The sequence below is a fragment of the Megalopta genalis genome, chromosome 8 (assembly GCF_051020955.1).
Source record: "Megalopta genalis isolate 19385.01 chromosome 8, iyMegGena1_principal, whole genome shotgun sequence".
Classification (NCBI taxonomy): domain Eukaryota; kingdom Metazoa; phylum Arthropoda; class Insecta; order Hymenoptera; family Halictidae; genus Megalopta; species Megalopta genalis.
This window is the reverse complement of record NC_135020.1, coordinates 15,978,781-16,085,112: the sequence shown is the minus strand read 5'-3', so window position 1 is coordinate 16,085,112 and position 106,332 is coordinate 15,978,781. Positions and strand designations below refer to the sequence as shown.

General features: G+C 41.0%; 2 protein-coding genes across 7 annotated transcripts; both read left to right on the top strand.

The window, feature by feature from the left end:
* The first annotated feature begins 17,456 nt into the window (after positions 1–17,456).
* LOC117217609 (mitochondrial intermembrane space import and assembly protein 40-B) lies at positions 17,457–19,075 on the top strand. 4 transcript variants are annotated; one of them, XM_033465335.2, is made up of 3 exons: positions 17,457–17,594; positions 18,036–18,242; positions 18,364–19,075. In XM_033465335.2, the coding sequence occupies exon 3, from the start codon at positions 18,425–18,427 to the stop codon at positions 18,902–18,904; it is 480 nt and encodes a 159-aa protein (XP_033321226.2). In that variant the 5' UTR covers positions 17,457–17,594; positions 18,036–18,242; positions 18,364–18,424; the 3' UTR covers positions 18,905–19,075. The 4 variants fall into 4 exon arrangements, with proteins under 4 accessions (XP_033321226.2, XP_076380335.1, XP_076380334.1 ...); XM_076524220.1 differs by having other exon boundaries at positions 17,490–17,646; positions 18,364–18,465; XM_076524219.1 differs by lacking the exon at positions 17,457–17,594 and adding an exon at positions 17,616–17,710.
* A 1,332-nt stretch (positions 19,076–20,407) lies between these two features.
* On the top strand, positions 20,408–104,610 carry sima (HIF-1 transcription factor component sima). 3 transcript variants are annotated; one of them, XM_076524217.1, is made up of 15 exons: positions 20,408–20,969; positions 35,666–38,112; positions 43,339–43,526; positions 43,704–43,852; positions 44,151–44,336; positions 45,046–45,281; positions 45,784–45,890; positions 49,702–49,849; positions 96,409–96,982; positions 97,561–97,780; positions 98,659–99,002; positions 99,478–99,716; positions 99,884–100,029; positions 100,099–100,559; positions 102,314–104,610. In XM_076524217.1, the coding sequence occupies exons 2-15, from the start codon at positions 37,340–37,342 to the stop codon at positions 102,629–102,631; spliced, it is 4,089 nt and encodes a 1,362-aa protein (XP_076380332.1). In that variant the 5' UTR covers positions 20,408–20,969; positions 35,666–37,339; the 3' UTR covers positions 102,632–104,610. The 3 variants fall into 3 exon arrangements, with proteins under 3 accessions (XP_076380332.1, XP_033321220.2, XP_033321221.2); XM_033465329.2 differs by lacking the exon at positions 35,666–38,112 and having other exon boundaries at positions 20,414–20,969; XM_033465330.2 differs by lacking the exons at positions 20,408–20,969; positions 35,666–38,112 and adding an exon at positions 23,047–23,246.
* Positions 104,611–106,332: the final 1,722 nt, after the last annotated feature.

The following is a 106,332-nucleotide window of genomic DNA, read 5'->3' as shown; positions in this document are numbered from 1 at the left end:
TCGTTTTCCAGGAATGTTAGTGTTATTGATGGACGAATCGTGTCGCTAACTATTTACTATCGAAAACTAATGCAAGGTCTTTGCTCGTTAGAGAAACGTTCTTGTTTTGTCTTTCGAGACAAACAACGCTGCGTTTACTCTTAGTGCTGGATCTCGTTCTCATTAGCGGTGTTCTTTTGTTTATCGTGTCCACAGAAACTGGATTAGAAACTCGCTGTTTAGCAGATATTTCATTTATGAAATACATGGATATTAATCTATGTCATAAATGTGGAGTCTTTATGCCACGTACGTAAACTAATTGACCAGACATAAGGCTATCCTTTACTCCTGAAGATCAAGCCATTGACCAAGGTATCGTCAGCAACGAACATTCGTCAATATTGGACCATATGTTGCCACTGTTGTCAACCGCATGTTTTCCTTCGTCATAAGTGTGAGAGGTGAGAGACGATATTAGTAGAACTAGCACTATTCTCCACTTCGCTTGTAGCGTAGTGTTTCTTTCCAGGAATTGTTTTCACAACAAGATTCAGTGCCTTGTGACCTTTAGGCATATAAACTGTTCAAACAGTTACAACACGAAGCACGAAAATTTGTGTTATATCCCGAAAATAAACACAGTCAGCTAGCAGCAGCATGTGAATCACTCTCAATGCAGACTTCCTTTCCATGATTTGTTTTCGTGTCGCTGCTGATTAGTGTATTGTTCCACGAATCTGCTAATGCAGACTGCTAATGCAGGCTCGTGGAATAAATAATGTTAATATGGAATAAATAATAATAATAAACTGTTCAAATCGTTACAAAACAAAGCACGAAAATTTGTGTTATATTCAGAAAATAAACACAGTCAGCTGCAGCAGCATGCGAATCACTCTCAATGCAGACTTCCTTTCCATGATTTGTTTTCATGTCGCTGCTGATTAGTGTATTGTTCCGCGAATCTGCTAATGCAGACTGCTAATGCAGGCTCGTGCAATAAATAATATGGAATATTATGGAATATTAATATGGAATAAATAATAATAATAAACTGTTCAAATCGTTACAACACAAAACACAAAAATTTGTGTTATAGTCAGCTAGCAACAGCATGTGAATTATTCTCAATGCAGACTTCCTTTTCATGATTTGTTTTCATGTCACTGCTCGTTAGTGTATTATTCCACGAATTTGCTAATGCAGACTCGTGGAATAAATAATATTAATATGGAATAAATAATAATAATAAACTGTTCAAATCGTTACAACACAAAGCACGAAAATTTGTGTTATATCCCGAAAATAAACACAGTCAGCTAGCAGCAGCATGTGAATCACTCTCAATGCAGACTTCCTTTCCATGATTTGTTTTCATGTCGCTGCTCGTTAGTGTATTGTTCCACGAATCTGCTAATGCTTTGCAAATAAGTCCATTTTCAATGCTAGCTTCCTCCTTCCATCTGTTAGTCGATTGGGTATGACAGTACGTCGAGTCGATGAGATTTATTCCACGAGCTGGTTACTCTATTAGCAGACAATAAATTAATAATTCAAGGCGAAAACATGTAAGACATTCGTTATATTTTTCATTCTACATTCTTCTTTTATACGTACGGACTACATCGCTCATAACACGTATTACATACATATTTGACAAATTTTGCATCCATTCCTTGTTTGGTAATATACGGTGCATTGTCCCGGAATCGATACACCAATCTTGGTTATTAAGGTTGGTTGAAAGAGGGCACAGAGCATGCTACAGTTTTTATTTTTGCTATCTGGGTTTTGATATCTTTCGAAGCTCACTGCTGGTCTCCACCGACTGAATTTTCCTGCAGTTTGGCCTTACGTGACCTTTTCGACTGCAACCATGGCATCCGACTTCCATTTTCCAAGGATGCTTCTTATTGAGCCGCGGTATATTGTTCATTTCTTGCAGCGAATGCAACCACAGTTTGGACCTCGAGATGAGTTTTGACATTTTCTTGAGGGAGCTTCCCCTTTTTATTAAGTTACAGGTTAGTGCTGCATTCGCATGCAGGATTTCCTTTGCTTCTATACTCTGTCCTTAGAATGAAGTACCTTTCACGACGTTGGTCTTCTTCTGGCACAGAAGTCTCATTGTGCACAAGGATCTTGCTCATATTTATTTAGCTCATTTGAGCAATCTAGGTGGTTCAACTGTAATAAAAATTTAAAAGACACCATTCCAGCCGATGTTCAATGATATTAGATCACCGATGATGAACAAGCAGGTTGGTCGAATAAAAATGCGAATGTGAGCGATTTAGAGAATTTTGAAACGAGAGTTTTCGTTTTGTTCTTATATAGATTTACTTGTCGAAAAGAAGCAAAATTAATATGAGGCTTCAAAAAAAAAAGAACAAATGACTTATTCTATACTTATAATTTATTTTATCGAAGGCCTCTTAGTCTCGCAAAATTGTTCGATAATCTCTTCAGATATTCGCGTAGGCATCCACCACCGCTCTTTCCAACGTCATCCAAATTCCCAGATTCGCTAGACTATCCAAAACGCGCGGCGACAATTTCACAAATCCGATTCCTAATCCGCAAACTCAAAGAGCGCTTGTTCGACGGCGCGGTCGACAGCATAGAAACTGAGAAAGAAGACGGATCAAGTTACAGAAGCTCCGACAAATTCTTGGAACTCATTGTTCGGACAGAACAAACCATCGAATGAAAGATTCGAGGCTGGAAAGAACACACTTTCAATCAGATCTACAGTGTCGGTATTCGCGAAATTTGCAATTTATACATTGAGAGACTAAATGACTCATGGAAAATTTTCCTTAATGCGCATCCCTCGAAGAGGGCTGGAGTGTCCTTTTACACGGTATGGCCCGCTCTTTAATTCTCGACCACCCGGCCGGCTTAGGGCCTGCTCGGGCCTTCGGTTTCTTCTCTCCTCCATTATATTCATCGGATTTCGGCTCTCGCCGGGGAAGTTGGGCCGCTAAACGTCGATCGCGGCTCCTCCGGGGCATAAATCAGCTTCGACGGTTCGTGTATGCACAGTTGTTTCGAATCTAGATCGCGTCGGGCACGGTCGTTTCGTGCGCGCTGGGGGTTTCGATCTTTCGATAGTTAAACTCTCGAGGGGAGATAGCAATGAACGAGTGGGAGCGTGCAACTATCGACGGAGTGAGAGAGAGAGAGAGAGAGAGAGAGAGAGAAAGAGAGAGAGAGAAAGAGATAGAGCGAGAGAGAGAGAGAGAAAGAAAGAGAGAGAGAGAGAGAAAGAGGGAGAGAGAGAGAAAGAGAAAAAGAGAGAGAGAGAGAGAAAGAAAGAGATAGATAGAGAGAGAGAGAGAAAGAGGTAGAGAGAGAGAGAGAGAGAAAGAGATAGAGAGAGAGAGGAAGAAAGAGATAGAGAGAGAGAGAGAGAGAGAGAGAGAGAGCGACAAAGAGAGGGAAAAGCTCGATCCTGGAAAGCACTGCTATAAAGAGAGGAGCGACGTCCATGTGTCACGAACGTCAGGATATTATGGGTTACTGTCTATGGATAGTCCCAGCGATTTGAAACGATGGACCACGCCCAAAAGGCCTGCCATCTCCGCTTCGACAAACTCTCACTCTCTCTTCCTCTCTCTCTCCCTATGGTCGTCTCTCTGTGCAGCTCTCTTTTCGTCTGTCTGTCTGTCTGTCTGTCTGTCTGTCTGTCGACGATCGATCCTCTTTCCTCGCGACACACAAGCCGGCAAAAATTTACCAGCGGCAAAAGTCGAGCGACGAAACGGGACAGCCGAATACGCCCCTGGCTGGAGCGACCCGAGGCCTGCCTGCCTCTCCGGCCAATCGATAACCAACCTCCTGGTGCCTCTACCGTTTGACAGCCTCCACGACATTTCTACGTGCTTATTTCTTCTTCTTTTCTCCTATTTTTACGCAGCCCCGTCTCGCTCTACCTCCTCTCCTCGAGGCTCGCTCGCCTCTCTCTCTCTCTTTCTCTCTCTCTGCTCGTTTTCTCTCTTCCGCACTCTTTATCTCCGCTCCTTCGGGATCGGCGTTCCGCTTCCTCTACGCGTCTCCTTTTCCCGATCCGGGAACGACACACAAAACCAGTCGAAGCGAGGAGAAAAAAGGAGCACCACGCGATCGATTAAAAGACTGAACGAACGATTCTGCGTGGCCGGCTGCCGCCACGTGCTCTCGCCCGGCCCCCTTCCGCTCCGCACCGCGCCGCACCGCCTCGCACCGCCGCGCGCCGCGCCCGAACCGCTCCGACTGCCCCGCCCGAGAGCTCTCCTTTTTGCTCTCCGGCCGCCGAGATAATGTAAACGGTTCCGCGTTTCGAATGGTTTTCGCAGGAAACCGCTCGCCGGCTGCTCCGAGCGTGCCACGTTATCCTCGCGGCCTTTAACTGCGAGACGCGGCAGCTCCCAGCTGTGCCTCCGGGGCCGTATAACTAGCGACCCCAGCGATCGTAATCAGGTGGAAGCAATAACGAGCGATTCTCTTTCTTGAACTCGACGTAGATGGACGCGGACACACGGTGTCCTGCGGGCCACCGATCTGTCCCCGACGGGGCCAACGCCGGGGTGTGCCCTCCGCGAAAAGACTTGACTGCGTGAACACGAAGAGAAAAGACAGCTTTCGTAGCGACGATTCTCTTTCTCGATCACTTCGAGCCTGCTACGATGCGAGAACCCTTTTAGAGAGGGCCTATACACCATGCTCTGTTTCGGGAACCGGCATGAAAAGTATGCGGAAAAGTGCGAGACGCGTTCCGCAGCGAGGATCTTGGCCGATGCGCGTTGCCTCCTCGGGTCCAAGCGAGCTTTTCGCCACGCCTACTCCAGAGCTCTCCGGCCACGCCTATCTCGTCTCTGGTCGACGCAAGTATTCCGCGGCGACAGAATTTCTAGACTTTTTACGGGAGAATGTTCGACCGTTAACGCGATCGATGGTGTATCGTTTGATTCAGGCGTGTGCGATCTCTGCTGAAAATGCGAAGAAGCTGGTTTCAACGCCACGCCTGCCGAGCCCTGGAAGCAATATCGAATCCGTATATTGCTTTGTAACAACGGAAAGACCGTATTCGTTTAGACCTTCTAATATTTTTTCTTACGAAGAAACTCGTCGGAGTTCCTTTCGGAGACAGAAAATCTTTATAATCTCGACGAAAGCTTGAAACGGAAAATGCGAGATCGGTCGTTTCAATCGGCGCTCGGCGGGTTTAGCGTTGAAATTTCGTGTTTTTTTTCGTCGACCAAATGTGTAAATAGCGACGGACAAACATTCGCCGCGGACACGTTGTTACGTTTCGTTTCGTTTGTCGAGCATACGAACGATTTCTGTTTCATCGGTGTAACGAACAACAATTATGCCTGGATCGATTATTCATTCGTCATTGTTTGTAAATGGTTGTCATTTAGCGTGATCGAGTGTGACTGTAGGGTGATGGATGAAATTATACACACGACCGAACTGCGCGGATCTTTGTGGAAAATAATGCCGGTTGCCCGAGAAGTATCGAGTGTGGAAGAATCTGTTTTCCGGTTCTCTCTCTTCTTTATCGTCGCGACTCGACTCCAAACAACCTTGACAATGTTTAAAGCCATTTCATCGCCGGTCGAGAGCAAACGAAGCGACGATAAAGAGAGGGAAGCTGCGACACAAATTCTCACGTGTATCGCAAGCAATTTTGTTACCGTCGCGAATCTATGCTGAACCAGCAGAAGAGTGAACATCGGACGGAAACATTGGAGACGCGTATGTTCGCATTCAGTTCCACCGAAATTCGATTTACGCTCTTTTGCTGGTTCGGCAGGGAAATGTTCTTGTCTCTGTTTCGAAATCAAAGAGAGCGAGAGAGTGAGAGCGAGAGAGTGAGAGCGAGAGAGAGAGAGAGAGAGAGAGAGAGAGAGAGAGGAAGTGAGGGAACGTGGCAGACCGTTCACGACCTATCACTGATATCGTCTATCACCTGTTTCGCGGTTAGTTTGTTCGATTAGTTCGTTATAGTTCGTTCGGCCACCATGTTTCTTTGCTCCGAAGCAGCTCGTAGCTGAGAGGCTCGAAACGAACCTAAAACTATTACTATGTATTATCCGAAGCATGGAGTGACTCGTAACGCGAGAATGATGAGAGCGGGAAAAGCGACAACGCGACAGCGACAGAAAGAAAAGGCAAACACGTAGCGAGAGAAAAAAAGATAGAACGAAAGAAAGAAAGAAAGGGGGCGATGAGAAAAAAATAAATGAAAACGAAAACATACCTACGCATTTAAGATAATGTACAAGTCTCTAGTGTGATACATTTCTACGCTTATTCTCTAAACTAGTAGTCATGAAGTCTAAAGTAAAACGATACCTCGTTGTGGTTTGTAAAACGCGGAAATAATAAAAAATGGTAAAAAATTGCACGACGATAACGACGAGCGAGAAAAACGGAGAAAAACAAGTAACGTAGTACTGTAATAGAGAGTGTAATAAACTTGGCGAGAAAAAATCGACGCGAGCGAAAGAGCGCGCGACAAAACGCTAAAAAAAAAAAAAGTATATAAGTTAATAAACGCAAGCGACGAATAAACGAAAAAAAAATAAAAACGTAAGATAAAAAGTAACACACGCAGACACACACAGGTACGACGTGTAATGATCAAAATCCGCTTAGGCTGACTTTTTGCGAGAAAACGACCGCGCGAACGAGAGAGAAAGACAGAAATCTAGCGTGTGCGAGAGAATGAGAGAATGAGAGAGAGAGAGAGAGAGAGAGAGAGAGAAGTTGGGGAGAAAAAGAAACGCTCGCAAACGGCGCCGATGAAACCCGTAGATTCGAAATGTCCGGTGGCTGACGTCCTACTTAGTAGCAGTAATTAGTGGAAAACTGTAAGCGAGCGCCAAATATCGTTCGATCGTGTCTCGACCGAACGACGAAGCGGGAGAAAAAAAAAACACTATACTGGATAATAAGAGAGAAAGAGAGAGAGCGAGAGAGAAGGGAACACACCTGGATCCCCGACGAATGATGGATGCGTGGACGCCGATGAATGGATGATTATTTCCGAGAAAATAATAAATAACAAGGAGAAACACGTGTGCGTTTTTCCCGTCGAACCCTAGGCGTGCGTGTGTGTGAGTTCACGCGCAGAGTATTCGAGGATAATAGTGTTCGGCATGTACATAATTCTGTATATACGAACGAATCACTGACTGTACAATACCACCCAAATATATTTATATTTCATGTTAAAACAACTTCGCATATACCAGTCATTTTTCTATCCGCCATCCCACTCCGCGCGTCTTCGTTTCCCAGGCTATTCGCGTGTTCCGCGGATGACTCGAACGGGGAAAAGAAGTATTTCACACGGTGTTTTTAAGTAGCGGCGTACTTCCAGCGACACGGAGGCTTCTTCAACGGCAACGCGAAATTCGGCGAATGGAACATCTTTCCTTCAACGATCTGAGGAAACTATTTTACTTCAACGTAAGACATCTTTGTTTAAACAATTCTCATAAAACGGTAGCTTAACGATCCGACGCGTAACACATTTTTATTTAAACAATCAGAGTAGCCTGCGGGAAGGATAATTATTTTAACGGTCTTTATAAAATGATAAATATATTAATAGTACAATGTATAATATGATATATATTAATAATATAATATATAATAAAAATATATTAATAGTACAATATATAATATGATATATATTAATAATACAGTATATAATAAAAATATATTAATAGTACAATATATAATATAATATATATTAATATAATATAATATATAATAAAAATATATTAATAGTACAATACAGTATCTTATATTAATTACATTAACCCTTTGCACTCGAAGCCGTTTTAACAGTGAATCGAAAATCATTTATCCGACATGGTATTTCCATTTTGTATGACAAAGTGTATTTTATGCATATGAAATTGAGTATTCCGGTGACTCGTGCAACAGTTACACTTTTAACAATTTTTTAAATCTGAACTGTGCTAGTATGAGAATTATCTTAGAACGTGATACAACAATTTCACCGGTGTCCCAAAGTCACCCCTAGAATGCAAAGGGTTAATAGATGCGTAAAGCATTTTTACTTGAGCAATCTGAATAGTTTATATGGCAAAAAAAGAGAAACAATATTTTAATAAACTTCAAAAAATGGTACTATATCGATTCGATACAGAAGAAAATTTTATTGAAACATATTACTTTAACAGTCCGATTAGTCTGCGACGAAGAAAATTCATCTATAATGTATCCAACTTCTGAACTAGCCCAACGTCTATATCCAACGTCTAAATTATACAAAGTCTAAAATTATACAAAGTCTAAATTATCCAATCTTTATAATCTATCCAACGAAGTCTAGATTAGTTCCAGCCAACGTCTCAACGAAACGTAGGTATTGTATACGTAGATGTAACGTTAAAAAAAAAGTATAAACTGGCTGCTTGGAATATTGCTCGGGAATGTTTCAGCCGAAGCGGTCTTAGACTCTGCGAATTAATCTTGCACCTTCTGTGCAGGATTTAAACTTATAGTAAAAAAAAAAAAAAAATGAAGGGAAAAAGCGGTGGACTGATGTAGCGGGTGGAACGAGCACAGGCGAGTCCGCTATCAAAGAGCATTCACGTTGGCAGCGCCAGCAGGAGCCGGCAAAAGGGTCCGCAAGAAAGACAGGTCTGTGCTTCGGTATCCGGTGGGACCGCAAGGGGGAGGGGGCGGCGAGGAGCGAAAGGGAGAGTAACAGTGATTTCCAGGGAACTGAATCGACAGATTTTACTAATGGTGATATGACGCGTGCGTATCGTCAAGGCGAACCAGTCCAGCGTACCCGCCGGTTTAATGATCACACCGAGGAGCGGAGCGACTCCTCTTATTTTCGTTGCATCCCTTCCGTTTTCCTTATTCCGCCGGATTGCGTAACGAACGCGTTAAATAAATTACGCGTGCGCTCCGTTCTCCGAAACCCCTCTCGCGGTCTCGTTTCTTCCTGTTTGCCCAAACTGCAGTTTTCCGGGAACCGCGAAACGTGGGACGTCCTATAATTGTGAACGATCGTGAATAATGTCACCGGAGCCACGTGACACGTCACAAAAGATCCAAGAAACCCGGGTCGAATGTCGGAGTTTAAACCCGTCGCCTTAGTCATGCGATTTTCGAAGCCATTCGTCGCGGTGCATTCTTACACAAATTGCTTTCTGCTTCGGTACAATGGCGTCCCTACGCGTTCGGAACAGTTTTGCAACCAATTAACGCACTGCGAGTGCGAGAGAGGTGTTAATACCTTTTCAAAAAAATTGTAATTCTTTTTGAATTTCGTTGTGTACTTGAAAGAGTCCCTCTGTGTAATTCATGAAATCTTCGTTGTATAGTTGTTATCAAAATCATAGCGTCAGTTCTGCAAATATTAACCTTTTAGGAACGACGCGCCACTATAGTGGCTTTCGCGGATGTCATCTCTCTGGACGACGCGCCGCTATAGTGGCTTGCTCTAGTAGCTCACTCGCTCATCGTTTGAACCAAATAATCGTCTTCATATGCATTGTTTCACACTTCTTTTGTCTTCGCATCGATTTACAACAGTCCACAGGGTGTCCCAAAAATGTCTCGCAATCCGGAAATGGCGGGTTCCTCGGATCATTCGAAGCAACTTCTTCCTTTACAAAAATGTTCTCCGAGGCACCGTTACCGAGTTATTAACGAAAAACAATGGCCAATAAGAATCGAGTACGGCTGACGCGAGACGGCCCAGCCAACCAGCGCGCGAAGCCCAGTTCCGCTTCTTGGCTCGATCGCCTCGCGCCAGCCGAGCTCGCCTCTCATTGGTCACTGTTTTTCTTTAATAACTCGTTAACGGTGCCTCGGAGAACATTTTTGTAAAGGAAAAAGTTGCTTCAAATGGCCTGAGGAACCCGCCACTTTCGGATTGCGAGACATTTTTGGGACACCCTGTGTATACAAACAGAATATACAGTATCAGACTCTGTACAGTACACATCAGATTCTGCCGTCCACAGAGAAATAGCCTCGCGCAGAATTCAGCCGTACCTAAAAGGTTAAATGGTTTTCAAACAGCGGATTTTTTTCAAAATTCATTGGCAATCCCCCGTTAGACGTGAGAAAAGCTCGATCTGTGAACCGCAGAACGCTTTGGCTGCCGTGTCACCCACGTTTAGGTGGCAGAATTATTTGTACAGATTAATATTAAGTATATAAAAATTGCTGAAATTATAGAGATCTTTTTCATAGAAGTTGTCTCGATAGATCGTTGCATTGTGGCACACGTTATGATGAAAATGGCAAATGATCTAAATAAATTCAGTCTCGTTAATCTTATAAAGCAAGACTTAGTCAGCTATAAATGCTCGGTCGGTTTAGTGTTGAGCTGATAGATAGAGTGTCGCGAATTTGCAATTTTGTAAATCACAAGAATTCGATGTCGGTTAATAAATATCAATTTCCGATTTATTGTATATTAGAAGCAGAGCTTGAAACAGTTCCGAAAATAAGTGGCGTCGCTCTAATATGCCCGTCGCTCTTTTCTAACGCGCTTACTTTGTAATTTCCACGCTCTACTACTGTGCCAAGGAGTCATTTGGACTTGAGCCTTCGAACGAGCGTTACAAATGACAAAGCACGTGTGACAATGTATTCGTATTGGTGAACTATTCATGTGCCAATCGCGATACAACGTAAGCGCGGCGTATATGTATTAGCGTTCTCTCTCATTCACAGTAGCCAGGAAGAGCGGACGACAGCAGAGAACCGATACACAACCGAAAAAATAACTGTTATGGAACGGACGTAAGAACGGAAATATTCGACAAAATTTTCAGCGCGCAGATAAAAGTGTTTAAAAAACGAGTTCTTTATTTTCTTTATTTTTGTCACCCCAAGTAATAGCAAAATTGAAAAAATGCATTTTAGTCATCGCCTAGTTATAGTGATCGCTCGCGAGCTACGCGCGACTCTTTGGCACCTCGAGTGTGGCTCTTTCTGCTTCAATCAGATCGAGGACGTTTTCGGCAGCTTAGAAGTGTTTCGATTGTAATCACTTTTAAGAAGAAAAAAGACCATTTATATTTACTGTGTACGCCTGCATTTAATTGAACGCTTAAATATCGATGACAAGAGAACAGAATTTGATTTCGACATAAAAGAACGGAATGATATTCATACTTAAAAGACTCTTCCTAGAAATCTCCATCACGTGTCAGTCTGGTCAAAGTATGGCAAGAGGTTAAGTTAGTAACAATATACCTATCTATTGGGTTGGCAACTAAGTAATTGCCGATTTGTTCAATGAAATAAAAAATTTTTTTTAACTTGGAACGAAGTTTAATCTGTAATGTATTTTCCATTTTGTTCGACGACCTTTTGCCATCTCTCTGACAACTTGAAAATTCCACGCTCGTAGAAAGTCTGATCCTTTTCGGCCGAAAACTGAGTTAAGTGAGATTTTACAGCGTCATCGTCGTTAAAAGTTTTACCACGAAGGGAGTTGTCCAGGGATCGAAATAAGTGGTAATCCGATGGCGCGAGATCAGGGATATATGGTGGGTGTAACATCAATTCCCAACCAATATCCATCAATTTTTGCCGAGTGGACAAAGACGTGTGCGGCCTAGCATTGTCCTGCTGAAAAATGACACCTTTACGATCGACCAATTCTGGTCGCTTTTCCTTGACCGCTGCATTCAATTTGTCCAGTTGTTAACATTCACGGATAATAAAAATAACATAATAATAATAATAATAATAATAATAATAATAATAATAATAATAATAATAATAATAATAATAATAATAATTTTATAATATAACATTTACGGATATAATAAAAATGGGAGTGAGAGACATCTATAACTGAAATCAGTAATTACTTAGTTGCCAACCCAATATATAGTTTGAAAAATTTGGCAAAAGAAATTTCAATCGTTGTACTGTTGATATTTGGCTCTGTTGACCAATGAGATTGCCGACTAGTACAGTAGACTAGTCCCTCTGTCATCTAAACAAAACTCGAGTCATCCAGTTCAGCTTGAAAAAAGTTATTGCATTTTAAAAGTTGTACGAACACATTTACGTGAGCCGCTGTATTTCGAAAACCATTAAAGACACGTAACAAACATTTTATATACAAGCTCTTAAAAATTTCAATTCATCGAGCGAGCAACAAACCGCGTCGATTCGCGAGAAACTTCCTTGTCGATGAAAAATTTGCGGAACTCGTTCCCCGACCGAACGTTGCCGGCCGAAAGGGGAGGGTTGCCGAACAGTGCAACGGATGCAACGGCTGCACCGGGCGCGCAGGCGGGTATTTTAAACCGAGCTGGAAGCGCGGGGAGAGAGATCTTTTAACCTTCGAGCCGTAACCTCCCGGCCCCGAATTGAATAAAGTTGCATGCGGAAGGTGCGCGACCCGGCACAATGAAATACAGGAACCACGGCTTCCTGGTGCAATTTCAGCTATTGTCGCCTGTTATTTTTGTCGCCGCGACCGTTTTCCATTCTATTTAACATTCCTCCGCCGGCTACCAACGCTCGACACACCGCGCCGACACAACGCCGGTCATTGTTTCTCCTCTCCTTTTTTTATCCTGCTCGTGAGCGAAAGCCGTGTTCCCTTGGTCGCCGTGATCGTCGCCGACCGATAACGCGTTTTCGCGCGAGCGAGCTGCTCGTTTCGTGGAAACCCGGGTTTTCTGGAAGTATCGAACGAAAACCACGGTTGCTGCTAGAACAGGGACGAGACGGGTCGCGTCGAGACGGGACGGGTCGGTGCGGGGCGGGGCGGGGCGGGACGAGACGGGCGGGACACGAGACGGGATGCGATTAAACACGGCCCGGCACAAATACGATGACTCTACGATTCTTTGTTATTCATGATATTCCGGCGAACACGCCGCTTTCCGTGCTATAGTTGCCGTGACGTCATTAGTCTTCCATTGTATTCGATGACACGCTCCTAAACCGAGCCTCGATATATGGAATTATTGTTGCCTCGTGAGCCGCGCGACCGCGTTCCCGACCCCGAAAAACGCGGAATAAACAAAATAGTTCGTCACGGAGTCGCTCGCGAACCAATCCTGTCGGGCGAGACTTGCAAAAAAGTCGTAATTGGCAGACTGTAAATCTTTGCGTGCAGAACTAACATTTTCTCGGTCGATTGCGACAGGAAGCCAAATACGCGTTTCTTCCTGTAATCGATTTAACAAAAGCCTTGTAATCTTTCTATTGCTTTAAATATATGTATATACACCGCGCGGTCGAGTTGCGCAATTCAGAGATACCTAAATTAAGGAGATCTCTGCTTAATTTATAACTTCCTTCTCGCATAGGCACGTTCGCGATGAAACCTAACCTCGATGATTGTATTTGTAGTCATTCTTTCCTCCAAGATTGCAATTTATGCACTCATTTGTGTTCGTAGCTGAGCGTGTTTGAAATTACATTACATATTCGATATATCGTTTCAAATAACATGCTATTATACTATATTATACTATAGACATATACATATACTACTATATATAGTAGTATACTATAGTAGTATACTATAGTAGTATACTATAGTAGTATACTATAGTAGTATACTATAGTAGTAGTAGTATACTATAGTAGTAGTATAGTAGTAGTAGTATAGTAGTAGTAGTATACTATAGTAGTAGTATAGTAGTAGTAGTATACTATATATACTACTAATACTATATATATACTATATACATATACTATATACATACTATACTATATACATGTCCGTAATCCCCCCTCTTAAGTAACATTATTTGATATATTATTTCAAGTAACATGTTATTTTATTTGATAATAATTTGAAATGATTATTTGGAATAATTATGAAGTTAAATTTAATGTTTAGGATTAATTTACACCTTTTTGCATTAAACAAATTCTTACGAAGATGTCGTAAAATAATATCTTCTAATTGATTATTATTTTGCGGTTTGTTTTTCTTAGCGAAGAGAGCATTGTTGCGAAAATTTTATAAAATAAAATCTTTTTGTTCATTACTATTTTCAGCGTTATTTCTTTTGGCAAATATGAAATAAAGAACTAACGAGATTGTTTATTATTTGAAATCGCTTTATCTCAAATGAGTCGATATTACTTTTATTTTCGAAGAACGGTGTATGAAACTAATACAACGGAATAAATTAATTCACAAAGTTATCTTTGAAGCAGGACTGTTTGTATCGTATCCTGCATTTGCAACCGTATATGTACTTGCAAAGTTAAACAAACCCACAAAAGCTTGAGAATAAAAATAAGGAAAAAGATTAATTCGAATAAGAGACTAAATAAATAATGAAACTAGTTTAAACCAAATGTCTCGTTGCATCGTACATTTTGCATCGCGTCGAAGTTCATTGCACTGTACAGCATTATTAACGAAGACCTCGAAGCAGAATTGGGCATTAAGAAATAAGAAATTTTTACTTTGCTTCATCGATTACTGTTTACAATTAAAAAGATTAATCATCGCAAAATCAGCGATTGAAATAACCGATCGATGAAATTAATCGTCAATCGTTGATAAAAATTTGTCTACAACCCTGCTTTCAAGAAACTAGATAGTCTTGTAAATAATTGTTTTCGAAGGTATCGTCACAGGCATCTGTCGATAAATTTGCAGTGCAGCGGGTTAATAAGAGAATGACAACTAAAAGGCCATGGGGCGTAGCCCGTTGCGACTCGCGTCGATACGACGAAACTAGAGGAACGGCCGTCTTAAAACGATTGATACGACGGTAGGAGGAGATATGTACTATGTACGTACGCGGAATACGTCGGAGGCCGGGACGCACACTTGCGCGTGTTTCAAGCGCATCGCGTCATCGATCGCGCTCCTTAAATGAAAGAAGTCTGCGGTTCGATTGCATCTCGCCGGGTGCAGCCTCTCCGAGGAGTACAAGGCGTGGAGAGTCTGCCCGACGCGCCCGAGATCCGTTCCCCGAGCTGCAAATTTTCGCACGACCCTGCGATTTCCTTTTAGCGTGCCGCGAGCTGCCACGGGCTCCGCTAACACGGAGAGCCTTTCTCGAAACGAAAAACACGTTTCCTTTTCCGTTCCCCCCTGTCCACGGTCTCGCTCCACACGTCAATTTTCACCGGACGATACTCGGCCCGCCGTCTATTGGAACTTCCACGATGGGTACACGGTTCCTGGAACGATCTTTTAGCAGCGTTGGACAACCGAGGCACCCCGCCCTCCTACGCCAATGCGTCTTCGAATCTTCGCCGACTCACGGAACCCTCGAGATTATACGGTTTTTTGCGGAACCCTTGCCAAAAGGAATTACCGGGGATTAAATATTTTGGATCTTTGGCTTTTCGTCGCTCGCGTCGAGATGCAGAAGCGAATTTTTGCGTCAGCGTGTTCGGCCCATCGACTTCGAAGGAGTATTAATTTCACGAACATCGTCGGAACGCGTATTTTCGCCGGCATGAGATTTTGATATACGTTCCGTTGGCATTTTTCACGTTAACTCGAGAAATCTCCAGGATTCCGAGGAGCATATTTCGGAGACCGTCGTGCCCCACGCCAATGCGACCTTTTCCTTGTGGTATTTCGACGGAATTAATCATTTAGAATCCATCAATGACATCTTACTTATTTTGGCTCGCGATTGTCTACCTTGAGCCGTCCCTTTCCCAGAAATTCCTATCCGGATCAATAGCCTTGAGGATCTGTCATTGTTTCGACGGACCTCTGAATGGTGTATTGTTATCTACGTTAAACTGTATTCGGAGCTTATGTATTGCCGCGCACCGAACATTGTCGTATGCCTAAACCGAATATTCCTCGACGTCGGCAATGCTTACCCTAACAGTTAATCGTTTCTGTTTGATTGTTGGAAGTGCCGAGGCATTTTCGAAGATAGGTTTATAAAGCCGCAAAAATCTATGCATCTGTGAAAATAAAATATTTGTAATTTGACAGAACGGGAAGTTTGTTAAAGCAGCAGAGCTCTTGATGACAGAAAATCTGAATGATTTTCTTTGCCGTTATCTTCTGCAAGAAAATGATCTTTATGACAGTAAATAAAATTCGTCGGGGTTGATTGGAGGTCGCTGCGCCCCTCCACATTCCCGGTTAGCTACGCCACTGGTTGGGCCTTGTACACAGGGCCCACATGGAACAGTGAAAAGGATAAGCACAAGCGTCTCGGGTAGCCCGGTCTCCGAGCTCGGCCAACCGATCCGAGCAACGCCTTCGGGTCCAGGTAACCGAAGTATCAATTCTATTTCGCGAATGTATCCCCGGACTTGTCAGAATCAGTCGCGAACGATAAAAGGAGGCCAGATGTTCCCGACTGCCGAAAGCGGGAGACACGGCACGCTAAATGAATTCGTTTCCGTCCTTGCTCTCTCGTTTCAATCGATATCGGGAAAAGCCTAGATGCCAGGCACAATGCACCGTCCATATTTCTTCTTTTTTCCTTCTTTGTCCTCTGCCGACAATGAAAACGCAATTCGAATTAAATGCCCGACAATGCTGCGCTATAGAAAACCGAAATTCGGTACCGTTCTTGCGAACCTCCGAGATTTTTCCCAAGAATCGCCGGTGAAAGTATAGTTTTCCTTTGCGGCTGCTTTTAACCTTCGTTGTTGACATTGGCATTGACCTTGCGCGAAGAAGTTGCGCTTATTGCGCCGGCCCCGAACAATGTTGAATCTTCCAGCAACAACGAATTTTTCTACGATGCCTTGGGTCTCTATTCCCTGGCTGTGTTAGTACAGATCAGGTTATTCCGGACGGGGTGCTAATACGCGAAGAACGATGCTAATTTGGGAAACCACGGGAAAACGTATGGTACCTGGGAAAGAAGCCCGGAGATAAGGCCGAGGGTTCGGACCCGGTGCAAATGGGACGTTTCAACGTTTGACGGTGAACAATCGTGGAAGAATAACGGCGATCGATTATATAGAGACGCACAATAACTTTAGGGATTACGTCGATAAGCCCCTCGTCCACCCTAGTCTCGCAGGATTTAGGCAGGATAAAGGCTGGTCTATCGATCGCCTCCATTCCCCACTATAGCTCTAACCTCGAGGAACTTCCTAAAAACTCAGCGATCCTATTGGTCGTCGCTTAAAGGGGAATTTCCAATGAATATATTCTACCTGCGATATTTAACGAACCATAATCTCAAAAAAAGTCCCTTTTCTCGTACTATAGGTCTAGCAGTATTTATAATGAACTAATTGATAATTTCAAATAAATCGTAGCTGATGTAAGGACCTTTAAATATCTCGACACTCTGGCGGCAAATTTGAATTGTTCGTTCTCCAGAAAATGAAAGTTTCATTTGAATCTGTCATTCGATACATTAGAAAGACGCTATATTTGTAATAGTTTCAATTTTTGTAACGTAGCAATCGTTGACGAGTCGAGTATTTGTTAAAATTTATTAGTGATTTATATATGACCGAATATATATCTTGTGCAGGCCGCTACCATATGCGGATCGAAGCGACACCTGTCTATCGTGCATGGTGTTGTCTGCTTTTTCTATCATGAAGGCATGAATGAAATGCCGCAAAAGTTTTCACATGTAGCATCGATTAAAAGTGCTGTATTAAAACCGCGAATGTTCAAAGTGAGTCGCGAATCAGTGTTCCGTGTACTATGTATTACTTAGACGTTTCTCTGTTAGTACATTCAATCTCTTTTAAGATATTTGTTCGTGCACGCATAACCTAACCTATAACCCGAGTACGGTTAATAGATATAGGTTAAATTAAGAGCAAACGTTTCTTAAGAACCACTAAGAGATCACTAGATCCGATAAATTCGGCACAGAAATTGTTTAGAATCAATCTTTATCGACATTACCGTCTTTAGCTGTTCACCAGCATATCATAACATTACGAAATAGTTCCTCATTTGCTCTCTCGCTTGTTTTTTTCGGAAGTTTACGTAAACGGTTGCGATCCTAATTTTAGTGATCATCACGAGGACAGACGCTGAAATCGTTTAGAAGTATTGTACGTCAGTATGTTGTAATGCATGTTGCACTTACGTCATTTATTGTTTTCAGAGAGCTACCAGATTGCCCTAATCGCGAAGTATCGGGAGTATACTTGAAGAAGAATATCCTGCAATCTGTAAGACAATTGTTCGGAGAAGAAGGAACCAAGTGTGCCATTGATATTTTAAAGTTTGATCCGGAAGACTGCAGGTTTGTCTTACGGTGTACGGATGACTGTTACGTACGCCTAAGGGCAGCTCTGTCACTTGCCGAAAGGTACGAAGGAGAGCAATGTATTTATAGAGTTCATCGTGCTACAGCAAATTTGTTATCATTTTCTGTGGATAGCAGAAATTATCAGCATTAATTTCTAGAGACGTGTTTATTTAATCCTTAGTGCCTTTTCATTCTGAGGAAATATTGTATATTTTTTGTATGATTGTATCGATCGATCAACTATGCCAGTAACTCATAAGGAAGGGAAAGATACTATTATATTCGCGTCCAAGGAGGATCATGCGACACCTAGCAAGATAGACCTCCCAGAGCTAGAACCGAGTCCAGGTCTGCTCTTGCCAAATGGAGAGATCAACTGGAATTGTCCCTGTCTTGGTGGCATGGCGACTGGACCATGTGGATTAGAATTCAGGGAAGCCTTTTCGTGTTTTCATTACTCGGATGATGACCCGAAAGGTTCGGATTGCTATGAAGCATTTAAAACCATGCAATTGTGCATGCAGCAATATCCAGCGCTATATGGTAACAAGGAAACAAACATAGATGATTTCGAGAAGGACGCAGAAGAGGAACAGGATGTCATAGATGCACAAGATACCAGTAAATTCCCAGGCCAGAAGGATAAATTAGAATCGAAAAGGGAAGAGAGGTCGGAGCCATCTAGTACAAAAATAGGTATAGGACGTGCTAATGTTCATTGAACGATCGCCATCTCGCTATGAAATCAAACGTCGGTGACACGATCGCGTTAAATGGCACTTAGAGCAAATTTCTATCGGGACTTAATGGTATATAGGATATCTATAGTTCACATAATGCATAGATTGTATGGGAAACTATGTTTGAACGAAATAAAGTATTCGTAAATATTATCCCGCTGATATTTGCGTTCCTTACCTTACGTGGAACGAAGTTCGCGATATCGTCGGTAGGGGCGATGAGCAGACAGTTCCCTTTTTCCATCCCTCGTTTGAAAAGCAAAATGGATTGCGTCGAGCGTGCAATGAATACATTTGAATGTTATATTACGTCTCCTTCAACGGCTGTGTGGATATCTCGCTTTACCTGATAAAAGATAACGAACAAACAGTTCTCATACTCATGGATCAACCCCCATTTGCGCGCCTTCTGACTCATCGTTTCTAGATAACTTTTCTCGTTCGATTCTACATAGATTAGCTCGTATATGTAATAATTAATTCAGAAATCGGTTGCTCCAATGATCAATTACATTTTATTGACCAACAAACCACTGTCGACTTTGAGGCACCGAAACAGAAATCGGAAACTAAATGTTGAGACTACTTTCAATTATTAGGAAACTTAGTTTAAACGAATTAATTGTTGACGTTTGGTAGAACCTTTAAAAACGATTTGAACATTTATGGTTGAAGCACACAAGATTTATAAAAATTAAAAACTAGAGAAAAATGACGTAAATGCCTGAGAAACGAATTCGAGTCCAGTGCGTACAATATATGCTGGGTCAACAAAACAACTTGATCACTTTGGATATTTGACTTCTTTCTGATAATACGAAAATATATCGAAGGAAAACATTGCCCCGTTTGAAGGTCCATTTATGATAAATAGAAACTTTTTTCTGAGTTCATACTTTTAGCAATTTTCATTTCATTACGGCGCAACAGTTGGAATTGAGACATCCAAAGATCAATAATACCGTGATTTTGAATGTAGAAATCGATGATTTTGAATTAACGAAAAATATAACCTTGGGAAACAATTTCTGTTTATCATAACGTTTGAAACTAAGAAAATCCTTAATTTTGACGTTGTGTCATATTATCAAAAACAAGTAACATGTTCAAAGTATTCAAAATATTTTGTTCATCCCGTATAGGAACGATCTTCCATTGACCGAGATGCAAAACCAGTTCCAGATTTGTTAGATCTAAAATTTTCGTAAAAATTTTCTGTAACGAGGTCCAAAGAGGGGTTGGTGATCGCTAGCAGTAAATAGATAACGGGACCGTCGGGGTTTATTGTCCGATTTCTGACGCTTGGCATCCACACGGCCCGATATCTTGTTGCTCGAGCTGGTTGACGCCTGGGCCGTTCGATGGCGTTAACTACAAGGAAGATGGGACAAAATCGTCGTGACGTCAATTTCCCCCTCCCGTCCCAACCCATTGGACAGCCGGGATCTTGTGTATGCAAGCTCCGCCACCACCACTAGGCCGCGGTCGTTTACCACCACTACCATTGTAACGAAGCGCACTACCACCACGCTAACCTCTCACCCATCGTCATCGTCATCGCATCGCCATCACACCATGAGTTTGGCGTTCGTCGCGCGTTTCATGCGGATAGTGGCAGGATGCGGTTTCATTTTGAGATGTTAACGGTACGAAGCCAGCTAAAGTATATCGCGTTCGGTGTGTGTCGCGTGTGAAAAAAGTGTGTTCATCGGTGCGACGATTCCTCGATAACGGCGACAGAGAGAACGTCGAGGCGAGTTCGTGCAAGCAAAGTACGGGCATAGAAAGAGAGCAAGAGAGGGAGGGAAGAGAGAGAGAGAGAGAGAGAGAGAGAGAAAGAGAGGGAGAGAGCGCAATAGACAATTAAGATCTAGAGAATCGTCGGAACGATTTCCGTGGCGGATAGTGCACGCTGGATACGTTCCTTGGCAGTGACCGAGAGTGTATCGGGGTGTAGTGTCATCAGAAACAGAAAAAGTGTCTCCAGGATTACCAGCATTATCATGGAGCCGCCGAGAAAGGAGAAAAGACACAAGGAGAAAAGAAGGTGAGTGTAGAACACCGGGAGCAGAAGCTCCGTATGGGATATCAGGACCCATAGGATCCCCTAGAGAATTTTCTTTCAAGCTTACAATAGTCACGACCTATCTCGTTGCTATCGTGGACAAGTGTGTGGATCTTTTGAAATGATTTCAGTGTGTCACGCGTGAACGCGCGCGCGCGCGCATGTCACAACGCATGTGTATGCGAAAGAGTGCGTATTTGACGCAATCGCGTTTCCTACGATTCTCTCTTTCTTTCTCGCTCCTATCCGTGTATCTCGTGTTCTTTTCGATCTCTTTTTCTCGTCTTTCTTTTTACGGTTGCTTTATTTGCTCTTCTTCTTTTATGTTTGTTCTCCATGCTCTCTCCCTGTTGAAGAGACAGGGAAGCAAACAGGAAATATTTGGTACAGTTCGTACCGATTGTGGAAAACGTGAGACCATAATTCATTGGTTGATGGATTTGGGCAGCGCCACGTTAGTATTCGGTAAAACTGGTGGCCGCACAAAGGGGAAGGACCGTTGGGCGGGAGACCGACGATTTCTCTTTTCTTCCTTTTGAACGGACCGCCATTCGTTTGTACCCGTACCTACACACATAAACACGCCGTACGGATCCTGTCATTAACGTTCGACACACATGTCTCTTCTTCGCGATACCGACGCGAGCACCTTTGGAATAATTCCATTCTATGGCCAAAGAGCGAGCTCTCGTGACTATTCACACTTCGCGGCGGTTTATTTGAACTGTTTAACATTAGAATTGCGCGACTTCTGGAACAACTACTTAATATCATTTTATGAAAATACCTAGATTGCATTCATTTGATTTTTGTGGCATTCTCATCAGAGTGATATGCTCCGTTGCCGCAACAATGGCGTAATTAAGCATGCATAACTTCCGATTTTTATCAATGCAGGAAAAATAGTTCTTGCTTATGTTTTTCATGGGGGCGGTTTCCAAAATTTAGTACGCGAAGCATCTATGTCACCGATGCAGTGTCACGTGTTGCTGCATTGCTGATTTGTATGTAAACGTAGATGTTTATGGTTTACACTTAAGTGCTCCGTTTAACGGCAACAACAACGTACTGTTAAATATTTATTGATTCAATAGTGCATTTCACGTTGGCGTTGGTACCGTAAATTGGAGTAATGGGCGCGTCAAGGGTAGGTGCGCAATTGTAATACTGAATATCAAATAATTATTGTATGTTATTGTATGCTACAATATTATTATTAATAATATTAGTTAAATAATTATTATTAATATTATTAATATTATTAATATTAAATATATATTATAATTAAATATATTATTATATTATTAATATTAATAATATTATTATATTAATAATATTAATATTATTGTTTTGTATGCTACAAAGAAATTGGAACATTGAAACTCGCTTTTCGTCGGAACCGTTACGCTTAAGTTATGTCATTCTTGAAGTAAATTAGCGACATGTCCAAAAGAATACATTGTGTAATTCCTGATAAAAGATATTCTTGCTATCTCGTAATATTTCGATCTAACGTTGAAACTCATTTTCTACACACAGTAGACGAGCGAAACATGTGCGTGCGAGAGGAATTTGTTTGTTTTGGATCTGTACGCTTGTAATAGTCCAACAACACGACGTGACGAAAAATACGGAAATGAGTACGCGATCTTAACCTTGCTATATTGTTGTTCTATTCCTTTTCCGCGTATTCATTGTAAACGCAAATGCGCTTGTTAAAACGGCGCTGTCGGCATTTTTGCTGCTGCCGTTAGAACCGCGAAAAGAAAGAGCGATCGGCGTCATAACCTAAAAACCTGTCTAAGTTACCATTCGATGGTGATCGCTTACGATCGGAATTTTTTCTTCAGCCTGGCCGGAGACGGCCGGCTTTGATAGTCGTGCGTGTACGCGGCAGATAATCGTTTCTTTGTCTAACGTAAAAATAGTCCGCGTCCTTTTCTCGGAATCATTGAAATTCAGATAAATCCGAGGCACACAGATGTCACGCGCTCGGTGTATGTTAATTTCCAGCCGACGGCGCATAATCACAGATGAAACCAACGTGATAAAGTGCGAACGACGTGTTACCCGGGTGTCGATGCTTGCCGCGAGAGTTTTCGTGTTTCTCGTTTTCATGTGTTTGTTATAAATAAAGTGTACGCTAGAGGACTTACGACGGGGATACACAGTCGTGTTATGTTCATTAAACGAGATCGCATTCTTCGACGGTATCCCTCTGGCGCCGATGCAAGCCAACATGTTTTTAATCGTATCTAGGTTAGTATGACTGATTCGATTACCATATTTACGTTCATGTAGCACAGTCTTTCTTTCATCAAATGTGATTGTTGTCTGTTTCGCTTATGTTCCCCGTGAAACATAACAGAACCGTGTGGCTTGTCCAGTTCTCTAGTTCCACACGAAGAAGAAACTAGTGGATTATGACACGCTGTACGAACTTATTCATGCATACGCAGTCGTGTATCTTGCAGGAACTTATTTGGTATTTATTGATAAATGTAAGATTTCGAATTCGACGATTCAGAGATTCAAGAATTCGAAGATCCAGTGGCTCAAGAATTCAAAGAGCCATGTGGTCAAGAATTGAAAGATTCAAGAATTCAAAGACTCGGGAATTTAACGTTTTAGGCACGACGCGCCACTATAGTGGCTTCCAAGGATGTCATCTCTCTGAACGACGCGCCACTATAGTGGCTTACTCCAGTAGCTCACTCGATCATCTTTTGAATCAAATGATCATGTCATATGCATTGTTTCACACTTCTTTTGTCTTCACATCGATTTACAATATACAGACTTATCTTAACACATACCCCCGCCTCGTTTTTCGTCCTAGAGCGGGCGATATTTTGTGTAATCATAAAAAGATTTAGACTTAAAAAAGTTTATTTAAACTCTTAAAACTAAAAGAAATATTAAAAAAGAACTAAACACTAATTACAAAAAATGTTTTAAAGTACATATTTATGAGAAGTCGAGATAAATCGTAGTACTACGACTCCCGCCTTTAATGTGTTAACAATATAACTGTATCTTAACAATATACAGACAAAATATACAGACACTCTGTACAGTACATATCAGACTCTGCCGTCCAGAGAAATAGCCTCGCGCAGAATTCAATCGTACCTAAAAGGTTAAAGTTTCAAAGATAAACAATCTTCAAGACTTAGGAATTGAAAAATTCGATGCTTGTAGATTCGGAAGTTGAACGATGAAAATATTTCGGTGCTTCAAAATTTCGGACATCCAAAATCTTACGACTCAGGATACCGAGGATACAAAAATTTAAACGTTATATTTTCGTTTTGCGAAAACATCAGCGTGGTGTGCTGGGTCCAGTTCCCCAGATAACCTTAACGTCGAAAACACGTTCCTTTTGCTGAGTATTTTTGGATAGCTTTGTTTCCAAGTAAACCTGCCGGGGTCCAAAAACAGTGTTCAGCAAAAAGGCGGCACAGCGTCGCGTAACGGTTACATGATTGACAACCTACCTAGCTGAGTGTAACAACGGTTGTTTATATCTCCGAGAAAGAACCGTGAAACATTTCTATCTCGGTTCGTGCCCGCAATGAAATATCGCTGCGTTGACTAGCTGTTACGTTAATCTGTAATCACTGTGTAGCCAGGATCCGCGTGCGTACAATGTGTAGGTACTCTCGCGAAGAGAGAGAGAGAGAGAGAGAGAGAGAGAGAGAGAGAGAGAGAGAGAGAGAGAGAGAGAGATAGAAACTCTCTCTGCCTCGGGCGATGCGTGAACGTGTGTTTCCCTTGCTCGCTGACGAACACATTCACGCGACATGCACCTAAATGATTGGCTCGTATAAACACACACTAATAAACGATCCGTTCGCGTGGACGCCGACCGAATAACGACGCAACGCGGCCTTCTGGAAACTTTCTTTTCCAAACTACGTCCGTACCGGCCATTATCTGCTTGTTTACGGGGTTTTGTGGATGTGGCCCTAATAGCTTTTCCTGATTGTCCTATCGCGTTCGCCGACGGAGGGTAATGCACCGTGGAATCTCCTTTAATGACGGAATTAACTGACACACTGCGATACTTATTTTTTTTTTATTGTCATCCTGGGTACTGGGCATTCGTTGCCCCTGTGGATTTATTATTTAATGCTTCTTTTTTTATCCTGCATCTGCGTATTGAGTCTTTGATATTTTGAGTTCTCGTGTCTTTCAATTTTTGAATCTATAAATTTTGGAACTTACGTATCCATGAATGTTTGAATGTTAAATGTTTGAATCTTTGTAACAAACACAGTATAAATTTTCTTTTATACTGTGTATATTATACTTATACTAAATTTTCTTCTTCTTTCTCTCTTTAATAAGGTTGAGAATGACAGGTCAATTACGTGACAGATACATTTATTTTATCCGATGATTTTTTTTGCCTCAGATAAAATACTACTTTGGGTTATTTATTTTAATCTCTAGGTGAGAGATTGCCATAATGTGATGCTATTGTTTGTTTATACAGCTGGGTGTTTATTGTAAACACAGGAGATCATATGTTGAATGATACACATTATATTTCAGTATTATAGATATATATTACTTATATTATATTATTATATTATTATTAACTTATTATTTTTTATATTATTATATTATTATTATTATATTATATTATTTCAGTATTATAGATAGATATTTCAGTATTTTTCATACACGGAAAATAATCAAACACAAATTAATATGTGTACAGATACATAATTTATTTTTATTCAGATTTTTATACAGTAATCTATGATTGCTTAAAGGCTTGCTTAAAGATACGCTGTTTAACTCTAAACGTTATTATTACTACATAAAGTTCTAAGCCTTAGTTTAATAGTGGATAATTTCATTTCCGCGATAAAGCCACCGCGATATGGACGAATATATCCGTTTCCGATGCAAATGATTTGCTTAGAATAATATTACTACTAGTAATATATTAGTACTAGATTTTACTTATAGTGATCACTTACTTATTTTACTCAAATGACAAATTGTAAGCTGCTCAACAGTGCTAAATTAACATTAGATTTACGGAATATTAAAAGCAGCTATTTTATATTGCTTCCATCAAAATATCGAGCATATATTCAAATTTTCAGCAATTTTAATCATAACGTATGTCCAATAAGACAAAATCGAATAAATTCACTCTAAATGTATCTTTATAATTTCAATGTTCGTAAACTAAAAAATTTCGAAACTATCAGTATAACGCGTCCCATCACCCTAGTGTTAAAACAGATGTAATTATAGTAGCGCCATGATTACCCAAGCTAAGCAGAGCGATATGAATGTTCTGATAATGGAACAGCTGTTTAGTTACAGCACACTTAATCTTTATTAGCACACTTCGACTGCCATGCCAACAAGCATAATCAAATTAAAATTGTAAAGCTAAATTTGATCACATCAAATTATTTTCTTCGCCATTCTTACGTTTTGCGGATTCGAATAAAATTAAGAAGATACAATAGATGATCGTGCGAATTAATGTTCAAATTAATAATTAATTCCGTCACCCTAGATATAGCTGATACGGCAGTCAAAGCGTTAATTTATATAGCAAGTGGTTTCACACATGGGCTGTCTTACAGCGAGCTAATTAACCCTTTGCAGTCGGAGCCATTCTAACTATAAATCCAAAATAGTTTTTCCGACCTATAGTGTTTTCATTTTATATGAATTTAGAATTTTGTAACTCGTGCAACAATTACGCTATTAAGAGTTTCATAAATATAAACAAAATTTGATAACGTTAACATTATCTTCAAACGTGACAACAATTTTTAATGGCGTCTTAGAGTCGCCACTCGACTGCAAAGGGTTAAACGTGAAACGTATTTGATTCTACGGGTAGAATCTCAGCCATCCGAGGTACACATAATCACAAGATCGCGAGCGTTCGGGTAATAGAACACGTATTCAGGCACGAACCTCGATTGAAACCTTATGAATATTTACAATAAAAAATAGTGACGCGTTTAGATCGTTTTAGACTCATCTGGTTAGATGCGGTTTACTTGTATACGCGTTCTAAAGTGCCGTACGTGCACTCGAAGTCATTGTATATTCCTCATTGTCGTGTACGTGGATGTTCTAGCGTTCACCTATGGCCGACACATCACAGTGGGAGCTTTTTGTAGACCAGTTCTGCTTAGTCATTTACAAGACATGATTCTCGGAATCGAGCAATTAAGCGAAACCACGCGAAACATGTGCGGATAAGATAGGTGGACGCGTAGCGCCGTTGGTTCTCGATCACTTAACGACTGATTGAGAACTAACGATCCGTTCTCTGCGGTCATCATTGTTGTCATCTTATGGCAGTCTCTGACGAGAAACGTTCAGGTTCTTTCGGGGGGGGGGGGGGAAATACGATAACGTTCTGTTGCCCATTGTGCTCCTTGCAGAAACAAAAGTTCATCATACGTAGATAACGGCATTTGTTTCCGTAAGAAATGCAACAATTAATTATGTTCTTTTATATAGAGTTTATACAGAATAGAATCGTCCATAATTTTCTACGTACACTTACGTATAATCTTGTAGTGTTATAGCTGAAGAAGATACAGTGGTGTGCACAATTATATGTAAATTCAAAGTACAGTAAATTCTCCTAAATTGTCCCTCAGCTTCTAAACAAGATTGGATAATTTGTATGTACATTTCTATATTAGAAATAAGAAGAAATAGAAATATATAAATACGATATTTTGTTAAATTTCCTCGTTTAGATGTCAGTAACAATGTAAAAAGTACAACAAATTCTCCCAAATTGTCCCTCAGCTTCTAAGCAAAATTGGATAATTTGTATGTACATTTCTATATTAGAAATAAGAGGAAATGGAAATATATAAATACGATGTTTTGTTAAATTTCCTCGTTTAGATATCAGTAACAATGTAAAAAGTACAACAAATTCTCCCAAATTGTCCCTCAGCTTCTAAGCAAAATTGGATAATTTGTATGTACATTTCTATATTAGAAATAAGAGGAAATGGAAATATATAAATACGATGTTTTGTTAAATTTCCTCGTTTAGATATCAGTAACAATGTAAAAAGTACAACAAATTCTCCCAAATTGTCCCTCAGCTTCTAAGCAAAATTGGATAATTTGTATGTACATTTCTATATTAGAAATAAGAGGAAATAGAAATATATAAATACGATGTTTTGTTAAATTTCCTCGTTTAGATATCAGTAACAATGTAAAAAGTACAATAAATTCTCCCAAATTGTCCCTCAACTTCTAAACAAAATTGGACAATTTGGAAGAATTTATTGTACTTTTTACATTGTTACTGATATCTTAACAAAATATCATATTTATATATTTCTATTTACACTTATTTCTAATACAGAAATGTACAAATACGATATTTCGATAAGTTTTTGTTTAAATATCAGGAAAAATGTAAAGGGTCCTTCGAGTCTATAATTATTTACCCCACTGTAGTTAGATGCTCCGTGTTAGGTGGGTTTTAAGAAACCAGTTCTTGTGTGGGGAATTGATTAGGTTCGATGACCTTATATTCGAAATGTTACTTACACAAAGTCTCGTGCAAATAATCTTAAGTACCAAAGCTGTTCAGTAGCATTTATGTATGTTGATTATTCATACAAGGATTCAATTCATAATTAATAAATACATACACATATATAAAATAGTCATACATTTAACCCTTTGACTATACGAAAGACGTAAATATACACCCTCTACATTTTGTGAATTGCAATCCATAATCGCTATTGCACCAATTTATTACTGCGTTATTATTGTGTTTATCAAATGAAACTTGTTATTCATTATCAATATCGAATTTCTTTCTTTCTGATTATTTTGGTAATGATATGCGACAATTAGTCACAGCGACTGATTCGTTCATTTCGCTTTGTTTCTATTGACGGTTCTATCCGAGAGCGCGCCGCAGTCAAAGGGTTGAAATAAGTAATAAATAAGAAATAAATTCTTGACATTAAATGATGCAAATTTCAGTGAAATGGGAAGTCTAAGTCGAATTTTTTTTTAACGTAAGACGGTAAGACCGTGTCGAGTCGACTTTCTTTGTGCAACGGACGAAACGATGATCGTCGCGAACCTGATCGATAACCAATCAGACCGTTATTCCTCCGATCAACAATTTTAGCAAATCGGCAAAGCTCATGTTTTGCCAGTGGATTTTGAAGAGCTGTCCTTGCCCCCATGCGTCGCGCCAGTCTCGCGTGTCGCCACAGAAATGGCATCAAGGATGCACCAACGGCGCATTTCAAACATTAATGTGCATCGTTACCTCGCTGCATTTCGTGGACAACTTCGTTCACTTCGCGTACAGTCCGCGTTCTTCGCGATATCAATAAACAGTCACACTGACATTTCATTTTCTTTGCAATCGATATTTTTTCCTTTAACAAATACGTCTTTAGTAGAGATTCTCTAGATCGATAGATCTTCTATTCTTCTATGTTGCTTTTTATTGCATTCCAAAAATGCATCTTTACACTTTATAGATTCTTCATTTGTCCACATTCGTTCGTGCAGTATTAAACGAAAGTTAAACAATGATAAAGACTAACGAATAAAATAAATAATAAATAAATAAATATCCTGCCGAATAAAAATTTACCTAAATAAATATCTATCCGAATAAGATTTTATTCGAATAAATATATAGAATAATTTACAACAATTAAAGAATAATCGATATGCGAATAATGCCCAACTCAGCTTTCATTTACAATCGCCAAACTTTTACTTTAACACTTCCACGACCGCGCTAGAAACCTAAAAAATATTCATAAAATTAATATTTATTAATATTTATATATTATATTATTATTTTATATATTTATTATTATATTTATTATTAATATTGATTAATATTTATATATTATATGGCATCAATTACTTCTTCAGCGTTCGTACCTCTTGCAGATCTTAATAAAATGAAGCGATCATTTCTAATTTTTCATTAATCATCCGTTCGGTCATCAATCGACTGACTTGAAAGCGGGCAGATCTCCCCATTCGGTTGGCTAAGTGCTAAGATAAAGTATTATCTAAGTATTACTAAAGTATTACCTAATACTTTCAGAGAAATACAGTCGATATTGGAGTGTCTTTAATTTCGGCCAGGAAAAATCGTTTTCTTTTTTTTTTGGATTAAGGACACATTGCTCGCGTCGGAAAACAAAGCGGAATCGCGTAAGCACGTCGAAACATATTTCGCATCAGTCGGCGAAGCCGACGAACCGTGAAAGGTCTATCTACAATCTGCAGCATGTACATGCAGAATCAAAGCTGCGAATAATCGACCGTATGCAAGTCACTTAACCTTAGCCTGATTATTCCTCGTGCATCGGAGTGAAATTGCGCTCGAGTTGATATTGTTGCGAGTTTATAAAGTTTCAACGTTTCCCTCCCCCCTCTCTCTCTCTCTGTCTCTCTCACGCTCTCTCTCTCGCGCTCACTCTCCCTGTCTCTCTCTCACGCTCTCTCTCTCGCGCTCTCTCTCTCTCTCTCTCTCTCTCTCACGCTCTCTCTCTCGCGCTCACTCCCTGTCTCTCTCTCACGCTCTCTCTCGCGCTCTCTCTCTCTCTCTCTCTCTCTCTCGCGTTCACTCTCTCGCGCTCTTTCTCTCGTACTCTCTCTCTCGCGCGTTCTCTCTCTCGCGCTCTCTTTCTCGCGCGTTCACTCTCTCGCGCTCTTTCTCTCGCGCTTTGTCTCTCGCGCGCTCTCTCTCTCTCTCTCTCTCTCGCTCTCTCTTTCGCTCTCTCGCGCTCCCTCCCTCCCTCCCTCCCTCCCTCCCTCCCTCCCTCCCTCCCTCCCTCCCTCCCTCCCTCCCCTTCTTCCTTGCCTATGATTCTCTTCCGCGATCCCATGTTTTCCAAAGGTATCGTACGTGCTGTTTGCGCAATAAAGTCGTATGTATGAGTAACCGAGATAGTTTAGACGATCAAGGCCGATACTTTTGACGTACGATCGATAGGCACGTGTCAATTTCTCCATTCCCACGCGTGGATATGGATCCATCAGCCGTGGATCGTTGCGAAATTTCGAGAGCGTGAAGTTCGTCTTTCTCTCAGGCGTTTCGGCATAATCTTTCCGGACAAAGGCCTGTCTCACCTTGGGCCACTTGTCGATCCGAAATATGCAGGCGGCGGCAAGCCTTTCGAATCGATACAGATCGATCGAGGAATATTTGACGATCTCGCCCGAATAAAATCCACAAAATCGAAGCATCAACTTTTAATGTGTGCGAACGCATTCGATTGCAAGTACGATACGAACTTGTTCGAACCTAACAAGTTTACTTGCTCTCAGATGATCGTAACCGCGATAAGAGTCACTTGCAGTCGTTTCGATAAGGAATTGATTTTAATGACTAGAGAAACAACTGATTAATACGAAGATAGATTGATTGTAGCTGAAGTGATTTATGTTACGATCCCCAATAATTGGTTTAATGGAATTTAAATCACCGGAGAGGAATGCCACAGTTTTTATAATATTTTAATATGGTATTGTTAATATTATTATTAGTAATAATATTATATAAATAAAAATAATAATAATATTATTAAAAGTTTTATCTCGGAATTTATGTTCCTTCGTGAATTTTATAATCACATATCGGGATTTACAAAATTGTTATAACTTACTTTCCAACGCTTTATGTCATCGGTCAATGAGATTTGGTATTCTTCGCTCAGGTATACGCCACCCATTTTGGCAGGTACTAAAAGAGTTAACAACAGAACTACCGAATCCGTATAAATGATTATAACAATTGAGATTGTAAAAAGTCTTTTTTGCGGATAATTACTGTCTTTATCTGTTCAATCTCAGTTTGTAAGAAAATTCACGATGTACAATACATTGTTAAATGCATAGTGATCGCTAAGCAGCGAATCTTTGTGCAAAATAAAAATTATCTGCTTCATTTGTAGGAAGCAGTAACCAATTAGAAGTTTCGTTTCTCCGCTAACAATCTGAATCGTTTGAGAATAATAATAGTGTTGTGTATATTCCTTCTACTCGATTTCGTCATAAATGCATAAAATCCACTGTTTATGGATCACATGTAGAATTTTTTTGAAATTCGATTTACGCAGATACGTTACGACAAGACATTAATTTGAAAATACAATTCTGTCCTCCATATATCACTGATGCGTATGACAGTCAACGTGTGTTAAACACCGGTGGAACAAAAAATCGAAGCTCGTCAAGTAAGAATATGGTATATATCTCTCGATCTTGATTTTAATAATCCTGGAAGAAGGTCAGACTTGATAGCAAACTGAGGGATTTTTCTCTGATTCTTCGATCAGAAATTCGAACTGTGAAATATTCAAAGTCTACAAGAAGTCTCTATACAGGGCGTCCCAAAAATGTCTCGTAATACGGAAATGGGGGGTAGCTGAGGTGATTTGAAGTAACTTTTTCCTCAGCGAAAATTCAATCTGTGGCTTAGTTTAGGAGTTATTAACGAAAAATACTGGCCAATGAGAGGGCGCGAACTACAACGCGGTGGATCGCTCGTGCGCAACGTGCTCCGACCGCAGAGTTCGACAGAGTTCGCCAATATAAACGACTGATAGCTTACGCTTGAAGGCCTAATTAACTAGTCAGTGATCAGAACTGGAGCACCAATCAATCCGCAAACAGTGCCACAAAATTCTCATCTAAGCGGGCCCCGCGAATGGAGGTCCACTTTCCTGTTTAGCTGCGTAGAAAAACTGTCAAGGTTAAATTTTGTTTTATTGTCCAGTTCGCTGTTTTTGACGAGCCATGAAGACATGGCAATATATTGTGATCTGATGTGTATACTTGTCTAATAGACTAGCCCCTCTATTAGAGCTAAAAAAAAGATAAATTCATCTAGTTCAGTTTTGAAATAGTTATTGCGTTTTAACCCTTTGCAGACGAGTGGCGACTCTAAGGCGCCATTAAAAATTGTTATGTCACGTTTGAAGATAATGTTAACGTTATCAAATTTTCTTTATATTTATGAAACTCTTAATAGCGTAATTGTTGCACGAGCTACAAAATTCTATTTCGTATAAAACGGAAACACTGTAGGTCAGAGAAACTATTTTAAATTTCGAGTTAAAATGGCTCCGACTGCAAAGGGTTAAAAGGTATAAGAACACTTTTGTGGGCCTCTGCGTGTACGATGTTACATGCAAAGCATAGGCCGACAATCTTTCTGCGAACGGACAGTGACCCGAGATTAACCCTTAGCGCTCCACGCGTTTCTCGAGTTCTACCTACCAGCAACTCCGGCACATTTTTGGAGCAATGCGCCCGAGATGAAGGAAGTCTTATTTCGAGCGGGAAAGATTACACGTCCTTGCGAAAGCGTTTGATTTTATTCATTTTATGTTGCTAAGTAGAAAAATAGGCAAAAATGTTTTAATCGCAATGGTATCTACTTAACATTATGCGAGGTCGGTGCATCGACATCGTGAATTGTGACCGAAATTTCCAAGCAGCAAATGCATCCTCATCGAAATGGATAAATTTACTATCAATGATATTCTTCGCAATTCTTAAGTAAATATGTCTCTCATGTTCTTTGACGCGATTTATTATAAAATTAGCATTGCGATTCGTCCGTTGAATTCTGTTTGGATACGGAATTATCGAAACAAAAATATCTTTTGCGCGAGTTTGTCGGAATTTTTTTATCGTTAATCTTCACTGGAATCGGCTCGATTAATAATTAAATTAAATAAAAAATTAGTAAATATTCTTCGGACGTTCTAAAATAAAGTTGAACAGCGTTTTTCTGAAAAATATCACTGCCAGCAACTCCGGCACATTTTTGGAGCAAAGCGCCCGAGATGAAGGAAGTCTTATTTCGAGCGGGAAAGATTACACGTCCTTGCGAAAGCGTTTGATTTTATTCATTTTATGTTGCTAAGTAGAAAAATAGGCAAAAATGTTTTAATCGCAATGGTATCTACTTAACATTATGCGAGGTCGGTGCATCGACATCGTGAATTGTGACCGAAATTTCCAAGCAGCAAATGCATCCTCATCGAAATGGATAAATTTACTATCAATGATATTCTTCGCAATTCTTAAATAAATATATCTCTCATGTTCTTTGACGCGATTTATTATAAAATTAGCATCGCGAATCGTCCGTTGAATTCTGTTTGGATACGGAATTATCGAAACAAAAATATCTTTTGCGTGAGTTTGTCGGAATTTTTTTATCGTTAATCTTCACTGGAATCGGCTCGATTAATAATTAAATTAAATAAAAAATTAGTAAATATTCTTCGGACGTTCTAAAATAAAGTTGAACAGCATTTTTCTGAAAAATATCACTGCCAGCAACTCCGGCACATTTTTGGAGCAAAGCGCCCGAGATGAAGGAAGTCTTATTTCGAGCGGAAAAGATTACACGTCCTTGCGAAAGCGTTTGATTTTATTCATTTTATGTTGCTAAGTATAAAAATTGGCAAAAAATGTTTTAATCGTAATGGTACACACGCTAAGCACGTTTTCACTACAAATAACAATTGCCAACGTCGACAAAAACATAGCATCTTCACTGTAATCATGCTAAAAACATTGAGCTCCGCGGCAGAGCCTTCGGATTTACGGAACAAATGACGGATATCTCCATAGCGGAGCCAACGGAGCGTTAAAGGATAACATCATTGAGAATATCAGTTTATAGTACGTTCAACGAGGACTGGCAGAAAATGTAAACAGAACGTTCATGCGATCGGTGCTGCGGTTACAGCTGAGAGGCTGCAGGACGTCGATGCCTAGGCACGAATTTTAGAGGACTCTCATCGAGGGCCCTTGCATACAGAGTAGCCTCGTGTGAAAGGGTCCGAAAATTGTGATTCGACCCTGGCCCGATCACGCGTCGCCTGTGTGCGGCTGTTTATGTTTTGTGCCAGTTCTCCTTGAACGTATATAACTATAGTAACTATAGTTATATATAATATAACTATAGTAGTTATATATATAGTATACTATAGTAACGATTGTCGAACAGCGTTCGCTTCTTCAACTTGTGGGCACAAGAACGGGAGGAATCTGTGTTGCGTTCCGTTCCTATCATGGTTTCTAAATTTGCATTTGTTGGAGACCATGTGCGTAATGGAAGCGTATTATAGTTTAAGTTGAATTAGAACAGTATACAGCAGTTGGATAGTATTTAGCGAAAGTATTAAACGAAGCATAATAATGATTGTCGAACAGCATTCGCTTCTTCAACTTGTGGGCACAAAAACGGAAGGAATCTATGTTGCGCCCGTTCTATCATGGTTTCTAAATTTGCATTTGTTGGAGACCATATGCGTAATAGAAGCGTATTATAGTTTAAGTTGAATTAGAACAGTATACAGCAGTTTGATAGTATTTAGCGAAAATATTAAACGAAGCATAGTAATGATTGTCAAACGGCATTCGGTTCTTCAACTTGTGGGCACAAGAACGGGAGGAATCTATGTTGCGCCCGTTCTATCATAGTCTCTAAATTTGCATTTGTTGGAGACCATAAGCGTAATGGAAGCGTATTATATTTGAAGTTGAATTAGAATATTAGAAATTAGTATACAGCAGTTTGATAGTACATTTACCGAAAGGAGGACCCCAGACAAGCGTATAATGAAACGCAATCTTTTCAGAGCAGGGAAGAAATATGGAAGAAGTATGGAAGAAATATCTAAAAATCTATGGATGAAATCTAAATCTACGGAAGAAGTATGGATGGAGAAATTGAAAGTGGAGGAAAATAGAACACCGAAATCCTTCAACTAATTCGTTGTGAACAGGAGTATCTTATTTAGGCTGAATGGAAAACTATAGGCGATCGGCAGATCGATAGAGCATCATAGCACGACACTTGAAGATGTTTAAGTTCGTTCCGTTGCTTACACATCGATCATCGAGTCTGGTAATCCTACGAAATAGTTTTAAGTCGTCGGCGAGAAGAAGAGATATGCAGAGGAGAATTTTGGCTAAATGCTCGTGACGAAGAAGATGAAGAGGCGAAGTCCGAAGTGAGAGATTTTTTAGGAACACCAGATAGAGCATATTAATTGGCGCGGATTTACATTTCGAACTCTTCGATCTCGAAGTCGTCTGGTTAGATAACTGAGATAATCCAAGCGACAAGGTTGATGTCTTCGACAAGGTGATTAAGTCTGATAATACACGGGCCTATGGCGATGACCCTGAGACAGTGGAAAACTGTTGGAGGACCGCGATCCAAGAAATGCGACGCAACGGCTGTTGGCAAATTTCGACCGATCGATTCAGAAAGCGCTTTCGCAAGTCGAAGGATCGCTGGAAGAAGATTGCGCGGTACCGCAAGGAAAGTCTATCGAAGAGGACAGAGTCGCTATCGAGAAAGATTAACTCTTCCACGAGAAAGAATATTGCCTGGACAGAGACCTCGTCCTCGGATTCGCGATCAGCCAAGGGTCCAAGATATCCTCGAGCAGGTTCGATCGTACTCGGATTCTCTTGCCAATTGCCCGCGAGAGAGCCAAGGTGAGAAACGGCCCCGTTCTATCACCCGATACGTCATATCGTTATCACGCGGAGATAGCAATCGTGTTGGTAGCGCGAGAAACGGTAAGGCAGAAAGTTATTCTCCTCAGTATCGTCCGAACGGTAGCCGCGGGATCTTCACCGATCTGTTCGCGAGACTACTGGCACGTTTCTCTTTTCGATCATGCGGACGAATCGGGGTGGCAGGACACAGTTCGCACCTCGAGTCCAAGAGATTGGAAGCTCCTCCGATCCACTTAGCCGGTTTCCGCCGGGCCGATCTCCGAAATCGGGATCGCTGGTTCACAGTTTCTCAGGACTGAATTCCGCAGCCGACTCTAAGAAGCTACGTTTCTCGCCAAGAGCAAGCAGGTCTTCGCGGAGCTGTTAGCTAGGAGGCAGCCGTCCTCGAGTTCAGGAAAAAGAGGAGAAACGGGGCTGCGGTATCGCCGAGCCACATCTCGAACCGGAGCATGCCTTCGTCGAACTGGTAGTCGGGGGTGATCCATAAAAAAAAGGAAGAGGACAAAGGCAGCCACAGTTTCAGAAGCTACGAACCCAGGGGAGGCCTTCGTCGAACTAGCGTCTCCGCTCTAAGGCCAGGAAAAAAGAGGACCGACAAGAGAACGCGGCAGCGGCGTTCCCGGGTAAAAAAAGACTCGGCAAGAAGAAGAAGAACAAGAGAAGAAAGAGGGTCGACGGGGAATTCGGGACGAAGTTTTATTCGTCGGGTAACGGGAAGAGGCGCCCGCCCGGTGTTTACGGCGCAGTAAAGCTCGGAGAAAGCGGAGAAGGCCCGGGAGAGGATGACGGTGCCACGTGTGCAGCCGTTAGATAGGCTGCCGGAGAACCAGTCGGGTCGTTGCTCTGATTGGTTGCTGCTCAGACAGTCCGGCTATCCCATAGCATTGCCACCCTGTCGGTTCGATGGCCAGCCGGCCGTGCAGAAGCTCGGCAATGTCATGAGCATCGAAATAGCTCCAGAAATGCTCCCAGAAATGCTCCCAAAAATGACTCCAGAAATGGCCCTCTACGACGTCTCCCAGCCTTGCACGGGGTCCGCGGCCTGCATCGAGGAACTACCATCTTTCTGCAGCCAATTCTCGGGTTGCTCGGTGAACAATGGTTCCAGTGCTCCCAGGAGCTGCCCGATAGACGTCGAAGACCTGGCTCTCTGCTTCGAGCCAGATAAGCAGCAGGCAAACTGCCTCCCGCAGAGGTTTGGTGCCAGCGCTGCTAATTATAGGCGAGTCAAGGCGAAGTATCCGCAATACCCGGCTCCTCTGCCGGATAAAGGACTCTCGGCGTTCGGAGGATCGATCAGGGACTGCAGGATGTATGCCGGATACGGAGGAAGTTGGGCCGACGAGAGCTTCTGCAACGGTTGCCCGCAGAGCTTCGGGTTTTGCTCCGAGGAACAGTGGCTGCAGTGCCCCGCCAGCGATCGGTGTCCCATTTTTGGGACAAGCTATTCTCCTTATGCGACAGACCTGCTGCCACCGTGTGCTTACGAGGACTTCAGGAACGATTGCTGGCAGTATGGGTGCAACGAGGATGAACAGCTGCTGGAGGATTATTTGTAAGTGTTGAAACGCTGCTTGCGTAGGCGCGCCCATATTCGAGCTGTTTCGTACACGGTGAGACGTGGTGTCTGGTTTGATGGATAGTTTGACCCTTGTATAAGATTTCTAGGGTGGTAGGATTACGACAGAATTCTTGAAGATTGTTTCAATATTAAACCTTCGCGGATTTTCTCAAATGTTAACGTTTTGCACTCGAGTGGCGACACCGAGGCGCCGTTAAAAATCGTTACGTCACGTTTCAAAGTAATTTTGTTAATCAAATTTGTTCGTATTTAAAGAACTGTTAAAGGCGCAACTGTTGCACGAGTCACAAAATTCAATTTAATACGTGTAAAATGCACTAGGTTGTATAAGATGGAAATACCGTGGCGTCAGAAAAGCTATTTTAAATTTTGCGTTATTTTGGCTTTGAGCGCAAAGGATTAATGATATTTTTTTTCGCAGAATTAAATTATGTATCGGAGACGTGAATAATAGGAAAAATGAACAATTTATCCGGATACATCCAATTTTGTTTTTACACGGTCTTTTTAACACGCTCTAGAGAAATTAATTCAATTTCCCTTTTGTACGATTTCGTTCGATTTAACACGGTTGAAATGGTTACTTGATTTCAATTTTCAGATCGAATTGAAGCATTCAAATTGAAAAATTTGAGTGACTTTATAATATTGAATAGCTTTTATTTAAGCTATTTTTTTACAGGTTTTAAGAATATGGAATCAATCCCCTATTTATCTATCTATGTACACGGTGTCCTTTTTTGCACGTTATACTTTTGCACAGTTTTTTCTCGAACGTATAAATATAGTAAATATTTATTATAATTTTTATTTATATAATAATAATTTATATAATTAATATTATATTATTATTTATAATTTAATTTATATAATTAATATTATATTATTATTTATAATTTAATTTATATAATTAATATTTATTATAATAAATATTTCTCTACCGAGAGAAAACGAAAATGAGCGTATTTTTTGTTATGCACACAATGCATATGATTGCATCATCTGAAACAAAATGTTGATATCGTCAATATGGAGAAAAGAGTATGAAAATAATTTCAAGAAAAAAAAACAAACTTCCTATTTAATTTTCTATGTCGATCAACGATCTATTGGCCGCAATTAACCTTGGACTTGACGCGATATAAAGTTTAATTTGCAGAGAAAGAGATAAAACTGGCTGCGGATTTTTGTCGAGTACACAGAAAATAATTAATACAGTGTTCGTTTGATCGAAATTCTGGCCGATATCGCGTTTGGATATGAATCATGGTCATCGAAGACGTGGAATGGAAACATTATTTTCGATATATGTATCTATGTATATTCAATAACAAGGACTTCATATCACTTTTGTCTACGATACATTGAAATGATACAGAAACTTGTGTTTTCTCATAGTTCGACTGTATTTTGAAATTCTTTGACACCGAATTTGCCGAGGAACTTCGTATAGTTATACAGTTGCGAATCAACGGCAGAAGTTATTTCCATCGAAAGGCACGAACGAAGTGGTAAAAGACACGAATCAGCTTTCGATATAGAATCGTTACGGCGAGATAGATTTTATCGATGCCTCTCTGAACCATTTATAGCACGGAGCCACGAGGTTCGAATTACCTCTGATTACGTCAATTAGCAAAAGAATCCATTAACCGTGCGTGCAGACCCGAGGAAACGCGAACTCGCGTTCCGCTTGAAGAATGTTGATATCGATCGCGATTTAAAGCGCGTCGCATTCTTCCTCTCAATTACTCGAGCGAGACACCTGTTTCTATCGATTCCGCTTTCTCTTCGGACCGACCGTGATCTACAATACGCGATCAATGAGTCGGTTTACGCATTTGGCTATCGATCCCGCGACCACATAGATCGATACCATTTGTTTCTCATTTTGTCAGTCGTGTTTTGGTTTTCATTGCTTCATCAAACTGGAGAATCGATTTTAGATACAACCCGTAGAGCAGATCGAATAAAATGTGAAAAAAGTTGGAATAAATCTGCATAGATCTGTGGATCTTCATGCATTTATGCGTGTCGAAATTGACAAAATGTTCATTGAAATTAGTAATGTTTTTACCCGGAGAAATCTTCTTAGAGATATTTATTTATTCTGATTTTTAGAAAAACTACGAAAACAAGAATTCGCATAGGAATCAACAATTTTACGATCCCTGCTTTTTATCTTCTTGCATTTGGCGCGCTCGATGCAACGAGCTCTAACGATTAATTTTTAAATCTTAATGAACAATTAGATGATTCTTAGTCGAATCATCCGTTATTACATAACGGGCGTACACGCGGATCAATTTCTGTGGACTCGAAGAAAAATTGCTTGTCCCAATCAGAAGTTGCATCATACTTCATCGAAGATTAAAATAAATCAAATAAATCATGAGTGTGTCGTTGTTACTTAACATTATAAAACGCGCGGCATGATATTTGGAAGTTCAATTTTTCTGCGACGATAATTTGTTCGCCACGTTTCACAGGGGGAAGCTGTTACACGTCATTTTTCACCAGTTTCCTTTAACGTTATGAGTTTCAAGAGATCAAAGCGCCGTACAATCGTAGTACTCGCGGTCTACTTATCAGCGACGGAAGAAACGTTCCCCAGCCTATACAAACACAGATCGAAACGTAAATACGCCCAAACGTGATCGAGATTTCGATCGATCTGACGCGGTAGCAACGAAGCAAACCTCGCCTCGAGTTTCTCAAGGAAAGGAAAAAAAAAAATAACGACGTTCGAAGGTCGGTTTGTAGAGCAGATAACGAGCGGTCGCGATAGTCGAGACGTGACGAGACGAGTCCGATGAGAATCTCACCTATGAGCCGATACCGTGGATCCATATCGATCATCCATTTGCGTCCACGAAAATTCCTCGGATCGTTTCACCGACCGAATACGCTGGAATATATATTCGAGCGGAAAGATTGCACTCGTCTCTCTCGCCACTTCACGATTTTCCGCAGGACAATGCTCACCGGTCCGTCGTGATCATGGTTTTTCCGTGTTAGCTTGTAATCAGTGTTCACGTATTCGTTCGTGTATGCGATCACTCGTTCACTATTGTTACGTAACGATAGTGCAGGAAAAAAAAGGAGAAATATGCGGCGAGACCTAGCGGGCTGCGCTTGCTCGCATGCAAAGGACGATGTTCCTGGCTGCGATTATGTTATTGGCGAACGCTATAAAGAACTGTGGAGATGGTAAAATTATGGCTGGAGCCATCGTTGTTGGTCTAATGACTGATTTTTTAGTGAAGATGCTTCTATAAGAAATTATTCAAGGCTTTGCTTCACTCAGGAACATAATAAAAGTTGTATGAAATCTACATAAATTCAATTTTGCCATTTTTGTAAATCAAGATCCATTCAAATTCTAGCAAAATCTTTGGTAGATCCTTTGCTATACACGTAAAATGGTAGGGAATCTAAATAAATTCAGTCTTGCTCTTTTTTTATAAGTCAAGCTCAATTGAAATTCGATAACAAAAGCTTTGTGTGCAGACTGTTTAGAAAAGGAAATACTTTCCTGTAAAATGTGAAGTTTAAATTAAAAGTCATGCATATGGATAGACAGTCGATTTTGTAAACCTATAACAAAATGGATAGACAAAATTTTGAACAGCATAAAGATTAATAGTGTTTAAAAGTATCAGAGTATTGTTTTCAATTCTATAAAATTATTGCATAAAGAAGAGTCTAGCCGATTAAGATGATCAAAATTTCACTTGGTGGCTTTTTTAATGACTATTATAAATAGCGTTCGATATCTGGCAAAAAAAACTCAGCTGTGCAAAATTTCGACCCTGTAACTTGTCCGTGAGAGTAGTTACAGGGTAAATTAAATTGCGCGCTTTTCCACCCACTTGACCCCTTTGGTGGATTTGTAAAATTTTGAAAAAAATAAAAAACGTTTTGAATATATTGAGACGACTTGTCAATATTTTTCAAATATTAAAAAAATATTTTTAAAACATTAAAAAAATATATTTAAAGTCATGCGAATAAATCATATTATATGAAATTGGAAAAATAAAGTGACGTAGGAAAAAATCTCTGTCTCCAATGGGAGACAAACCCCAGCGAAGTGTTTTCGTAGTCGGTCAACTTACTCACTCTGCCAACCGAAGATGTTGAAGCATGCATGAATATTTAGGTATACGTCGCAATGTGCACATCAAAATTTCTTCTTTCTCTCTTAAATCGCATTTTCTGTTTCAATTGCTTGTTTCAATGTAGTAACATTTTCTTCTTTACAGCAAAAACGTCGATAAATTCGTTTTCCATTTTTTTTTGGATAATTCCACAATCGGACGAAAAATCTGAGAAAAATTGAGCGCACTGCTTGTGATAGTACCTTATCATAGTACCTTATCAGGGTATCAAATATAAAAAAGTCTCTATTTTTGCTTTTGAGAAATCTCCAATTTTCCGATTTTCTTTTGGTTCTCCATTTGTGATAACCACAGTTTGCAACAGAAAAATCTGAAAAAATTCTATAATATGCGGCTTGATGTTCAAAATAAGCCATATTTTCTTTAAAATTTTAAAAAGCCTGCGACGGGGAGAAATGGGTGGAAAAAAGCGCGTAATCTAATTTACACTGTAACTACCCTCACGTTACCTTGTAACTACTCTCACATCTACCCTCACTACCCTCACGACAAGTTATAGAGTTGAAATTTTGCACAGATGAGTTTTTCTTAGTCGGCTATCGAACGGTATCTTAGGTCATTAAAAAACCTCTAAGGGCAATTTTGATCATCTTAACACTTTCACAACCGCTGACACCACTGTGGTGTCATGGGCAGGCCAGTCGTTGTATTCCGGTGACACTCATGTGGTGTCATTGGTAGACCAGTCGTTATTTGCCGGTGACACTCACGTGGTACCATTGATAGGCCAGTCGCTATTTGCCGGTGACTCCCACGTGGTACCAGTGGCAAGCCATTTGCAAAACTTTTCTTAATAACGTGCGATTGTGAAAGTGTTAATCGGCTAGGCCCTTTCTATTTGATTCCTGCTCTTTGCAATTGATCTGCATGAAGATCTTTGGGAACATAAGATTGTGTAAGTTAGTACAAATCGGTACCTATGACCAGCTTAATAAAATTGGATTGAAATTGTATTTTATTGTATTACGTTAGAGTATATATATATACTAATGAAGTATCTGATTGATTTCTGTTGCAGGAGTAATGAGAAGAGGAAGGAAAAGTCTCGGGATGCTGCAAGATATCGTCGCAGCAAAGAGACAGACATATTCACGGAATTGGCGACAGCACTTCCGATTCCAACTGACCAGGCCGCTCACTTGGATAAGGCCAGCGTGATGAGGCTTGCCATCGCCTACTTGAAAGTGCGCTCTGTAGTCGAGACCAGTAAGTTTTTACTTGAAGGTTTCTAATTCCTGTTAATGGTCATTCTTTCAATGGATTGCGGGTTACTACTATGGCTTTTTAAATAAAGCGAGACCATGATCTCTCCATGTAGTAGCACGCAATCCAGTTTTGTAATAAATTCTAGCAGTTGTTAGATCTTTGTTGAACTGTTTCCAGTGCCACCGCCGCTGGCCAAGTCCGAGACATCGACCCAGATGGACAAGATGTTCTCCGAGGCCCTGAACGGCTTCATGTTGGTGCTGTCCAATGACGGCAACATGATCTACCTATCGGAAAACGTCAGCGATTACCTCGGCGTGACTCAGGTTCGTTTTGCCAAAAAATTGATTTTATTGGTGGCTCGAAGATCAATTTCAAAATCACAACAGAGCCTGTACCTAAAATCTGTGAATCCTCAAATATTTTCCTAAGATTAGAGCAAGTTTGATTTATGCTAGCAAGGTATGCAGATATATGTAGATATAAAGTTTTGTTTAGTCGTTTATCTATATTTGTAGAATTTCTTATTGAAGGATAATATGTACATAAAAGTTTCACTGCTTATTTAATATACTGATATGGAAATAGAACGGTTTGATAGATCTTTGGGTTTTCTGATTGCAGATGGACATGATGGGCCAAAGTGTGTACGAGTATAGTCATCCGTGTGACCACGACGAGCTCCGTGAATGTCTTTCTTCAAAGCCCAGTGAGAGCAATGAAAAGCGCTGCTGCAGCTTCTTTCTGCGGCTGAAGTGTACCCTGACCAGCAAGGGCAGGAAGGTCAACTTGAAGAGTGCCTCCTACAAGGTTGGCCCTGCAGACTTTCCCATAGAAAATTTTCTTGAACCGTTACACTCCTATTTGGATCAAGTTTTAGAGATCATTGAATGATCCAAGTATACACACCATCTGATTTGCTAATGTGAACATAAATATTTTTGCTTTTGTCTTCAACAGTCTCAGAAGTTAGTTTAGGGCTCAAAGTTTCAAGAGTTGCTTCATTTCTGGAATTTTAATTAGCTCAGTTAAAATATTTTCGTTTATGAACAAAATTTAATTAATCTTGCAGTATTACATTGGAGTCTTCAGAATTCAGCAAAATTTTATTCACACATTCGCTATTGCATTGCGAAATAATTACAAATACCACATTCTTCTGACATCTCTTGAGCAATTGAACTTCGCAGCCTCGAACTACATATTTGAGAGTATCTCATCAAATTTTTATAGAACTCTCGAAAAGCTTACACTGTTACATTCTGTAGTCCATGGAAACAGTGTACCCTTGCAGAAGTAACATTTGTCTGTAAAACTTTCTACCGATCTATACTTTCAAGATAAAGTACATGCAAACAGTTTCAAACTTGTTTGTATTGTGAAAGAATTCAAACTGAAGTTTGACGGTTCAAAAGAATTTCTTCCCGATGCGAACGGAACCGGTCGCGACGTCGACCGAGCAAAAAGGAGTGCATGTTTGAGCAGCGAGTCGATTATGCAATGTGTTCCGTTGTGCCAGGTGATCCACTGCACCGGCAGGTTGACGTACATCCGCGAGCCGGCACCGCGCACCTTGGATACCGATGACAAGGATCGAACCACCGAGGAGGACGGAGTCGTAAAAAGTACTGGCGCCTCTTTGGTGCTGGTCGGATGTCCCATACCGCATCCCAGCAACATAGAGATACCTCTGGGACGTCATACTTTCTTGTCGAAGCATAGTCTTAGCATGAAGTTCACCTATGCTGACGAGAAGTGAGTAATTCAAAGAGAACTGGATTTTCTTCAAGTCTTGCCAAATCAATGCTATGAAATCTCCTAATTAGGATATCTCTCTAATCTTGAAAATTGAGACTAGATCCCATGATGTAGACTCGAGCTAGAATTAAATTTCTGGAACAGTTGGGAATAGACAAATAAATTGTGAAAGAATTTGAAAACCACAGTACATTATAGTTTCAGGTAATTAAAATAATTAAGGGAAGAAAAAGGAACTTTTAATTAACATCAGTTTCTTCCAATTTAAGCAAACAATTTTTGTTTTATGAGATCTGTAGTCTAGTTGTGAAAAATCTATGTTACAGTTAATTTCTCTAAAATACGATTTCCTTCTTCTTGACTATAACAATCCCCTAACAGATGCTTTAACATATCATTATTAAATATTTCGCATCTAAACGTCCTAGTTTTCTCACCTCTTATAATCAAGTATCCCGGCAATTGATCATCAAAGTAATCGTCTGGTTTGATTTGATAGGTTGGCAGAGTATCTGGGCTGGAACAGCGAAGAGCTGATGGGACAGTCGGTCTTCGAATTCTATCACGCCCTCGACAATCTGGCCCTGGACAAATCTTTCAAGTCACGTGAGTATAGAGCCAATTGACTCTGATTTGAATAAACGCGGTCATTCTCGCGGCCCACTCTCCGTTCGTTGGTCGCGTGATGTACGATCGGTTCGCGTAACAGTTGAAAACTGGACAGAACTTTTAGGCAGACCAATCAAACCAGAACATTTGAGTTTTATTTTTGGCAAATTATTTGACTGCTTCAAATTATGTTGCTAGGACGAGTTAGAGGAAAAAGATCTCCAAAGAATGCCGGCAGTTACAGTAATGTCTCCCTAACTGACGCGCAGATTGTCCACAAAAATGGACAATTTGGGAAGAGGAGATGCGATTATTCGAGCCTTGCGCCTCCTTTTTATAGTTGTTGAGAATCGGTAATCATAACAACGAGGCGCAAGACGCAAATTAATCGTATCTCCTCTTCCCAAATTGTCCATTTTTGTGGACAATCTGCGCGTCAATTAGAGAGACATTACTGTACCCACAAAATATGGGAGCATAATATTGTTCAAGGATTGATAGAACCCCATTTCCACGCCCACGCACGATCGAGTGCGAATACAGTCACCGAGTTACGAAATAACAACAGCTACAGTTGCACACGTGTCGCCGACCATTGATCTCTCCCTCCTCCGGGTAAAGTTATGCATCTAATGCGGAAGAAGAAAGTCGCAGGATCGATACACGCGCCGATGGGTTGGGGAGAAGGAAGGAAAAGAGAGAATGAAGGAGAAAAATGAAAAAAGTGGGCGTGTTGGGTGGGACGATTCGTTGGTCGGGCGAGCGTGGGTCGTTGGGTGAACGACACAGTTGGAGGGAAGGATTTCAAGGACGGTAATCTCTTATCAGGATTCGAGGAGAGAGCCGGTCTTTTACGAGCCCGTGATTTAATTGGTGGCTCGAGTCACCGTACGTTAACCCGCTACGACGAGATGAGCCATAAACTTCTTTTTTCTTCTCGCCGGCTACCGGATACAATTTTCAATTGCTATTTTTATTGTTCACTGTAGTTTCCTCTTGTTCCAGAAATTCCTGTACAGACACTTTACGATTGTTAAGATGTAATTATCGAGCCGCGGATCGTTATGCAAGTGAAAAATGGTTCGAGCATCTTTTTTTACGGAATGCTGTTCCATTTGCGTAAATTGTACATGATGTTTCGAGTTATGAGAACGCCAAAGGCAGTGCACTTAAACATGTAACTATCACGTAACCATTTTTTTCATTGAATTTTTATTTCACGACTAAACTGCAGATTTTATGCAAAATTTTTTTTCAAAAAAAAAAGAAAACGAGTATGTTAAATACAAAACTGAAACGTCATTAGAAGGATTCAAGGATATTATTGCATTATTTTCAATTTATTACGATTATTGAAAGAAGGAAGACAGACGTAGACGTTAAATTCAAAGAAGATATTCAGTGACTTATAACGTACGTTTTTCTTCGGAAAATATGTTTCTTCGTTTTTTCTACATTGTATCTCTGCTTCTGTGAAATTCAATAGTGCCTGTCTGTTTTTCATTTAATGCTAGCTTCTAAAGTAGTACTAGTTGTTTTAAGTTTCTTTTTTATGATTTTAATGATACATTCCCTGAGCTTGTCGCGCTGCGAGTGCTGAATTTGAAACATTTCTCAATATGATACGTTCTTATCGAGTCGTTTCTACCTTTGAACGTTTATCAGAATCCTTCTGCAGATACTTTTCTTTATCTGTCAAATAATCACGTGTAGTACAATTCAAGTCTACCAATTCAGAATTATTAGTAACTACCGTAAAAAAAAATGTACATGATTAATGAGTACTGTATTGATCACGAGTACCGATTACATTCGCTTTGATTACTTAAGTTATTCATTAATCATGATTACTAGATTACTTAGTGATCGTAATCATTAATTATGAACACGATATCACGTTATCCATCATCGTTAATCATAGATTAGGGTACTTTCTGCCCAACTCTGTCCAAGAGAAGCATGATCTCATCGATCCCTTGACCATAACGTCCTCGACATCAGTGGACATCCCTTCGCAATCCCAAGATATCCTGCATCAGCGTATTCCGGGTGGGTCCAAGGGTTTAATCCTGCCTTCCTTGGTCGTTTTACGCGAAGGGACCAGGCGATATACCGTGCTCCCTTTCCCCTCTTTCGCAAGATAATGTCGGAGCCTTCGGGGAAGAGGCTTGCGGAAGGTGTAGGAGTCTCGATAAGCGGATCCGCGAACGCTACCGAGCACCGAAAGAACCAGTTTTCTCGGGAACACCGATACTTTGCCGGCAAATTGTCGTTTGTAAATAGGACGGCCGATAAATCATCGGCTATAAGTCGTTGGATTTACCGCGGCTAGCTCGTTGAAAGCCTTCTGGGTGGGAGCATGATCGATAGACCGAGGATTATTTTATGCATTCGTGGCGAAACTCAGTGCGTGAAGTGTAATAGCTGTGAAAGCTTGAGAAAAAGTCAAGAACACTGGTGTATTCTCCTAAATTTCTTAAAATCAACAAGAACATTCTTCTAAATTTCTTAAAGCCAACAGAAACGTTACCCGAGACTTCTTTAAATTAAGAACATTCTATTCGACTTCTTAAAATTGACCTTTGTGTGAACAATTAAATACCTGGACGATTAGTTATTTTGTTAATAATTTTGATTCGTTCGTTTGTTAAATGTTTGTAAAGTTATTGGAAATTCTGCCCTTCTCTACTTCGATTTATGTATTAATAATTTATTTTTCTACGATCACGTTATTCAACTGCAATCTGGTGAAAGTTAAAGACGGATTAGTGAGGATTTCTTGACAAATTGTTCATTAAGGACAACGACCTTATTTACGTATTAAGGGATTGTTTTCAGTAACACGATGTACTATCTTGTTCCGCAATTCGCTTCCTAAGGCAATTTAATTATCAATTATTATTACAGCTTTAAACTTATTTATAGGTTTTAATTGGCCACGCAAGAGTATGGCGAGATTCCTATTTTTCGTATTTGATTACATTGCCTCACATTATCAAAATTTGAATTCACATGAAACGGGTTAAACTGTGAAAAACATCAGATTCATTTACACAGAGTTTCTTATACATGTGTAGTTTATTTGGATAAAATACCAGTGGCATTTTAAAAATTTCATCTGAGAGGAAATATCAAAACGTTTCTGACCAAAGATATGCACTGCGATGTATTTAGGATGGCACTACATGTCACTAAGAAGCATTATGGAGCATTAACATGCATTAACATGCATTAACATGCATCTTAAACCGCTTGATACTAAAATTCATTATAAAATATCCAACATTCAACTGCATTTTACCTGAGAATAAGCATGATATTTATTCAAGAAGAAATGCATTACAATCCATTCAAACCACCCAACACTAAAACGCATTATAAAACATACAACATGCAGTCTAAACTACTTGACACTAAAATTCGTTAGAAAATATCCAATATTAAAACGCATCCTAGCTGATCAATTAATGCAAAGAGCATGATCTTAATTTAAAAAAATGCACTGCAATGCATTCCAAACGACCTTACACTAAAATGCACCACAATTTCATATTCATCCTTAGTATTGTGCAATTCCTTCGAAAAGATGAAATCTTGCCCGAGAATGATTAAAAGCGTTGTAACGTAAAGTAATAGTTTCTAGAACGATTGGTAACGCTCCCGAGCGAATTTCGTCAGCCAGGACGCGTCGCGCGCGCAATTCTGCGCACCGTTTGCAGTTCAAGCGTGTACAGTCATCAGTCGCATAACGTATAGAGAACTCGCAGGACCTCTCACTGATAGCATACCTTCTTTCTAATTGTTGCAGTGTTCAGCAAGGGCCAGTGCGAGACCGTGGCCTACAGATTCCTGGGCAAACGAGGAGGATACGCGTGGGTGGTCACGCAGGCCACGCTCATTCATTGTTCGAAACAGCAGAAACCGCTGTCCGTCGTCTGCGTCAACTACATCCTAAGGTAGGATCTGAAAAAGTTCATTGTCGACGGCATTGTGATTACGAAAGCGATCTTTCCTGGCCCTTAATCGTGATTTTTAATTAATAAATCTTACATTTCATTTTTATTTCTGCCTCACGTTGTAGGCGTGAAATGATTTGAAGGATTGTTGGTTTTTGGCTCGTTTTTCTTCCTGAACGGTTGCGAGGAAAAATTTTGAAAAAAATCTGGCGCACAGAAGATATCAAAACGTACGTTAAGGAATTTTTTCCTATTTTTTGAAGGAATATTCTAGGCGTGGATACATTGGCGATCGGCATTGGAGAATCGTTAAGTGCCAGTTGCACAATGTTTATTTAGATTGCGATAAAACGCGGAGAAAAAAAATCGCAGATCAGATTCTTCTACGTGACTGTAAAGAGGAGACTTCGATCTTCAAAACTGTGTAGATTACAATCGCGACAAAAATTTTATGTCTACAATGGCACCTTTCAATTTTTTTGGCAAATTCAAGAGCTTTACAAAGATTTACTAGCTGCGTAAATTCAGATCGCGTATAAAAAATACCGCGTAAATGTTGTAATTTGCCGCTTAAAAAAGGGATTCTCGTAAAAAAGATGCGAGTGGGTACAATTTTTTCACTGCGTACATTTTTTTCAGATTTTTTCTAAGCAACGTTATAGTTAAAAAATCGACTTCTCGACATTTCATACGCGAAAAAGCGATTTACCTTACAAGTCCACTCGAACGATCGAATTTCACCACAAAAGAACCGCTTTCGAGACCACAGTGTGTCAAACTGCATGATTTCGGTCGGAAGTGTCTTCCAATCCGCTTCTCTTGCATGCTTCTTCTCGCTATAGGCTCCACGGATGATCGCACACACTCCACGCAAGGCCTTTCAAAAGCATAGTGCAGATAATCTGCACGTTTCCAAAAGAAAGCAGAATCTTATCTGAGATCAAGGTGTCCTACCGTCATTACAGTAAAATCGAGCGCTGTAGATCGATTTTTGCGGGAACTCCAAGGCGAACAAATTACATAAGGGCGGAATTCGTCGAATAGGATTCGCGGCGAATGTGCAATGTTTGGCGCTAATGTGATACTAGCACTTAAACATGCATAGTTCGACGCTCACGTTTTCCTATTCGCAAACAGCTTGAGTCGAGATCGCGTGCAGAAAATTCCTGGACATCGCTGTAGAAACACGTGCGAATGCTAGAAAAGTCAGTGTACCCGCATCGCACGTATTATGCATTATTCAAAATTCTCTTCCCACATCTTTGTCTCTAACACGAACATTTTATAAGTCGACGCGATTGATGGTCAAGGTTTCGCGCGATAAGTGTTAACACGTTCGCTACACAAGTGTACATAAAACTAGGCAAATTCATTTGATTGCACGTTGCTAATTAAAATCCTAATGCGTAACATGATATCCTAATAGTGTACAACTTGCTTTGCTAAATTAACTGAACATTTCTTAACCCCTTGCTTTACGATTGACTTTCAAAGAAAACTTGCGCGTGCAGACAATTTTAGTTTAGCGAAACGCTATGCGAGGAGTTGTCGCGAAATAAGACTGAAGTGTTTTTGTTTTTATTTAATATATTTACATCGATGTGGATATACTATTTCATTTGTAACAGTACAGATTAATAAAGTAATGATGATATTAAATGTGAAAATTGGAGAATATCCTTTTTTAAGTTACAATGATTACAACTAATTAAATTCCTTTTTAATATCGTTTATTTTCCAGTTTATATATTATATATATTATATATATTATATATATATTATATTTTTTCATTATAACTATAACGACAGAATTTTAGATAGAAACAAGGCAAGAGACTGTGTAAATATCGTTATAATTCTTTTTGTAACTTAAGGAGTCAAAAGACTTGAGGAGTTAATAGATACACGTTGTATTTAATCGATTATTTTGGCAAACAAACGAGTTCAACGATCGGATGAACAGCAAGACAAATGGTGGTAGTGAACGTGTTAAGAGGGGTGTTAAAACTGTAGCAATCTCACTGGTACGTTTTCTAATTTACTCAATCCTGTGCTGGGGACTTATTTGATCTCATTCGAAACACTTTATTCGGAATTATATTCTAATTTTTGAAGAACCTTGTAGAATGCTAGAGGAAGTACAGTGAATGAAGAGCTAGGATAGCGATTTTTTTATCTTTTTTATAGGGTTGAGACGTAGAGAATCTTTCGGGCAACGACCGTGCAAGGTAAGTGCTTGTTCTATTGTTTCCTATTCTGTGCCTGGAGAAGCTCGGTTTCACGATCTATTGTTTGTCTGTCTCCCTTTTATTGTCTGTTTGCGGAAGATACTTCTGACGAACCACCGCACCGGTCCACGGTTTACGAGCCGGATTTGTCGTGGAGATTGGCCAAGGGGTTGCGATCGTGGAGGGGGGGGGCCCTCTCGCCCCTCTTTTACTACTGGAATCCCGTGAATTTTCACTAGAATCTTCTCCTCCAATTTTATCCTATCATTTATTTGTTTATCCTGGAACGACAGGCTCCGGTAAATCAGAACGGGCGGTGGCTTCATCTTAATCTCTGGAACAATATATTTATATTAAATATTACAGTGTACAGAGCAATTATATACATGTTAACAGAATATTTCATATGTAAAGTTAATGCTTAATGCTAGAGAAGTGTACTTAACGCTTTGAAACGTCCTTGAAACAATTTAGTTACAGCAGTCATACATGTTAAACTCTAGAACAGTATATTTGTATCAATTGTACAACATTGTACAACAATGATACATGTTAACACAGTGTTTCTCACATGTAAAGCTAATATTTCATGTACAGAAAACTGCTTAATATTTTGAAACATCCTTGGAATAATTTAATATTTGACAATAGCTGTACTAATAATCTCGAGATTCTAGTAATGCTTATATTAATAATAACTGAGATCTTGCGGATTTTTATGTAGAATCGTTATTCATTTAGTGATTGATAAATATTGGACTAATTCCTTGAGAGATGTTTCAGAATATTAAACAGTTTTGCGCACATAATCGTATATCGATAAGTGGGATTGGGATCTTGCGAACGATATGTATATGCATGGAAAATGATCTTGTTCTGTAAAAAGAAAAAATCTTGTTCTATAGAAATCGATTGAGCAATCTGTGGGTTTTGATCTATTTGAACAAGATACGGTCCGCGTGATTCACGCGTATTTTCGTGGGAGGGGGATCTTTCGTCAACTCTTATCGTCACCTAGATTGCGAATTCTATACGTTGATTGCACAAATAGGTGTCTAAAATCGAGTCTGCCTCGAGAATCGAAACAAATGGCGCTCCATTATTCGAAGAAACAATATCCATTCAATCTGCAATATATGTAGAAGTGACAGTAAATCATTTCCCATAAATGTCTCTGCCAACAAAATTTAACGCGTCTCCAACATTTCCAAAATCGCGAGCACAGAAAGCTCTCCTTATTAAATAATTAATTCTAGATCAATCTTAGACTCAATTAATCAATATTACACGATCTCAAATTTATTAATGTTTCCCCACTTTGTGCACATCATCTAAAAATTGTCTATCGATAGACATCCTCGAGTTATCACCGTCGATTCATTCGAATCGATTCGAAGACGCGGAGTAGTATCACGACCGAGGACTGTACACCGTTAAAAAAGAATGAGTCGTCGAATTTTGCCGGGTAAAAAGTTGCGGAGATTCGTGAAAGTGGGTGTCGAGAAACATCTTGAGCGACAATATGGCGGTAGCGCCGTGATGAAAAGAAGAAGAGCCATTAAGGCGGCAGTGACATCCAGCTGCGATCCTCTATACTCTATCGGGAAACAAATAAACCAACCAGCCGCCGTTTCTCGTCTGCCGTTTGCAACCCCCTCACCCCCAGTAATTTCATCCCGCTGGTCCAGAGCAGGGTGCTGGAACACGCGCAGGAACCACCGACCCTTTCCAAGACGGCAGTCAACCAAGGAGAACTCGTGCCCCACATAAAGAGGTCCGTGACACTCTTCCCGTCACCCTCCGCCACCCTCTTTCTCCTTCTCTCTCTCCTTCTCTCTCTCTCTCTCTCTTCCACCCCCTGGCAAGCGTCTCGTTCGTTCAGTCGTACCACATACACAGGTAGCAGAAAGTTTCCAGCTTTTCCCTCTTTCTGCAGCATTGTACGATTTCACTCGGAGAAAGTGGAGGTTCTTGGTAATGCCCGGGTCCGATTCGACTCGTTGTTGTCCGCCATTTTCAAGCACATTATAGTCTAATTATGGCTCCCGATCGAAATATATTCATTAACTGCTTCGCTCTCGCTGACGTGTTATGTCGCGACACTGTTCGTACAAGGTCGCAGACGAGATACAGTAATTTCTCCCTAATTCGCGCTCAGATTGCACACAAAAATGGACAATTTGGAAAGAGGAGATACGATTACTCGAGCCTTGCGACTCGTTTTTATCGTTACCGATTGTCAAGAACTGTAAAAACGAGCCACGAGGTCTCGAATAATTGTATCTTCTCTTTCCGTATTGTCCATTTTTGTGCGCAATCTGAGCGCGAATTGGGGAGAAATTACTGTATTCTTTTTTGTCCATCATAGACGACTAAACATGCTTTAATTGGGGAGCAAAAACAGAAGCGCGTGTTTACTCGCCTGAGGCACCGCGTGAACGGTGTTGCGTCGCGGCATAACACGGCAAAAAAAAAACAGTAATTTCTCCCCAATTCGCGCTTAGATTGCACACAAAAATGGACAATTTGGAAAGAGGAGATACGATTACTCGAGCCTTGCGACTCGTTTTTATCGTTACCGATTGTCAAGAACTGTAAAAACGAGCCACGAGGTCTCGAATAATCGTATCTTCTCTTTCCGTATTGTCCATTTTTGTGCGCAATCTGAGCGCGAATTGGGGAGAAATTACTGTATCCTTTTTTGTCCATCATAGACGACTAAACATGCTTTAATTGGGGAGCAAAAACAGAAGCGCGTGTTTACTCGCCTGAGGCACCGCGCGAACGGTGTGTCGCGGCATAACACGTCCGTGGCATCGCGTAACGTAAGCGGCATCACGTCGCGAGATATCTCGTCCGCTATCTTGTACGTACAGTGTCGGTGTCGCGACATAACACGTTCATGGGTGCGAAGCGATCAATTTCGTCTCGTTTTTTTACGAGAAGAAACGAAGCGGTTCGTAAAAATTACTATTAAATCCTACCGAGTCTTAAAATTACTAGCAATGTTTATGTGTAGATTAGATTTATTACTAGACCGCGGATTTTTCAAAATAAAAACTTTCCACCTGAACGATCAGGAACAGAAATGAAATAAAAATCTATTTCTTCTTTTATTAAGTCCGATCAATCGAATAGACGATTACTGTTTATTACCGCCTCCGCTACGACAACTTAAAGATTTACATTTTCCAATTATTGCAGTACAAGTATTGCATCATGTTTATTGATTCTGCAATTTAATTCTCATTAAAGCTATTATTACTAACAGCTCTACTCACGACTTAATTATCTATTTATACTTATTCCGTTTCCAGTTCCTTAAATTGAAAAATAGCACAAACTTTTACATTTTACTCTTGAAAATATCTGTTAAGAAATTAATATTACTTTAGAATTTTCATCATTCAAATACGAAATAAATGTTGAAATTGTGCTTCTACAACAGAATCAAAGTGCCAATGTAAAAGTTCACTTAAAACGGAAAACGAATTATTTCAGAAGTTAAAAGTTTATTAAATAACTTATATTTATAAGTTTACGCTCATATTCGAGCCCTGGAAGACTGGTAAAAGTCTAAAAAATCTTTTTTTTCGATAACAAACCGAGTTTCCAGCTAGGGGGAAACTTTCGGCCGACACTGTACATCTCTCTTTCTCTCATCCCCTTTTCCTGCTGAGTCCCACACGCTTCCTACCGGACCAATTGCGCGTATATTTTGTCGTTCCCCTGGGAGGGATCTGTTTCGATCGTTTCAGTTCCCAGCTTCTGGCTTCGTGGCGGCGAAAAAATAGCGAAACGTTTTCTCGGTCGCGAAGCGTCTCTCTCTCTCTCTCTCTCTCTCTCTGTCTCTTTCTCGCAGCGTCTTTCTATTGTTATGAATAATGCAGTGTTTGCGTAGGGACCCCGAAGGTTGCTGGTTGGTTGCGTAACGCGTCGAACTTTTTTTTTTAACGCTCTCTGAGAACGAAGGTTGCGCGAAACAAGAGGGCGAGATGCCGCGGGACGCCTGATGAGATACCGTAATCATGAAATTGGGGAGAGGATGCGTTTCTCGCGTGCACAGAGAAACCCGGTCGATCGGCCTGTTGACAATTAGCGGCGATAGGCCGACGTGGGATCAATATCTGTTGGAAGGGACGGCCCGAGTTTCCTGGGGCAGAACCACCCCCGCTTGCCGAACGGGCTGGTCCATGCTGCTAGATTTCCTCCAGAATCCCGCGAATCCTCTTCCGGCATATGATTTCAAACATACAGTTGCTCCGAGAAATATTTCAACGCTAAACTCCTCTAATTGTTTTAACAATTTTCGACTTTTGAAGCGTAGGGTTGAGAGGTTTAATGCGAGACCCGTTCTTTTTGAAATCATAATTTCCGATTGAAAACACTTTTATTAAATGTAGTTATACATTTCACCCTCGCGGATACTGCTAATGTTTATTGCGTTATTACTGACATAAAAGTGGCAAATAAACGAAATAAATCAGTAACGAAAGGTTCCAGCTTGGACAGTTTTTAGAGGAAAATCGAACCTTCGTATCTACAGATTAGATAAACTAATTTGTTAAACAAGATGTGAATAGAATGACCACGAAATCATTGTTACACTATCGAAACGCACATCATTTGTACATTTGGGATCGTCACGTTACAAGAAGATCACGTGTTCCTCATTGTCGTTAAGCAATTTGGTAGCGCCGGTATATGCGACAATGGCGGTCGTTGATTGAATACGGAAGAATGAGTAATACGATCTTTTATCGGATATCGCTATTCACGATTCAAGCGAATGCTATCGAGCGGCGCTCTGGTGGTGACATTGACCGAGAAAATTCCGCGCACATATAGTGATAATAATGCAAATATTGCAAGTGCGGTATGAATAATATTGGGTCAGGATTTGAGATCGATCTCTTTCCGATCAATTTTCTTTTTATAGTTATTTTGTGAACTTGTCTCTCGGTGGCACATCTTCTTTCAACGTCTCATTAACAGTTAACAATGAAAATGAAGAAAATAATTTAGTCTACTAATTTAGTGTACCAAAAAATTAGTCAGTTTAGTGTTTAAGAAAGCTTATCGCAAATTAAGTCAGAAAATGTACGAACATTTACACATATACTAAATCATTAAGTGAATTACGTAGTACAGCAAGTATTTAGATCCGATCGGTTCACAAAATTGATAAAAAATTGTGCTGCAACGTAGGGTAGAAAATGTACAAGTATAACTATTGCACTTGTACAGTAAGTCATAAAATATACATATATTTGCGAACTTCGTCTGACAAGATAAGTGATCAAATGAATCATTGCAAATGTACTAGAAAAGAAATCTTAACGTGTACAGTCGCGATCATTCTATGGCAATAAAAATTCCGTAATGTTCCTACGTCTCTGTGACTAGTAGCCAGGAAAGGGTGACCACCCCCTAGAATATAAACTACCGGAAAATCGTGACGAATAATTACGATAATAGGTTACAATATACAGCAACCATAAAGTAACATCTGAAGTGTCCAAAAGTGAGCATATCCTGTCAGCAAACGTTTTCAAACCTTTAGGAACGGTAGCTAAAGTTCCCAAAACCATTGAGAAAGGGATGGACATCTCCTAGAATATGAACTACCAGAAAATCCTGACGAATAACTACGATAATAGGTTACAATATACAGCAACCATAAAGTAACATCTGAAGTGCCCAAAAGCGAGCATATTCTGTCAGCAAACGTTTTCAAATCTCTAAGAACGGTAGCTGAACGTGTACAGTCGCGATCATTCTATGATAATAACAATTCCGTAATGTTCCTACATCTCTGTGACTAGTAGCCAGGAAAGGGTGACCACCCTTTATAAATATAAACTACCGGAAAATCCTGACGAATAATTACGATAATAGGTTACAACAGACAGCAACCATAAAGTAACATCTGAAGTGTCCAAAAGCGAGCATATTCTGTCAGCAAACGTTTTCAAATCTCTAAGAACGGTAGCTGAACGTTTACAGTCGCGATCATTCTATGGTAATAAAAATTCCATAATGTTCCTACATCTCTGTGACTAGTAGCCAGGAAAGGGTAACCACCCTTCATAAATATAAACTACCGGAAAATCCTGACGAATAATTACGATAATAGGTTACAACAGACAGCAACCATAAAGTAACATCTGAAGTGTCCAAAAGCGAGCATATTCTGTCAGCAAACGTTTCCAAACCTCTAGGAACGGTAGCTAAATTTCCCAAAACCAGTGATAAAGGGGTGGGCATCCCCTACAATATAAACTACCGGAAAATCCTGATGAGTAATTAAGATCGTCGGGTCACAGGGGATAGATCAATGCTTGCAGGCTCCTCCTACGGCCGTGGCCTCGACCGGATCGTGGAGGCCAGTAGCGAGGCAGCCTCGGGGCAGGATGACGAGCCGACAGCAGCTTCGAAGCGGCTCGGAGCGGGTTGAAACGGGTTGGAGCGGATCGGAGCGGTTTCAACCCCGAAAAACGGGGTTATCTCGCTCGGCTTGCCGAGAGTGAAAAGTTTCTCTCGACGGGCGCTTGCGCGGTCCCTCTCTCTCTCCTCCTCCTCCCGCCTCTCTCTCTCTCTTTCTCTCTCTCTCTCTCTCTCTCTCTCTCTCTCTCTCTCTCACTCAGTCACGTTCATCGCGGTCGTCGATACTTCCTCTGTGCCGGTTCGCGCGACCCCGAACGAAAGTGAGAGCGCCGAAAGGGAGAAAGTCGGCCGGCGCGCAAACTCGGTCGCGCGATTCCACACTCCCACCCCCACGTCTCTCCTCGTCTCTCTCTCTCTCCGAAACGGTCTCTCTCCCTGTCTGTCCCGCGAGCAAAATCCTAGAAACGCAATTCATTCGGAACGCGAGAGTGTTCGTCGCGTGTTCCTTCACGGAATGTGGCCAGTAAGTAACCGCGACCGACCGGGGGATGATCGAGGCTCCGCTCGTGCTGGATCGCGGATCGAGCCGCCCCTGGACTGCCGCCACCGATCGCGCTCTTCTCGCTCAATACTAAAGTGTATGTATCGGCTGTGCGACCGGGTTCATTCAGGATTCGAGGGCTCTGGATTCGCGTTTCGACGCTTCTCCCAGGTGTAGGTGCGAGCCTCGATGCTGGTGTAGTTGAGAGGATCGTGCCAGTGTTCGTTCGATGACATCGTTTCACAAGGATTTTCTGTTCGATTGTAGTTGCTCCGGTCGAATCGTTGTTATTCAATCCTTTGTTTTCATCCCTTTCGACGATCCTTCTCGGTTGGCAAGGGAAAAAAGTGGGAATTGTTTGTGATCGTCGTGTGCTCGAGTCTCGCCTATTGTCGCGCATTTGTTTGCTAACCCTCGAGTGTTCGCATCTGGGCACGGTCGAGCAATGAATCTACGTAAAAGGGTCTTAATAATGTGTTGGGAAAGTTCATAAACAGTTGGTAGATCGGGTCTGAACACTGGCATAATGTAGCCAAGATTGTTAATTGTTTAATATTTCTGTCACCTTAAAAGTAAAGCGAGATTCGCCTATTGTCGCGCATTTGTTTGCTAACCCTCGAGTGTTCGCATCTGGGCACAGTCGAGCAATGAATCTACGTAAAAGGGTCTTAATAATGTGTTGGGAAAGTTCATAAACAATTGGTAGAATGGGCGTGAACACTGACATAATGCAGTCAACATTGTTAATTGTTTAATATTCATCTTAAAAGAAAAGCGGCAGTATACAATATACAGTGGAATATTGCTGTCACTCCGAAAGAGATACAATAGTATACAATACATAGAAAGAGTGTGGTTCAAGAAAGTATACGATATAAAGTATGGGAGGAAATCTCATAGAACGCCTCATACATTGCTTATTTCTGTATTTCATTTGAAGATTAATTAATTATTTAGAATATATTCTCGCATCGCCTCGTCTTAAACTTTCACTAATATTTATCACTTTTCTTTCAAGATAATATACTATATATATGTACTTGAAATAACAAAACAATACATGTGAAAAAATGTTATGTATACATTGTATATACAGTATGCCCAAGTTTTAACATCGTTACCACAAAATGTCGAATGCAAAATTTGTTGAACGGCTCGAAAAATTCGTCCATCCGTAGAGGCGCATTACTTTGAACAATTGTAACGACGTATATGCAACCGACGACCGCAACGCATCCTCTTTAAAAGGAAACGCGTATCACTGTTACACAGCTCGATTCATCCCGCGATATCGCATAAGTGCGTGTCGAAGTACAAAATCATCGTTTGTGACGTTTACGCGCCAACTGAGAAGCATCGGACCTCCACGATAATTGTATTGCTGTTCTCCAGGAATACCTTTTACGAGGAGATTGTCTAATGGCGGTGGAACGCGGATGGCGCTTACCGGAAGCGATCTTCCGCTAATACGGACACGCGAGTTGCCTACCGAAACATGATCCGTTTGGATACACGGTACACGGTATACAATTCATAGTACAAAGTATACACAGAGTATATACGGTATAACAGGTATCGTTTCCTGAATAACGCCGTCGCAGGATCTCGCGGATGCCTGTTCAAGTTTCCCGCCGCGCCGGGAACCGTGACTTCCTGTTGTTTATCGCCATCGGATCGTATCGTGGCTCGCGAAATTCCAAAATCCTCTGGTTCGATTCTCCGTACAGCAAATTTCAAGCGAGTCTTTCGATCGGATGTCGCGGTCATCGTGATCTGAATCTTTTTCATCGATTCTGACCGTCGTTAACACGTCGAATGTCATTCTAATTTCTCGTGACTTGCACGTCTGGCCAACATGAATTCCTCATTAGGCGTTATATATTATGGTAAAATATTATTTACAACATACGAGTTACAGTATGTAAATAGTTCTGAATGTTTTATATTGTATTACATTCTTTATACCATTTCAGTAACGATGACAATTAAACAGCGCATCTTTAAGCAAAATAAAAATTGTCTACCCCGATTGCAATACACGGAAGTCGTATAAAAATATATTTCACCCCTTAATAAATTTCGTAAATTGAAATTAATATAGTATTCTTAACATCTTCAACTGTTTTCATTGTTCTGTGTTTCTGTGTCTCTTCGGTGTTCTCATAAATGCATAAAATCCGCAGTCTAATAATTATGCACTTTAATGGACATATTCTCTATGCTAAACAATAAATTAAAAAAATACAAGAAAAAATTTCGATCGATGAACTTTCGATAAATCTTTCGATCGGAGGAATCTCTCGATCAGTTGGGTCTCCTGATCGAACGGATGTTTCATTCGGAAATCACAGTCACCGTGTTCCGAAGTTGGAACATTCGGGGCTCGAGCAATACTGTTCGGTGGTTTATAGCTTTACAGGAAGATGGCTAGATCGTGGGCGGGAGACCCGCGATTCCGCTCGAGCCAGGCTCGATCAAAGTATTTCTCGAACGTCACTAAACGCGACGACCGCGTGCCGATTCTCAAAATAATCGAGCGCGGGACGCGAACGTCAGCGACGCGTCTCTCGGCGGACCAACCGGGCCGAGCTTTAATCTCGACCCGATTACGAGCGCGCGATCCCGCGGATCGCGACGAGAACGACCCTCCTCCGATCTCGCGGACCTTTCGTTTTTCGGACGAGATCGGACGGGTTCGGGAGCCTACGCAACGATATACCAATGTCCATCGACTTGTTTTCCATTGCTCCCACCTCCCGACTTTGTGTACACTCTCAATTTGTTTACACTCATTAGCCGGTGCAGGTCGACCCCCCCGTTGCGTTCTATAAATACGATTTAAAGGCTTGACGCTTTCGAAAATCGAAGATTTAATCGCTATTTCCATGCCCGAGGACAAAGAAGTTTAGATGCTGGAAAAATTCTCTAAGATCATAGTTCATTTGAATCAAGAGGCGTAGACATTAATGAGGTTAATTATCCAGTTAGCTGTTGCGATATTTCTCGGAAAAGTGTGTATAAATTACTCTAATTAAACGGTATACGTTTGATTTGCTCCGTATTTTGCTACGTGCAACGCTTTTATAAACATGTAATTTACTAAGGAATATCAAAGTATATATACTTCTTAACTATGTAGTTGGTCGTTTTTGACAAGTATACTCGTCATCAAGAAATTACCATAATTTGTGTTATGACGAGAATACGAGAATATAGCTGTTAGAAACAGCTAACTGATTAATAAATACAATTAAGAGTCTAGCCACGTTAAAAATCGAAGAGTCGAATCTTTATGTCAGTGCTTTATTATTCTTTCCTTTCTAATAAGAAAAATTACAATTACAGCTCAATTAGAGTCTATCGCAATTACAGTAAAAAAAATCGCTGTATTACTGCTTTATTACTTTTTAAATAACGAATACAATTGCTTCGTTATCCCTTAAACAACAAATACAATTTAAATCCAATCACCTTAATTCGTTGCTCCTTAAATAGTAAATTCAATTAGAGCCTGGACACAGTAAAAAATCAAAGAGTCAACTCACAATATCCCGGCTTCATTATTCCTTAAACAATAATTACAATTAATGCTCGACTACGTTAACAAATCGAAGAGACAAATCAGAATAACCTTGCTCCATTATTTCTTAAATAACAAATACAATCGGCGCTAGATCTTGTTGAAAAGTCGAATAGTTAAATAAAAGAGAAAATTTTAACAATTACAATTCAGAGGTTGAACACGTTCAAGGATCGAAAAGTCGAATCACAATTTCTCCTGTTTCGTAACGAAGAAACTTAGAGAAGCTAGAGGAATCCCCTAAGATCCTACTGAAAGGGGTTAAACGATAAATACAGAGAGCATACGGAGAGAAAAAGATCCTCAAGATATATCCGCTTGACGGCGTTGACCGTGTGACGTATCAATTCTTTCGCCGGCGGAATTGTCTCGAATTTTTGTAGCCGAGTTCGGAGGTCAATGGCTCGTTCGCGGAAAGATCTATCTATCCCCTCGTAGAGCAAGTCTGCGTCGCGGAAGCGGATCGACGGAGAGCGCCTCGGATCAGCGAAACCCGCGTGACACACATTTCAACTCGGTTGAACGCGAGCGAACACGGCGGTGACTGATTACGCGCGTGCCATCTCGCACGCAGAGCAAGACGAGGCGTAGATGAAGGAGTGGGGGGGCGAGGATGTGGAGGGATACCACAGTTGCTACCGCGGAATCGGTTTATGCCAGGTTCACACTAGCCGCTCTGGCTACCACAGTTCGCGGAAGAACAGAACCTTTCGAGAGTGTTCGGCATCGATCGATACAAGTTTTCAATTTGATTAATCGGTTGATGGAAAGGATTAATTTATTTATATACACGGGTAAGCGGCCATTTTTACATTAACAAAGTTATCATAGTTTGTATAGATTTCTGTTTTTATTTAATCACTCTAAATCTCCGTATTTTTTCTTTAATTTGATAACTAGTGTCTAACTTCTCGTACAAATACGATAAATAAATAAATAAGTAAATAACAGAAAACAAAGTATAACTTACGGTGAATTGCGTAGAATCGGTGAATTAGGCGGACAGTTTATAAAGACTCGTTTTAAAGGCGTTAATCGTCGAAAAGTCTACGATTGAATTAATAAGGCAGACAATTAATATTTGTTGATTTTTAAACGAAATTGGAAGGATATTTTGATATTAAGAATTTCGATTAAGAATTGTCTTTATCACGTTTATTATTTTAATCGTTAATTACGATTAACGGTTAACAGTGGTATTATTACCATCTTTGTTACAAAAATTTAAGGATTTACATGTTATGAGAATATAAGTTTTGAAGGGATAATTATAATTATTGCACCATAATAACGGTAATATTTCAATCGTTAGTCGTCGATTAATTTTTTGCCCAACACCGCTTTTCAATTCCCAAGCGCTCTTCGTTTTTGCAATTTAAGATCGCATTCGAAGTTCTCGGGTATAGACGATTCTTTCGAATAAGAAATTATTAGGTTGTCATAGATCAAGAGCTGTGAAACTGTGCAAAGATAATTGGCCGCGTCTCAAAAATGACGCAATATCATTTTCAAACAGTGATCTTTATTATTGTTCGACACATTGTATCTTTCCAATGGCATATTGTTTTGACTGTTTGCCACAATTGAAATTCTTCTGTTGGCTCAGAAAGGAATGAAAAGCAGTCTAGAATCTACGCAAAAGTAACTCTGACTACAAGAGAAACAGATCTTTACGCATAATTAAAATTGTTTCAGTCGATCGCGAGAAACAGACTTTACATGAAAATTTGTTTATTCGTTAATAATTTGAATGAGTCAGAAATAATGTAACAATTTTCCTGAATTTATGTATAGTGCCTTCACAATTGTATTATTCGCTTGCTTCGTAGCACATTTTTCTAGAAATTACTTCCGGATGTTACCCTTAACGATTAACTCGTAGATGGCAGGTTAGAATGCGTCGATCAGAATTTAATCGTGGCAATTAGACGCATAGATCTTGTTGCAATATAGTAATGTACTGCATCGATTGCAAAAAACAGGCATCGAATGAACATTCCTTTAATTCTTTCTTCGACAATTTCAATAATGTGGATGCAACATTATCGACATCATTACATTCTTGAATAATGTCCTGCATGAAGAGCAGGAAACAGGAACCAGATAAACATTATTTCGTAATAATAATGATTAGAACAATAATAATAGTAGTTCATTCGTGTATACTGGTGAAAAACCCTTTGTTAAAAATGAAGAGGTAAGACGAGTACAATGAAAATAAAAATAAATAAATAAATATTATTATAATAATATAATAATATAATAATTATAATAATATATAATATTATATATTATTATTATATAATAATAGATATATATATTTATATAATATAATATATTATTATTATATAATATTATTATAATATTATATAATAATATATATATATATTTATATAATATAATATAATAATTATTATAATAATATAATAAAAATAAATAAATTAATATTATTATATTATATATGTATATGTATATATATTTTTATCTATATAATAATATGTATATAATTATATATATTATTATAATATATTATTATATAGATAAAAATATATATACATATATAATATAATAACATTATATATATATTTATTTATTTATTATATATAAAATATAAATAAATAAGATATATACATGTATATATGTATAATGATAAGACAACACAAAAAAAGAAATAATGTAGTATATATAATAAATATATACTAGATACAATAAGTATTCCTTTCATTCTCTAACAACTCCGACGATTTCAAATTCTTAGATTCGTCGGGCCCCTCATCGAAGTCGACGTTCGAATCACTTGTTGGTCGCGAACGCGAAAGATTCGCAGTCGAGTGGTACTCGCCAGTGTGGATCAGCCATTAGCGTGGATCGGCAGTGTGCAACGCGTTCGGACTCGGACTCGGGCCGTGTCGGGCCGGGCCGTGCCGACAATATGTATAACGCGATAGAGAAGGACGAAGAGCGAGAGCCCGAAGAGGAGAAGAAGGAGGAGGAGGAGGAGGATCGCGCGGTGACAAGCGACCGATTCAAGTTTCGCCACGGGCTTGGCTCGGCTCTCAGTGATCATCCTCGGGTCCGCGGATGCACCGTGCACATCTCGGTCTCGTCGCCAGCTCAGTCGTAACCACGCGATCGCCCGCGTCGATCACTATGCGCGGCCATTCCGCGCCGATCTAGATCTATCGCGCGATCTCTCGATCACGGAGCCGCTCCGAAGGGACCCCGGCAACCGGACGGGCCCCCACGCAGCTTCGAACGGTTAGTTGTTGCAGAGCGAGATGCAACGAAAACGCATACGAACGAACTCGATTTTCGAATCGACGAGGATGAAAGTGTCTCCGAGAATCGAACGCGCCAGGATCGAACGATCGAAGAGGGAATTAATCGAAGATCGCACGATCGGAGATCAGAGGAGGTGTCGTGGAAGCCGGAAGCCGATCTCGAAAATCGCGAGCGCATGGAGTCCGGCCAACAGGTCTATCGAGAACGAACGCGATGCAAGGCCAACGTGCACCGAAACAGTTAATAATAGGCCGCGCACAATGGCGTTTATCGTTCGCGACGAGACTTCGCTCCGTCGATGACCGAGATCGATCGATCTTCTTCCCCGCGTTGATCCGCGATCGCTGCTGCGATCGCTGCCCTTTTCCGTCCGCGCGGCCGTCGTCGCTTTGGCAGCGTCTCCGAGCCTCCACTTTTAACGATTTACACGCGACTCTGATATCGTGACGTTAATCGTCGCAAGCGACGCCGAAATCCCGAAAATTTGAACACACTAAATACTCCGTTTGTTTTGCAATTTTCGGTTAGATTCACTGTTGACGGAACAACCACTTGCACTACCATTACCTTGACAGTTTGATTAATTTTGTTCTCGACGAATTCCAACAAATCGCGTAGTGCCATCTCGATAGTAACTGTTGAATATCAACAACGGCAACACTGAATTTTATTTCGACTTTAAAGAAGCGAATGACATCCTTGCTTAAGCAGATCCTGTGCGAAAATCTCATCGTAACTACGAACACGATATTAATAGGATCGGTTCATGCGTTCGTGCGGTTTTTATTTCTATTTAAATTTTCCGCATAGTTGCCTAACAGTTATGCCACGTACGTCATTCGATAGCTTTGGTTGTCGTCGCCTCTAGTGCGATTGTTTTCCCATTCGCGTTCCGTGCGTGTAACAATGTGATTCATTTTTTTCAAAACTATGGAGTGTCGAGTTAACAGGTATGACCATCGTCCACATGTTTAGCTGTACGATCAAATTCATAATAATGTGATTCATTTTCTTTTGTTGATATTACGGAGTGCCGAGTTAACAGGAACGAACATTTACGATTTAATCGTGCAGAAAAACGTGTGTCGGAGATGTTCCTTCTTGTTAGCTCGGCACTCCATAGTTTTCAACAAATTAAACAGATTATTGCTCACGCGGTACAAGTAAGTAAACAATCGCACGACCGGAGAAAACCAAAGTTATCGAATGACGCACGAGATTGTTGACATGACCTAACACGGTCGTTAAACAGTTATTATATGGAAAATGAAAATCGAAACGAGAACCGCACGATAATTTCTCCCTAATTCGCGCACAGATTGCGCACAAGAATGGACAATTTGGGAAGAGGAGATACGATTATTCGATTATTCGAACTCGGCTCGTTTTTATAATTACCGATTGTCAATCTATTTAATTATCAATAACTATAAAAATGAAACGCAAGGCTCGAATAATCGTATCTTCTCTTCCCAAATTGTCCATTGACGCAATCTGAGCGCGAATTAGGGAGACATTACTGTATTCGAGTATCGCGGCTCGTTTTTATAGTTATTGACAATCGGCAATTATAAAAACGAGGCATAACGCTCGTTGACATGACCTAACACGGCTGTTAAACAGTTATTATATGGAAAATGAAAATCGAAATGAAAACCGCACGAACTTATGGACCGACATAGCGGGCACTCGTAATTTCTCCCTAATTTGCGCACAGATTGCGCACAAGAATGGACAATTTGGGAAGAGGAGATACGATTATTCGATTATTCGAACTCGGCTCGTTTTTATAATTACCGATTGTCAATCTATCTAATTATCAACAACTATAAACACGAGACGCAAGCCTCGAATAATCGTATCCCCTCTCCCCAAATTGTCCATTGGCGCGATCTGAGCTCGAATTAGGAAGAAATTACTGTATTCGAGCCTCGCGGCTCGTTTTTATAGTTATTGACAATCGGTAATTATAAAAACGAGGCGCAAGGCTCGAATAATCGTATCTCCTCTTCGCAAATTGTCCATTGGCGCGATCTGAGCGCGAATTAGGAAGAAATCACCGTGTTCGAAGCACCTTCGGAGAATCTGCTGAAAACGCGGAAACACTAAACACGTGTCTTCGTACGTTGTTTTCAAATCACTTGTCTACAACGTTGCTGTAATTCATGCGCGTACGATAATTGGATAATTACTCGGCAATTAGGTGGTGGTCGCTAACTATCTTATCAGAACAACGGAACGTGGAATAGTTTTTCGGAGATGGCACAAGTGCCCGAATGTTTGAGTGGAAGCGTACAGTGATTTGTTCGCACTGTTTCTAATTAGCGATCGGATGCAAAGTCTCTCGACACACGTGCCTCTGCTCTCTGCCTCTTCCTGTTCTACAGCTCCGATAATCAAAATCGAAGTTTCGCGCAGGCTTTCGTGGAAGAAAAGTGAGAGTTTCGCGCGAACAAACAGAGAAGCAAGTCGGTGTGGGTTTGATTGACGCAACAGGCTAGGCGTTGACACATCGTGCGCTCTGACCGTACGCGAATCGAATCGAATCGCTGGGTGAGCCTGCATTCCTTTCGGTCGATTTAGGTCGCTCTCCGTGTTATGCCGTCGTATCGTCGATTAATGACCGCGTTACGACCCGGCCGATGCGTTCGCTCCGACGAGAGCTTTGTCCGCGTAGTTCGAAAGGGCGGGATATCAGTTAATATATTTATTGTACCCCTTTTTCGATCGATGGAAATCAGTTCTGATGCTTTGGTAACGCGGCCGGAGACGATTACGTCAATACGTGTTGAACGATCGAAAAATTTGAACGGTAACTGCTTTAACGAGTTCGCTACCGGCGTCACGCGCGCGTAACGCTCACAATCTCGTAAAGATAGTCAAATGAATTTTTCGCCTGCTACTATTTAACACTTCGACAGTCACGGTTGCTACCTTAACGATTCCATGAAATTGAACTATTTTGTTGCAGCAACTGAATGTTGATAAGATAAGCGTGGCATTCATTATTTTGTCAACATTCTTACGTTTTGCGGATACTACTGAAATTATGAGGACACGATAGATTAGTGTAAAAAGAATATAGCGGTCAAACATTAAATCAACCGCGCCAGTCAAAATGATCATTTTTTTTCATATTTTTTATTTTGAAATGATTGAAATACTCTAGAATTTCATAGAAAATATTAGAATAAATTTCTTAACACCTCGATAGCCACGTTTGCTACCTTAACGATTCCATGAAATTGAACTATTTTGTTGCAGCAACTGAATGTTGATAAGATAAGCGTGGCATTCATTATTTTGTCAACATTCTTACGTTTTGCGAATACTACTGAAATGATGAGGACAAGATAGATTAGTGTAAAAAGAATATAGCGGTCAAACATTAAACCAACCGTGCCAGTCAAAATGATCGATTCCATATTTTTTATTTTGAAATGATTGAAATTCTAAAGAGTATTTTATAGAAAATATTAGAATAAATTTCTTGAAACAGACATCTTTAGCGTTCGCTAGGTTTAGTCTTAAAGTCATGGCACGTAATATTCAAAAATATCGACAACTTCCTAAATGGTTTCAATGAAATTTCGCTGATTAGCAATACAGATTAGCAGTTCGCGCAAAGGTTACTTTACTATGAACTGTATTCGATGGATTGCTGGATCGATAGATCAAAGATCGCAGGAATCCCTACCTGACAAAAGCACCCATTTGATTAGACGTTACAGCGTCGATATTCAGAAAGCCATAAGTTTCGGTGTTCCAAAAGAGGGTAGCGTTTCCTCGTAGAAAGAATTGTATAGATTATCTCTGAGTCTTAATCGTTAATTTCTTGGGAACAGATAATTTGAGGAGAACGCTCTTTTTGACAAGTATACGCGTCGTAACAAAAAATGTTGCTACATTCATATTTTATTAAAATGTTGCATTTAAACAAAATACGAAGAAAACCAAACAGATACATAAATATATAAGTATAATTTATTGGGTAAATTATCCTTTAGATTGCAGACCACGGAGAAAATGAATGTCGTTGCTGTAGAAAAGTTTACATTTCTAATAATTCTATTGGTACGATAAGATCGATATAGGCATGTTGCAGAATATCTCGCGAAGAGCATCCTCGAATAAAATCTCTTGTCGAGGATGCATCTTGGATCGGCACACAGGCGCGCACGTGCTTTTAAGGTCCATCATCTCGATCGACGTTATCGTTCGTTTCCCAACGCGATTGCGCAACTTGTATCGCCGCCCAATATTTTTAACTCGACGATTCGCGTCCACTCTCGACGATTCCTCGTCTAATTTTACGGGCATCGATCCGCCGTGTGCGCGAGCTTTTTACGATCTACGATAAATCGACTCGGCGGAGGGAAAGAGGGAGCTCGAGAGGAGAGCCGACGCCTTTCGACGTGGCAACGAACTCGTGATCCTCGTTAGCTATGATGACGTTGCATGATCCGAGCATGGTTGGAATCGCGCGATGATGCTCCTTTCGCAGATTCGTGCGAATTGCGTGCAAAGTATCTGGTGCCCGGTTTTCTCTAAATCTTTCCCGATAGTCGCACGCGAAAATACCGAGAAAATAAGGCATGCATAATTATGTGGATGGGCAACAGAGATTCTTTTTTCGTTCTTTAAAACGAGAACCGAGAAAAATAAATGAAACGATTAAGTGGCGCGGAATGGTTTCGATTCGATTTTTTCTTTTGGTAGCTGCAAACAAAAATTCTGACAAAAATTGGACACGTAGCTGTCGCTCGGTTACATATTCAGAAATTTTTCCTGATTTTTTAGTCGAGAACGCTAGAGACCTCGAAGGGAAAAAGAAAGGCTAAACTAGTGCGCATAATTTTATATTTATAAGTAATCAGATTTCGATCAGATTTCTCTATGATCTTGGTTCGCAAAAATATCGAAGAAAATCAGACACGTAACAATGCTCCAAACACGCGATAGAGAAATGTTTTGCGATCATTTGGTTCGGAACTCTGCGTATGCAAAAAGAAAAAGAAAACCATGAGGAAGTACAGAAAACACATGTACATACCTAGTTGCAGCTATTGTTCCGATCTCTCTATGATTTCTTCATAATCTAGGTTCGCAAAAATTTGGAAAAAAATCAGAGACTCGAGAGATACCTGGATCGACACTTGGCAATTTTCTCGAATTTTTGTCATCGGTATCCTGGACGTAAAAAATTCCAAAACCCAAGATTGCTAAAAATGCCGAATTCTGAAATAAATCCGATCGTAGAATGCTCAGGGTCAAAATTAGCGTGGCCCACTCGAGCGATAGCCCAGCAATTAATCGCGAAAACAAATGAGATATCTTGGTTCTTCCAAGACCGTCCGGTTCGATTATCATCGCGGTTCTCGGGATCGGCCGTGAAATTATTCAGGAAATCGTAATGGTTCCCGAGGCAATCTCGCGCGACGATGCTAGTGTCCGCGTAATCGGCGGGCGACCTCGGTGTCGCGTGACACCGGATCGTGTTCCGCCGATCGCCCGTCGATCATCGCCGTCGGATCCGTGGATCGCGATCGATCGCGGGTCGTCGACCCCGTTCGACCGCGGGCCGAGACCCCAAAAAACCGTGTATTTTTAAATTTCGGTAGGCGATCTCGCGACGATATAGTCGCGAACAAATATACGTGGACACCTGTTAAAAGGGTATAACTTCTTTCAAATTGGACCAAACCGGTTGTTTTTGTTGTTGAGACATTACAAAGACTAGTTTGAAGAAAAGACTTTTGTAAAAATAGCAATTGTGTGGTATGAGAAGGAAAAATGAAAAAGTGTCAGGTTCTTCAACTTTTTGAAGTATGACGATTATTCAAACGACGCATTTTTTATAATTATGCATTTCTTCGGTCAGTTGAATTCGTTTAAGACCTTACAAGCAATAGTTTACTAGATAATTGAGTGGTATGATAAAAAATATTAAGAAAGTCACATTTTCCATTTTTTTATTTGAACATATGACGATAATTCAAACAAAATAATTTTCGCTGTCTTTACCTTAAAGACATTCACTGTTTAACATTTTGAGTTCCATGCCAATAATCTCAAAAATTTCTTGAAACCAAAGTGTCTTATTTAATAAAATAAAAATTAAAAAGTTAAGTTATATGTTATTAGTTATTTGTTCAATGTCCTTACATTTTTCGGATCCGAATAAAATTAGGATGGTATATAGATCAACGTAATTATTAATTTTCAAATCTGAGCAAATAATTTAGCGACCCACGCATCGGTGACGCGGCAGTCAAAGTGTTAAATATTCGTTACATGCTCAGAGAGAAAAAAAAGTTGAAAAATGCGATTTCTTTATTTTTCGTTGTTATTCCACCTAATTGTTTTTTCCGTAAAAATTTGTTTACGCATCGTCTGGAAAACTAGCCGTTCTATTATCTGAAAGAAATTCAACTGGTTTGGTCCAATTTTAGAGAAGTTATTCCGTTCTAAAAGGTGTCCGCGATCGTGTATGCGTGCGCGTAAAACGAATATACGAACCACCGGTAGGAGACGCCATAAAGTGCTTCTCTTTCCCCCCCTTCTCTTTAGTCTGTTTTTATTTTCGTTTGATTTTTCTCGGAGCCGGGCGGGTCAGATCGCGAAACGGGCTAATGGCCCGCGGCGAGCACAAGGACTCGTTAAACTCTCTCGGGACGTCGGATACATTTTTAGCCTCGCGAGACCGGCAGCCTGGTTTTATTACCTGGGTCCCGTAAGATCCGCTCCTTCCTTCTAGCACCGTCTTTTATTTGTTTATTTATTACCGAACGACCACTTTTTCGAACGACAATTGAATTAACACTGCGACTGGCCGAGAGCTGTTAGAATCCACCGCGCACCGTGCCGTATTGAATTTTACGTTTTACAGTTATGGCAACCATAAAGACGCTTGTGTACAGAATTATTCAATCAGTCGATTCGCGAGGGTTCATATTGTGACGTCAATTTACTTAGGCCTCCAGCTTTTGTTGGCTTCGTGAAACGTGACCGGAATTAATGTTGAGCTGTAGTATCGCGTAGACACCAGAGTCGGGGCAAAATTTTATTCGGCTGACGGAGAAGCGATGAGGATTAACGAACGAGATTTTATTCGACGCTGTTGAATAAATAATATAATAATCGAATAATATAATAATCGAATAATAGTAATAATAATAATAATAATAATAATAATAATAGAATAAAAAATAATAATAATAATAATAATAGAATAAAAAAAAATAATAATAATAGAATAAAAATAATAATAATAATAGTAATAATAATAGAATAAAAATTTATCTAGACAAAAATAAGATTTTATTCGAACAAGAATTCATTCGTATTAGATTTTATTCGAATAAGAATTTATTCTTACAGAAATTCCTACGGATAATAATCGATTTGAATACAAACGATAGAATATAAAGCGTGTTTCTCATATCTTATTGATTATATATTGCACATTAATTTATATTTAGGCAATGTTACGTATTCGTATGAATATACTCTTATAAATTTACGTAAAAACGAGAACAGCCAACAATTATTCGCATTATTAATCTCTATTCGAACAATGCTTTATTCGAATAAATAATGCTTAGAACAATTTGTGGCGAATAATGAATAATTGTTATTCGAATAAAATATTCGTCAGGACAATTATCTTAGGTAAATATTTATTCGAAACAATTTGAATAGTGCCCAACTGTGTCAGAAACATATAAATACATTAAACGCGAAGTACGCGGCCAATATATGGCACGACGAATGTAGCAGCTATCAATTGAATAACAAATAAAACGAAGATCGCATAAAAAGTGTGTCATGCAATTAATATCGAGAACGATAATCATATCGATGATAATTACATCGATGATGATCACATCGGTCTAACGAAACGTTTTAGAGTGAAAAAATCGAGTGTCTTTGAAAAAGGTTTCGAGACACGCAGAAACATTATGCGATATTTGGAAAAATTGTAGGCCCTTTATCAAAATTCTAGAGCGATTGGAAACATTGTAAAACCTTGTGGAAAACTGTTGTAGGATCTGTGGAAAAATTACGGCGCCGCGGAGAATCGTTTGATTAATAAATACAAGACAGTGACAGAACGCAATAAAGTCTGCATTTTTAGATAAACCGGCGCCATAAACGCAAGTGCTTCGTTTACAATCTAATATCTTATTAATCGAGCCATGCGTGTGAACATGTTTCGCTTTGCTCTAGCTTTAGTAGTAATAACTAGACCGCGAATTTTACGCATTTTGCCAAAAAAAAAAAATGACTAGGCGAGAAACAAAATTCCACACACATCATAAAATGATTAAAAAAGGAAAAAACATTTCCATCTAATTTACGGTTCTTCCAATTAATTCGGACAATTTTTATTTCGTATAAAAATCCGTAGTCTAACAATAACAACCCTTCTCCCAGACACACATTGCTGTTTTTCACAATTATTACAGTCCGAATGTTTACTCGTTTTCTAAACATGTTCCAACGTTTTCTCCGTTAGATTTTGCGCGTTATGCAACTATTCTGCAATATATTCAATATTGAAACGATCACTCGGAGTTATTGCATTAAACTATGATCAATGCATTCGCATTTTAAACACTATACTACACGACCGACAAATATTCACTCCTCGGACGAATCGCGACTTAAAATAAGCGCGATTATTATCGATCGTTGCGAACTCGCGCGAACGATTTCACGGTCGACGCGTCGAACACCGATCAAATCGAATCGAATCCAATCGAATCGTGTCGAATTAGGGGTCCGCGCAGACCCGACCGTCGCCTGTCAAGGCCCAACCTGCTCGATTCGCAGTGCCCGAGGTCGACCGCGGTTTCTCAGGCTGACACTTAAGACGCCTCGCGTCCCTTTAAAAAAAAATCGTGGCATATCTGTTTGCTCGGCGATCGGGTAATCCGTTTTACAAGTGGATAAGCCAGTCGGTAATAAACGCGGCTGTTAGATACGGAGCCTAGAAAGCGGAGGAGATCGGGTAGTTTCGATTGTGGAACGATACTCCGATCCACGGGACCCGGAGATTCGCGACAAAATAAGGGAATCCACGGGTATCGTCGTTCCTGACGCTCGTAAAATCGGACCGCGGGCTATCTGGATCGTCTGCGTCGGAGATTACAGGCAAACCTCCGGGGAGGCCGGCTTTCTTTTGTCGCGAATCATCGAAAAACCGGTGGCCACGTGTTACGAGCGGTAATATGGGGCACAATGGCACTCGGAATAGACAGGAAAACGGCCGCTCCTGCTCGAGACAGCGTCAATCCGGACAAAAGGCTGCGATTGACGGGAATTTATTCGCGGCCGTCACGTGCTGCACGCACCAGCTCCGGATTTCGTAACTACTTCGAGATTCTGGGGGACTTCTGGGGGGAATGTCGTCCGCGTTTAGCGAGGGGGTCGAGGAATTGATGGAAATTAGTAGCAGAGTTCGGCAAGAGCGACTGTCGGCTGTGGAAAATATTAGAACTTTTTGAAGATCGTGGGCTCTTGAGAATAAAACTTCGCAACCTTCGGGAAGACGGTACGACCAATAATAAAATTTTCAAACACCAATGAACGTTTAATAATACATTTTTAATATGAATTTATGTTGTAATGAATTTCTAATAGACGTTTAAATAGAAATTTTAATTTATAATGGATTCTTTTTGATTTTTCGGCTTCGAGAAAATCGTAGAGCTTTTAACAACATTTTAGATTGTACCGCCGATAATAAAATTTGAGAACATTGATAAATGTAGAGAAGGCGAAAAAATTGCGGAGCTTTTGACAAAATTTTGCAGACTTCGCGGAGAGTTTTGAGGCTTCGAAAAAAATGTCTACAGCCTTCGTAGAGATTGTAGGATCGTCGACAAAACTATGGACTCCTCGATAAGATTGTGAGAGTAACAAAATTATTTTTGATAGTCGTTACAGACAGTGTAGACCGTGCAGGCAATTTTCATTGCCTTCGGAGATGTTCTAGAATCTACAGAAAAATTCAAGAGTCTTTAGAAAGATTCGACAGCCTTTGGGAAGTCGTACACAATTTAAAAAAAAATTCTAGAGCTACCAAAACGATCGTAGAGACTCCAAAAGAATTCTAAGCCCTCGGAAGGGTTTTGTTGCACCTGCAATAGAATTTCGGAGGCTCGACAGAAACGTGCGAACCTAAACAAATTTATATGATAACAATATTTATTCATATTTATTCATACATACAGTGGCCCACAAAAGTGTTCATACACCTTTTAAAACGCAATAACTTTTTTAAAGTTGGTCTAAGGGTCTTGAATCTTTTTTAGATGATAGAGGGACTAGTCTACTAGACGATGACTAAAATGCCTTTTCTCAATTTTGCTATTACTTGGGATGATGGAAAAGCTAAGAAGCTCTCGTTTTTTAACTTTTTTGTCTGAGCATATACAAAAAATTGTAACTTATATGCGTGCTGAAAATTGCGAGTAGAAAGCTTATAAAAACTGTAGATTTCTCCCAGTTTTTGGTGAAAATCGTGATAAAACTGCGACTTTTGTCATCTTCAATTTGTTATAACTCATAACAACGACAACTGATTTCGATAAAATTTTCAGCATACATACAAGTTACCGCGATCTACGAGAGGCATTTTTTTACATTTCCGTTATAGGCTCGGATAAAAAAGTTAAAAAAAGAACAAGAGTTTTTCTTTTCTTTTCGTCATTCCAAGTAATAGCAAAATTCAAGAAAATCATTTTGGTCATCGTCTACTAGACTAGACCACTTTGTTACGAAAAGTTTAAGAAGATTTACAAACGATAGAAAGAACGAGAAAATATAGTATAATCGAATCGAAAAATAAAAACAACAACGATAAAGAATATAAATTAAATGGCAATAAAAGAGGAAACAAAAAACGATAATTTTTAATTAATAATAATAAAATTTGCCGATATCAAAGCGACGCGACTTAAACCCTGATCACGTTCGCATGCATTTCCTAATTCTTCCTCTTGCACCGCATTCTATGATTTGCTCCTTGTTTTCCGGGGCATTTTCAATATCCTGGTTTCTCTCGTTCGGCTGGTTCGCCGCCGAAACAGTAACAATACCGCCGGCGGAACGTACTCGCCCGGCCAGCCTATAGAATCGCCATTGCCGATGCGTGTATGCTGATTCGCTCGCCTCTAGTTGTGCGCTCGATTTCGTAACACCGCCAGTTTACTATCTCCGACTCCGACTGGCAGATAATCCGTCCACGCGGCGTCGCGGCAGCTAGTAGTATCGTCGCCGTTCCGCTCGATCGTCGTACCTCGTTTCCCGTTCCACGTTATCGTTCCTCGGAAACCACTCGTGCACCGCAGCGTGCAAACAAGAACCGTTCGCGAACAAGTTCCCGTAGTCATCGAGTGTAGAAACCGGTGAATCACTGTCCCCGATTTTCGATCGAACAGAGGAGGTGTGCTGCTGGCCAGCCCGACGTATCATCCATCGTTGACAGCCTTTGGATCCGGATCGATCCTCCAGGACTGTTACAGCCGAGCCTTAGACGCGTCTCCGTGGATCTCTAGCAAACCTGTGCGCGATCTAAAGTGGAATTTTTGCATCGGGAACCGGTCTTTGAGGTTGGAACAGTCCGGAGAGCATCTATAGCAAATTTGTGCTTCGAGGTTCGCTTTCAGTGTCGGTCATCGAAGGCGAAGAGCAACGGATAGAAGATCGGTGGCGAGTTTGTGCGTGCCAGAATTAATAATAATAATAATTCCTGAGCTGCTCTTTCTCTAGACGAGGTAGTCTAAAGCTGTGGTTCAAGACCGATAGCAGTTCTATGCTCGATGGAAAGGGAGACGCTCGCCTCGAAAAGTGTTCTCCGAAGATATTAGAGCAGCCTGGAGGCATCGTGTCGTGGTCCTCGGTGAAATTGAAAGCGAAATCCTTGTCTCCCGTATTGTTTCTCGCGGATGAAAGGAACCTTGACGGTCGATCGCGAGTCCGTGGACGAAGTCAAAAGCGAAATTCTTGCCTTCGGCGGTTTACTCGGAGGACGCGAGAACTGTGCCTGCAGGGATCGTAGAGGATTTATAGCGAGCCGGTGTACGATCGAAAGCGGAAACGAGAGGGAGCGTGGTCTGGAGTCATTCAACTTCTCGGTATAAAACGCATATGTATACTGCTCTTATAACTAGACTGTGGATTATATGCATTTGTGTGAAAAGTGAGTAAGCGAAATACAGAGGCAGTGTGCAGACATCCGATGGATTTAGGGAAATTGCTGCGTGGCCTTAATTTATCGAAACTATGAAAAGAAGAAATACGTTTCTACTTGATTTCGGTCTTAATAATAATAATAATAATAATAATAATAATAATAATAATAATTTATTAATTTACACGCGGCTAAAAAAATCCTTTGTTACAGAAGAAGAAGTAAAAAGTCACATGAGTACGATAATAATCGAAAAGGAGAGAGAAATTTAGTATGTGATGCGATACAAAAGTAAGAAGAAAAATAAGAAATAGTGTGATAAACGTAATAAATCAATAGTTGATAAATTAAAAGTGTGCAGTGCAGGAAAATATAATAGATGAGAGACATCTTATCAGATATAACAAGCAGTGCCGTTGCAATTAACGCAGATAAATCTGATTTCACATAAAAATCCGCAGTCTACTTATACACGCTAAAATCGTCGCGTTGATCGAAACGATTCGATCTCTTTCGATCCGATATTTCTGAAATCGTGGAACTGTTTCGGTTACCGTCAGCGAATCAGAAATCGAAGAAATCACGAAATTTATTTACATTGTCAAATATATCTGACCGAATGCGATTCCTTGCCAACGCAAACAGCTCGCAGGAATCGTTCGCAGGACGAATACTGATTATCCTTCCGGTCAGAATTTCCATTCCGCGAGATACATCCGGTACACAGTGGCGACGGTACAATCGACGCAAGATTTGCAAATTTCGCTGCACTCAACACCTACGTGAACTCCTGTATAGCTGTGTAAAATCCGTAGCGCGACGATTGGTAATTCAGTTCCTTAAATTTGTAAATGAGATGCAGCGGCTCGGATGGCCGATCGAGGAAGGATCCCGTCGCGATCTAGGCCGCGTGTCGCGGACGATTATCGCGCAGTTCCGCGATTATGCGACGCGTTGCTTCGCGGCGACGTCACGCGCGCGAACGGAGAATTTCATTAAGCTGAAAATTTTATGCGCGTCGATGCTCGTAGAACACGTGACGACGCGGACGCCTATCCCGCGAGCTGGAACTTTGGAGCGCGGTTCACGATCGTGGGATCGCGCTGGTCGGTTTCGATCGAACGGAGTTCGCTCTGCCACAAATCATTCCATGTTTCACGTTGTCGAATCCGCTATGAGCCAAGGCTACCTCGAGCTGTTCAAGATCCCGGGATTATGTAGTTCGAATCGATTACACTCTGGGACAAGTTCAAGTTCAGAGTTTGAAAAAGTTGGGATTCCTAAATCAGTGTAGTCGAGGCTAGATTAATTCGAATCGATCGATGTTCGAAGTTTAAAGCGGTTCAAGTTATAATAACAATAATAATAATAATAATAATAATAATAATAATAATAATAATAATAATATTTTATTTGATCAACGGGAGAAAAGTGCACGTGTTACAATAATATGACAGTATGTCGTAGAAGTAGCATATCGAAAAGAATGAACGAAGGAAGTGATACGATGGAAGAGAAAATAAGTAATCAAGATAATTAATCGAAGTGACAAAATGGAAAAAAATAATAGGGAATAATACAGTATAAGATCGCTAAAGTAACAACAAATAAGATTCGAATAAATAGGAACGAGTAAGAAAGAAACGAGAAATTAAGGACGAAGAAGTGCTGGTCAATGCAGTCACGCAAAAAAAATCATTATGCAAGGGGTTAGGAACAGCTGTAGCTATAGCTCTGACAGCGACATCAATCAGAATTTAGTTATTCGACGACTAAATTTATTCAAATCGTTCCGAAGCCTTAACTGGTTGAAAATGTTCGAAATCTAAAGAAATTGGAATTCTTAGATCAATGTATCGAGTCTAAATGAATTCGAATCGATCGAAGCCTAAACAGATTGAAGTTGTTCAAAATCTGAAGAAATTGAAATTTTTATAGATCAGTTTATTCCAACATAAATTAATTCGAATCGATCGATGTTCGCTCAGCTCCGAGTCGTTCGAGGTTTCGATTTGCCAAATCTGTTCGAAGTTTAAACCAGTTGAAGTCGTTCGATTACTTATTCGATTAGTAATTCAAATCGCGTGCAGCGTAAACAAGTTCAAGTTGTCTGAAGAAATTGGAATTTCTAGATCAACATCTACGAGTCTAAATCAATTGGATTCGTCTACTTCAAACGGTTCAAAGTTTAAATCAGTCCCGATCTGTTTCGATGTCTACCCTAATTAAAATTTCATTTTTATCTCTCTTTTTTTTTTTAAAGTTTCAATATGTCAACGGGACGAACCGTGTTAATATAAAGAAAAAAAAATAGGAAGCAATAACTGACGAACAGACAACTAAGGGCAAAGTGCCAAACGGTGACAAATAGAACTCGCCACGATAGAAAAAGACAGAACACAATTTGTCAAGATGTGAATTACAACTCATTCAAAGTCTAAAGTAAATCAAAGTGGTCGAACAATGTCTTCGAGTCACAAAATGATTCGAATCGAAATATCGAAATAAACCAGTCGAATTGTTCGAAATTCGAATCGGTGCAACATCGCCAGAAATTCGACGAAGTTCAAATCGTTGAAAAAGTTTTCATTGAAGTCGTTCAAGGTCCCAGTCAGAAGTTGCTCAAAATATAAAAAGATTATACGACCCCTGGAACGACAAGTTCAACCAGTCGAAACTACCGAACGTACGAGACCCTATCATAGCTGTTATTAAGGATCTTGACGGTCTAATCTGCGCAAATCACGGTCCCGATCTCGGGTTCCGCATGCGTAACGCACGTGACTCGATGACGGATCTTATCGGCTCGATTTCGTGAACGAGATACGCGAACGAGTCTACAGAGAGGGATTGTTCGATCGTGACAAAGAGAAAGAGAGAAAGAAGGAGAGGGGAAGGAGAGAAAGATTGCAATAGACTCTGTCCGCTCGTAATTGTCGCGGATCGGCTCGCGTAGGCCGCGCCGCGCCGCGTTGCGTCGCGTTGCGTTGCGTTGCGTCGCGTCGCGTCGCGTTGCGCCTTGTCTGTCGTCGATGACGCGTGGACCTAGACCGACCTATCCGAAGACGAGCGCGTGAAATCGCGGTTTGCGAATCGAATGGCTGAATGAAGATCAACGCGCGAAGCGGCTCGGTGCTCGGTGCACGGTGTTCGGTGCTCGGCACACGCGCGGCCTCTGATTCGGTGCGCCAGTGGCCGTTGTTGCACCAACGTATGCACCAGCGAATGCACCGACACCGACCAACCTCTATACGAGCCAGAGACCAGCAGCGGTTGGCAGTGCTCGTGCAACGCTCGCGGTGCCAGTGCCAGTGCCGATCGTCCCACTCGGAGACTCTCTTGCCGGAAGGTACGCCGAAAGTCGCGCGACTAGACCTCTTCCTCGAACCTGTTCCTCGAACATCCTCTCACAATCGGCAAGAGGAACAGGCTGGAAGATCGACCATCCAATGATCCTCTATCTTAACTTCTGCCACCTGGATTTCTAGTTCTCGCACTCGTCGGTCTCTCGGTTGTTGAACGTCAATAACTGGGTCGGTCCATCTCAGCTACTCGAAGATCCTCTATCTTATCTTCTTCTATCTAACTCTTAAAGATCGACCATCCAATGATCCTCTATCTTAACTTCTGCCACCTGGATTTCTAGTTCTCGCACTCGTCGGTCTCTCTGTTGTTGAACGTCAATAACTGGGCCGGTCCATCTCAGCTACTCGAAGATCCTCTATCTTATCTTCTTCTATCTAACTCTTATCGCTCGCCATTCTCTGTCGATGAAGATCAGAAACTACGCTGGAACACCCAGACTACTCGAAGATACTCTATCTCAACAACTTCTTTTCTATCGATTGGTGTTCCTACCACTCGTCATTCCCTGTCGATGAAGATCAGAAACTAGACTAGAGCATCGACCACTCGAAGATCCTCTATCTCATCTTCTTCAACCGCTTCAAAATTTCGTCGAATTGCTATCTAACGATCCCCTTATAATTTTCACTTCTTCCACTGTTTCTACATCTCTTACAATTCTTTCACCAATTCATCCAGCCTCTCACACTATCAATTCGTACATACAATGATCTCTTATGTCAAGATTTTTAACATTTCCACTCGCCTCTCTGATCGCACTCTCTCTGTAGTTTCATCGCAGAGATTAAGCTGGATCTTCTGCCACGCAATGTATTTCTTGTAAATGTTAATCCTTTTATTTGGATTAGTGTTCGAAGGCAGCCTTCTATTGTCACTCGTAGGGGGGAACACATCCGAGGATTTAGGGAATATGCTGGCCAGAGATCCTCTGTGTGAAATTATCAATCCGGAATCGATGTCCAATCTATTCTCTTGATAGCTTCGGGATTTTTCATTTGCTTGTTCACCTTCAATTAATTGTCGGAAAAATGTGTTTTCTTTTCCTTGATAAGTAAAGCGAGATCCTCACGGTAACGCGATAATACGAAAAGATGAAAAAGTAAAGTAAACAAGAATATACGATACACAAAGTAGAGGAAATTAAGTGTTATATACTATTAAAAGCAGAGTTATTGCAGGAAAACAGGCTAAAGGTAAGCAAAATCACGATTTCGAATATATTTAAAGATTAAACTCAACTATCAAGCTTCTTCGTCGGATCATCCAATTCCTCGCCAATTAGCCTAACCAGACGCAATCCAGATTCAGCCAGATCTAATCTACATTCATCCAGATCTAATCCATATTCATCCAGATCCTGATCCCCACATTCACCCGGGTCTAATCCGCATTCGATCGTACGCAGTTCAGAGAGCCAACGTGGATCAAACTACTCCCAGCTAGATCGAACTTCCAAATTTTCTGCAATCCGGTTCTAAAGCTCTGCCAACTCTTTCAATTTTTCACTTCCTCGTCACTCAACTTAGCCCGAACCAGACCTAATCATACCTAATTCCCAGAGCAAACTGTTTACCAGCGGAGTCGCGGATCTCTCCTTGACTGTCAATCTTCCCCGCTCGATTTTCCAGCGATTAGTCCCACCGATGGGAGAACACGTGACGGCGAGCTTCTCGATGTCCCTTCGAGCCGCTATCGAATTTCCCACGAGCGTGTTCGGTCGTGCGCGGGAAACCGGTTTTCCAGCTGATTCTGCTGCCCTCGCGGCACCGAAGCCTCGAACCGATCGAGCCGGAGTGCATACGAGCAAAAGCGCGAGCGCCGCGACCACGCTCGTTTCGCCAATGAATTTTTTCCCCCGTCGAACATCCGACGGATGACGCTCGGGCTGCGCTGGATCGCGCGATCGATCAATTCTCGACCGAGGGTAGCCCTCGCCGCCGCCCGTCGTATCTGTTACGTAACCGGCTCGGCTCTTGCTGCCTAACCTGATCGTCTTCGTCTCGCGTGGTCCCCCGAATTTCTCGCGGTTACGCTCGAAAAGTGGCAGGCATCGATTTAAAAACTCTGATTCATCTTGACAGGAACGTTTGTTAGCAAATATGAGAGTCCTTGGAGAGATTATAGGGCCAAGGAAACACTTTCAGAGCCTTCGAGGATAGCCTACAGTCTGTCGGAAAATTATAGAGCCTTGGGGAAAATTGTAGAGCCTTCGAAAAAATTTTGGGGTCTTAGAAACAATTGTGGAGCCTTCAGAAAAATTGTAGCTCCTCGGGAAAAATTGTGAAGCCCGTGGAGAGCCTGTAGGAAGTTCGTGGGAAGTCCGAAAAAAATTCTTAAATCAGAGGGATTTTAGAACGCAAGAAAAAATTCTAGAGCTACGAAAGCACAAAGAGCAAAATTCCAGAGCTACGAAATTCTAGAGCTAGGAAACACTTTCAGAGCCTTCGAGGATAGCCTACAGTCTGTAGGAAAATTATAGAGCCTCAGGAATTAGATTGTAGAGCTTTCGGAAAATGTTAAAGCCTTCGGAAAAATTTTAGAGTCTTAGAAACAATTGTGGAGCCTTCAGAAAAATTGTAGATCCTTGGGAAAAATTGTGAAGCCCGTGGAGAGTCCGTAGGAAGTTCGCGTAGGAAGTCCAAAACGTTTTTAAATCTCCCAGAGGGATTTTAGAACGCAAGAGAAAATTCTAGAGCTACCGAAAATTGTTGCGAAGCTTTCAATCCAGCTTCGAAATCCTATAAAAGTTTGTAGAGATTTTTTAAACAGATTTGGGGCGTCTTTAAATTCTCTCTGTCGTTCTCAAAAAAATTTTGAGAACTTTAGAAATGATAGCAGAATCTACAGCAACATCTAATCGTCTTTGTCTCGCGACAATTTCCTCACAGTTACCCTCGAAAAGTGGCAGGCATCGATTTAAAAACTCTGATTCATCTTGACAGGAACGTTTGTTTCCGACGCGGTGAGAAAGTTGGCTAGTGATTGTTAGCAAATACGAGAGTCCTTGGAGAGATTATAGGGCCAAGGAAATACTTTCAGAGCCTTCGAGGATAGCCTACAATCTATAGGAAAATTATAGAGCCTCAGGAATTAAATTGTAGAGCTTTCGGAAAATGTTAAAGCCTTCGGAAAAATTTTAGAGTCTTAGAAACAATTGTGGAGCCTTCAGAAAAATTGTGAAGCCTGTGGAGAGCCCGTAGGAAGTTCGTAGGAAGACCGAAAAAAATTTTTAAATCTCCCAGAGGGATTTTAGAACGCAAGAGAAAATTCTAGAGCTACCGAAAATTGTTGCGAAACTTTCAATCCAGCTTCGAAACCCTATAATAGTTTGTAGAGATTTTTTAAACAGATTTGGGGCGTCTTTAAATTCTCTCTGTCGTTCTCAAAAAAATTTTGAGAACTTTAGAAATGATAGCAGAATCTACAGCAACATCTAATCGTCTTTGTCTCGCGACAATTTCCTCACAGTTACCCTCGAAAAGTGGCAGGCATCGATTTAAAAACTCTGATTCATCTTGACAGGAACGTTTGTTTCCGACGCGGTGAGAAAGTTGGCTAGTGATTGTTAGCAAATACGAGAGTCCTTGGAGAGATTATAGGGCCAAGGAAATACTTTCAGAGCCTTCGAGGATAGCCTACAATCTGTAGGAAAATTATAGAGCCTCAGGAATTAAATTGTAGAGCTTTCGGAAAATGTTAAAGCCTTCGGAAAAATTTTAGAGTCTTAGAAACAATTGTGGAGCCTTCAGAAAAATTGTGAAGCCTGTGGAGAGCCCGTAGGAAGTTCGTAGGAAGACGGAAAAAGTTTTTAAATCTCCCAGAGGGATTTTAGAACGCAAGAGAAAATTCTAGAGCTACCGAAAATTGTTGTGAAACTTTCAATCCAGCTTCGAAACCCTATAATAGTTTGTAGAGATTTTTTAAACAGATTTGGGGCGTCTTTAAATTCTCTTTGTCGTTCTCAAGAAAATTCTGAGAACTTTAGAAACGATAGCAGAACCTACAGCAACACCTATTTCAGCGACAAGAAAGACGCTGACCAGGAAGCAATTCCCTCGGATCGGTTGTCCAACCTCGGTCAAGGCCTTCTCGATGAAGTTTAGGCGAGCGAATGGTATTTTCGCGTGGTGTTGTCTGGCAAAGGTGTCCGTAGAGTGGAGTGGGGACGCTCCGAGGGGAGAGGGTGATAATAATGTGACATTGTTGCAACGTGGAGATCATTGAATGCGCGAGATTCCGCATTGTTTCGGGTTGCTGACACACGATGTTCCGAGAATAATCGAGCCTGGCGAAGAAAGCGACGTAACGAGTCCTGCGCCGGGTCTGTGTTGACCCGCCCTTGACTCTGATCCGCCGTTCCTTCGCTAGCACAATCGGAGTCGATTACGTTACCTGAAACTATGAGAGAATTCGTAGCCATTGCTTGCGATTTAGGTCCGGGTCATAGCGGACCCTACGCGTCATTTTAGCTCTGAAACGATCGGTTCGCGATCCAAACGCTCCGTCTAGTTCCACAGCTTCTGACGGCTGTTTTCGATCAGTTATTTATAGCAGGCCTAATAAACAGTTATTTATATTAAGCCTTATTTATATTAGGCTCGGCATGTTTCAGAATGTATCTATAAACATCCGAGATGCTGCACGCGAGTTAGGCTCTGCGGAGACTATGAATTTCTTGAATCTATGTATCATAAAGTCGGATGCTTGCCTGGGCCATTCAAGTATTCTATCATCCTCCGTAAAGAGTCGAGATTCTGTCAGGCTTTGTTGAACGTATTGCTGCAACGAGTGCATTATAGATGCACGAACATCCGCAGTCATCTCGTCTATAGCAGAATTTTAAGTAAACACATCGCTTACGAGGGTCTTCAAAATAAGATAGAATTCCGCATTCTTCAGAATTCTTTCCTTTTAGCAAACAATTCACTCTGCGAATGTAATATGATCGTTTACTATCAGAACTGGCTAAAAGTAGCTTGACCAATGATTACCGATTATAATTAGTTATTATAAATAGTTATTATAAACTAGTTCATAATAATTTATAACTAATTTATAATTTATAATAACTAATAATTATAATAGTTTATAATGACTAACGAGTTACAATTGTTAATTACCGATCAGATTGTTCTCTGCCCAATGATCGTAAATTGGGCATAATAAGTAACGAGTTATAATCGTTACTCGTTTTTTGCCCAACTCTGGCTGCAATCTATACTATCACAAAATCTTAGACGTCATTGAACTAGTTCAAGATAGGTTTCCACGAGTTACACATCCTGAATTAATTAGAACCATTTTTCTCCCCCGGAATTGGACCTCCATCCCTTACCCAAGCTCCAAAGCGACTGCAGCAGGAACCATCGCGACTTCAGAACCTTGAAACTATATCCTCAGAACTAGTTAAACCATCTTTTCACATAGGATTGGACTCTGGTCATCTAAAGTCACCCGAGTGCTCGGTCTACGAGCTTCAAGACAAGCAATTAGAACCACCCTTTCGCTCGCGGAATTGAACTTTCATCCCCTGAAACCAAGCCATCCCAAGACCCCAAGTGACTCCTGCAAGGAATAGTAGACAACATAGCTGGTTCGTGGACCATTTTAGGATTCAACTTGAACCCTCTAACAGCACCCAAGACCTTTCGCTACCTGTCGCTCTCGATCTGTGATCCGGATCCACGTGCGGGCTTCTGCACTTCGAACTCTCATAGAGGATCGATAGGATCGATCGAGAGAGACGCTCGTTCGTGCGACAGTTGTTTCTCTGCCAACGTGTCCACGCAACAGGCAACCGTTAGCCGAGCTCCCTTTTCTCAGGGCTTCGGAGCCGCGAACGAGGCAAAGGCCGCGAAAGAGAACGCGTGTCTTGGACGGCTCGTGCCAAAATCGTTGGCAGAGCTCTCACTCTTTCTCTCTCTCTCTCTCTCTCTCTCTCTCTCTCTCTCTTTCTCCCTCTCTCTTCTCCTTCTCTAGGAGACCTAGAGCCAGCTACAGAGACCTAGAAGAAGGACCCACAGAGTTGCGTAGGCGGGAAATATTCCGAGGGATGATAGCTAGCAGAAGGGGGAGGGGGACGACTATAGTGGGAGGGTGACACGGTCGCTGCCATTGTCGATAACACTCTCGCTGCCACTGTCGATAACACCCTCGATGCCGCGATAGGTGGCAGAGGGACTTGTCCCACGTGCTCGATTGCACAAGCAACCCGGCGGTCGGCCGTCACTCTATTTTTAACAATACCGGCCGCATATTTAACTTGCACCTAACTCAACCCAATCGGACTGTCTCTCTCACTTTCTCTCTCTCACTCTGCCCTCTCTTTGTCTCTCGCTCTCTTCGTTCATCCGAGAGGGAGCTCGCCGAGCGTTTCCTCGATCCGAGAATCCGAAGTATCGCTTATCGTTGGCAGCCAACACCTTTCCGCACGGGACGCCGAAGTTTCCTTTTGTTTCCTTTCACCGTGTAAAAGTTCAACGCGTCACCACCGGGCCATCTGACTTGGGTTCTCTAGGGCTCTTGATAGCTGAAATGATCGATCGAGATGGACCGAGATCAATCCGAATGAAAATAGAGGCGAGGATAAGTGGTTGTGGTTTCGGTGCCCCGAGCGATGCTTCATTTTTTTCTGTTTTGTTGGAAATTGAAAGTTGTCTAGTGGTCGGGCGGGAGTACTCTTGCATTGGACAGTTGGAGGTACAGTTTATGGTACAAGTAGAAAAGTGATGCAGTGTATGCAGTTTAAGAAATAATACAGTTTGTGTAGTTTATAATTTAATGTTGAAAAGAATCTAATACGGTATTGGCAGTTTAAAAAGTAATACAGCATTTACGTTTCAAAAAGCAGTACAGTGTGTGTCATCTATAGTTCAATCTTTGTAATCTGTAATATAGTATTCATGATTTGAGAAAAAATAATAGAGTATGCGCTTTTTATAGTTCAATCTTTATAATTTGTAATACAGTATTGAAAATTTGAAAAAATAATACAGTATGCGCCTTTTATAGTTCAATCTTTATAATTTGTAATACAGTATTGACAATTTGAAAAATGATAGAGTATGTGCCTTTTTATCTTTGTAATTTCTATTATAGTATTCACAACCGAAAAGATAATACAGTACGTGCAGCTCATAATTCAATCTTTATAAAAGTAAGAATCTCTAAAAGTAACCACCTTAAAAGGAAAAGTTAAGAGAAATAAGAAAAGGAATACATTGAAACAAGTAATTACTATCAAAATTCTATTCACAAACCGAGGAGAAATTTATAATTACACTGGAATTGAATAAAAATGTATTTTCTCTCCTAACACAATTTTAATGAATTCGATACCATAAACTTCTCTAACTCTCTTACCCATTTGAAAATGCAATAAAATTTAGAGTATATTTGCAAAGAAATTGAGCGATCTTCGTCCGAATCGATTGGGTTTTTAATTATCCTATTCGTCGATCTAACTAGAAGATGCAACATTCGGCATGCTTCAAAATGCAATTAATGCTCTCACTGTTTAAACATGTAATAACATCTTTATTCTATCGACAACGTATCGAGCGATCTTCATTCGAATAAAATTGAGTTTTTAATTAACCGATTCACCGATCGAAAAGACGCGCAATAATTACACAGTTACGGTTTCTCACACACGAAGCGAAGATTGATATCCGACTGCTTGATCCTTTCACGACGGATCGGAACAGTTCCTCGAGCTCTTACGCAACCGGTGCACTCCGGTTGCAGCGGAATACAGCGGCGCCCGAATTTATTTACTCATTTCACCGGCCCAACCGACGATTCATCTCGCCGGCCAAGCCCGAAACCCTCGAACGCGAGAACGGCCTTTGGTTGGCCGAACTAAAAATAAAAGCCCGCGCTCTCCGAGAGCGTTTCTTTATCGTCCCGTTATGCAAGCCTATTCGCGAACTTTTTCCCCATCGCGCGGATTGCAGCATACTGCAGCCGAAAAACACTCCGGGTCACCTCGGCGGAAAGCCGCGATGCAATTTGGCTTGGGAATCTCCGAGTGCTAGGAATTTTCTAGATCGTCGGCAAGTCAAGAGCCGTACCGGATTCGAAACAGCGGTAAAAGCTTCCAAAGACCCATTGTTTGAAAGTCTCTTGAAACCTCTTTGTAATCTGGAACGGCCCCGCGGTGCTTTAAAAATTGTAAAATGCACATAAATAACGAATAAGAAACGAGGATGCAATCTGAAACATTGTCTTGAATCGAGTGCCGTAAGATCCGTCTTCATTCATTGCGACGTCGATGATGAATGCAGAGGGCTTGACTAATCTCTTAGCCGCGTAGCTTCATTTTTCAAATGTAAATGTTTCGACGTTTACACTGTGTGTAATATGAGACACAAAGACTGAAGTCAGTCGTTGCACTGCAAATAGTATCGAATTGCATCTCAAACTGTATATTTTATTCTATTTCATTGAAGTTTTCGTTCTTTCAGTAATTTTACTAAAATAATTTTACGATCATTACAGTAAACATTGAAAAGTCAATTGGACAGCGATTAAACTAAATAATTCGAAATTAAAATTTTCAGAGATGTCTTTCAACTTTGACATAACCTTCGCTAAAAACGATATATCGTTGCTGGCTATACGCTTAAGAAAATGTCGTTCTTTTGATATTTTTAATAAATATAAGCTTTATTTTCTTAAGTTATTCCTTTTTAATTTTCTAATTATCAGGTTTTACAAAATTTTTATAATTCCTTTCCGAAATATTACAAATTCACATCAACAGGTTGGGTATTTTTCGCTCAGTTACACACAATTCTTTTGGACGGCACTAAAAGGATTAACTCAAAGTTTTGAAACGCGTCTTTCGACCCGTTTGCTTTAAAACGGAGTTAAATTAAGACTGTTAAAAATAACTTTCGAAAATTAAAATTTCTGGAAACGTTTGTCCGTTCTGTTGAAAATAACGTTGAGTTACAAGTTAAAACTTCTCGACCCCTTTGATAAAAATAGTGCTAAAATCGCCAGAAAAATGAAACAAAAATTGTCATAAAATTCTTTTCTCTGTTGGTCCATCCTTATCTATTCACCACTAATTTCACCGATCTATCGTATGTGTCTATTTTAACCGAATTCATTTCGTATAAACATTACAATGAACGTTGAACAGTCGATTAAAGAGAAGTGTTTGAACATAGAAAATAATTGTAAATTAAGATTTTAGATGTCTTTCGATTTCCTTACTAGAGTCAGTGTCAAATTAAAATATATTAAAAAATATCTTCCGGCCTTTCTGCTAAAGGTAGCGTTAAATAAAAATTTTGAATGTCCTGTTTCGACTTCTTTACTAAAAAGAGCGTTAATCTATCCAGGATGATGAAACAAAGATTGCCATAGAACTCTCGAGCCATAGAATTCGTGGAAAAATTTGCGAAGAAATGAAACAAATACCTTCAAAAAATTGTAAAGCCGCGGAAGCCCACGGTGCCCCATAGACCGTCCACGCACCGCGCGAACGTCTCGCGATACAACGATACAGCGATACATTTCTATCTTCCCGGCCGACAAACAAGTTTGTCGATAGGATCGGCAAGCTGAAAAGTTTCCTAGATCGCTCTGGAAATTGAGGAACCGATTGCGACGAGTGGGAGTCGGCGGTATCAGCTCGTTATCGGCGGTATAAAATGTGTTTGCGTACATATATTCCGTGCGTGCACTCGCGGGCCGTGTAGATCCACTCCCGTGATTACCGCGCGAGCATTTGGGGTCCCGCTGGTCAATTTGCAACAATTACCGAGCCGTTGCGACTGGTTAAAGGCAGTTAGCGCTCGGGGGAACAACGAGCAGAGCCGTACGGAGCCACTCGAAGGCCCTCTCGCAAACAGAATTTCATTGTTGTCGTTTATTGTTATCGGTTTGTTCGAATCGCGATTCGAACCGCGCGAGCCGCTGTTCTTTCGCTATGTTTTCGTAGAACATCCTTGACCGGGTGGCATGCATGGTCGCGCGACACCGATTACGCGTTGTCTTTCGCCGTTCCATTGGTCGACGGACGAACGCACAGCCTTAACCCTTCCGATAACCCATCTGGGAATCAAACGGCGTGAAAGTCGGTCGATCTCTTAATCGAATCTTCTCGGATAGCCTAATCTGTCTCTGTTCTTTCTCTCGCTTTCCCCGTTGTAGGAAACGAATCGATTGGAAACCGAATACAGTAATGTCTGCCTAACTGACGCTCAGATTGTGCAGAAAAATGGACAATCTCGGAAGAGGAGATACCATTATTCGAGCGTTGCAGCTCGTTTTTATAGTTGTTGACAATTCATGACTATAAAACTGAACCACAAGGATCGGATAATCGTTTCCCTTCTCCCTAAATTGTCCATTTTGTGGACAATCTGAGCGTCAATTAGAGAGACATTATACACTGTATGCTTATCCTTCTTTCTCTTCTCGATGATGCAGAAACATCTGTTGCAAACAATTAGGAAGCGGCCGATTTTAGTCAGATTTAACCCTTTGCGCTCGAGTGGCGACTCTGAGACGCCATAAAGAATTGTTTTATCACGTTTCAAACTAGTCTTATCATCATCGAAGTTGTTTATATTTAACCCTTTGCACTCGAGAGACTATTTTAACTCCAAAACGAAGACATTTGTTTCAACCTACAATATTTCCCACTTGTTACGATTGTTTTAATTTGATACATGTGAAATTATTTATCAGTTTAACGAATAATTTAATAATAAAATAAATTTAGCAATGCGAAGATTCTTTTGAAAACAGTGCAGCAATTTTTAGCGTCGCCTCAGAGTCGCCGTTCGAGTACAAAGGGTTAAAGAAAAAACATTACGCGAAGTGTAACTGTTGCTTCAGTCACAAAATTCAATGTCGCACGCATCAAATGCAGTAAGTTATACGAAATGAAAATACTATAGGGCAAAGAAACTATTTTAGCTTTCGAGTGCAAAGGGTTAATAGAACGTACTTTGTTGAACGAATGACGATGCACGATACTGGAGGGAATCGTGGTACAATATCGGAGACATTGAAGCGTCAAGCGCTTTTGTTCCTTCAAATCCGTTCTGCGAATACAGTAATGTCTCCCTCAGACCGTGCACAAAAATGGACAATTTGGGAAGAGGAGATACGATATTTCGAGCCTTGTAGCTCGTTTCTTATAGTCGTTGCAAATTCGTAACTATAAAAACGAACCGCAACGCTCGAACAATCGTATCTCCTCCTCCCGAATTGTCCACTTTTTCGTGGACAATCCGAGCGTCAATTAGAGAGACATTACAATTTTCATAAAGCTCTACGATTCAACGACTCGACCGCGGATCTTCGCGGGGAAAGAGAACGTTCCAAGTTTCACCCGGATTTGATCGCGAACGCGTAACAACCGCGATCTAGTGTAACAACGATGATCTTCGGCTGCTCGAAGCTTGTGCTACTTGCGGACGATTAACGATGGCGTCGATTCGGCGCACGACGCCGGCCGAATCACGAGTAGTAGAGAGATTCTCGAGCGCGCACAGCGAGCGATTCAACTTTGTACCAAGAGTTTACGGACCTCGGTAGCTGTTGAACCGGTCTCCCCGCGACGATCGCGAACGAGCGTAATCGTTATGTAAGAACGACTCGCGAGCTAACAACCGTGTGGCCATGTGCTTCACCGTCTCGTACGAGGGTCAGGACCCCAGCGGGCAGAGTGCACGAGGAAGGCAGTGAGGGAGCGCGGGGGCGGTCAGCACGCCCGCAGAAAACGTTCCTCTATCTAGGCCAAGCGAGGCCGCGGATCCCGGTCGATCGCTTGCTGAACGCGTCCATAGCAATCTTCCGATCTGCTCCGACGGTTCGGTGAACCTCTATTTCCGTGGTCGAACACGACCGAACAACATCGAACGCTGTCGAGCTTGCGAAATTCTCGTTCGAACCGCGATATACTTGATCCAGCAATCGAGGATCCAGCTTCTTCGATGACTATTACTCGATTATTTCCGGTTCGGTAGACCGATAGACCGATTTTAGCAGGTTGTGACTTCAAGGATAGAGCGACACGTGAAATATATAGCAATGTCTCCCGAATTGACGCTCAGATTGCTCACGAAAATGGACAATTCGGGAAGAGGAGATACGATTATTCGAGACCTCGTGGCTCGGTTTTACAGCTCTTGACAATCGGTAACGATAAAAACGAGCCGCAAGGCTCGAGTAATCGTATCTCCTCTTCCCAAATTGTTCATTTTTATATGCAATCTGAGCGCGAATTGGGGAGAAATTACTGTATTTTCTTTTTTGCCGTGTTATGCCGCGACACACCGTTCGTGCGGTGCCGCAGGCGAGTAAACACGCGCTTCTGTTTTTGCTCCCCAATTAAAGCATGTTTAGTCGTCTATGATGGACAAAAAGGAATACAGTAATTTCTCCCCAATTCGCGCTCAGATTGCGCACGAAAATGGACAATTCGGGAAGAGGAGATACGATTATTCGTGCCTTGTAGCTCGTCTTTTTATAGTCGTCGACGATTGGTCACTACGAAAACAAATCGCAAGGCTCGAATAATCGTGTCTGCTCTTCCCAAATTGTCCATTTTTGTGCGCGATCTGAGCGTCAATTAGAGAGAAATTACTCTGTATCGCGTGTTGAACTGTTAGCTTGACGAATAGTAAAAACATCGTAGCTTTTAAAGAAGCTTTTTTTTTCAAAATATCACGCCGGCAATGCACAGCAAGACTGTGTACGGGTTCTTTCGCATATTAAAAAAAATACCGACGTTTCATATGCACCAGTCTGATATATTTAACTGTTTGTTATTAGCTCGCAGATCATACGAATTTCTGTTTTCCTACGCAGGTTTGGTAAAGCTTGAAACAAACGAAAGCCGAGCGGTCATTTGTCTCTTCGTAACGGATCGGCATTGAAACTAATTCATGTTTCGACTAATTGGAGCTACTATCTAAGAAAACGTTTCGTATTTTGCATAAAGACAGTCAAATTCATGCACGACTATCTGTGTAATAGCAAGAATACCGCATCCGCTTATGAAAATATGCATTTTTGGAAGGTTCGTTTCCCGTTCCGCTGAAAGTCTTTTCCTCTTGTTCGCTTGCTCTGCACGTTTCGTAGAAACGTTTGTTTTCATTGATTTTGTACGTTCTGGTAGGCTATAAACGTCGTCGGCGGTTCGATACACACTTTGACATGGTTCGTCTGCCATAGTAAATCGATACATCTTCCTCGTTTTCAATGCAAATATACACCATTGACTCGAATAAAACTCTGTCCGCGATTATTATCTCGTATTGGCGTTCACGCGTTGGATTATGAAAATATAGTAACGAATGCCCTCTCGCGCCGATGTCAAAGTTCTAATAACTGGAACTCTGATCGCGCCTCTTCGATTGCCAACAACCGTAACATCGAGCCGCGAGGCTTTTGTGTAATCGTATCTCCTCTTTCAAAATTGTCCATTTTTGTTTTACGAGCTGAGGGACAATTTCGGAGATTTTACTGTAGATGCACGAACATTTTCAGGGTCGTGGAGAATCGTTTCCGGTGCTTCTATTATCGTTAGAGTGTCTCTGAAATGGGTGCTGTTTTCATTCGAGTGGGTGTTGAGAAATGGAGATTCGCGGCAGCGAAACTCTGTAGAAATTGTTAAGAGATCATAGAAACGGTCTAAGATTATCAGGAATGTAAAATTGTAAGCATTCGAGTCGTACCAAGACAGTAAGACGAAGAGAACAGATCGATGTTGCGTTAGGATACAACTTTGAAAAAGAAGGATGGGAGCAGAATGAAGAATATTTATTTTAAAAAGAGAGCGTAATACTAATTCTCCCTAATTCTCACTTATTCGACCCTGATTCTCCCTGATTCTCCCTAAGTCTCTAGAATTCTCCCTAATTCGCGCTCAGATTGCCCACAAAAATGGACAATTTGGGAAGATACGATTATTTGAGCCTTGCGGCTCGTTTTTATAGTTACCGATTGTCAACAACCATAGAAACGAGAAGCAAGACTAGAACAATCGTGTCCCCACTTCCCAGATCGTCCATTTTTTGTCTGCAATCTGAGCGCGAATCAGGAAGAAATTACTATACAGAGTTGAGTAGAGACACATTTTAAGGGGAATGTATTGTACGGACACTCTAAAATAAAGAAAATTAAGACAGGGTTCGGTTAGGGCAAATTTTAAGAAATGAATATTATACAAAGTTAAAAATTAAGACACATTTTAACGCTAGATTTACGGAGCACACAAAAAAAACAACCTTTTTATATTAGTTTACAAAAATAACAACGAAACATTTATTCTGATTCTTAACAAGTGTTATCGTAACATTTGCCGTAAGTAACATATAAATTGAATAAACAACTCACAAACGTATCTCTACGATACGAATAATCGTAAATTAACAAAATTAGTGACCCGTCGTTTTCACGGGTTTCGTAAATCTTAGCGTTGAGAAGAGTTTATATTGTACGGAGTTAAATAGATACAGTAATCTCTCTCTAATTGACGCTTAGATTGTCCACAGAAATGGACGATTTAGGGAGAAGGGAGACGATTGTTCGATCCTTGTGGTTCATTTGTATAGTCACGAATTCTCAACAACTATAAAAACGAGCTGCAAAGCTGCAAGACTCGAATAATCGTATCATCTCCTCGTCCCAAATTGTGCATTTTTTTGCACAATCTGAGCGTCAGTTAGGGAGACATCACCGTACCATACTTTTCAAAGGTAGAAGAGCGAAACAAGATTAAGTTAAGTCACAGTCAGTCAGAACAAAAAGACAAACAAGATAGGATCCGGGTGGTGTCACGCTGGCGAAACCGAGTAACAGAGATTTAAGTCGAGACACTCTTTCCTAAATCCGCTCGACGAAATCACCGAGCGGAAGCTGGATAGAATAACGAGTGAAAGCGGAGAGCGAGTGTGGATGAGTCGCGGTGACGGGATCCGTTGCACCAGGTAGGATTTCTGATTGCAGCGGGGTGGAGCGCGAGGATGAGGTGTACAGCGTGCGTCAACAGGCAGCCCGTGACACCGAGCCGAGCCTCGTGAAGTCGGAGAAGCTGGTCTCGAGCAGCATCAACGAGACCGCCGAGAAAGAGCAACAACAACAACAACAGCAATCGGCTTCTCAGCAGCCGGCTGCGACGAAGCTTCGGCTGCAGGTGCAGGTGACCGGCGGTACTGGAGACACCGGAAGCACCGGAAGCGAAGACCTTGAGGAACGAGCAGCGATCGAGCCGGCGAAGAGCGAGTTCAAGTCTTGCGGCGAGGCTGCCCAGAAAGAGGAACCGATCGCCGCGATCGTCGATCCGGTGAAACCTTTGGCAGTGACGACCTCGACGTTCCGTGCCGCGGTACCGAAACCGAAAAAGGAGCCGGCTGGGCTCCAGGACGGCTCGCGGAAGGATAACACCTTCCCGAGACCGGTCCGCGACGCAGAGAAATCGTTCGTCGGCGTGCAAGCGCTCAAGGACTCGCTCGAGGAGTCGCTCAAGGAGAACGACGAGCCGAAACGGAAGCTGCGGGCTGCTCGCCCCTTCATCTTTCAGGTATCGATCGCTATTCTTCGCCGATTCAGCCCGGTTCCGATCCGTTTCGTTAGCCTCTGCAGCCAATGCAACTTCAAGATTCAAAATTAGCCCGATGAATTTTCCCGGTTTGGGATCATTTGATTTCGATCAAAATTGAGAGGGGCGCAGATCGAGCGAAACGAGGAGGAGTTTTAGTCATCGCATCGATGCTTTCGAATTTGTTTTTTGAGACGCGAAGATCTAAATTTCGGGAACTCCGTTCATTTCTGTCCAAATGATTTCAATCGAGATTGCATTTTACGCGCGCTGGAATTGTTGAAAGTATAAAAGTTCTCGGATGAATTTCTAAATAAATTTTTAACTTTGTCGTTCTTAGTGGTCTGTACACGCGAAGTCGCTTCTAGCACTCGGTTGGTTGGTTCAGCGTCAAGAATTTTGATCCCGGGAACTTCTTTCCCGATCGCGATGACCTCTGTTTCACGTCGAAGCGAAAGGTTTAATCTGCTTTAGAGTTTCGTCTAATCGAACATTTCACGCGGAAAATTTCTTATCTCACGACGCAAAGCAGGTTCGCTCATGATCGTCGATCGTTTCAGGGCAAGCCGGCATTGGAGTACAATCCGAAGGCCAAGACGGTCACCAGGCAGCTGTTCGTGCCGATCTCCCCGCAACAACAGCAGCAGCAACAGCAACAGCAGGAACAGATCACGTGCAGACCACCGCCGCAGACTGCAACAGCGAGCATATTCGCGCCTCGTACCGAGGACATGAACAAGGGCTTCTTGACGTTCAGCGAGGATCAACCAGGCCTTACCAGTGGGTGTCTTTTCGAGCATTTATCGACCCCTCGCAGTCGGAGACATTTTAACACGAAAATTCGAAACAGTTTTCTTGACACTATTAGTGTTTCCATGTTACATAATTCAATGCACTTTGTACACTTCGAAATTGCATTTTGCGACTTATGCAACAGTTACGCTTTTAGCAGATTTTATATATAAACCGATTTGAGATAATGTTAACGCGTCGATGATCGATCACGAGTTCACCGGTGTTGTTACGCCCGGACGTTGTAAAATTGCCGGCCAACAATGTGTTAAAATTATTTTGTAACGCGACGCGGCAGCTTTTAACGAGCAGCCTTAAAGTCAGCACCCGACTGCGAAGGGGGTCAACCTTTGTCATCGACCCCCGACCGATTATTTCCTAAAAACGACGAAATTCGATGATCCATCCTCGACGAAGAAAGTTCGAGGAAAAAGTACGTGCAACGCACCGTAACCCCAGCCACGCGTTGGCTCCACCGCATCCAGTAATTCCCACCGATATCCAGCCATCGATTTCCCATAATTAGCCTCGACAGTCACGGCTAATCTTCTTCTCCGAACCCGACCGCGACGGCGGCGGCTTCCTTTTTTCCTCGATGATGCACGCAAGATCGTTATAGCACGGCGAGCGGAAGAAGCCGCGACACGTGACTCGATCGCGATAACGTCTTCGGGCGACTCGAGGAAGAGGGGCAGCGGGACGGGGACGAGGAGGAAGAATAGTCTCTCTCGGTACATCTCGGTGTCTCGCGATGGGAGCGGCGCTGACATAATTTATCGGCTCCGAAAGAGCGGAGAGACCGAACGCGCGGCGCGGCGCTCGATCGAATTCGCTGACCGCGACGCGTGTGCGATTTTCTGTTGCAGTGTTGAAGGACGAGCCGGAGGACCTGACGCATCTGGCGCCCACGCCTGGCGACGTCTGCGTCCCTCTGGAGGACACGCCATTCCTCACCGACATGCTCGACGAGTTCATCCTCAGCAACGACAACTATTGTCCCCTGCTCAGCCCGGGAGCCGGCCTGGCCACGGAACTACGCTCCACGGACTTCGGTGATCCCCTCAAGGACACCGATCTGAGCGACACCAGGAACAAGGGCTTGGGCGAGTCTTTGGCCGACAGCGATCCCTTCATGTACGGCGACTCGCCGAGCAGCCCGTGCAGCATCGACCCTAACTCCGTGTCACCGTCCCTCGTCAAATACAGACAAGTAGGTGTTCCCTGAACTGCTTCGGGGCTGTTCTTGCTGTTGCTGGCTGAGCTAGTCGCTTGGCGATTCAGTCGATTACAATCTTCCATTGAACCAGCAACCAGAAATGCATCGTAGATGACAAAAAGTGTCTAGACGATGCCGAGCCTAGCTGAGCCACCTTGAATCAAGCAGTTCAAAAGATGATAATGGATTAACTCTACTACTCTATCTACTACTATTTTAATATTATTATTATTATTATTATATTATTATTATTATTTTAACTCTACTACTCTCTAACTACTACTATTTTAATATTATTATTATTATTATTATATTATTATTATTATTTTAACTCTACTACTCTCTAACTACTACTATTTTAATATTATTATTATTATAGTATTATATTATTATTATTATTTTCACTCTACTAGCCTATCTACTCTATCTACTCTGCTCTACAACTTTGAATATGATTCTCGTTTCGCAGAGTCCAGAGAGAAGCATAGACTCCCTGGGCAGCCCAACCGGAGGCAGCGGTGCCGAAGGTTTGTCCGAAGACGAGATGCTGATGCTGGGCCTGAGCGACAGTATAGCAGACGATGAATTGGCACTGAGAGCTCCCTATATACCTATGTCGGACCAAGACGAAGCGTTGGACCTACTGATCAGTGACGACATGGTCATGTGGAGTCCGCCGCAGACCACGGAGAAAAGCTGTCCAAAATGGTACTGATCCGGTACCTGAACGGTACCCGCGTTAAGCGAGATTTGTCGATTGCAAACTAGTTTCTCGATTAAAAGCTTCTTTGTTAAGAATAGGCCAGACAAAAGCTTGGAAGACGCGTGTCTTCGTTCCCCGAAGAAATCCAAGTTACCAATGATTGTGCTTCTAGGATGCTGGACGAGAAGGACCAAAGGATGACGGACTCGAGTCTGGCTCAGCTGCTGAAGACAGACCAAGTGGTCTCCAGAAAGTACAATGACCACGGGGGCGGCCTGGTGAACCCGGTGCAGGTGCTGGGTCAAATCCCGAGGAAACGTGAGTGATCCGCTGTTCGATTGTTCACAGCATTTTTGCAAAGTCCTCTGACCGTCCTCGTTTCCACAGATACTGGCTTGGATGTCAGCCATTGGGCCGCGAAGCTGGACAGACCCAACAAACGCATCCACACAGCCTCGTTGGACACGGGGACCGAGAACAAGCGTATCAAATGCGACGAGTCCAGTCGCCGGGGCGGTCCTCTAGTGCTGGAGGACCATTTGCTCGGGAAACAACAGCCGTCCATGCTTAGGAAGCCGGTGGGCATGGGCGGCAGCCAGCTGCTGCGCCGGCTGGTGTCCCAGCAGACGGTGCAAAGGAGCAACGGCGTCTACCAGGGTGACTGTTTCACGGGCGGTCCTCGCAGGAACGACGTTAGGAGCCTGGGGATGAACGACAGCGAAGGGGACAGCGGGGGCGGCGGATGCGAGGGCGGGGGAGGCGGGGACGGGACTCAGAGCGGCTCAGAGCGGACCTCGGTTGCCGGTTGCAACAGCGTGCTGATGAACCTTCTGGTGTCCGGCTGCGACGTGAGTGCGGGATACGTGTGCTTCGCGAAACCGAAGCCGTCGAAGAGCATCGCGAGCACGTGAACCGGAACGGACCGGTGGATCGCCTCTCTGACTTTCTTTCTCAATCTCTGTCTCTCTCTCTCTTTTTCTCTTTCTCTCTCTCTCTCTCTCTTTCTTTGTCTATCTCTCTTTGTGTCCATGTCTTCTGTAACTGTTCAGAACGAATGCTGGTCGATCGGCTGGCGGACACAGTCGATCTGCGTCTCGACGTCGCGGTGCATTGTAAACGAACGTTGAACGTTTCGCTGGATTTTATACCCTGATCGACGCGCGAACCGTAACGGCGAAGAGGCCGGTCGCCATTGTCGTCGCGTTTCTAAATTAGGTCGCGCGCGCTTGGTCCGCTCCGGATGTGCTTGCGCAGATGCTCGAGGAACGGTGAACTCTTGAACCCCCGGTCGCTGGGTCCTGGGACGATTGTTTCTTTATGGTTTCTCCGGCGACGGAGCAAACGTGTGGACGAGCATGATCGAGCGACCGTGGTCCCCGCGATTCAGGGACGAGATGTTTCGTCGAGTACGTCGGCATGGTCGTCGGTACCACCGCGACCCTTAGAGTCACGTTATGTATTCTCTACTTGCAAAGTATATGGAATTGTTGATTGAAGATTGTCAAGACGAAAAGGAAGAAATACATTGAACATTGAACATCGAACCACCTGTACTGCTGCGTTTCGTTTCCTCCTCTCTCTCATCCCTACTGCTCCATCTGTTTGCGTTTTGTTGCTGTTCGCGAGGATCTCTAGCCTCGTTCTTTGGTGTCCGAGAGGATTCGTATAGAGTAGCGTTTGATGCAGAATTTATAGCCGGCTGTAAAAGAGCTTTGATCGTTATCGACCGTCTCGCGATCCCCATTGCTTTTTATGTTCTTTTATAGTTCAATATATTATGTTCGAAGATAGTTTTGATCAGTTATTATTGAGTGATATATACATATAAAATGCACGAGATTTTTTTAATTGTTTGTTATGACAAAACAGTAGTACATCATGAGATAGGGACGTTTATTTGTGGGGTTTCGTGGCTTCCGCGAGTCTTTCTATACAGATAGCGCGTTCTTGAGTATTTAAAAATGATAAGTTTTATTGATTGTAGTTTGCGTAGAATTATGTAATAAAAACATCGACGAACATGGCCTTGTTTTTGTGTGTCGAGGAAGATGCGACTGCAGCGGTACGTGATTAGATACTGTTTTTCATTTTAACAGTCTCCCACTTTTCCTGCTATTTGGACGAAACGCAGCATGCTCGAGTGGCATTTCAATCGATTTCATTAATACTAGAATTACCGATTTGCTAGAATCATAGCATCGATCGATAAATGTACGAGGAATCCGATATGCTCGACGAAGGTTTCGTTCGCAGCGAAAATTATTTATTTAGTTTTAGCTCTTGTCCGTATTATAATAATAAAGAAACAACCAGGACGATTCGTTGCTCACGTGGTACCGATCAGAACGCGGTAGTGGGAATGAAATCGTTTTTATTATTATATATTATATTATATATATTAGATATATAATATATAATAATAATATATAATAATTATATAATAGATAATAATATAATATATATAATATATATTATATTATTATATATTATTATTATTATTATATATTTGTACAGCTTTTATAGTCGCACTGAATTGTTATTGTCCCAATTTGTTAATATTTAATACTGTCATCAGCATAATAATTTGTATAACATATTGCAGGAGAACCTGATGGAATCTCGTAACGTGCCCACCTCGCTCTCAAAGAGCTTGACAACACCGTTGTCCGTCAACCTGGATAACCAAATGGTGCCTCAGTGTCCTGCATCCGGAGGATCAACAGGATCGTACGATCAGCTGAGCCCGGACTCGAGCAAACGACTCTCCGGCACGTTCATCAGCGAAGGATCGTTGGTCTCGCCGTCTTCGACGATGATCAACTTTGAAAACTTTGATTACGATCCGAGTTTAACGAGTAGCGGGCTACTACAGGTGCAACCGGACCTGTTCGGGACCCTCTTGGATCGGGAGCTCGTTTAAAGGACCGTAAAGTCTCAACGATGAAAAAATATGCAGTATCAAGACGTCACGATTATGCTGTGGAATTCCATGAATTTTGTGAAAATAACAATTTCTTCAGTCTCCTTTTCCGTCGGAATTGACGTTTTCGATAATATTTTACGTGGTAAATTTCTGGAAATTGTGTACGCATTAATTATTCATTTAGTCGTTTAGTAAAGAGTGGGACGAAGTGGGACGTTAGTAAAGTTTTTGATAATATTTGTTCTATTTGTAAAAGCCACAGTCTAATCATGATCACTCTGTGTTGCCTGCGTTTGACGCTGAAACTATCAACCAATCTAAACGATCGCAAACGATACGTTAGGTGTAAAAAATGAATTTCACATGTCTTTGAAATAATTTTCTTATTATATAAGTCAGTGTAAAATAAATCCACAAATCATTTGCATATATTATAAGACCATAAATGAGGGATGGGTAAAATTTTATTTTATACTAAATAGTGGATAGTTTATTTTATTTGAAGTTTTATTTAGAATTATTAAGAACACCTGTGAATTTATATTAGCGATTGCGCTATTGTCAAGTTCTACAGCGACTTATAAACGTAAAAGTTTCCAAGATGGCGGGGAAATATATTTGAAGAATTTTGCAATTGTATTTTGTGAAAAATAGAAATCTGATGCTTGGTAGACTGGTTTGATAGTTCCAATGTTGAAATGACGGATCTTATTTTGTAGATAAAGATCTACGAGATGTAAACATGGTCCAGAGACATTATTGTCTGTTAATAAAACCCGCACACGCCGTTTCGGTTCGAGAACAGGGCGATTCGATGGTCCATTGATCACGCGAGAAAGTGCCAATGCATTTTTTAGAGAGATCTAGTTGTTAGGTGACTGCCGATGGAAAACGGTCCTCGTTAGATTTCATTTAGGCAATTTCGAAGTACGTTCGGCGCGATTGAACTGTGGATCTTTACACACTTCTTAATCGTGTTCTTTGCTAACAATATTTCCGTAAATATTATGTACAAGCACATTTGAAAAATAAGGGTTCCTGCGAAAATAGAGTGCTGTGCAAATTACTCCAAATTTACAGATCTGCATTCTACCCATTGAGTGAAGTTGTTTCACATGTCCAATTTTCAGCAATAATTTCAGACCAAATTTTGCCCTGTAAATTCGTCAAATGTACAATATTAAATAATGACAATTAACATTGATGGAGCAGATATGAATATTTGGGGTAAACTCGTTGCAGTCGACTATACAAAATCGATACTTCCTGAGATACTAAAAAATTGACATTGAAGTTTTAGGAACAGATACTGTGCTTTAAGATGGTGCATAATACGTTTAGGAAGTTGTAAGAATTTTCCAACTTTATAACATTGACGTAAAAAAAAAAATTGGGTACTTGATGTGTAATAACCTGACTGTACTCTCGCATCGCTGGCAAACTCATTTATGGTTTACCCACTAGCTAATCGAGTGGTTTTCTCATCCATTGCTTAGTTGAGATCGATGAAAATTGTTATCGGGAAGGAAAATTTACGTCGCGCTGAAAACGTGTGGCACCGTTTTACCATCACGGCGGCCACGGACGAGAACGTCGTCGTTGTTGTTACTGTTTTTTATAGTTTTTAACAAGGCCAATCCCGATTATCAGTTGTTAGAAATACGTATATATGTGTATATTGTAGCGCGATTGTCGTTCTTTCGAGACCATTTTATTCGGTGAACGCTAGATTACACGAAATATATATATACATGTGTTTATACATATATATTTTTAATATCACTTATCGATATAAATACAGTCACTATAAAAAAGCATACTAATTTTATTAATTTTACTATCGTCTGTATTTTTACTCATGTAACACCACGAGACCATTGCTATTAATCTTTCCTTGTATTACACTGTCCGGTGCCGAGCGAAAGTACCGCGCCAGCGTAAATGATCAGAAACAAATAAACAGAATTTCTACTGCCGATGTTTTCTAATTTGCAATACCACATAATCGCTCAAATTTCGAACGTAGCAAAGAAGTCTATTTGTATGAGCGAGTATGCAAATTTAAAAATGGCGCCCTTATGTAAAGTGGCGCTTCTTGCGGTAAAATCTCGAAGTTCATCTTCGGGGTCTATACAATGCCAACCGATGTAGTGGCAAAATGCTCAAACTGTTAACCGATACCGACTGTCGGTAATTAATAACCATATTACAAAAGACGCACCACTTTTAACCATTGACACTCGTAGAATAAAGAGTCGCATTAAAACATTAATTACAGCAAAATAAAGGTATAATACAATAAACCAAGGGAATAAAATTGTTCAATAGAATCTGTTGCACCGATATTATCTACATTATTATTATATTTTGCGACGTTATCATCTGAATAAATCTGTGCCTTTGATTTATTGTTTTATGCCATAATTTTGACATACTAAGGGGTTAGGAGAGTCGTGTAACTTTACAGATTCGGCAGGTTGACATTTGCTGTACAGATTACGTTACATAAATGGTATTATCTAGAGATGTGTAACTGTTTTATAAATACGAGATGGAGCCACCGGAATTTTCTATAACCAATGAAAAAGAAACTCGATTCAGATACAAATAAATACATAAACTGTAAGCAGATGGGGAATAATACACGAATAAATATTTAAACAACTACTATTACTACGGCAGCCAGTACAGTGACCAATTAACAATACGTATACATTATAATTTACATAATCATGATAATATACACAATAATGTACTACCTCTGTAGTATTAACCTGAGAATAAAGAATCTGAAAATCCTAATTGAAAAGGGTTATTGGTTTCAGATTATTCTTCAAAATGAATGAACACAGTTCGAGATTCGTACTATAAACCCATGTTTCCGTCTCAAATTGTCGGTAACTACATCCTCTACCTTTACCACCTCGCTAAGGAGTCAAGCCCTTTAATGTTTGTCGCTATCCTTGCATTTCGCGTATGCAGGCGACAGTGGCTTCTCTTACAAAGAAAGACAAAATCCCAATTCGACATTCGTACTATAAACCCATGTTTCCGTCTCAAATTGTCGGTAACTGTGTCTTCTGCCTTTATCATCTCGCTATGGAGTCTAGAGCCATAAGCATTTTTCAGCTATGTTGATTGGCGTTGTACGTACCTTGCTTACATCATCAAGATTTCGCTACAAGGAACGCCACTGTCGCTGGACTAGTTGCACATGTGGGTAATTAATGTTTTCTATTTTATCGACCATTTATAATTATCGAGTAAGTTTACTTAAATCAGCATCTTTTTTCAGCATCATTCGACACAGGTAGGTAAGTACAATGTCGTGGCGAATGTTTGACTTTTATCGACAAAAATCATCGATGGTCTGGTCGTCAAAAATTTTTATCTTGCGTTTAAAGGCTTATATTACAAAATACCATTATTATATCATCAATTGTATTGTAAATCTATTGCCTATTCTCAATTATCCATTATCCATTCTTCATCTTCCATTATCTACTATCGATTACGCGTTATCCATTACCCATTATGTATAATCCATTATCCATTATTCCTTATCCATTATCCATATTGTCTATTATATATTATCTATTATCGGTTATCCGTTACCCGTTCCCCCGTTATCCGTTACGCCGTTACCAGCGACCCGTCATCCGTTACCCCGTTTCTCCGTTACCCGTTACCCCGTTACC

Bases quoted from the DNA above. Each gene is read 5' to 3' on its own strand.
- sima (XM_076524217.1), top strand. From the start codon at position 37,340: ATGACGGTGCCACGTGTGCAGCCGTTAGATAGGCTGCCGGAGAACCAG. The intron at 45,891-49,701 runs GTGAGTATAGAG...TAATTGTTGCAG, and splicing joins GGACAAATCTTTCAAGTCAC to TGTTCAGCAAGGGCCAGTGC. The intron at 99,003-99,477 runs GTAGGTGTTCCC...CTCGTTTCGCAG, and splicing joins CCCTCGTCAAATACAGACAA to AGTCCAGAGAGAAGCATAGA.
- LOC117217609 (XM_033465335.2), top strand. From the start codon at position 18,425: ATGCCAGTAACTCATAAGGAAGGGAAAGATACTATTATATTCGCGTCC.